Source organism: Ursus arctos, unplaced genomic scaffold (genome assembly GCF_023065955.2).
Source record: "Ursus arctos isolate Adak ecotype North America unplaced genomic scaffold, UrsArc2.0 scaffold_26, whole genome shotgun sequence".
Lineage (NCBI taxonomy): Eukaryota > Metazoa > Chordata > Mammalia > Carnivora > Ursidae > Ursus > Ursus arctos.
Window position 1 is genome coordinate 43,027,213 of NW_026622941.1, and position 135,752 is coordinate 43,162,964.

At 54.4% G+C, this 135,752-nt stretch overlaps 9 protein-coding genes and 3 long non-coding RNA genes across 21 annotated transcripts; 9 read left to right on the forward strand and 3 right to left on the reverse strand.

Moving 5' to 3' along the window:
- Positions 1–1,344: 1,344 nt before the first annotated feature.
- HOXC13 (homeobox C13) lies at positions 1,345–9,241 on the forward strand. The gene is made up of 2 exons (XM_026501711.4): positions 1,345–2,150; positions 7,640–9,241. The coding sequence occupies exons 1-2, from the start codon at positions 1,418–1,420 to the stop codon at positions 7,894–7,896; spliced, it is 990 nt and encodes a 329-aa protein (XP_026357496.3). The 5' UTR covers positions 1,345–1,417; the 3' UTR covers positions 7,897–9,241.
- An 8,086-nt stretch (positions 9,242–17,327) lies between these two features.
- Positions 17,328–21,322, forward strand: HOXC12 (homeobox C12). The gene is made up of 2 exons (XM_026501699.4): positions 17,328–17,964; positions 18,710–21,322. Exons 1-2 carry the CDS (start codon positions 17,358–17,360, stop codon positions 18,946–18,948), a joined length of 846 nt encoding a protein of 281 aa, XP_026357484.2. The 5' UTR covers positions 17,328–17,357; the 3' UTR covers positions 18,949–21,322.
- Positions 21,323–24,386: 3,064 nt separating this feature from the next.
- On the reverse strand, positions 24,387–36,400 carry LOC113257534 (uncharacterized). 4 transcript variants are annotated; one of them, XR_007189436.2, is made up of 5 exons: positions 36,023–36,400; positions 28,420–28,571; positions 27,802–27,905; positions 26,419–26,546; positions 24,387–26,314 (listed from the first exon to the last, which is right to left on the reverse strand). It is a non-coding gene; the product is annotated as an uncharacterized LOC113257534 (long non-coding RNA). The 4 variants fall into 4 exon arrangements; XR_006409876.3 differs by lacking the exon at positions 36,023–36,400 and adding an exon at positions 29,178–29,275; XR_006409875.3 differs by lacking the exon at positions 36,023–36,400 and adding an exon at positions 28,925–29,014.
- On the forward strand, positions 35,473–39,242 carry HOXC11 (homeobox C11). The gene is made up of 2 exons (XM_026501698.4): positions 35,473–36,479; positions 37,739–39,242. Exons 1-2 carry the CDS (start codon positions 35,798–35,800, stop codon positions 37,969–37,971), a joined length of 915 nt encoding a protein of 304 aa, XP_026357483.1. The 5' UTR covers positions 35,473–35,797; the 3' UTR covers positions 37,972–39,242.
- A 5,065-nt stretch (positions 39,243–44,307) lies between these two features.
- LOC130544871 (uncharacterized) lies at positions 44,308–47,483 on the reverse strand. 2 transcript variants are annotated; one of them, XR_008961555.1, is made up of 3 exons: positions 47,349–47,483; positions 46,569–46,792; positions 44,308–46,491 (listed from the first exon to the last, which is right to left on the reverse strand). It is a non-coding gene; the product is annotated as an uncharacterized LOC130544871 (long non-coding RNA). The 2 variants fall into 2 exon arrangements; XR_008961554.1 differs by lacking the exon at positions 46,569–46,792.
- Positions 47,484–47,771: 288 nt separating this feature from the next.
- HOXC10 (homeobox C10) lies at positions 47,772–52,921 on the forward strand. The gene is made up of 2 exons (XM_026501697.4): positions 47,772–48,635; positions 51,814–52,921. The coding sequence occupies exons 1-2, from the start codon at positions 47,975–47,977 to the stop codon at positions 52,089–52,091; spliced, it is 939 nt and encodes a 312-aa protein (XP_026357482.2). The 5' UTR covers positions 47,772–47,974; the 3' UTR covers positions 52,092–52,921.
- A 9,683-nt stretch (positions 52,922–62,604) lies between these two features.
- Positions 62,605–68,709, forward strand: HOXC9 (homeobox C9). The gene is made up of 2 exons (XM_026501704.4): positions 62,605–63,414; positions 65,119–68,709. Exons 1-2 carry the CDS (start codon positions 62,877–62,879, stop codon positions 65,361–65,363), a joined length of 783 nt encoding a protein of 260 aa, XP_026357489.1. The 5' UTR covers positions 62,605–62,876; the 3' UTR covers positions 65,364–68,709.
- A 3,264-nt stretch (positions 68,710–71,973) lies between these two features.
- On the forward strand, positions 71,974–75,570 carry HOXC8 (homeobox C8). Its single transcript, XM_026501706.4, has 2 exons — positions 71,974–72,427; positions 73,807–75,570. The coding sequence occupies exons 1-2, from the start codon at positions 71,992–71,994 to the stop codon at positions 74,097–74,099; spliced, it is 729 nt and encodes a 242-aa protein (XP_026357491.1). The 5' UTR covers positions 71,974–71,991; the 3' UTR covers positions 74,100–75,570.
- A 3,957-nt stretch (positions 75,571–79,527) lies between these two features.
- HOXC4 (homeobox C4) lies at positions 79,528–117,817 on the forward strand. Of its 3 annotated transcripts, none has more exons than XM_057318956.1 (4): positions 79,528–80,084; positions 114,941–115,057; positions 115,206–116,144; positions 116,637–117,817. In XM_057318956.1, exons 3-4 carry the CDS (start codon positions 115,706–115,708, stop codon positions 116,990–116,992), a joined length of 795 nt encoding a protein of 264 aa, XP_057174939.1. In that variant the 5' UTR covers positions 79,528–80,084; positions 114,941–115,057; positions 115,206–115,705; the 3' UTR covers positions 116,993–117,817. The 3 variants fall into 3 exon arrangements, with proteins under 3 accessions (XP_057174939.1, XP_044241363.1, XP_048072719.1); XM_044385428.3 differs by lacking the exon at positions 79,528–80,084 and adding an exon at positions 113,056–114,771; XM_048216762.2 differs by lacking the exon at positions 79,528–80,084 and adding an exon at positions 113,056–114,771 and having other exon boundaries at positions 114,941–116,144.
- HOXC6 (homeobox C6) lies at positions 79,995–93,484 on the forward strand. 4 transcript variants are annotated; one of them, XM_048216764.2, is made up of 3 exons: positions 79,995–80,084; positions 91,004–91,349; positions 92,069–93,221. In XM_048216764.2, exons 2-3 carry the CDS (start codon positions 91,196–91,198, stop codon positions 92,374–92,376), a joined length of 462 nt encoding a protein of 153 aa, XP_048072721.1. In that variant the 5' UTR covers positions 79,995–80,084; positions 91,004–91,195; the 3' UTR covers positions 92,377–93,221. The 4 variants fall into 4 exon arrangements, with proteins under 4 accessions (XP_048072721.1, XP_057174941.1, XP_057174940.1 ...); XM_057318958.1 differs by having other exon boundaries at positions 80,007–80,084; positions 91,187–91,349; positions 92,069–93,229; XM_057318957.1 differs by lacking the exon at positions 79,995–80,084 and adding an exon at positions 80,274–82,147 and having other exon boundaries at positions 92,069–93,484.
- On the reverse strand, positions 85,220–94,055 carry LOC130544883 (uncharacterized). Its single transcript, XR_008961588.1, has 2 exons — positions 93,455–94,055; positions 85,220–86,972 (listed from the first exon to the last, which is right to left on the reverse strand). It is a non-coding gene; the product is annotated as an uncharacterized LOC130544883 (long non-coding RNA).
- On the forward strand, positions 94,520–98,561 carry HOXC5 (homeobox C5). The gene is made up of 2 exons (XM_026501709.4): positions 94,520–96,006; positions 96,712–98,561. Exons 1-2 carry the CDS (start codon positions 95,553–95,555, stop codon positions 96,924–96,926), a joined length of 669 nt encoding a protein of 222 aa, XP_026357494.1. The 5' UTR covers positions 94,520–95,552; the 3' UTR covers positions 96,927–98,561.
- Positions 117,818–135,752: the final 17,935 nt, after the last annotated feature.

Consider the following 135,752-nt stretch of genomic DNA (forward strand, 5'->3'; position numbering starts at 1 on the left):
TTTCAAAAATCAGTAAATTGGTGTTAATTTTTTCTTTGATATATGGGGCAATTTTAAAGCATGAAGACACTCCACACTGAAAGGGAGTGACCCCCAGAAAGCCGTGGGAGCTAAAGTTAGAGAACTGTGTTGATCCTGGCTCTGCCCCTGGGCCCTCTTAGGCCGGCTCAGCCCAGGCTGCAGAGGGCGGAGGCGGGCCCGCGAGGCTTAGGTCGGTCCTTTGGGGGTCTTACAGAGTTGCCCCTGGGAAAGGTCCCTCAAAAGGTGCAGATCGGCCGACTCTCATTCCACGTTTCCTTTTGTACACCGATCTGAGAGCGCTTGCTCTTGTCCGCATCGAGGGCTTTTTAGCTTTCCTAGACCGAATTCTTCCCCCTCCTCCCGCCCTTTTCTTTGAAAATCTTACTCCGAGGCTTTTCATTTCTATTGTACATTGAAATATCAATCTATTCTATTGCCCTCATTTTCCTCCTTTTATTCTTTCTCCATTTTTCACTGACAGCATCCCTCGACCCCCTCCGTGTAGTGATGTGTGTGTGTATGTGTGTTTTGGGGCTATCATATTCTCTCAGCCCTCTCTGCTCTGCAGTGGAGGTGGAAGAGCCAAAAGGGTCCCTCTCAGACAACTGGGGCTTTGGAGACAGTGGCTGAAAGTCGGAAATGGAAATGCAATCCCGGCATCGAAGTCTCCCGCTGCGCGGCTTCGGGTTCTTTCCATCCACGAGCTCTAGGGGATTATGCCAGGGCCAGAACCAGGGCTCCCCACGCCTTGCCCGCACGCTTCCGCCTGCTTTCTGGTTTATTCAGAGAAAAAAAAAATCCAGTTTCTCCCCAACCCTTAGCCCCAACCCCAATCCAGTCACAGCGACCGTTTTTTTTGGGTAAGGCTCAGTCTCCCCCATAGCCAACCTAAACCTAAATCTAGAGGGAGGCGCCCAGGAACAGTCCGAGTCTCTCCAGACCCCTTTGAGTCGGCCAAATTCAGCCTCCCCCTCCTCCCTCTCCCTCCCTCCCGCCTGCTGGGGGGGGGGCGTTGCCCTGTCCCTTTAAATCTCGCAGCTCCCCCTTCTTTGCCCCTTCCGAGAGCCAATCAGCAGAGACTTGTTTCCTTTTGCCCCGCCCCACAGCGAGGGGTGGGAACACCTGGAGACCGGGCCCCGGAGTCACGTGCGTTGGCCGCGTCACGTGGGCGCGGGAGGGGTGCCTAGGGGAGCCGGGCGGGAGCCGGCGGATTTCTTAATGAAGTGTCTCCGCATGCGTAGAGGGAATGTAGGGAGGTAGGTGGAAGCACCAGGAGGAGGGGAGGGGAGAAGAGGGAAGGGAGGAGGGATGGGGGAGGGGAAAAGGGAGCGAGGTGTCTTCCCAGCTCGCTGCCTCTGGCAAGTGGAGTTTTTAAAAAGCTCGAGCAGATCATGTCATGACGACTTCGCTGCTCTTGCATCCGCGCTGGCCGGAGAGCCTTATGTACGTCTATGAGGACAGCGCGGCGGAGAGCGGCAGCGGAGGCGGCGGCGGGGGAGGCGGCGGCGCGGGCGGCGCGGGGGGCGGCTGCAGCGGAGCGAGCCCCGGCAAAGCCCCCAGCATGGACGGGCTGGGCAGCAGCTGCCCGGCCAGCCACTGCCGCGACCTGCTTCCACACCCCGTGCTGGGCCGCCCGCCGGCTCCCCTGGGCGCCCCACAGGGTGCCGTCTACACGGACATCCCGGCCCCGGAGGCGGCGCGCCAGTGCGCCCCACCGCCGGCGCCCCCCACTTCGTCCAGCGCCACCCTGGGCTACGGCTACCCGTTCGGTGGCAGCTACTACGGCTGCCGCCTGTCGCACAACGTGAACCTGCAGCAAAAGCCTTGCGCCTACCACCCGGGCGATAAATACCCGGAGCCGTCGGGCGCCCTGCCCGGTGATGACCTGTCCTCCAGGGCCAAGGAGTTCGCCTTCTACCCCAGCTTCGCCAGCTCCTACCAGGCGATGCCCGGCTACCTGGACGTGTCGGTGGTGCCTGGGATCAGCGGGCACCCGGAGCCGCGTCACGACGCGCTCATCCCCGTCGAAGGCTACCAGCATTGGGCTCTCTCCAACGGCTGGGACAGTCAGGTGTATTGCTCCAAGGAGCAGTCGCAGTCCGCTCACCTCTGGAAGTCTCCCTTTCCAGGTAAGGAAGGGGCGCGAGCGCCGCCGCCGCCGCCGCCGCAGCAGCAGCAGCCAGGGACCCCTCCCCGCCCTGCCTGCCCCGGGGCTCCGCGCCTCAGCCACCCCCGCCGTCTGGCCCCGGCGCGCCGGCTCTGCTGGGCTGCAGCTGGAGCCGGCCGGGCGAGCTGCGCTGAGGAATGCGCCGGGGAAGAAATCTGCTCCGACACGTTCCCCGGAGCTGCCCGGCCGAGAGTGAAGCAATCACAGGCGCCCGAGCGCCGGGCTGCCGGCTCGGCTCGAGTCGGGAGCTCGCCTCCTCCTCCCCCAGCCCGCTCTAGTCTCTCGCGCGGCTTTTGGCCCCCGAAGCCCGCTTCCAGCCAGGAATGGGGGTGGGGTGGGTTTTGGGTGCTTTGGAATCCGAAACCACCAGGACAAAAGCCTCAACCCACCGAATAATTGAGGGGGGAAAAAAAAGAACAATCTTGCCTGAATTTTCAAGATCGTTCAAGCACTAGATAGGTTTTTGTTGTTGTTGTTGTTGTTTGAATAGGGATCTAATTTGCCGGGTCCAAAGAAATGCAGAATATTTTCTTTTCTTAATTTATTTTAAGAATTCGGCCACGAATTTTCTGATCCTTAAAGGAGCAGAACTAAAATCTCTGGAAAGGATGTGGCGAGAAGGGGGTTTGTATCCCTCTCCTGGGTTATAAAATTTTCTTTGCCTCTCTGGTATCCTGAGCTCAAATCCTGTGGGTGTTCCCACTGCCAACTCCCCCAAATGTCAGGGAGAGAGTTCTATGCCTCAAACACAGAAAAAGGGGAATGAGGATGAGAAGTGAGGGACTGAAGACCTGTTCTGGATACATCTGGGATCCAGGCCCAAGCTAGGGACCTCTAGGTCTTTGCCTGTGTATGGGGGGGGGGGGAGCAGAATTCACCGATGTCCTGTTCCTGTTCCAACTGAGGCTGTTTCTGAACCAGAGGGGATCCTGCAATCCCCACCATTCCCCAGGGGAGAAAGATCAGTCCCAGGTTTGTCAAAATCACTATCAGGAGCTTTGGATTCATCACAGGGCTGAGAAATTGCAAATCCAAAGCCTGAGTCTGCTCTGGCTGTAAGCAGAGCCAGGTGGGAGAGGGCTGACTGGCTCCGTACTAATGCCTACAGGAATCCTGGGGGCGGGGGGGGGGTGGCATGGAAGCCATAGATGTCTCTCCATACTATCCAGAGGGCCCCCCAGCTCTACATGTGAGTCCAGGGACATTTTCACTGGGAATTAGAGATCTGAAGACCTCCTAAGGGTGGGCCTGAAATTCCTTTGCAGGCGGGATTGGAGCAAGAGCAGATGGTGAAAAATCACTGACTGATATTAGAAAGTGTAGAAGATAACATTCTTGCAAATATGAGATTACTTAGTATAATACAACTGAATATCAGGGTGGGACCCACACTAGGCACCCCATTTCTGGCTGCCAGGATGATAGAATTTTAGTACATGGTATCATGCATTACCTGTTCTGAATTGGCAATAATATTTTATATAATAATTTCTGTTATCAGCCTCCTAATAGGAAACACATGATAATGCATTTCTAGAAGACAGACAATTCACATGTAAGTATACAGTAAGGTATTATAGATAGATGGCCCTTTACTCCACCATCTCACCCAAACGGAAAACTCTTTAGGACACAGGGCTCAGGCAGGAATTCCTGAAGCAGGGGGAGCCGGTAGGCCATGCTAAGGGGCCGAAGGGCAGGGGAGCAGATGCCCACCTCGCCCACTGTGGGCAGAGGCATAGGTCTAGAGCAATGGACAATGGGTTTAGTGTGGAGAGGTGACGAAAAGGAGCTGCGCTGGCATCGCTGTGTATGCATGTGAAGCGAGGTGGCGGTGAAGGATTGGAAACCAGCTCAGAAATATCCTTGAGCAAAATGAACATCTTAAAGATTCCCAGGGAAAAAAGAAACCTGCTAAAAATAAACACTTTTCGATCATAGCCTCCTAGAGAAAAATATCTTTGAAATAAAAAAAATACAGCCCAATTGAGATTTACTATACTTGCAAATTACTGCGTGGAAATGGATATAAAACCCACTGCCTCAGCAGCTATAAGCTCACACTCCCTGTGTGGAAACAGACTCGGGCTGTTATATCTCAGTGAGTGCAGACGTCCAGGCAAAAAGCAGATGAAAAAGAACTTACCTTCAGACACCCTCCATCTTTCTACCCACACAGAGATCTTTTAGAAGTAGTGAGATTTCCAGATAACTCTGTCTATGCAATTGTGGTTTGTTCCGGCAGCATCTGGGCATAAACACTACTGTCTCTCTTTAGCGCCTCTGGCTCTGAGAAACCTCACTATGGCAGTCTGGGCTGCTGTGGGATATGGAGGCAATTGTTCAGAAAGATCCAGATAATTAGGGCCAAGATCTGTTGTGGCTTCTTCCCTCCCCCAATTATACAGACCCTTGTTTCATTGCTTTTTCCCCCCTTCCTATGATGAGTGTAGGCACTTTTTTTTTTCTTTTTTACAGAGAGACACAAAAATTCCAAGAGAGAATCAGCAGAAATTCTAAGAGAGAATCAGAACATGGGGGTGGGGGGTTGGGCAGGGAGAGACAGAGTCAGATAAGATTGGGGGAGAGCAATAGAATGAAATAGTGGGTTCTTTGGGCCATACTGGAAGTCCCTACTGACAAGCCTTTGGATTATGGCTGAGAAGAGCAGCTAGGATTTCTAGCTGGACAAAGTCCTCTTCAGAGCGCAGAGCCCTGTTGTAGGAGTAAGTGGTCAAGAGCAAGTGGGCAGTGGGAACCTATCCACAGGACCCCAAGAGAAGGTGACAGCTGATAACTGATCTGATTTTTCTTCACTTCTCAAAGGTGTCTATTAGGTCCCCAGGTATGAAGGGGTTTATGTGTGTATGTGTGTCTGGAGGGATGTTAGAGAAGGTTTGATTGTAAAATTAATAACCAAGTCCCCTACTTACTTTAGGCAGTATAGACACAACTCGAGGTCTGAGCTTCCAGATGTTTCCATATCTGTAGATCCTAATTCCTTCCCAGGCAAGACAGCAGACAATGAAAGGAAGCTTCTTTGAAAAGGCAAGACTAAAAGGTATTTTCCCAAGAGGCCAAAACAACCAACATTTTGGTCAGATCCAGTAAGAACTTTGGCAAGTCAATCCTTAGCGTCCTATAGAGAAAAATAGCCAGTTTAGTCCAGGTAGCTGCTCTTTAAAACCGATTTTTAAGGATTGTGTTGATTAAACCTCATTGGAAATTTAGAGTTGGGGTTTAGATGATCCAGAATTGGGTAGGTAACTGTGAGCATTTCCAGAAAGTAAGATGAAAAGTCAGGGACAATTAGCTGGTTAATTCTGGAACCAAAACCCACTTTATCTCATTTAGCTCTCCAGGGAAGAGGAGCCTATTTCCATTTTAGGACTGACAGTGTCATTATGTCGAATCAGAAAAATCTTGGTTTAAAATCTGGCTCTGCCACTTTAGTTATTTTACCCACTCTGAGCTTCAGATTCCTCATCTTGTAAATTGGGTTTAATAAAATAAGCCTGAAAAAATGTTCTGAGGATTTAAATTTAAAAAAAAAGAAAAGAAAAGAAACACCACCAAACGCCTCATGGTAACAGTACTTACCCTCTTTGTTTTACTCTTTTCCCGGAATTATCAATCTCCTGAATCATAGTTACATCTGTAGGAGTAAAACAAACTTGAGAACTGAGAAATTTTTACAAAATTATCTTGTACAAAAAATTCTTTTTAACCTAAAGGATCTTCTCTGTTAAAGTGAAGCTGTTTTGTTTTTCAGATTTTTTTTTAAACCTTGGCCTGTTCCTACACAGGCAGAGAAAAGTGACAAGCCCCACAATTTTCCTGAGAACTTGTCATCATGAAGACAGCCAAGCCAGGCCACTGGAAACCCCTCTTTCACATATTCCTCCGAGCACTTAATTTCCTACTGCATTCGATTGTGACCTCTTCTCTTTCCAGCCTGTATAGACAAGTATTCCTGGGTGAGAGCAGACCCAGTGGGAATGGGTGTAGGGAAGGTGTTTTATGAGGGTGGGGTGAGAACAAGCGTTTCAGGAAGAGCTTTGTGCCTGTGTTCTGGACTGCCTGTCCACTTCCAGAGGGCAGTGAGAATGAGGGGGAACCCCAAATATTCACTCCTCATCATTAGTTTCTGCCTAAAGGAGTCTAAAAATTATAAAAATTATATTTTTAAAAATTGAGGGGTGAATTATTCAGATAATCCCCCTAATTCCCCGCTTCAACCTTGAAACCCTGGCAATGACCTTTTTATTAACAGAGGTGAGTGTGGAACGGAAGGGGGATGTAAGTGACATATATTGTTCTGAGTTCCTGTGAAATTCACACAGCATAAAGAAATTGACCTAGTAGCGGTTGGGATAACAAGGTATTTAGGGTGGCTAGGGTTCCTGTATGCGATGGAGACAGTTTCTCTCAGCTTTGGAGAAATGGAGAGGAGAGGGGGTTGGAGCAGAATTTGCTCTGTTTTGGTGAGTGGGTATTTGGGGGGAGGGAGCAAGAAAAGGCACTGAATTCTTTTTGTAGAAGACTTATGTAAACCGCTGGGTTTAACCCCAGAAGGGCTCTCCTAGTGCCTCCTTTGGTGGGCAGCCCCTGGGGCATGGATTCTACGTCCAGGGCCCGATCCCCTACATCTCCCATCCAGGATCTCTCAACTTGAATGTTAAGTGGCTCACTACATTGGCGCCTGCCTAGAGTGATTGGCTCCCAAGCAGGCTGGCATCCCCTGGACACTTTTCTTCTCTATCTGTTAGTATAGGTCTCAGATTCCTAGGGCAGAAGCAGTGACCAAGGCATGAGGCCCCACTTGGTGTTCTGTGCCCACTGAAGCTCTCTCCCTTCCTGCCATGCCCTCCCTCAAACATACAACAGAACACCTTCCCCTGATAATGGGACACAGTTTACGCTAATAGCTGCCCAAGTGACCTAACTGCTGGAAGGAGGAATTTTCCTGAATATTTGCAATCCTCTAGGCCCTCAGACCAGGGTGGAATTTGTAGGGACCCTTTTAAGAGTACAGGATTCTAATAACAAATGCTGTGCAGAGCGGTATTGGAGCCTGAGGCAAAAGGAAAAATCAGTACTACTGGTCCCATGTTTATTTAAAATTTGTTATTTTGTTTATCATTAATTTTTTTTGCATTCATTCTGATTTTTTAAACATTGCATTAAAATGTTACCTATCTCGATTCCCCAGTGTCTGGCTCCCCCTCTTTTAAAGTTTTCACCCGAGGCAACACATCCAGGGCCTCGCCTTAGTCATGGCCTTGCTAGTAACAGAGGCGCAAAGGATCAGGGGGCAATTTGTCTGTCCCTTAGAGCCCCTGCTGGAACCTCGAGCCCACTCCGTGGAGCAGCCTGGGGCGCACAGCCCGGTCGCGCCAGGGTCCAGGCACGAGACTCACTTCCTGCCGCCCGGCTTCTTTCTCCCCCCAGACGTGGTTCCCCTGCAGCCCGAGGTGAGCAGCTACCGGCGCGGGCGCAAGAAACGCGTGCCCTACACAAAGGTGCAGCTGAAGGAGCTAGAGAAGGAGTACGCTGCCAGCAAGTTCATCACCAAAGAGAAGCGCCGGCGCATCTCTGCCACCACGAACCTCTCTGAGCGCCAGGTCACCATCTGGTTCCAGAACCGACGGGTCAAAGAGAAGAAAGTGGTCAGCAAATCCAAAGCGCCTCATCTCCACTCGACCTGACCGCCCAACCGGCCACCCGCCCCGTCTATTTATGTTGCCGCTTTGTACCATTACCGAACCCAACGAAGGACACTTCCCCGGTGCAGACGAATATTTAATGTTAACAAGAAAGAGTGACTGCGCCGCGGGAGGCAGAGAGGATCAGAGGGCGCGCTCGGCAGCCCCCTACTCCCCACCCCATCCTCAACCCCCAGCCCCATGCAGACGGGACCCACCAGGCCTCAGGAGCTTTGGCGGTGGATCTGGGTGGGCTGTGGGAGGAAGGCTGACGGCCTCCACTCCCCTTCGCCCTCATCCCTCGCCTTGCCAGAAAGCTGAGTGGTAGGGGGCAAAGAGCCCGATCATTCCAACCAAAGCAGGGTTGGGGAACCCGAATGACCCCACTCTTGCCTCATCCTTTGCCCAGGCAGGTTGATGACCCTCCGAGGGTGGGGCCCCGGGGCAGGACCTGGTGAGCTCTCACCATCCTTCCAGTTCCTCTTCCTGTTCCCTGTCCCTCCCACACTCCTTAGTTAGGCAAGACTTCCCAGTTAAGATTTTCTGTGCATATTTTAAAAGTCGCGTTAATATTAATGATAATTGTTAGGGATCTGGCATCGTGATTGGAGTATGGACGGCGCATAGGTGTTCTTTCCTTCCTGTTTCAACAAAAGCTGGAATTGGTGGAGGAGCTGCCTACCCCCACCTCAACCCGGAAACTGAATTTCTCTGGAGCCAACTTTGCCCCACTTCCTCCTCTCTGCTGCTGTCTCAGTCAACGTGCAGAAATCCAAGGAGAATGGAAACTCCAACCACGCTGCTAAATATCTCTCTCTCTCTCTCTCTCTCTCTCTCTCCCCCCCCCCCACCTCCGTCCCTCTCTCTACTGGGGATCAGGCCAGGTACAGAAGCAGAACATTTTTCTAAGGAAAGGACAAACTCCTCTTCCAAGGGGATGGAGCGTGGGTCCCAGCAGAGCCCCCGTCCAGTTGCCTCTCCGTGGAGGCAATCGCTGAGGAGAGAGCCTCACACTTTCACTTTTACTGATCGTCTAGAGGAAAGCAGTTTTCTTCCAGGAGGCCAAGATAGCCAGCCCCCAATTAACCGGCTAATGTACACGCTGGCTAACATACCCTCCTCAGAGGCCAACCTGCGGCGGAGGGGGAGGTCCCGCACCTTCTCCCTTCCCACTGGTGCGTTACAAAACAGTGTTCTTTTGAAATGTGCATCAGAAATAGGCTTTTTTAAAATGTCGTGTATCTGTATATAGTATTGTGATGTCTGAATGACAATGTACTGAATGCAAAAAGGAAAAAAACCCACAAACCTGTTTTTAAAATAAAATCTTTTTTTTTTTTTGCCTTGATTTTATTACTCAGATTCCTTCTGCAGACCCTTCTGTCCACTGGCTCATCGGCGTCTTCTTCGCTGCCCCAACTCAGCCAGAGTGGGCGAGGGGAGGAGTGTAGACAGCACCCCAGGGGGGTACATTTCAAACTCATATTTTGTTCCACTCATGTTTTTTAAAGTGAGTTATTTGGGTTATTTGGGTTGTTGATGGGATCTAGATAGGAGAAAACTCCTTCGGAATAGATGAGTGTGTGTTGGGGGGAGAAGGGTGTAATCAGCGACTGGGAAGGCCCGGAAGCAGGTGGGTGAGAAAAGTACGCTGCCCGTGGTCGTGGACTTCAGTTAATGGTTTAGAAGCTGAGGAGGAAGCACCCAGCCAGAGCTGGATGCTGTGGTGGTAGCGGTGGCCCCCCGCGGTGGGGAGCTAATCTTGGGCTTCCGGGGCACTGCCCACCAGAGGGTCCGCAACCCCTCCAGCCAGTTCAGGGCTGGGGCTGGGAGGGGGTCTGCACAGCCTGTCCTGCTGGGGGTGGCTGGGAGCTCAGTGCTCCTAGGCTGCTCTCTTTTCTTCCCCATCAGTTCATGCAGAGGTGTCAGGCCACTAGGACCCCTTGGCCCCCCAGGTCATAAGGCAACCCCACGTTTTTTCCCCCAGCATTCCTGGGGATCACAGTCTTCTAGGCCGTCAGGAGCCGTGTAGACTCTGCCATTAATTTGTTTTCCCTGTCGTGTCCGTCCGTACCTATCTCCCTATCTGGCGGAGTTAATGAGATCGTTAAGTTGTCAGGTTAAGAGACTTTTAAAAAGCAATATAGCCTAAAACAATGTTATCTCAGATTAAATCTTTACTGCAGCAATTTTTATTTATATATAATATTTTTCCTCTCCTGAGACACAGAAAGACTGGAGGCATTGGGTTGGAAATCAGAGCTCTCCGGTCTCCCTTTGTCTGACGGCTGAGGTTCTTACAATTTTATTTAAATAAATGTTTCTGGGGGTGAAACACACACACACACACACACACACACACACACACACACACCATGGAGTCAGAGAGAGACAAAGAGCCTGAAGAATTTATCCTCTATAGAGGCTCTGCTACTGATGGGGCCGCCAGTCTGACTCTACTCCACTTCAACTCTGGCTTAACTATCAAAGAATCACATGCTGGGAAGTGGGGGTTCAGGGGATATAGGTGAAGCTCCCAGCAATAAGGTTCATTTTTAATTCCATCTTCCCTTCTCTCACCACTTGCCACCTTAACCTCTTCCCAAAACCCTGAGTCTCTCCTGAAATGGAAAGAGTTGAAAATTAAATGTGTGTGTCAGAAAAGGGAATTGAGCAGACAAGAAGCCTGGGGCTCTCTTGATATGGGTCCCCATCCCTCTTGACTTGCAGATACACTGGCTTTTTCCCATGACAACTGTCGATACAGTGGAAGTTGGAGACTGTAGGGAAAGAGAAGTCTAGAGTTCTCCAAGGGATCCCTCTACTTCTGCACACAAACTCACAGAGAGTCTAATGAGCGACTCTTCCCACACAGAGGGACCCTCCCTAAAGCCCCAGAAGGGGGCGATGGAAAAAAGGAGAAGGCTCATGAAGGCTCATTGGGGTTGCATTGGGAAAACCCAGGCAAAGACGGCAGTCCCTCTGAGTCCCCGGGAGCCCCGGTGTGCCCGGGGTGTTTAGGACTGTCTCTTACACTGGGTTAAATATGCCTGAATGTGTTCTGGAGAATTATCATGTCTGGATCGATTTTGGAGACGCCTCTCCCATAAGAGTAAGCAAGCGTGAGAATGGAAACTCCTGTGCGAGACAGGTATCGTGCGAGTGTGTACTCTCGGGAGGCAAAGATGGGAACACTGGGAACACATATTATTCTCTTCCTGATTGTGTGGGTCCCTTACCTTTCCTTCCTCCAAGAGCTGGCATTCTCTCGGGGGAGTCTGCGAGGCATTCCTGTGAAGGTGTATGTGAGCAAGTGCACGCCCGTGTGCGTGTGCGCGTGTATGTGTGTGTGTGGGGGAGAGTTTTGACCAGTGGAGATTTTCCCGTGTGCGTACAAGCCTATAAGTAGGAATGTTGTCATCTCAGGGTGTAGCGCATGTTTAGTTTTCTTCACTCAAATCTGTAAGAAGCCTTTCTTTCCAAGGCCAATCTCCTAGTGCTCATGTGAGAATGGGGCTCCACTCTGTGTGAGGGTGCAGGGGGTACAAGAGGTGTGAAGGGCTGAGAGCACAGAGGCTGCCCCTGGAAACAGACAATCTCTGTCCCCTGGGACTGGGGCTCCTGTGATCGGTCTCATAATCCAGCGGCACTCCCTGCTCCCCACGCCCCCCCTCCCCAGGCGGGGACCGAGGGACTTGGCTGGGCTGGAGCCCCACAGGACTCTCCATCTAGAGGTCACTCTACCAAGCTGCCAGGGAAGGCTCAGATCCTTTCCTGGGCTTGGGGGGAAACCCTTCCCCACCCCCATCTTCGTCCCCAGACCTAGGCCAGCAGACCGGGCCTTTCAGCCTGTAGTCCCACAGCTAAGAACCCACCTGCAGGAGCAAGGCCAGCAGTTCCCAGGGAGATCCCTCCACGACTGTCTCCAAACCCTCTGCTCCTGAGGCTGATCCACGGGCCAGTGTGGTGTGAGGCGGGGGCGGCCCTGGGACATTCTCCATCTCTCAGAGGATTGGAGCTGGGAACCCTGCGGCAGGTCCCCCAATTCAAAAGCAAGCTCCCCCCCCCCCCAGGATCCACCTGTGCCCGACGTGGCTGGTGTCGGGAGCCCACCCCTCAAAAAGCTCCTGGTGCTGGTTTCGGCCGATGTGTATCCAGACCTGAGCTGGTGGAGGATTGAGGGGCCCTGGGGAGCGAGGGGCTTCTGGGAGGAGGAGGGGGCCAGAGCCTTTGCGCAACCAACCAGGCTCTTCCTCTTTTAGCCTTGACCGTGACTAGATCTTTCTGACCTTGACATCACAGGGAGCACAGGGAAGGGGGGCAGGGTGGAAAAGGCCTTGATCTTCCGGTGGCCAGAGCAGTGGAGGGCCGCTCGCCCCCTGGACGCGCCATCCCCCTTCCCGCCAGAGCCCGCCGCCTCTGTTTACACACAGAGGAGGTGTCGTCTCCAGTCTAGACAGGGGCGCTAATAACGCCCATAAAAGGCGGCCTCTCCAGAGATGTTCGGCAACTCGGCTCCCGCGCGCCTACCGCTGGCCGCTCCCTCCGCCTCCTGCGCCCCGCCCTCCTCGGATACCGAGGCTGGGCCTGCGGCGGCCCTGGGGAGGGGGCACCCAGAAGGTTTCTAGAGGCTGAGAAACCCCGCCCCGCACCCTTCTGAACCTCTTCTGTCTCCAGAGGTAAGTAGACCCCCGCTCTCCCAGCCCAGCCTCGAGGTTAACAGCACCTCCTCCCACCCCCACGCGCCAGGCGATGGCCCCCACCCCAGGCCCCCCGCGCCCCCCGCCCCGGGGACTGGGGGCTTGGATTTGGGAAGCTGTGGAGGCTAGGCAGAGTAGACCCCGAGCAGATCTCAGCGTCTCCCCAGTGCTAGGCCTGGCCAGAGGCCATGGTCACAGCGAGCCGCTGGCTGTGGGGCAGAGGGCACTCGGGTAGTCCTCACCCCATACCGAGCTTCGAGGTCGCCGAGACCAGGCCCCGGGCTCCCGGATACGGTGCAGGCGGCTGTGGGTGTGGCGTTTGATGAGAGTGGTGTGTTTTTTGTTTTTTTTTTTAACTCGGTCCCCACACCTTTCCCAACACTCAGTAATTTACTAGGCGGAGGAGATCCTCTGCTGGCGGAGGGGGAAAGTGTCAGAGCCGCGAAACCTGTTAACTGTTAGTGCGCTGAAAGGACAGAGAAAATGGGGGAAGAGGGCCCATGTAGGGATGTTCAGGTGAGAGGTGGAGAGATGGCCTCCCAGATGTTGCCGCCTGGGACACCCCCCCCTTCCCATTTCCGGAGTGGCAGTCAGGCTGGGGTCTTGTGGAGGGAGGGGCCCCAGAGATGCCGCAGAAGGGGTGGAGGAGGTAAGGTCGCTGCTGACCGCAGGCCGCTTGTGTGAGCCTGAAAGCCTGACTGGGCCCCTCACCCCAGGTTCCTCTAATGCACCGCCCCCTCCCCGCCCCAGGCTGCAGATGCCTAGAAAGCAGCACCTGGAGAAGGGGTCTCCCAATCTTCCTCTCAAATCCCGGACACCCAGAGGGGTGGCTGGGAGCCAGGTGGGCTCCAACCCCTGGAGGAGTTAGTGAAGGAGAGAAAAATGAGACCGAGCCCCCCTACCTCCACCCCCAGCCTTGTCTGAACCCAACAAAGAGGCTGTACCAAACCTGAGCTGCCTCAAAAGAACGAAATAGAGAGGTCTGAAGGCTCGGGTGGGGGCCCAGACCTTCCTCATCTGCCGCCCTTCCTCTCCCCTCTCCACGCCCGCTCGGTGCCTATTCACACCCCATCCGCGGCCCAGGCCCTGACTCATTTGCATACGCGGCAGAACCTCTTTCTGCAAACTAGGCAGTGACCTTGAACTGGGCCGCCGAGGCCTCTCGACTGACCGCGGAGAAGGCAGCACCGCGGGGAATAATTCTGACCTCGGGTCCACGGGGGAACCGGCTCCCGGCAGCTCGCAGCCGCTCCGCGGTGGCCCGAGCCTCCCGCAGTCGCCTGGCCCCTGCCCCCAGAGCGGGCACGGACCTTAGAAAGAACTCCCGCCGCCGGGCCTAGCGCGGCGGGGACTCGAGGCCCCGCGCAGAGGCCGCGAAGATGCGGGAGGGATGCAGGCACAGACAGAAGGCGCGGGAGAGGCGGCGGGGCAGCCAGCTGGTGGGTGCTCAGGGCAGGAGGGCTGCCTCGGGTCTTCAAGGAAAGCCTCGGGCCACATCCTAGCCTTCAGTTTTAATTAACCCCTGAGTTAATGAGCGGGGCACGGTTGCGCCAGGCCAGCTGCAGCGGGGGCCGGCGGCTCAGGGGCCAGCAGGCAGGCCGCCTCTTCCCACCTGGTGATTTGATGAATGTGCGGGAAGAGTGGGCGCACAGGGCCCTCAGCAGCTCCAGAGCCTGGGTCTGGCCAATTAGTTTTGCGTGTGGGCTGCGAAGTGCGGGTGGATAAAACTCGGTTAGACGCGGCTGCCCGGTGCTTTGGGTTGCGAGTCCCTCCCGGTCCCCTCCCCGGGCCCCAGTTGGTTCCTGGCGGGCGGCCCCCGCCGGGGCTGGATTTAAAATTGAAGCTTCGCACCCGAGCCTCCCGCCGGCCCCGGGGACCCAGGCTGGGCCCGGCGCTCCGGGGCCCTGTTCGTGGGAGCCCGGCGGAAGGAAGGGGCTCAGCGGCGTGTGTGGCTGGGTGCCTTAAAGGCGGACGGATCCGCGGTGGTGCACTTAGATTGCCTGGGTCGTCCCCAAGATCCTGAGAACCCCTAGGCTCACAGTGGGCCTCGAGGAGCGGGACACGGGGATGCGAACGTTGCTGACGGTTCCAGGCCGCTCTCCTGGAGAGGAAGTCAGGGGCAGCTGCACTCACCGAAGAAGGGTTCGTGTGCGTGCCCTTGTCCACACAGTGGACACCTGGGGGAAACGCCCTTTCCAGATGGGGCCAAATCGAACGGGGAGAAACTGCGCGCCGGGAAGAAGGAAGCCCTCACTCCATTCTCAGTTCCCCCAGCGCTGCATCCGCCGCCCTGTGGCCGCTGCTCTGTGTGCGCGGCGGCCTGGCCAGAGGGCAGCGTGCAGGGCTCTGGGCCGCAGGTTTTCGGGCTAGAGAGGGCCAGGGAGAGGCTGGGACCTTGCTCCTGGAGTCCCCTTTCTGGGAGACTGGAGTCATCTGGAAAGGTAAAAGAGGATGGGAAGAAGCCTGTACCCCACGAGGACTAGGGGTGACTCTGCACGGCTCAGCTCGGCATCCCTCATACCAACAATAGCCGCCGAGCCCAGAGGCCCGGAGGCCCGGAGACCTTGCTGCCGGCGCAGTGTTCTGACCGAAAACAGCAACAATATTCAAGTCACACCCTGTTTATCCTGACCAAAATAACCCCCAAATAAAATTTTTAAAAATTAAATTTTCAGTGGTGCTCATGAATGCATCTCGAAAAAGAGGCCATGCATAGGATGCTGGAGATGCTGTGACGTGGAATTTGCAGCTCAGGGATGCTCCTTTCTGCAGCCGCGCAGCCCCTTAATCAATTAGGCACAGAAAGGCCAATCCAGGCGGTCTCCTGCCCGCTGCTCGGCGCCCCGGCTCGCGCCGCTCTGACTGGAGGTGACTGCGCGGGGCTAGCATCTCTCCGTTCGGCCTCGGTTGCGGCAAGTGGGCCCGGCGAGCGCGGCGCGGGCTCCTGGGGGCGGGAGGGCCCTGGCCGGGCGGCCCGGCAGCGGGGCGGGGAAGGGGAAGCGGGAGAGGGGCGGGCGCCGCGCTGCGAGCCCTGAGCTGCGCCAGGCAGGGCGACGCTCGCTCGTGCGGACACATTTCTGTCCGAGGGAGCAGTTCTGGTTTGGGATATGAAATCGCCCGGCGAGCTGTGGAATTCCAAGAATCTGCGTTTCTCTCTGCCGCGTCCTGCAGAGGAGAGAGAGAAAAAGGGAGATGAGAATCTTCGGCTTCGGTCTGCTTTTGTAGCTTCGCCTCATTCTCAGATACTTAACTTTCACCTACATGGGTTTTTTTTTTTTTTTTTCCCTGCCATATTCTCGTGGGGACTCTTGGTTTCTCCAAATTTCTCTAGATCGTCCGGTGTTTTCTGCATTTAGACGTTTGCTAACTATCTATTTTACCTTATATTACTCAAAGCCGTGCATTGTATAGGAGCCTGAAACAATCAAATGGAAATCCGAGTATTTTGTCTACTAGACACCAATAGAATACACCTAGTTTTGAAGGCTTTGTTTTGGTTTTCACTTTAATCCGCTTATCCGTGTTCTGTGGACCTGGTTGAGATCCGATTGTGGTTTCCAGATGTCGATTAATCTCATCAGTGACCAGCTTTGGGTTCTCAGCCTTCTCCAGAAGGAGCTGCTGAGGTTAGCACCATAAACATAATTTTAAACCCCAACAAGATAATTCTCCGGAGTCCTCTCCCTCACTCCCAGCACACCTACTGGCATTGGCGCTGCTATCTGATGGTCCCAGCAGCAGGCTGGGCTGCTTCTGGGGTGTGGGGGTCTCTTCTGCAGTGGAAGTCTCGAGCCTCTCAGGCCAACCAAGCCCTGCTGGGGTCCCAGAGCCTCTTGCTGCGGAGACTCTGGAAGACCCCCCAAAGCCCATCTGACTTCAGAAGTCACAGGCAAGAGGAGTTCAGGCCCCCAGATTTTCAAAAGCAGGTAGTCAGATCCACATAGAGCTGAACACCTCCTGTTTTTTTGGCTCCTTCTGCCTCCTTTCTGCATCCTTCTTCTAACGGTGAGTGGAAGTGTGAGGTTGGGGTGGCTCCCAGCTCCAAGGTGGGAGGATACCCAGCATTAACAATTCTCCCATAGTCTTTCCTAGAGGAGAGGACCCCAAGTGTCTCCCAAAATTCCTGAGGAGAAAGAGCTGAGGAAGAGGAGCAGAGCAGGGGCAGGGCTGGGAAAGACAGTGGCAGGGAAACCTGTCCTTATCCCCACTTCGCCTCTACTGTAAATAAACCCCGAGCCAAAGGGCTCATCCGTCTCCTTAAACAGCCAGTAAACTTTATATGACACAATATCTAATAGTAATTTATTGGGGAGATATTGTAAATTCCAACGGTTTTAGTTAATAAAGGAGCTAATTACAGAGGGATAGGCTGTGCTTGGCCAGCTGTTGGCGAGAAGATAATACATCTGGGGGGGTGTGCGTGGTGCAGAAGTGCGTAAGTGTGGGTATTTTTGGTGTGGCTTTTTCCCTCTTGCCCCGGGTCGGGCGATTGCCTCACTCTCTGCGTTAGGTTTTATGTGATATTTTAAAAAACTAGAATCCAGCGAATAAATCTGCCCCCGCGTTTTGTCCCCCCCCCCAACCCCGAGTGGGGAAGGGGGAAGTTGGAGTTGGTGCGGGGTGGGGGGGATTCGCTGTCCCCACCCATCCCCCTGGCGGCGGCGCCCACGTGAGCTGGGTGGCCAATGGGTGGCCGGTGCAGGTTTAACTATGTTTAATGTCAGATAGCAATAAAGTAGAAGCTGCCGGTCGGGCCCCGCGGAAATGGGCGAGCATAATCTCCTGAATCCCGGGTTTGTGGGGCCGCTGGTGAACATCCACACGGGAGACACGTTCTACTTCCCCAACTTCCGCGCGTCCGGGGCGCAGCTGCCAGGGCTGCCTTCGCTGTCCTACCCGCGCCGCGACAACGTGTGCTCGCTGCCCTGGCCGTCGGCGGAGCCCTGCAATGGCTACCCGCAGCCCTACCTCGGCAGCCCGGTGTCGCTCAACCCGCCCTTCGGCCGCACGTGCGAGCTGGCGCGAGTGGAGGACAGCAAGGGTTACTACCGCGAGCCGTGCGCCGAGGGCGGCGGGGGCCTGAAGCGTGAGGAGCGCGGCCGCGACCCGGGCCCGGGAGTCGGGCCGGGGGCAGCGCTGCTGCCGCTGGAGCCGTCGGGGCCGCCCGCGCTCGGTTTCAAGTACGACTACGCGGCAGGCGGCGGCGGGGGCGACGGGGGCGCGGGACCCCCGCACGACCCGCCCTCGTGCCAGTCGCTGGAATCCGACTCCAGTTCGTCCCTGCTCAACGAGGGCAACAAGGGCGCCGGCGCGGGCGACCCGGGCAGCTTGGTATCGCCTTTAAACCCCGGCGGCGGGCTCTCGGCCAGCGGTAAGGACCCCGGCCCACTCTCGAGGCATACTCAGGACCGGACCGCTCACCGGGGCGGGCAGTGTAGGACTGAGCTAGGGCCGCCCGGGGTGACAGAATGTGTGGCAAGGAAGCGCTTCTTTAAAAAAGAAGTATGGGGGGTGGGGGGCGCCTATAAACATGTAAATATCCCCATAAAAGAACTGCAGAGAGTCCCTTTTTCGCCGACCTGCGGCTGGAGGGGGCAGGGAGCTCTGGAGAAGGGGATCCTGACAGACACTTCCCCAGGCCTCGGGTGGGGGGTGGGGACCGAGAGCTTGGTCCCTGCTCTCTAGGGCTTCTCCCTGCACCTTCGCACAGTCTCCGTTTCCTACATTTTTCCTCTTAAGAAATGCCAGTGGACCCGATTTACTCTGGCCACTTGCTCCTGTGTCCATCCTGGAGGATGTGAGAGGAAGGGGCCAGGATATCCGGGAGAAGCAGCGGTTTGGGGAGATGTGAGGGGATCGGAACACAGAAGGGTCAGAGATACTACAGGGGAGGTAGGGTTGTGGAGGCAAGGAGGAGCGAAAGGGGGAAAAGAACGATGAAGGCGGGGGAGTGGATGGGGATGAGGATCTGTGTGGAAGAGAGGAGAAGAGACAGGAGAGCAAGGGCCTGGGATTGGGCGGCAGGCCAAGGTGAAAAGGGCTGGGGAAGGACCGAGGGCATTGGGCTTGTCACCTCTTGGTCCTCTGGCCAACGCTGCCGGTTCGTCTCCACCCAGGCGCGCCCTGGTACCCGATCCACAGCCGCTCCCGGAAGAAGCGCAAGCCCTATTCGAAGTTGCAGCTGGCGGAGCTGGAGGGGGAGTTTCTGGTGAACGAGTTCATCACACGGCAGCGCCGGAGGGAACTCTCAGACCGCTTGAATCTTAGTGACCAGCAGGTCAAGATCTGGTTTCAGAACCGGAGAATGAAAAAGAAAAGACTTCTGTTGAGGGAGCAAGCTCTCTCCTTCTTTTAGGGGGCAAGACACGGGCACCGGCCCCGGACTGAGCCTGTCTTTGGCAGAGAGCAAGAGGGGGCGCTGCCTGGGACACAGTCCCCGCTTAGAACGCCGGGCATCTCTGGAGGCACTCCCTGGACATCCTCTTGTCTGTTCTGTTTGTGGTTCCCTCCCACTCACCCCCCCCCCAGGCCCTGCCAGGTCCCAGAGAGAGGGGAAGAACCCAGCCAGGGAGAGGAGAGCTGCAGGTAGGGGTAGGGACGGGGAGGGCTGAGGTGCTGGGGAGGGGCTGGTTTGCAGGGGGACTGGGGCCTTTGGCCTCGGGCTGAGGATCTGGAGGAAAGGTAACCCAGCCCCCCCCCCCCAACACTTTCCTTCCGTGGTCTTAAGTCAGCCTGCAGTAGGCAAAAGTGGGGACAGTGGAACCAAGGCTCCCAAAACTCCCAGTAGTTGGGGTTAGGAGACGGGGACGAGGAAGCAAGAGTGGAGGATCCGCGGAGAGATCGCAAGGGGTTAGGGTAGCTCTGGGAGGGCAGGGGGAAGGAAGTGCGGTTTGGGAGAACAGAGTGATCAGGAATGCTCAAGTCCACAGGGGTCTGTTCCTCCAGGCCTGGACACCAAACAGGGGGAGGTAGAACAGGGGGAGGTACAGGCGTTTGGCAGACCCGGCCGCGGACAGGGCGATCCTCAGCCTATGTCCCCTCTAGGGCAGGCTGCCCGAGAAGTCTCCTGGTCCCCTCTCCTGCCGGCGTTGCCCGCCCATTCGCCCACAGGTGTGCTGCCACCCACTCTTCCTGCCGCCTAGGCGGCTGCGGACCGGAAGCCGCAAGCGCGGGATCAGAGCTGAGCGGATGCAGCCTCGGGTTTAGTAGCCAGCCCAGGGACCCCCACCTGGCCCTCCAGGAAGCCCAAGAGGCTGTGACAGAGGCTGCGAAGCCCAGCATTGATTGGCCGGGAGAGTTTCTGGCAGCCGAGGCTACCGCCACTGATTCTCCCTTCCCCGCTGGCGTTCACGGTCACGGCCGGCCAGAGGCTGGACCGGCATAATTTACGAGGCAGGAGGAGAATCTGCCCCTAAAGGGGCTACCGGCCGCGGAGGCCCCTGCTCAGCCCGGGTTTCCCAGGCTGGTGACAATGAAGGAGGGGGGCGCTGCTGCCCCCCACACAACTCCTTTCTCTCTTTTACCCAGCCCCACTCCACCCGCCCCCCAACGTCGCCCTTTGTCTCAGGATCTGCTGCCTCCGCCTCCCCCTGGCCGGCGAGCTGCAGAGCCACCAAGTACAAGGACCAGAGCAGAAGGAGGGGCACATCCCCAGAAGTGGTTGGGAGCCAGAGTGGCTTCTTGAGCCCAGGGCCTTTTATTCATAGTCACCTCAGGCCCCAGCCCCAGCCCAATAGATCAAGGCTGGCTTAGGAGAGAGAGGCAGTGAAGAAGCCCCAGGGCACCTTCCTGCCCTCCCTTTTTATCCCTCTTGGTGAGAGTCCCTGGACCTCCCTGTCTGCTGACCCACCCTTGCCAGGAGTAAGAAGGTGAGAAGAGGGGACTGATGGGAGTTAAGCCCAGCATGCACAGTGTGAACTGGCCTGCTAGCTTGGAATTCTCCCTGCCTCTGAAGTCTCCCCTAACCCACCCTCGAATGGCAATCTACAGAGCCGCCCACTCTCCCACCAGCACACAGCTTCAGGTCCCTGTACGGGATTGAGCAGAGGCACGGGCAAACGCAGCCACAGCTGAGCCCAGCATCCCCACTGAGCCTAGGCCACTTTCCCGACTGAACTTGTAAGCAGGCAGCCTCAGGTCCCCAAATACAGCCCTGCAGAGTGGCCGTACAATCACTTGCCCTCATCCCCCACCGGGCACCTGACGCACTTCCCCACTGACACAAACTTGTTTCACCTATGGACAAGTTCGCAGAAATCAGCACCCTTCCAGCTGTCTGCACAATCCCTGATGGGCTGGCCCTGGGTATGAGGCATTCTCCCCTTTGCCTGGTCACCCATGTCCCCCTTTATGCAGCCCCTCCTGTGACCTTTGGGCTCTGGGGTACTGGATTCAAGCTTCACCACTCCAGCCTGACTCCCACAGCCTAGTAGAGAAAGGAGACCAGAACATTCCAAAAGGGGTGGGGGTACAAAGATATGCAATATTCTCTTCCTGTCGCTTTAAACTTGACTTCTGTGAGCTTTTCTGTCAATCTGTGTCCTGTTCTCTGTGTCCCTTGCTAGTACCTCGTGTAGTCTCTGTGGGTAGATGCCCTTCCCAAGTTTCTGTAAGTGTGCCCTCCTAGTCAAACGTCTGTCTTTAGCACGTTTTCCCTTTATATAGTCCTTGTACAGAGTTGCTTCATCATATTAATATTAATAATAATAATTAAAACATGACTGAATGATGATGTGATTTTTTTTTTGAGAAAGAATTTTAAAACTGAGTCCCCACACATGGTCCCCTCTGCCCAGAAAGAATGGGATCCCCATTCCTAGCAGCTCCCCCACTTGATTGTCTCCAGCTCAGGTGAATAATAAAAATAATAAATGTATAATGATAAAAGCAGAATCTGGTGCAGGGACAACAAAAATATACTAGCAACCAAGATCTGTTGATGAGCTGCTGTCTCTAGTCCCAAGCAATTACTAGCAGAGAGAAAATTGGGGAATAGAAGATTGGGGGGGGTGTAGAGGGATATCTGAGGAGTCATGGGGCCATAAAAATAATGTAGACAGCCCAGAGGAGGCCGAAACCACCTTCAGGGCCAGGAAGAGGAAGTCTAAGCTGCAGGATCTCCAAGAAGTGAAACCAGGGTAGGGGCTCAAATAGGTTGAAGCAGGGATGGCAAGAGTGCCCTGGGATATGGGGCAGGGGCTGGTGGAACCACACGTCAACCCCAGGGTCTAACCCCATGGCTTCACTCTGAGAGCACATTTCGAGCACTGCAGAATGAGCTTGTAAGGAACTAAAGACCCCTTGGAGCTGAAATAGGCTTCATCTCTCTCAGTCAGCAACCCCCTCTGGGCCTTGCCAGAGAGAGGCCCAGGTGGAAGCCAGTGTCTGGGTTCTGGCTGGCGAGCCCATGAGCCCTCTGCACCTCCATTTCACCCCTTCCTTCTGGGTGGGACATCCTCCCTCTGTCTCCACCCTTGTGCCTCTGGTCCCTGAGTTTTCTGTTCTCACAGCCTGGCTCCACTCATGGAGTCTCCTCCAGATTCTCCCTCCACCCTCTTGGGCCTGCTTTGGAATAGCAGGGGCCCTCACCGAGCCCAACGTCCAAGCCACACCTCCTGCCTTGAAATCTTTCTTTCTCTCTCTCTCCTTTTCTTTCCTTACTCCTGCAACTAGAAAAACTAACCAATTTAAATTGAATCCCATTCTCATTTTGCTCCTAACACACAGCTTGTCTTTTGCAGCTGAGGGGTTTGGGCAGGAAGGAAGATCCCAAGCTTTGGGGGTCTCTCATCCAAAGGCCCCCACAGAGTAGAGGCAAAGCTGGGGACAGGTTAGCTTCTGGCAGCCATGACCTGGGAGAGGGGCTGGGTGGTGACTGTGCCTGGGTCTGAATTAAGGTGGCAGGGGGGCAGGAGTTGAATTTCAGTGAACCCAGGCCAGAGACTACCCTCTTCTTAGGACACATCTATACAGGAAGAATTAACAGTGAAGGCGTTTCTGGCTAAAAAGAAAGGAGGGGATTTAAGGAGGTCAGGAATAACTGGCCTTTAATTTATTCCCTTGATTTATTCCCAGAGACACTGCAGACCTGAGAAAGGAGACACCTTGTTGGGTGGTGTCTACACAGGTCCCAAAACTCAATAACTGGGGAGACTGTCAGAGAAGGAAAGACACTATAACCTCCTCCTAATGGTTGAAAAACTTATTCTTTGGGTCTCTGGGTCAAAGAGAATGTCATGCTCGGAGCCTCAACCCAAATCCTCAGGCCCAGGCTGAACTCTGCATCCGGGCAAGGATTGCGTCTATTTTGCAGCTATTTGGTTTAAACCCTCAAACTACAATTTACTCCATGGACTTTAAGACAGAGAAACCCGTGTCTCTAACTGGGTCTGGAGGAGCAAGAAGTGGAGAGAGTTATCTGGATAATTCAGGTAGAAAATATTTCTGCTGTTGTGTATTTGTAAGCGTATACCATCGCTGGCCCCGGTATCCACCCAGTTCTACTTCACTCTGACCTGCATAGACACAGCTAGGGTAGTTAAAGCCTCTACCGAGCGGGCTGGAGAGGGGCCGGCAGCGCGGGGCGTGCGGATGCTAATGCAGCCGGAAACCCGGCGCGCGATCGATGGCTCAGACCCAGAGCGGAGCAGGGACCGCCAGCCCCATCTACGGACAAAGCAAACCCCCGGGACCCTGGGTTCCGGACAGGCCGGAGCCCCTGCCCATCCTCCCCGCCATTACCAGGAAAGTAGGAGCGGTTTTTAGGCCCCGGAGCCCCCAACCCTCTCTGCGCGGCGGGCCCATGGAGGCGCCGCAGAGTCCGGTGTCATTCCGCGCGCGGTGGGCTGCAGGCGCCGGCTCCCGCAGCCGCGTGGCCGCCGAGCCTTAGGCCCCCGTGGCCGCCTTCCGGCATCTGCCTCCGTCGAGACAGAGCTGCGGGTTTTCCGTGGACAAGCGTGCGGCCGGCGCCCGCCGCCCCGAACGCCCCGCACCGCCGCGGCCCGTGCTCGTGGTCGCCGCTCCAGGGGAGGCCCCGAGACAAAGGCGCGGCGGCCGCTGGTGGATGACGCGGGCGCCTGGAGCCCTCCGTGGCCTGGCCCGGTCGAGAGGGCTCTGGGAGGTCGGTGCGCGTCCTCGGCCGGCCCGGCCCCGGCTCCGGCCCCGGCTCCGGCCCCCGCCCCGGCTCCGGCTCGCCGCAGGGCCCCCGGGAGTGGAGACCCGGCGCGCCTCTCAGCCCCTGCTGCCCCGCTCGGCTCCCCCGCCCAACAGCCGCCTGCAGCTCCGGCCGCCGCCCGAGGGCCGCCGGGCCCCCGCGAAGGACGGGATGACCCCTGCTGGCCGGAGCAGTGGAGGCTGCCGAGCCCCGCCCCGCCCCGCCGCTCAGCCGTGTGCCCCCCGGGCCTGGGCGCGCCCCGCGAGTTTGTGGGAGACCTGGAAGAACAGCCCGAGTGTGAGGCGCTGCCGGGCTGCGGGAACCAGGCCTCTGCGCTAAGTGCCCTCCCTCTGCTGGGCACGCGGCGTCCCCACAGCGGCCGGCCGCCCTCCCGCGGGGCTTCTCGCTGCCCGCGGCCGAGGCTCCTAAAGCCTGTGCCGCCTGAAGGCGCCTGGCACCAGAGAGGAGCGACTGGGCTCAGATGAGACCAAACACGGCCGGACCTTCAGCCGGTGTGACCACCCGGCTGCCGGTGGGCGATCCCCTCCTCTCTGCGCCAGAGCCACTTCCTGGAGACTAGGAGGCAAGCCTTCCGTTTGTCAGTTTCCAGGTCCCAGAGTGGAGAACTTCCTTCAGGACAGGTCTGCGCGGACGGAACTCGCCGGCAGCTCCTGCTAGGAAAGTTCCCCGTGAAAGATGCATGGTCCCTATGCGGGGCCGGGGAAAGGTGTTTCAGAAAATGCACACTTGGCGGTACTGCCAACAGAACCGATGTACTGAAACAGTCTGCAGTGCACAGATATCTATATTACATGGACATACCGGGCATGGAAAATATATTTCTCTAGGAAACATACATACCGAGGCACTTTTATTTGTTTGAGAAAGCAGCCTTCGGCGGAAAGGTTACACATAGCATGGGTAAACACCACAGGTAAAGATTCATTTACATAAACGGTACACTTGCATATCTATCCTACACAGGGAATACACAGTCCTCATCTGTGTGTGTGTATATATATATATATATATATATATATATATATATATATATTCCATAGGGTGTATAAAATCATGCACGGAAAATGCATCCAGATATTAATGTGTCCACATAAAAAGTACATGGAAAATACATCATATTATTCTGTATACACAAACTGAATATCTACCCAATGTATGAAAGTATGTTCTGTGAATTAGTTTGTTTACGTGGTATGTGCCTACCAAATACATTTTAGTATATTCTTGGAGCTCACATATTATTGTATTTGTAATACGCATTTATTTGGCTATCTTACAAACAGCAGGAGGAAGCCCAGACATTGGCAACGACAATCTCCATCAACTGAGTCTCTTTTCTGTCCTGTTTTTCTATTATTTCCGTCTCTTCAAACCCCCTTCCATGTCTATATGGATTATTTATATAAGTGGTCGCCTATCTCGATTTCCCTAGTACATCTCTTGCTGGAGTCAGGGTCTATATTTAGAATCCCAAGTGCTGTTTGCATCAGGGTCTGACTGCATAATCACAGCCTGTATGGAATGAGCACTATATAATTAGGTTACCCCTGTGTCTCAGGACTTGTTCTACTAGACCTAAGATAAATATGTTAGAGAGTTACCCTGGGCTGCCAGTCAAGAAACGGGGGGAGGGAAGAGGGAAGTGCAGTGACCTGGCAAGTTGTGTAACAGGCAGTTGGGGTAAAGGCAAGTTCCAGGGTTCCTGAAAGCCGAAGTTTGTTTACATTTTTTAAAATTTATTTTTAAAATCTCCAATAGAGAAAGAGGGCATGAAGTAAAGGCTGGACCTGGTCTCCTAAGTCCCTCTCAACCCCCAGAGCAGCCCCACTCCCTCTCAGCCAACCAGGGAGAGGATTCTGGCCCACCCTCAGCAGCCCTTAGCATCCTTAATGCTGGCCAGGTCTACACAGGCAGCGGGGAAAGTTTACCCCCGTAACCCACGTTTTTCTCAACAAGATCCACTCCTAACACTTTCACAGAGGCCGTGCCGTAATAGCTTAAAGCATCTTCTGACACTGAGCTGACTCTGTTTCGGCCCCGGAAAAATGAGTCCCACTTGGGTCTTTCTTTAGTAGCTAAAAATCCGAGACCACCTGACACATGCTTATGGAAAAAATTCTTTGAAAGACAATGCACTCACACCCCGCAGGGATATTGCTTATGGGTTCCGTGTAGACACTGCCATATTTTACTGTCCAAAGGAATCAATTAATTAGTGCCTCGCCAGTCCCCGCGCCGGCCGCTGCTTGGCTGAGTGTGAGTGCAGAGATAGATGTGCGTGGCCCGCTCGCTGGTCTTGTTAACAAGCCTCGTCATAAAGATGGAGATGATAAGGAGACCAAGGAAGCCCTTGCGGCCGCGAGGGGGGGCTTCGAGGGCCAGCCCGCCGCGTGTGGGGCAGCGGCGCCCCGAGGAGCCAGAGCCCCAGCCGGCCGCCGCAACCGCTCCCCGCTCGCTCGCGGGTATCCAGCCTTCTCCCCTCCTGGGCCGTTCACGCTGGGGCTCCGATAATCCCCTCTCCTCTCCGCTCCTCGGAATTTTCCTTTTTCTTCATCCAGCCCCACATTAAGAAAAAAAAAATATTTTAATAAAAATATGTAAACCTCTGTCTGTGAGTGCCCGTCTTGCTCTCCGCCACGTTTGTTCCCAGACCTGCTGCCTCCTCCTTTCCCTGCATGACTCCGCGTCGTTCCTTTTCATCTCTGTCTGGAGCTCTCTTCCTTCTCTGGCTTCCTGGTTGCTTTTCCTACCAGGTTGGTGCTGGCTCAGGCCCCAGTGAGCTTGTAAAAAAATAATAATAATACAAATAACCCCTGGTTATCTTACGGCAGAGTTAACACCCCCTGATAAGCCAGAACCCATGGAAAAAAAAAAACAAAAACCAACCTTGGATGTAATTGCTGGTTTGGGTTGCAACACTTAATTCTGTTTATTCTCACCAATGTGCATACTTAACGAAGAGATATTGATATTAAAGGGCAGGGGGGAATTAATTTTACTTTTATAGTCATCTATTAAGAGCATGAGATGATCTGAGTCTCCTTTAAAGGGACCAAAAAAGGGGGGAGGGAGAGGGAAAGCAAGGGAGGGGAAAGGGAGAAATATGACTGAAGGCGAACAAAGATCTTTGCCTGAAGAAACAATGTAACACTAGACAGAACTATAAAGTCTGGGAATGTAACAACGCAGGACCCTCTCAACTTCCCCCATTTGGAATCCTGTCCCCTGCACTTCCTGCTGAAATCCCAATCCTGACTACACAGCAGTATTCAAGGAAGAATTCGTGCAATTATCCGGATAATTGTAGGGGGAGAAAGAGAGAGAGAGAGAGAAAGCATTTCCCTTTTATTGTCTGATCTTCTCTTGTCAGTACAGAGGAGGAGGGGGCGCTATATGGGATATGGAGGAAAAAGAGGTGGTAGGGTCTCCCAATATCACACTATGACCTACAAGATGGCTTCTCCTGAGCCAAGAAAGTCCCAGGCAGGATCTCATAGATTCTTAAGAAATTTTGAAGGCCTCAGCGATCCAGTTTCATTTTCCAAAATATTTGTTTGGTTTTACTTTGTCTGTATAGACCTGCCTCATCTAGTATTGTAATTATCACAAGTAAGCGAATAATAGATAATTATAGGGGTGTCGATAATTTTATTTATTTTATAGCCGCACAAGATATGATTAGAGTTAATGTCGGAGGCTCTGTTGGATCCTGGAAGGCAGCAAGAAGCAAGGTAGAGAGAGAGGCCTGATTGTCTTTCTTTCCTATTTTTATGTGTGTGTGAATCTCCAGAAATCCCCCAATTCTCTAAATTCCCTCCCCAGATGTCTTAAGGGAAATCTCTACAATTTTAGGCATTGGGAGCTCAGAGAAGAGCAAACAACAGTTTGGTGCTTAAATCACCTCCTTAGGCTCAGGGCCAGTAGTCTCTGCTCTCCCATGTTCCCCCACAATGAAGGACTTCCCCCTCACTTCAAGATTACTACTGTCACAGAGACTTGGCAATTTAAGCCAGTAAGAGGAAGACAGGGTCTTACCAAAACCAAGTTCATTGTCATCCCCAAGTGGGCACTGGGTCCAGAGTGAAGTCCCCTTTGATCCCAATTTGGCCTTCTTTCCTGGACCTCTTCCCCAGGGACACCTGGATGGGGGCAGAAGTCAGGCTAGGGCTGTGGAGGTTGGTTGGGATGGGGATGAGGAAAAAACTGAAAATATGGTTTCTTGTTTCTGGGATTCAAAAGACCAGAAGCCAGAAGCCTGGGGGGGTGGAGGGAGGGAGGCAAAGAGAGAGAGAGGGAGAGATTGATTGATTGATTGATTGATTGATTGTGGTAAAGAGCCAGGCAAGAGAGAGTCAAGGGAAACCATGAAACAGGAAGACAAGAATGAAAGGAATGAGTGAAAGAAATGGGGCAGGAGGAGAAACCGCAGGGAATAAAGGGAGGAAATCAAAAGGAAAAGGTAGAAGAGGAAATAAAAAGACAGAAGGAAAAAGGAGGGACATTTAAAAAGGAAAGAAAGATTTGAAAGCAAAAGAGGGGCAGGAGGGAGCCAGAGGCCAGGGTCTGCCGGCTTCCCACTCTGCCGGGCAGCCTGCAGCAGTCTGGGTGGGCGGGGGGCGCCGTGACAAAGTGAAGGTCAAGTTAGCATCGTACCTTATAAGGAAGGCGGCGGTCCTCTATTTCAGCCTTTCTTTGTGCCGGGACAAGGCCGTAGCGTTTCTAGTCTTGTAAACACTGCACTCTTTGGGGTCTTAGAAAAAAATAAAGACCCCCTTCCTTCCTTGATTGGGGGTGAGCTCCGCCGGCTGGGGGAAACAGCATACAGAGAAGTCAACTAATGAAGACTCCAGGAAACTTTTCTCTCCTTTTCTCTCTCTCTCTGGCTCCACTCCCGCCAGCTGGGGCTCCCTCCCTCCCTCCCCTTCTCCCTCCTTCCCTCCCTCCCTCTCTCTCTCCCTCCTCTTCCCAACCCAACGCCTCTTTTGCTCTCTGTATCTCGGTCTTCCGCGTCTCTTGCCAGTCTGTAACTCTGGGCTCCGTCTCTCCACACCCCCCTCCCCTACTGCAGACTTCTAAATCCGTTCCGTTCCACCAGGAAAAGGAGCAGGACGTAAGAATTGGAAAGAAAATTAGCCATCACAAAGAAAAGCTCATTTACAGCCTAAATGTCTATTAAGATTTCCTTCTGAAAACAAGGCGGTCCAGTCGGTAAGGAGGAGGAGAAGTGAGGTGGCGCCAGTGGGGAGGGCTGATGAGGTAGGAGGCTTGGATTTATTTATTTCTCAGATCCAGAGGCTGAGAGAAAGGGGGAGACGCAGGAAAGCAAGAGAGGAGCGTTCTAACCCGGCAACAAGCAAAGGAGACTGCAGCAGGCGGGACTGGGAGCAAAGCGCGGGGCCGAGGACCCGGACCTGCGGCCGCGATCCTGGAGCACGGAGCGGGCTCAGCCTAGGCCTGGGGTGCGGAGAAAGGAGCAGATCCAAAATCTTCTGGCCTGAGAAGTGGGGGAGAGGCAAGGACGGAGGGAGGCAGGGAGAGACAGAGGAAGGCGGCGCCGCAGCCCGCCAGCCGGAGGGAAAGTGAGTTCCGAGTTCTGGACCCTCGGGGGCAGTGAGGACAGGGCTGGCTGCGGGTTGGGGGCCTCGGGCGGCTCAGCTGAAGGCCAAGGCACCAGAGGAAGGAAGCTGAAGTCGAATCCTTGATCCTTTCCCTGCAGGGTAGCACTGGGGGAGAGAGGGAGGGAGAGAAAGAGAGAGAGAGAGAATATAGCCTAGGGGTGTCTGTGAAGGGCTCCCCTCGTTTTTCCTGGCCCTGATGGCCTGTTTTCTCCTGCTCCTCTCCACATAGCCCCCTTTCGGCCCAATCGTTGCTGTTTAAATGGGAACTCTAATGGCGAAGGAAGGGAGGAATGCTCAGAAAGCAATTCTGGGGACTTCTGGTTCAATCTGATACTCCACAAAGCCCCAGTTTTGTCACCTCTGTCCTTCTCAGCTGGAAACCAGCCTCTCGGATCAGTGCGCTCCCAGTTTCCCTCCTGGCTGAGGTGCCTTAGGGCTACTAGGGACCTGAAGTGGGACCTGACCCCCAGGTAGGAGCCCCTCCCAGCACAAGGGGTGGTCAGTGGCACACCCAGGCCTCAGGGCCGAGAGCCCCCCCACCCCGCATCCTGATAATGAAAAACAAAGGGGGAGGACTTGATTATTTCTGATGGTGTTAAAGGATCCAGGCTTAGAAAAACAGCATCTGACCCTGAGATCTAAGGTGATAGGCGTCTCTCCCACAGACATTTAATCTGGGCAAATGTCCTACTGCCTGTGTTCCAGGGGCTGAGGAGGTGGCCAGGGTGAGGACCTTGGCTGCCAGAAAGCCCCAGGGAGGGAGCGGCAGGCCGGCTTTGGTATTATGGAGAGTTGTGCGGAGAGTATTTTAAAAAGGTCAGAATGAAGTGGGGAGGCCCTTTCTGATGTCCCCCTCAGCTCTGGGAAGGGGAGCCCCCGGAAGTGAGGGAGTTTATGAGCTGGGACATTTCCCCCTAATGTGGGAAAGACAGAGATAGCCAGACCTCATCCTGCAAAAATGTGTTTCGTGCCTGTGACAGAAAATTGGTAGCTGTTTGGGAGATTTCCGGACCTTTAGGGGGTAGAGCAGGGCCAGACATTCTGGGGGAAGGCAGAGGCTGAGGTGTGATTTAGGGTAAGTGGAGGAAGCTGAGGGAGCAAGACTAGAAACGTATCACCCAAATCTATTTCCTCAGAGAAGCCAGACACACACACACACACACACACACACACACACACACACACACACAATGGGCTCCAATATTGAAAAACACCAGATGATCTCCTTCGAAGGGACATAAACAGGCCAAGCGGATGCAGGTTAATAAAACCTGCAAAAACCCAGACAGGAACACTTAAAATGCCCAGAAACAAAGCACACCGTGACAAATTCTCACCCAACACACAAGTCCATGCACCAGAATGTTCCCAGGCACAGAGAGACCCTCCCCGGCCTGGGCCTCCCCACTTGGATGCTCAGGTGTACCCGCCCAGCTCCAGGAGCACACAAATGCCTGCACTTCCCTAAACCTACCCACAGAAACCCCGGGGGGCAAGGGCAAGCGCTCAGCGGCCCCCACACACCCCAGAGCCAGACCCGTGTCTCCTGAGCCTCAATAATGCACGATCCATACCCGGAGATGAAAGTCTAGACAATAGATGGCTGTTTATGACAACGGGGCTCTCCAAGTTTGGAGCCAGGCGATAAATCTCTGGTGAATCTTCCTGTAACTCAACTTCTGGCTGTAGTGACGAGAGAACCACGGAGACCACAGAGAGAAAAGCAGCAAAATGGGAGAGACTTTTAAATCGTGAGCAGAAGGCGACTTCCCCGCTGGGGCAGGAGAGTGCAGGCGGCCACACTCGCCCCACATGGCGCGTCCACACTGTGGAAGCTTTCGGATCAAGCTTCAGCACACAGGCGAGTCAGGTTTCCCGGCCCCCCTGGAAATCGGGGCGAAGCGTAGAGGCAGATGGTGGGGCCTGGAGACTGGAACAGACCCACAAACCATTCTTGCTGCAGGCAAAGGGTCTTTTTTTCCTGGGTGACCAGAATCTTCCTGCTATGTGTCACCTGAATTTTTTCACCCCCGTCCCCCTCTTCTCCCTAGTGTTCTCTCTCTCTCTCTCTCTCTCTCTCTCTCTCCCCCTTCTCCTTTTCCTTTTTGGATTGATGGGCTGTTCCCTTTTGCATTTTCGAACCAGGCGTCTGATTACAAGTAAAGAGCCGCTGAAGTTCATCTCATAAAAATGCCGCGAGCTCCTTTGATCTGCGCGGACTGGGTCCGAGCCTAAGTAGGCGCTAAAGCCAGGGAATGGCGGCTCGGGCCAACTGGCCTCCACACGGCGGCGGGGAGACCAGAGATCCGGTGGCCCAACAGGGCGATCACGCCCAGAAAAGACGTTTCTGTGCGGCTGCAACTGGGTCTGGACACCAAAGTCCAATAGCAGCGGCTCCAATTCAGACTGCTTTAAGACATTTCCTTCATTTTAGAGCATTTGGTGAGGGGCCCAGTGAAACTGGCTCATAAAATGGGACTTTTATGGGGAGAAATGGGGTCGTGTTGCTAGCCTCCTGGGACAATCCCTCAGTGGAGGAAGGTGGGTGGGGCTGCGGGGGCGGAGAAGCTGCCCTTCTCCCTCCCCCTGTCACTTCCAGGGGCCGAGGAACCTCGGAGCAGCGTCCACCCGCTTGGGTGACCTGACTTGGGTCCTTGGGCTTGGGGTGACGGCCAGAGCTGAGGAGAGGCGGAGGCCGAGAACCAGCAGTCTGACCCTCCGACCCAGTTCTTTGGCTGGGGGTGGGATGTGTCCCGGGTGCGGGGTAAACCGCTGGCCTGAACGTCCCCAAGCACACTAGAGGGATTATTAAATGCCTCGGATTGCTCTAAGACGTGCAAGAAGGCACCAGCAATTTCTAGTGAGGGCTCATCCTTGCGGGCCAAGCCTTTGAGCGCCGAGGTTGTCCACACGCCCACTGCTCATCTTACTGACTCCACACGGGACTGAACTTAGAGTCCAAGCCCACCGGAGCTCTAAGAGTTCTTCTTTCTCCTGTCTGGCTTTCCCTCCCGGTGCACGGTCTGTGGGATGGGCCCCTTTCCCCGGTTACCCCAATCTGCTCTCTAGAATCGGGAGGTGGACAAGCTGCAAGGCCGGCCAGCGCTGCGTGTGGGGGCTCCCATGCGGGGATTCAGAATTCAGGAGATACTGCCCCCTTCTGAAGCCACCTCTGGTGTCCACGTGTGGCAGGGAGCGTCGCTCGAGTCTGTTTTGGTCCTGGCCAGAGTACCACATCAGCGGCCGGGACCGCGGCTGCCTGGTAGCGGCCAGGCTGGCGGGTGGGCGGGAGGTGCTGACCGAGGCCACCAAGAACCAGTGAGCTAGGCTGGATGGCCCTGCCCTGGGGAGTTTCAGGTGAAAGATGGGACTCCAGGATTGTGGAAGGGCCACAGGCACTCATGAGATGGGGGAGGGGAAGCCACCTCCTGCCAGGGAGCGGGGCTTGCCAGGGCTCTTAGGAACCGATTTGGGACCACAGCTGAGTCTCATGCTGAGGGGATGCACTGATGCCCTGGGGCGGAGCCAGGGGCAAGGGCCACAATCTATGCTTTGGAGTGGTCCTGGACCGGGTTGGGCAGGGAAGTGGCCAGCCCACTCTGTGGGTATTTTTGCCCATCAATGCCTTGCTGACCTCAGTGTCCAGAGCCTTCTTTCCCTGACCCCAGCAGCAACCACCGGTTGCTGGGATTTTTAAAAAGTTGTTGAAAAATTAAAAGTCAGACCAAAACTAGGAAAAAAAAAAAAAGAACTTCATGCCTTACTTTTAGGGGGAAGAATATTAATTCTCAGAAGCCTCTGTTAGGAGACCCTAGAGTTTCCTGGACATCAACTTCTTTGACATTCTTTCTTGCCTTCTTTTTTGTTTCAAGGAAATAAAGCCGCCAGTGGCTCCTTGCAGCCGCCTGGCTCACTTTTATGGTGGCCCTGGAATAAACTTTGGTGGTCAAATTCAAGTGCTCAGGCCCACAGCTGGCTCCTCACAGGAAGCATACCCCTCCCCACTGTCGGCTCAGCAGTACAGAATTTGCCTTGGGGGCTTAGGCCCCACAATGCCCTGGAGACCAGGATGGAGAAGGAAGCAGGGCCCTGGGACAACTGGGAAAAGCCAAAGCCAAGACTCTGAGCCCTTATCCCCACCTCTGCAAGGGATCCCGGTACCTCTCACTCCCCTCTTGCTGGTTCCTATCACTGTTCGGGGAACATTTTGCCTCCAATAAACTTGAGTTTAACGAGGTCAGCACGAACCCCATAAAAGCCATAGTTCATAGTTCCCCATCATTATAATTAAAAACGCTAGCCCCAGGTCACCCTATAAAAAGAGGTAGAGGAAGGAGGAAAAGCAACAGAGTTTTCTTCTTGCAGTTTTCTTCTTCTCATTGATGGCAAAGCCCCACACTTTAGCAAAGCCCCAATCTAGTTCTCTTGCCGTCATTTAAGATCTGGCCAAGACTAAAGAAGGGCTCAGGGAGTATGGCCCAGCAAAGAGTGGGTAGAGGGGTGCTGAAGGTCTATCCTTGAGTATTCCAGAGCCACCCCCAGAATGGGGCTCATGGCCAATGTGGCTTCACTCCAGGTGAGCATCAAAAGACTGAGCAGATCTGGGGAGGCAGGAGGATTGAGAAGGAACGGATTTGGGGAGTTGTAGTTGGGGACGGGATACGATTTTTTGTGTCTTCTCCGTCTGGTTTTGGGGCCTCAGTACCTCCCAAGCTCAGCAAGGAAAAATCAAATCCAAGTAATATTTTTAAAGTAGAAATCAATTTTAGCCAAGAGTTAGGGATAAAAAGAGGGTTTGGGACATTTCTGGCTTTTCCTGAGTCCTTGTGGGCTTCAGTCCCCCCCTCCTACCTGAACAAATCATGCTCTAGCAGCCCCTCCTCGGTCCAAGGTTGCTTTCTGCTTACGACTGCTCCGGCCCCTTGGATCCATTCCAGAACCTCTCAATAAAGTGATTCTCAGCTGCCTAGATGTGTCCCACGGTGCCCAGAGGGAAGGGAGGCAAAGGAGGACAGAACCACTGAGTCCACCTCTTGGGCCACAGCTATGTAGGCAGCTAGTGGACATGGAAGAGGCCAGAGAAGGGCTGAGAAATGGGAAAGAGGCACCAAAGCCTGCCTACAGCCAGCCCCCTGGGAGCAGGGCTGGGGGGCCTCCATTAGGGAGTGGTCCTTGGCCCTGCCCTGCCCACCCAGGTTCCTCAGCTCCCTTCCACTCCCCCCCAGTCTGTCCAGCAGACACACCTGGCCCCACTGCCCGCCTCCCAGCCCCAAATCATTCAAGGATAGGAGCCCCCAACCCAGCTCCTCCCATATTCTCCCTGGACCCTGACTCCGGGCTTCTTTTCAGCCCCCAAGCTGAGGCTGAGCTCCCAACCCAAAGGACCCCCAGACAGAGAAAATAAATGGCTCTCATTCCGATCTTTATCTTTGGGGTTTGAGATTTCAAAATCCACAGTGGATGTAGCTTTCTGCACATTGATTGACAATAAAGGCAGGCATGAAATATTCACCCAGGGCCACTCTCTCATACTAAATATTTAACACAACATTAGAGAAGGTTTTTCCCAGACTTCGCCAGGCACCGGCTGGGCGGCTGGCGCACTGCTTACCACTCGTTTATGACTAATCTGAGTCCCTAGCCGCAGGCAGCACAGCAAGCCAGACAAAGTTGGGACACTGGCTTGCTGCTGGGCTGCCTCACCTTTGGAAAACTTCACATACTCTTCTGAGGAGTCTCTCCAAAGGGGAAAGAGAGTCTTGACATACAGCCCTGGCCAAGAAAAGAATGGACTTCTTCAAACTCTTGTAACCAGGCTCTGGCCCTCTGCGGGTTGGTGGGGTAAGAGTCCCTGAGAGTTGGGGGGAAGGATTCACATCTCTCGCGGAACCAGGTGGTGGGGAAAGAGGTCTTCATCCCCACCTCAGTCTTGGGCTCATCACGGGGAGGAGGGAAGACCCCCATACGTTGGAGCCCTCCTCCTTTCCCCAGTCGTGGTGGGGGGGAAGAGCAACAGCTAGAAAAATATACAATTACCCCCTCCCAGCCACCACCCCCCGCCCATCCCACCACCCACCCCACACTCCAACCCTCTCTCTCCTCCTTTGCTCGCTCTGTGGAATGGAGAGGAGGGGAGTGACGAGAGAAAAACGAATACAAATCTGCAATTGATTTTCATAATGTTTCTGCGGTGTTTGCAAACCAATCGCCTGAACGTCCCCATCTTACCTAAGAGAGAACCCCTCCTACGTCTGCGAAGTGCTCCGAACTGATATATGACAATATCTACTTTGGATCACGTGCTCGGGGAGAGAGACTAAGACGGATAACGCGTCATCTCGCCTTCCCAAATTTTCCCCCCTCGCTAGATCGGGTCCAAAACCTCCATCTGGAGCCGGCAGGAGAAGAGAACGATGTTTAACTCGGTCAACCTGGGCAACTTCTGCTCGCCGTCGCGCAAGGAGAGGGGCGCTGATTTCGGCGAGCGAGGGAGCTGCGCCTCCAACCTCTATCTGCCCAGTTGCACTTACTACGTGCCCGAGTTCTCCACGGTCTCCTCCTTCCTGCCCCAGGCCCCCTCTCGTCAGATCTCCTACCCCTACTCAGCCCAAGTGCCCCCGGTCCGGGAGGTCTCGTACGGCCTGGAGCCATCCGGCAAGTGGCACCACCGGAACAGCTACTCCTCCTGCTATGCGGCGGCCGACGAGCTCATGCACCGGGAGTGCCTGCCTCCGTCCACGGTCACCGAGATCCTCATGAAAAACGAAGGCTCCTACGGCGGCCACCACCACCCCAGCGCCCCGCACGCAGCCCCCGCCGGCTTCTACTCTTCGGTCAACAAGAACAGCGTCCTGCCTCAAGCCTTCGACCGTTTCTTCGACAACGCCTACTGCGGTGGCAGCGACGCGCCTGCCGAGCCCCCCTGCCCGGGCAAGGGCGAGGCCAAGGGGGAGCCTGAGGCGACCCCGGCCTCGGGACTGGCGTCCCGGGCTGAGGCGGGGGCCGAGGCCGAGGCCGAGGAGGAAAACACGAATCCCAGCTCGTCCGGTTCAGCCCACTCCGCGGCCAAGGAGCCGGCCAAGGGAGCCGCCCCCAGTAGGTAGCAGCGGCCGGGACGCAGGCGGGCAGCGAGGGAGGGAGCGCGAGAGGGAGGGCGAGAGCAGGGGGGAGGAGAGGGGAGCGGGGACGGCCTCGTGTTTTGGGTCAGTCCGATTTTATGTGGAGTTTTATAAGCATTCAAAGGATTTTATTATAACCTACAAAGCCCTCTCTCCCAACGACTCGACTTTTTACGATGGAGAAGGGGTGGGGAGGGAGGGAAAAGGGCTCTTTGGAAAAGCCGGGAGAACCCCCCTCCCCGTTATCTCCCTCGGTCTGTGAAATTTTTAAAAGCGCCACCATCGCGAGCGATATTAACTTTGATCGTGAACTTAGAAGAGCATTTAAGGAAGGATGGGGAGCCGGGCTGCCGGGGGGTGGGACGGAGGGGAGGGGTGGAGGGGGAGAAAGGGGAGGGCGAGGGAAAGACAGGGAGAAACTCAGACAGGGGGAGTGGTGGGGGAGAGGCAACGGAGCAGAACCTGAGACCGGAGAGGCCAGCCAGGACTGCTCTGCTGCTTTTCAAAACTATTTTTGAAATGTTCAAACTGTGTGTTCACGGGTCCTTGATCAGAACCCCAGCGAGCCGGGGTCACGGCGACAGGGGGCGGGGAGAGGCGGCTCAGGGTTCTTCGCGGCTCCAGGCCGGGTCTGGGGTCTCCCTGCGGTCCGCGGCCTCGGCGCCGGCCTAGCCCCGCAGCGTGGAAGGCGCGGCCCGCCCGGCGTCCCGGGGCGCCAGGGCCCACGGAAGCGGCTCGGTGTCTCTGGGGCCTGCTCGCTCGCCTCCTCCCGGTCTCCCACGGCTCTCGCCGCTCTCGCTTCTTGGCGCCTGTTCCCCGCGGTCCCCCAGATGTCCGGGGAGGGGCGGGTGGGTGCTCACAGCCCCTGGGAGGGCCGCGCAGGAAGGGGCCGAGGCCGAGGCCGCGGCCGAGCCGGCGGGTCCCCGGGACGCACTTGGCCCGGCCGGCTTCCCTCTCCCCCGGACCCCTCCAGCCCAGCCGGGGCTCTCGCCCGAGGGGAGGGGCGCCGACCCCGCGGCGGCCGGGGATCGGAAGAGCCGGACCTGGCAGGGGGTCCCGGGCTGGCCCCGGCACTGCGGCCCGAGCGCGGAAGGCGCGCCGGCCTGGCGGGAGGGCTGCCTGGCGGAGGGGCTGGGAGAAGGGCCGCGGAGCGCTCCGCGGGCTGGGGTCGCCCGGGTCTCACGTGTCTCTCTCCCCTCTCCTCGCACTTGCCCCCTCCCCTCCCCTCCCCTCCAGACGCCCCCCGCACCCGCAAGAAGCGCTGCCCTTATTCGAAATTCCAGATCCGGGAACTGGAGCGAGAGTTTTTCTTCAACGTGTATATCAACAAAGAGAAGCGGCTGCAGCTGTCCCGGATGCTGAACCTGACGGACCGACAAGTGAAAATCTGGTTTCAGAACAGAAGGATGAAAGAAAAAAAACTAAGCAGAGACCGGCTGCAGTATTTCTCGGGAAATCCTCTGCTGTAACCGCAGACCGGGCCCTTTTCGGGGAGGGGGGGAAAGGGGGAAATTATTTTATTTTATTTTTATCTTTTATTTGCTAACTCGCCTTCCTTCCGCGGGTGGAAAACTGGACCGTGGCCAGGGCTGGCCCCCACTGCCGTCGCCCGCGCTTCTTTCTGGAACCTCCTTCACCTTCCGTCTAACTCGCTGTGGGACAGGGACCGGGCCTGGAAAGAGGGTGAAGGGACGTGTCTAACCCACAGCGAGTGGACATCGTTGGCGCAGAGGCCAAGACTCTATTTAAAAGAAAACACACCTCGCGACAATGTCTTGCTGCTCGGATTGGGTGGGGGAGGGGCGAGAGTAGTGGGCGCCTGAGCCAACAACCCTTGAACTAAAAGCCTTCCCTTGCCCAAGTGATAAGATCTGCTAAGACACTGCGTCTGCGAGGGGAGACTTCTTGGGCTCCCCACCCCTACCCCACCTCGCCCCACTGCTAGGGGGCAGCTAAATGTGATCCAGCCTTGCTGTGAAATTTCTGTACCTTCGACCTGGTGTTAGGTGTGCAAAGTCCGTGTCCTACCTCCGTCTGCGCCCAGGCCCCGGCCTGAGCCTAGTTGTTCTCCCTGTGAACGTGTAGAGCCCTCCTTTGAAATTTCTTAACTGGTGCATTGAGGTTTCCTAACCTATTTCCAAGCCGTGCCCCACTCCATGGATTTATAGCTATAGTCTATACAGTTGTTACCTCCCTTTTTTTTTTTTAAGGAAAAAAAAAAAAGATTAGGGTGGAGGAGGCAGGCGGGAGGTGGAATTGGGCGCCTCCCCCATGCTGGGGCCTGAATTTTTGTAAATAAATTTCACAAGCATTTCTTTCTACCCAGAGGGGATGGGGTGGGGGGGAGGACTCGCCTGGAATGAGATTCAAATAACCCATCTCTCTCCATGAGCGTGAGTGCGCGTGTACGGGGGCAATCCCCCATCCTGCTCCCAGCCCAGAGGGATTGCTGTGAATTTTTTTTTGTGGCAAATAAAGATATTTCATTCTGTTCAATATTATGATTTTATTTGACCCTTTTATTAGCCCCTCTCCTCTTAAAATCCTCAGTGCTCCCAAGGCGGAGGAGGGGGATGGTGGGTAGAGCCCAGCTGGCAAGGACAGGCATGTGAAGGTGAGGTAGGCCCGAGCTGGTGGGCCTGCACCCTCTCTCCGCTCGCAGGCCAAGAGCGTGGCGGTAGCTGTCTCCTGCTCTCCAGCTGAGGACATTCCACGGCTCCTCTTAAAGCTCTCCTTTCTCACGTGCGGCTCGAGCTGCGTTCAAACGCCCAGCAACGCTTTCCGTTTAAGTATACGTTTGTTGTGGAGTTAATTGTAACCATCATCGAATTTAAATTTATAGGAATTTTCTTGGCTCCACCGCCCTCCCGCCAGATGTCTCCGTCTGTTGCAGTTAAATGTGCAGGGTTGAGGGTAGGGCTTTCTTTCTTTCTTTTTTTTTTTTCTCTATGAGAAGACTGTATTGGAATTTTTATATACAGTTTCGAAGGAGGGAGGGGAGAGGAGGAGAAACCAGCCCCCTCCCTTTCCTCACCGAGGCTGGCCCCTGAGGGTGGGAAGGTGGGGCTGGGCCCCTTCCCCCTCAAGCACAAATGGCCAGGCTCCTCCAGACGCAAAAAGACGCTAGACTGGGGCCACCCTGATGTTTGTACCTTGGGTCTCCCAGAGTAGAAAGCCCCAGAGATTTGTTTTGGAAGGGGTTGGCATGCGGTGGGGCACTGCGTAAGGGGGCGACCCATGGGGACATCTGTCGTTGCTGCATGTTTTTTTTCTGTGAGAAGATAACCATAGTCCTTTCAAGCGTGTTCAGCAGGGCACTCCAAATTCGTTATTTAGGGGCAAAGATCTGGAACCAGTTTCTCTCATCTTTTCCCTCTCCTTGGAACCGTTGTTATATAATTCAAAGAAAATGCTTTTGTCAATACGATTCTGTGGAATGACGGACGAAAGCACCCCGGTAGTGGACAATCACATCTCGGCTCCGTCGTTGTTTGTGGTGACAGGGGTCCGTACCGCTTAGCTAGCTGAATCTGTAATTTGTGAATGTGAGTCTTGAGACCCAGTCTGAAAGCTAAGGTGTACATACGGCCCCACGATTCCCTTATGTGCCCACACACGAGTGTTTTCAGTTGGTGCCCGTGTGCACATGAGAAGGAATCTTACATGTATGCTTTCTGTCTGTGCTATGGAGTAAACCTGACCCGTGCACATCTAGGGCTTGTGTCCTCTGTGGTGTGTAAGCACTGGCCGTGTTTATGAGTGTCAGCAAGAATGCAGCTGAGGGTGCCGTGTGTGTGCGCGCGCGCACACGCACAAGACCTCTCTCCTATGATATGTATCCCCTAGTCATATCAAAGAATATCGGCATGCTGGCCATGTTTCCTATAAAATAAGGTGGGGATAACTCTGGTGAGCAAACCTGTTTGTAGAGCAAAATGTTAATCTCCAAGTGGATTCCGATTTTGCAGAAAAATATCTAAACCCTACAGCTACCACTTGCCCTGCGATATGCAGCCCAGAAAAGATCTCCGGCCCCAGAAGGGATTTCGGAAGGCCGGGGGTCATAGTGAAAGAAAAACATAGGCTTCTGTGACCCAGGCCCAGGAACCTGCCCGTCCTCGGCCACCCTCTAAAAAGAGAAAAAAGGGGTCTCTGTCCCCCAAACAAACCCATCTTCTGGCCCCTGGGATGTCCAACCCCCCTTGCCGGTCAGGGGCACTCTGGGCTCAGCTCCCTGGGTAATCCCCTCCAGCCGAGGAGCTGCCCGGGAACAAAAGATCTTCGTCTAGACGCCGCCATAAAGCGCCCCCCGTGCCTCTAAACCCAGTTTCATTTCGGCCTTAACGACCCAGTCTGGCCTGTGTTAGAAAATGCTTCCGCTCTAAATAGTAAACAAACCCACAGTGGAAGGTCTTGCTCCCCCAACACACCCCAGACCCCACGCCATTACCCTCTTGCCCCGCATTTCCCCCCTCTTCTCCTCCAGCTTTTCTCAGCTTCCAGCTCCCCAACCCCCTCCTCCCCCCACCCCAGTAAATAAACCCGAGGCCGAGTTCAAAGTTTCTCGGAGCTAAGGAGGAATGTTGGTTGTAAAAATCCAAGTTTATAGTGCACGTGGGAGTTTACAAGGGTATTAAGTGGTGTGGGCTGAGAGAGAGCACTATGGGCCCCTCCTCCTCCCACTATGGGCTTTAGGGGTACAGGGAGAACCTTGGGGACTTGAAAGGAGAAATGGCTTGGAGCCAGTCTTGTGTTTGGGGTTTCTTTGTCCCTCAGACCCCTGGGTTGCCGAGGAATGGGGATGCAAGGGCCCCTTAGAAGACAGCTCAGGCAGGCGCCTCTGAGAGCAAGGCCACAGGTTTTAGGCTTCCCAGGTGGAGAGGATGGGCAGCTCAGATTTGGGCAAGCAAGAAAGTTACAGACCAGGTGTCTGAAAGATGCACAGACATGTGGATCCTAGAGCCCGTCCTCAACCAGGGGGAGAAAAACTACCTGGGGCTAATTTCTCGAGTGGGCTGAAGGCAGAGGGGGATTTTCTCACCAGAGCAAAGAAGAACTTTGAACTTCAAGAAGTCAAGGGCGCCACCCCTTCCCTTTCCCCGCCCCCTCTCAGGAATCCGTAGGGCAATTCTGTCTGGGCCAATATTCCCTCAAGGGGGCAGTCCCTGGGGTTTCCTGGTGCCCCAGGGCTGGATAATACTGTTTGCTGAACCCTCCCTGATCAGAGCCCGCCAGAACCGCGTGCACGCGACTACACTCTTTATTATTCATATAAACCTTCGGAAAAGGCAACGCCCGGGAAGTTTTTATAACTTTGTTTGGCATAAAAGTTTTACAAGATTCCTCCTCCCTTTTTAAAAAACTTTAAGTTTTGGTCTTGCCCTGGAATGAAACCTCCAGATCTTTAGGAGGGTGTGGGGAGAGAGGTTCTGGGGCCCCGGTGGGGGAGATGGTGGCGTCTGAAGCTGCCTCTCTCTGCCTAAGGCAAAACAAGGCTGAAGATCATAGTCAATCTTTTCCTGAGGCCCACCTTGGACTGAGCTTTGGGGGCTGCCAGCTCACAGAAGTTACAGGCCTGCAAGAGAGTCCTGGCCGCTGGGCTCTTGAGACAGACCCTTGCAGACTCCCAAAGTTGGGCAATGTCAGCAGGACCAGACCTTCCCCATCACTCCCTCTTGTTCTCCTGCAGGCATCATTCCCTCTCTCTCTCTCTCTCTCTCTCTCTCTCTCCCCACACACACACACACAGCCCCAAACACTCCCTCAGCCCACTACACAAAGTAGAGACCCATCCCCTTGACTCAGACCGCTCATTTGGGAGAGTCTACACACACAGCCTTGCGTCCCCGTTTCTTGCCAAGTCCACGCTGGGTTTGAAGAAAGACAGAATTCAAAACGCCAAGAAATTCCTGCCCAGACGTTCCAGAGGTTGCAAGACCTAAGGAGGAGGGCCGGCAGGCTGCAGTCCGGAAGCTCAGAGAACAAAGGTGCCCATGTGGGGACATGGCTCTGGGTTGCTAAGCCCACGGCTGACCCCCTAGGATCTTGACCCCCATCTGGGACTGACAGAGCCCCACTCCTTCCTTTCCCCTGACTCCAGCCTTGGGGACGCCATTGCGGCTCAAACTGAGGCTATTTTAATGTTCAGCTCTGGAGGTCAGGACAAAGATGGAGCGACTTCTCCAAAGACAGGCCTGCTGGACGAGGCTTCTTGGGGGCAATGGAACCGAAGGTACCTGAGCCCTGGGACCGGGCGCTTCAGGGAGCCATCGGAGCCAGTAGGAAGGCGCCCCCGCGCCAGCCTTTCCTTCCCTCTAATGGCGACTGCTGAGGCCTGGCCGCCAGCCGCGGGCAACCATACACTTCGCCTTGTGAGGAGCCGAGTTATTAAGGCTGAAGGCCGGAGAAGGTCAACTCCAAGCCCGAGCAGTGAGGCCGGGGAGACAGGCCCCCGGGCCTGGGGCTTTGCCCTCCCCGAGCTCTGCACCACAGAGAAAAACAAGAAAGGCTGGGGGGGACCGAAAGTCAAGAGGGAAGGAAAGCATTGAGGAGGAAAGAAAGGAGCCAAGGATAAATTGTGTCCTAAAGAAAAAAGGAAGAAGGGAATGAAGAAAACGACTTAAGAAAGAGAGAAGAGCAGGAAGAAATGAAGGGGGAAATGAACTGCAGGAAAAAAGAGAAGGAAAGAAAAAGAGAAAGAAGCAAATAAAGAGAAGGATGAAGAAAAAGAAAGGAAGGAAGGCAGGAAGGAAGAAAGGAAGAAAGAGAGAAAGAGGAAAAAAAAGATGCAAAATGATTCTTCGAAAAGGAATGTAGCCGGTAAGGGAGGAGCGGGGGTTTTTCTCCGGAGCAAGCCGGCCCAACCACAGCCCTGACTCCCTACTGGAAATCCAGTCTACTGGGGCAGCTCGGGAGCAAATCACTAAAGTGGGGGGTCAGGCTTCCCCCCACCAAGACATCTTCCCATCTGTTTCCTTCTCTTAAAGCTTCTTTCCGAAGTGTTTGCTGTCTGGTTTCGATTCAGGAGGCAAAGTTAGGTAACTGGCTGCCTTCGGCAGGGCAAGAATGCAGCTGTGCTGGCTCAGGTTTATCAGACTTCAGGACGCGGGATCGTGGGGAGCACGTCTCTTAGGTAAAGGTGAATATTTGTGTCTGTGAGCACAATGAAGGGCAAGTTAGACAAGTGCATAACCGGTAAAGTCCACGGCATCTGGGTGCCAAGGCGTCCAGCGTCCAGATGTGAGAGGGACTCTGATGGCCGGGCTGCCAGGGTGGCTGCGAGATCCAGAGGAGACCAGAGGCCCTTCCAAGGGTCCTGGGTCTCCCATGTCTCTCTTGGACCTGTTTGAAAACCTCTCTCTTGGGCTTCTGAGCATTCTGCTGTTTGCCTGGTATTTCCCTGCTCCCAACTCAGTCTGGGCAGAGCCCAGTGTTAGCGAAGGAGAAAAGCAAAAATTTCCTTCAAGTTTTGGGATGAGAATGATTTATCTGGGCCTCCAAACAAGAGGAAAAAAGCCTGCAACTTTCCCCACTGGTGTGATTTTGTTTTCCATTTCACTTGGAGAGATTTCAATACATCAACTTTACTATTATTTTATTTTATTATTTTACCCCAAAGGGAGAGACGCTCTTTCTTTTTTTCACTCCACCTTTGGAATGTCCCAGATGATTTCTTTAACCTGTTGGGGAAACTTTCCTCATTTTCCTTGGAAAAATCGGGGTGTTTCTGGGGGCACGTTGAGGGCTGGAGCCAGGGAAGCAGCCGCAGTTCCTTTCTGTTCATTGAGTATACATTTTCCTTCTTCTGTTTTCACATGGGGACCCCTAGTACCCCAGCCCTCGGCCTGTCCTCTGGAACCACCGATCTTCCTGGAATAGTCAGGGAGCGAGCAAGGGGCACCCTCCTCCGCTCCCTGACTCACAGTCCAACAGGCAGCAGGAGGCCCAGTCCACCGTCCCTGCTGCCCTTTCAGGTTCTGGGTACCAGGAGGAAGCACGCAGAGTGCCAGGGCTCTTGGGGTGGGTGAGATTGGCCAAGATGTAGGCAGCCTGAGCCCCGCTCTGGCCTGCAGCCCCTGGATTTTCACCGCCCCAAGTTGAGGCAAGAAGGGGGAGCCCCGGAGTCAGGCATAGGCGCAGGTCTCTCAGCCTCCCAGAAAGTTGGGGAAATGGTTTAACAGGCTGAGTAGAGCCGCATAGACTTCTCTTGACCCCAATCCAGTTCCCGAGGGGCACAGGCCTGAGGGTCTGGGCTCTGTGGCGTAGGACCACTGGGTGCCTGGCAGCGGCAGCAGGCGGGATGGCTGTGGCAGCCCGAATGCCTTTGAACGCCAGGCCCGGACAATAGGACGGAAACGGCCTTTGCTCGTGGCCTCGGGAAAGACCGAGCCCAAGGGGGCAGGGCTGGGACCCACAGCCGACTGTAGTTTCCTGGACCCGCTCAAATGCTCCCCTCGCCCCGTCCTCACCCTCATGTCTTCCTCTCTTTCACCTCCACTGGGGCAGAATCCCAAAGTCTGCAAAAACCCAACAAGTTATTCAAATCTGCGTCCGCTCGGGGTCTTGTTTAACAGCTCCGGGTTTGCGTTTATCCTGCGTAATTAGAGGCAAACATTTGTCCCACCGGGGGTCCCACTTAGGCTGATGAATTTGATTTCTTTTTTCATTAATGGGCCGTGTTTATCATACTTCTAATTATTTCAACTTTAAACACTATTCGTTCTTGTGAGAAGGTGAGAGCCGTGGCTCCTACTCCCAGGGGGATTATTTCCATTAATAGTGGCAAGGATTCTGAAGCGGCTCCCACCCCTCCCAGGGCTGCGGTAAGGTGTGAGTTTGGGCTGGGGGTCGGGCTGGTAGGGAGAGACAGGTCCTGAGGCCGAGCGACTCTGCTCTTCTCCTGCTGGCTCCCCAGCTTAAGTCTTGGGGCTCGCTGTTTTTTGAGAGGTAATCTGGAGTTCGTCTTCTTCACCCTCCACCACCTTTCTCGCCCCCTCGGAGGCTGGGCTCAGATCCTTCCCCTTCGAGGTTCTTGGCAACCTTCCACCACCCCAGCCAGATCCCAGCCTGGCCCGGCAGAGGCTCCAGGAGCCCTGTCCCAGCTCCCAGCTGCTAACACCGAGAGAAAAGTCAGGAGAAGCTAGGGTTGGCCAAGCGGTACCTGAGTGTGGAGGAGAGGGGCCAGCAGACCCCTAAACTGGGGGCAAGGGCAGGGGACTGGGACGCCAAACTCCGCGGACAGGCACACCAGGCGGGAAAGTAAAGGAGACGTGAAAGAGGGGGAGGCAACCCCCCAAAGCCATATAATTCTCAATTGCTTTGGTCTTTAATTTCATCGCCCCATAAATGAGGAAATATCAGTTCCCATACTAAATTTTTATCCCCGGCTGATAAATATGACGGGGAATTTTCGTTGGGTCCTCGTAAAAGCGAACAGTTTCGATCAAACTGGTGGGGAAAGACTTATGCAGATAATACAAACAGAGTGGCCATAAAGTCTCCGCCGTTTCCCGCGGGGTGGGAGGTGGGACAAATGGCTCCCTGGATTGACTGCTGCCCGGGCTGTCCCAAGTCTCGTCTGGGGCCTAAACAGCCTAACCTTGCCCCGGCCAACCCCAGTGCCGAGCCCACGGCGACCCCTGCAAATGAAAACACAAAACCATTTCTAATCTCCCCTGGCTGGCCCTGCAAGCAAGTCACACATTACACATTTCCTGCCAGTGTTCCCAGGGTCCACGGGCCCTGTGCCGCCTCTCTGGCCCCCGGATGAAGGAGTTCAGTGGATTTCTTTCCGAAGTCCTTTTCTAGCAGCCGCGGGTTTGGGCCTCTCTAGAAGCGATCCAACCTCCGCACTCCTCCACGCCAGGGTGCCGGAGCACCGGTCCTTTCCCGGCCAGGCTGGAGCCCTTTGGAAAATCGAAACCCGAGGCTTCGTCCAGAGGAAAATGCGGGGCGACCGGAAAGACAAGTTATTTTCCAGATTCCGTTTCCTGAGGAAGGGGTGGAGAGTTTAGTTCGCTTTGGGAGAAAGGCGATGGAGAAACGGAAAAAACTATTTAAAACATACCTTGTCCCTCATTTCTCGTTTTCCTTTATTAAAAAAATAAAAACCACGCAACACACCAATTCCTCTTCTCCATTCAAAAATGCCCCCAGCTCATTCGCTCTGTAAAGGACACTTCTCTGGGTCAGATTTTGTCGCATCTGGTGTCCTAGTTTCCCGTGTGATACGTGACTCCCACAACGCAGCGGAGGCCCTGCAGGTTCCCTCTTCCTCTCTGGGAATATTCCCTGTTTTAGTGGGGGCAAGGTCAATTGGAAATTGAGGGCTGCCAAGGCCTGGAGCAAAGCAGCCGAACCGACTCCAAGGCCAAAGCCTTCCAAGCCCCTGAGAGGGTGACCCAGGAGCCGCCCACTCTGCCAGGCCTGGACTGCATTCCCGGTCCGGGAGCCGGCGCCTCTGGTCTCAGGCTTCCTCCTCCCCCGACTCCTAGATCCACTGGAAGCCTCCTTTACCCTCTGGAGCAGCCCTGAAGTGATGGTGCCCCCCTCCCTGGTCCACTCCAGACCCTGGAGATTCCCCCGTCAACCCCCACAAGGAACTTGTAACTCAACCAGCTTCCATGAAGGGAGGTCCCCGAACTGAGCTCCCAGGCCAAGCCCGGCAAACCGGGACGCAGGAGAGCAGAAAGTTTAGTTCTGTTTGGGATTCCTTAACTTTTTTCTCCCTTTCTCTGCCCTCTGGAGTCCTCCCCCCAAACCTCATCCCACACCCATCCCAAGGGAAGCAGCGGGGGCGAGGGCCAAGGAGAGGAAAAGAAGAGGTTAAAGAGAAGGCAAGAAGTACCTGAATCGTGTCTTGACCTTTTAATTTGAATTTGACTGTTTTGAGCCCCAGTTGCCTGGCTCTCTCCCTCTCTCCTGCATGTCCCCCCTCTCCGCCCCACTTTCGCCAAGAGTTACAGGCTGGTTCCTGGGTAAACAAACCCCATTCTCCGTAGAACCACCCCCCCACCCTCCTCCACCCCTCTCCTGCCCCTGCCCGGGGGCGCTTCCTTTGTTCGCGGGGAAGGGCTCCGGCGCCCCTACCCCGAGGCGGCTGCTAGGTGGCGCTGTTACTCCACGCTGCGCGCTCCTCCTGCCGACAACTTGACCCCGCTGACGTCACGGCCGTCTGAATCATCAAGGCCATTTTCAAATCCCATTGGTCTAGCCGTCACATGGTGAGGACCGAATGCGCGGATAATTATGGAGCTGATATTTCCCCCCCTCCCCTTCTTTTCCCTCCCGCCCCTCCAACCGCCCCCCCTCCCGGATGGGGAAAAAAAAAGATGTCAGCTCCTCCGCTGTAGTATTGCTCCTTAAAAACCCCTCTCTCTGAAAACGACATGCCCTCGCAATGTAACTCCGAACTCGTACGCTGAGCCCTTGGCTGCGCCGGGCGGAGGAGAGCGCTATAGCCGGAGCGCAGGCATGTATATGCAATCTGGGAGTGACTTCAACTGCGGGGTGATGAGGGGCTGCGGGCTCGCGCCCTCGCTCTCCAAGAGGGACGAGGGCAGCAGTCCCAACCTCGCCCTCAACACCTACCCGTCCTACCTCTCGCAGCTGGACTCCTGGGGCGACCCCAAAGCCACCTACCGCCTGGAACAACCTGTTGGCAGGCCGCTGTCCTCCTGCTCCTACCCACCTAGTGTCAAGGAGGAGAATGTCTGCTGCATGTACAGCGCAGAGAAGCGGGCGAAAAGTGGCCCCGAGGCAGCTCTCTACTCCCACCCCCTGCAGGAGTCCTGCCTCGGGGAGCACGAGGTGCCCGTGCCCAGCTACTACCGCGCCAGCCCGAGCTACTCCGCGCTGGACAAGCCGCCCCACTGTGCCGGGGCCAACGACTTCGAAGCCCCTTTTGAGCAGCGGGCCAGTCTCAACCCGCGCGCCGAACATCTGGAGTCGCCCCAGCTCGGGGGCAAAGTGAGTTTCCCTGAGACCCCCAAGTCCGACAGCCAGACCCCTAGTCCCAATGAGATCAAGACCGAGCAGAGCCTGGCGGGCCCAAAAGGCAGCCCCTTGGAGAGCGAAAAGGAGCGGGCCAAAACCGCGGACTCCAGCCCAGACACCTCGGATAACGAAGCGAAAGGTAAGGCTGCCTGGGCCGCGGCGGCCCGGCTGGGACGCTCTGGCACTTGGTCTTCGTGGCCGGGGCGGGGGCAGGGGGAGGGTCGGGCCGAGGAGGCCTGGACAGTCCCGGGAATGCGATCCCGGCTTGCGATTCGTGTCTGCTGAGCGCCAGGCTGGTGGCGCGTCATTTGGCTAAGGAAGGTAAGCGGCAGAGTGGAGGGGCCGGGCCGGCAGCGGCCGTGGGCGCCGAGACCCCGGAGTGGTGCGCACCGCGGGCAGCCTGCGGGCGCCTTGTGCTGCCCAGGGCTGATGACGGCTCCCGGGCGCTTGCTGGCTTTGGTTTGCCTGCTCTACGGTGGTGACTTGGGGGGGGGGGGTTGACGTCCCTCGTTCAGGTCAGAAGCTTGCAAAAAGCTTAAAATGGCGATCTTGGGCCAGGGACTAGGGAAGGCTTGGGAGAAGGGGGATTTCGCTTTACTGCGTTTTCCCAGTTGAAAATTGTTTCCTTCGAAGCGCGGTTTGTTGTTTGTGGGTCTGATTTGCCTGTGTGGTATGGGCTCCTGCGGTTTGGGCTCGGCCGGGGGCCTTGGGCAGCGGGGGCTGGGGCGGAAAGAGGTGGAGGTGAAGGGCTGACCGCCACGTCCCTTCCACCCCCAGGCGCCTGGCTTGGGGATGGCGTTGGAACAGGGCGTTTGGGATGGTGTAAGTTTCTTGTCTCCCCTGTTAAATTTCTTTGTCTTTTTCTTTTCCTGGTTAAATTAAAAAAAAAAAATTCATTCTTTTCCAAAAGCAGCTTACAAATGAGTGGTTGGAAAATTTCTGTGTGCGTGGCAAGCGGTTTTCTCCTGAAAGGGAGTGTTGCTTTAGTTGGATTTCATTGTGATTTTGGTTGGAGAGAGAAAGCCTAGCCGGAGTTCAAGCTCAGGGTTCAAGATTCATTTCTGCTGCAGGAACTGGGGGCCTCCAGGACCTTTCTCTGACACCTGGAGAAAGAATGTGGAGGAAACGGGAGCAGTGGAGGGAGACTGAGGGGACCGACTTTCCCTGAAAAGTTGGAGCAAAAAGCATCCAGAAAGGCCCAACTGGGAGGAGAGGAATAAACCTGTTTCCTATGGCACTGACTACTGGAGGCTGTATATAAGTGGGGCTCATTGATGCAGAGGCAAACGAGACCCTGAGAGCGGAGCAGACTGGGGGCGGCCTGGATCCCGCGGTGCTTTGTATATGGATGCGGCGCACACGCACGCCTGGCAGCGACCTGTGTCACACTCACACACACACGCCTCTCGCATGCTTTGCGCACACTCACGCATGCCCGCTCACACATGCACGCACACACACACACAGGCACTGTTCTGGCGGGCAAGGGCAGAGCCTTGCCCTCTTGGGTCTCCTCTGCAAAGGTGGCCTTGGCAAATCAGCCCATAGACACGCCAGCCAGAAGGTGAGCAGGGGTGTGATCATGAGGCTGAGGGAGACAGCGAGGTGCCCACACCCAGGAAGGCTTCGCTGTGGCACATGTGCAGCAGGAAAGCTTCATTTTGTGCCCTCCCCCCAGACCCTGAGCTTTGTTGGGAAAGAATTGTAGGGTAGGAAAAGCTGCGTCCTAGCCCCACCAAAAGCAAAGTCAAGGTTAACAAGTCCACCTCCTAACTCAAACTACCCCATTCTGGCAGGCTCCCCTTTCTCTCCTGCCCTCCCCACAACAACCTGAGCCCTTTCACCCCAACTAATCCCTCTCAGTCTGCACTTCGCCTGTGCCCTTCTTGCCTCCACTCCCCCCCATATGGTGTCTCCACCAGGCCAGACGCAAGGGGCTTTTGGCCAGACTTCCCCATTTGTAATTTCTCCCTTCCCCCCAAACCCAACAACCCCAATAAGAAAACAAGTAGGTCAGAGGTAGATGTGGAGAACCTTCGAACAATTTAGCAAGAGGCTGCAGGTGCAGAGGTGGGAGCAGAAGTAAGGACATTCAGGTGTCTTAAACTACAGCCTCAAGTTTGCTCCCCTCCCCCGTTCCCCTAGGACCCCTGCCTCACTCCCCATCAAGATAAGATCCAGGAATCTGGCAGTTCCATTTGGCAAAGGGGGGAGATAGAGCACAAAGCCATCAGCAGTCACCTTTGCTGGGTGCCCTTCTTGGGTCTCTGGCTCTGGGTTTTTTCCTAGAAAGGATGGCCAAGGGTTCCTCTGCTGCTTGAGGAGCAGGGCTGGTCCATTTCAGCAAGAATGTGTACCAGGGAGAGAAGCTGACAATGAGATAATGGGAGATACACACTCTAGCTATAGCATGTCCTATAGATAGACACGTGTGCACACGTGTGTGCATTTGTGTAGGAGTGTGTCTCTCTACAGGAACACACATGTATTCCATACAGGCATTCATATCTCCAGAGACTAGATGGAGATTGCCAGGAGGCTGCATTTCCTCAGGGTATCTCTCTCCCTTGACCTTAGGTCCTATGGCCGGGGCAGTTGTCTGAGGACCCCTCAGCATGCCCCAGAGCTGTTGTCCCTGACCTCTGCCGCCTGCACAAGCAACCCTGCTCCAGCTACTCACACCTGGGGGAAATGGCCAGGAGAGGAAGAGCTGGCAACAGGAGATTGAAAGGGGCAGAGTTGCTCTGTGGCCCTTCAGGTGGGAACAAGGGCTGGGGGTCTGGAACAGGGACAACCGCAATGGCCTCTGGCCACAGGGACTAAGGCGACACCCCTCCGTCTCGCCACTGAGTTGAAAGGCGTCAAAGCTCTCTGGGAATGGCTCTAGGCAGCAGAGTAGACTCTGCAGCCCCGTCTGGGGCCTGGGAAGCGCTTTTCCTTCTGGTTGGATTTTTCCAGAACTGGAATGGAGCAGAGAGGAGGGAGGGCCTGGTGAGGTTGAGAGTGCCCGCCAGGGTCAGTAAGCTGAGGGAGAGTGGGAGTACTCAGAATCTACTAGGTCAGGGTGGGTTTGGGTCATTTAATTAATAAATGCTTTGGAGGCAAGAGCTTTCTGTCTTTCCCCATGGAAGTCTAGACCCCACAGAAATTCTAAGAGCCCTGAGCCCAAGAGGACCCCACCAGCCAGGCCTGTGGGGCGAGAGCAGCTCCCCTGTGCTCCCTCAGCCGCCCCCACAGCAGGCTGGCAAAGGCTGCAGTGTGCTGCGAGGGTTTGCCTCTTCCAGGGATACTTATGTAAATAATGTTATTTTTAACAGAGGAGATAAAGGCAGAAAACACCACAGGAAATTGGCTGACAGCAAAGAGCGGAAGGAAGAAGAGGTGCCCCTATACTAAACACCAGACGCTGGAATTGGAGAAAGAATTTCTGTTCAATATGTATTTGACGCGAGAGCGCCGCCTGGAGATTAGCAAGACCATTAACCTTACAGACAGACAAGTCAAAATCTGGTTTCAAAACCGCAGAATGAAACTCAAGAAAATGAACCGAGAGAATCGGATCCGGGAACTGACCTCCAGTTTTAATTTCACCTGAGCGCGCGGCCTCCCCTCCCCCCCCTGCCCACTCCTTCCTTTCCCCGCCCCTCCTCCCTTTGTGCCTGGTGGTATATTTTTTTTCCTCCCTGAGTATAAATGCAACGCGCCCGCAAAAAAGGCAAAGACCTCAGACTCTCCTTCCAAGGGACCTATGGTTTGTGCCGCGAAGATGCATCCGCCTAAAGCATGAGAAACGGGGTGCGGGGTGTGGGGTGGGGTGTGCCCGCATAGATGAGGGTGGGAGTGTGGCTGGTGTGTGTGTCAGCCCCTCACTCACCCACGCACTCACACACACCACCCTGTCCTCCATGCAAAGTTAAGGTCGAATCCACCCGATCATAGGGGGAAAAGAGGGAAAAAATCAACCAGAGAAGGTCTGTAATCTCGCAGAGCACAGTCAGAATCGCTCCTTCCTTGCTGCATTTCCTCCTTAGGATAATAGACGTTTTGGAAAGTTCGGCTAGTGTTTGTGTGTTTGTCGTAGCGCCCAGCGCCTCCACCAAACCCTCTCCGTGTCTTTACCTCCCAGTCGCTCTGAGAATCTGCTTGAAGTCTCGTATTTGTACTGCTTTCTGCTCTTCTCCCATCCTCCCAGCAGCCCCCACATTCCCCCGCCACTGACACCTCAGAAGTTCCATCCAGAGGAATACAAAAAAAATTTAAAAATGAAAAATAGAACATAGTGAAGCCAAGACAGACTCCCCCCCCAAATACCGCCCCTGTCCCTGTCTGGGAGTTGTGTTATTTAAAGATATTCTGTATGTTGTATCTTTTGCATGTAGCTTCCTTAATGGAGAAGAAAATCCTAATAAATTTCCAGAATCGTAATCCTCAAACGGGTGGTTTTTTGTTTTTAAGTGTTTTTAGCAACACCCCCACCCCAAAAGGGGCTGAGTGTGTGCATGTGTGTGTTTTGTGTTTGACTCATCTCCTAGAGCCTTTCTAGAATGTCTCTTGGCGGGTTTAATGTAAGTGAGAGACCATAACGTTGATTTAAATATTATCCAGGTGACCACAATAAGTCAAGGTCATAAAACAGTAATGTCAGGACGGTCTTGGTGCGCGAGAGAGGTGGATTTTATGATCTGCAAATATAATGTGGTGCTGCAGTAAAAGATGCATTTAAAGGTGACTGGAGGAGGGAAAGAGGCAGAGAGCAAACTGCAATCTTGAGGAGCAGACGGATCTGATTGCCTGGGGTGCTGGGCCAGGCGCACCCCACCGCTGCTGGGGGAACCCCAAGAGCCCCCCACCTATCCAAAGAGAGGAATAAACTTAACCGCCGGAGGGGGACGAGGAGCTCAGCCACCCCCCCCCCCCCGCGACAGCAGCAGCAGAAGAAGCACGGGCAGAGGCAGCAGGAGGAGGAGGCGGCGACAAGGTAAGAGAAGCGGTTTCTTGTTCTTCTCTTGGCGGTGGAGTGGGGACTAGCGGCGTCCCCAGGTGCCCGGCGTGCGGCAGGCACAACAGAGAGGAAGGTGTTTCGGGCATCCGAGCTTGCTGAGAGCCCAGGCTTGCCTTGTGGCCGCTCGCAGCGGAGGGGCAGTGGCCGGGAGCTCCCTCTCCTCCCCTAACCGACCCGCTGCCATGGGGTTCGGCGGTTAAAGGGATAAATTGGTGGTTTTTGGCTTCTTTCTCTACGCGGGCACTTAGGGTCGCCTCGAGGTCGACACATGGATCTAGATGTCGCTCAGTCTGGTCGTCTGCTGGGGGATGAAGAGGGAGGGTGGACTAGAGAGGGCTGGAGCTGGAAGCTTAGGTTTCCTGCTTTCTGCTGGTTTGGATACGAGCCTTATTCAGGCTCTCGGTCCCCCACGCTCCCTGGCCGTGGGGCTTTGCCAAGCGAGTGGCCTGATTGGAAGAGGCTCTGGAGCACAGGCGCCTTGGTTCGGCCACCCATAGAGGCGGGGAAGCAAAGCAGAGCTGAGAGAGGGAGAGGATCAGAGGGAATCCAGGAGGAGAGCACAGAAGAGCCAGATGGACAAGACAGGGGACCCAGCTCAAGAGTGGAAGGACACTCCAGCTTCCCCCAGGGCCAGGGCTAGAGGCAAGGGAATAGCTCCACTGCGGGGCTGGGGGCGGGGCGGGGGTTTGGCGGCTGGAGGTCCCGTTTCACTAGAGTTTCCCTGAGCAACTGGCTTAGACCAGAGGCTGTTGAGGCAGTCAGACCCCTACCCACCCAGCCACCCAAAGTCTACTCTCTAGTCCTTAGGGAGGTTGTGGGGGCGGAAAGGGGGACGGGGCTGAATTTCTTCCTTCCCCAACCCCCTTCCCTTCTCCTCCCGATAGATGCAAAGCCGAATCTCCCGCCCTGCTCGCTCAGCTGATCTGTGGCTTAGGTAGTTTCATGTTGTTGGGATTGAGTTTTGAACTCGGCAACAAGAAACTGCCTGAGTTACATCAGTCGGTTTTCGTCGAGGGCCCCAACCCGCCTGCCCCGCTCCCTCCCTCCCCAGTGGGACTGCCCCACAGCCCCCTCCCAGACAGGGCAAAATGGGTACAGACCGAGGAGGGCAAGCTGGGACTGGGGCTGTAGGACAAGCCTGGGGAGCCCCCCTTTATACTTTCCACTCCTCAGCCTGTCCCAATCCCTGTGACCGAGGCAGAGGAGTCTTTCCTGCAGCTATTGTTTCCTGGGCCCAGCTGATGGAGACAGACAAAGAAAGTCTATCCAATTCCAAGGAAATTGAGGAATTTGAGGAAGAGATGGCCTGGTGGGCCAGCTCAGTTGGGCAGCAGGGTGGGGCAGGATCAGAAGGAGAGAGAAGGGAGTCTCTGGAAGGGCTAGCTTCTCTCACCTGCCAACCTCCAAGGACAAAAATCTGCCTCCAGTCCGCTGGGGCTGGAGCTTCCCCTTAGACAAGTGGGGTGCCTGGGGGGGGTCCCCAAGAGTTGGGGAACTCTGAGCGCCAGCTCAGCCACCTCCCCTTCCCTTTCTATAGCTCCATCCCCATGAGAAGGGCATATTTAGGGTGTTAGTAGGTTAGAGGAAAGCCATCAAGTCCAAGTAGAACCCCCCCCACACACACGCACATACCCTACTGGGAAACATCAGGGCAGGAACCTGGCTCTAGTCTCTGTCTAGCTGTCTGTGGCCCATAGGCCTTGGTCTGTTGTGTCTGAGGCTGTCAGGCAGCTGCTTGTCTTTGCGCTGTGTGGAAATGTCTGGGTGAACAGAGGCTTCCAGCGCCCACCATTACCATATTGTTGGGAAGGTTGTTGGCTGATGCCAGGGGGAGGAGGGGAGAATAATGGAGTAAAGGAGAATCTGAGCAATGTGAAACTTTGCAAAGCTTCTTCCCCTCCTGTCCCCACCTGGTTCCTCAATTCTGGCCCTGGTTGCTAGAGAGAAGGCTCTCAAAAGAGGCTTTTCTGCCTGCAGAGAAAAATGGGAGGGGGGTCAGGGAGAATGCGGGAGATACATCCCTGTTCTCAGAGGGACTGGGAAAGAGAGAGCCAGAAGGAGAAGGACAGACTCCTGGTTCTCTTCCTTTGAAATTGTGATTATTAAAGCATTATCAACTTTGAGACAGGGGAACAAAATTATGTCCCTGTAACAAAATATATACACGGAGTTCTATATTCTCACAGTGGTCTGCTGGGGGGATGTATCTAACCTTGTATATGCGTGTGGGTCTGTTTCTATATCTCTGTCTCCTCCAGACTCTCTCAAATCCCCAGCATATTTTTTTGTGCATACTTCATGTATTTTGCTCTCTCTCTCCTACAAAGAGATTTCTTTTGACCCCAAGGAGGCTAGAGAAGAAAATGGGAAGAGAGCCTTTCTTCTCCCTAGCTGAGTTTGTTAGTCTGTCTTTCTGTCTATCCCCCTGCCTTTTGTGGGGGGAAATAATCTCTTCCCTTGAAGGAAAGCGCTCAGATCTCTCTATGGCTCCCGGGGAAATAGGAAGGTTTTCAGAGAGGAAGGCCAGCTGGTGCGAGGCAGGCAGGGGCTCCCCTGGTTTGGGAGCCCCTAGCAGTCTCTGAGTTTTCAAGCTGTCAGAATCACAGGGCCAGTTGGACTGAAGGGAGTCCCAGGCAGGGGCGGGGTGCTCAGGAGTGCTTGGCTTGGAGAGAGTGTCCCTGATGGGCCGAAATTCACCAATGAACGACTTTTGCGCTTTGGGTCTCTCTCTGCCCCCCGTTTCCGTTTCAGAGTCGGTGGGCTTATGGGGGGGGGTGGCCACAGAGCCGTGAGTCTGGGGTGTCCCCCTTCCCAGATCCTGGGGACTGGGGTGAGTTCTCATCGGGCCAAGGTGAGGGCCAGTCTGATGGCCAGAGTCCATCCCCGGGGCCCTGGGACCGTAGATTATGGCTAAGGCAATGGTGATTATTTATTCGCTTCGCTGGAAGGGAGTCTTCAGAAGAAACAGCGTGAAGAGGAGGGAAAAAATTATCTCTCTCGTCTGCGGATATTAAGATGGATTTTTATTTCTTAAAGGACCCTCCCCGCCGAGAGCGCATAAGCGTAAACTTAATATATGCTCCGCAGCCCAACTCCAGAAATCGCAATAAAAGTTAAAACCTCCCCTACTGGTTTTTTTTAATTATGATATGGGAAAGAGGAGCAGGATTTATAGAGCTGAACTCCCGGCGTGTGAGTGTTTAAGATTTGCGGGAGACGGAGGAAAAGGCAAGAGCTCGCCAAGGAGAGCCTTGGTCTCTGAGATATCTCGCGGGCTGCGGGGGCTCCGGCTTAGCCCGGCTGATCCTCTGTGGCCTCCCTGGGACCTCGGCTCCCCGGCTCCCCGGCACCCTCCGCCCGGGCCCACGGCCTTGCCTCGGCTCCGAGATGCAGCCTTTCTTGGGAACAGGTGAAGGGCAGCAGCGGCTGGGGACTGGGGGCTGCGGGTGGGCACTGGGCTTTGTGTGGGTCCCGTGCAGGGGGAGGAGGTTTGCGGTCCGGGGCAGGGTCGCGGCCCGAGTGTGGCCCGGCGGGCGCCTTGGCTAGGAGGGGTGTCCGGCCCGGCGCGAGAGCTCGGACAAGGTGGATTGTGTGTGGACTTTGGCCGCAGACGGAGCAGAGCGGGCTCCGGGGCGGAGGCCAGCCGCGAGGCGGGCAACCGGATGTTGAGTCTGTAGGAAGGACCTTGAGGTCTGTTTGGTGTCTGGGCTGCCGGGGGGCGGCGGCCCAGAGTGTGGAGCGCGCAGCGCGCGGGGCGCGGCGGTCAGCGCGGGCGAGGCAGCAGGCCCCGCACACCCCTGCAGCTGCAGGGCCGCGTCCGGGGCGTCTGCGCGGAGGCCGGCCAGTGGTCAGAGCGTGGAAAATAAACGCGGTTAAGGGTCTTTCTTTCCCACATAAGAGGTCCTTCTCTCTCTCTCTCTCTTTCGGAGATACCTGGATTTGGTCCAGAACAGGTTGCCCGCGGGAGGGCCCCGCGAGCGGCAGCGCGCGAGGGAGGGAGAGAGGGAGGGAGGGCGAGCATGAGGGAGGGAGGGAAGGAGGGCGGGCAGCGGCGGCTGCGGTGGCCGGGGCTTCCCTCCCCCGGCGGGAGGCGGCTGCCCTGCATCTGTGGCCGTGGGGAGCCGAGGAGCAGGTAACGAAGGCGCTTCCGAGGCGGGATTGGACCGAGCCAGAGGGACCGAGTGTTCCGGGTCTCTGCCCAGCGCCCTGGAGGGGAAAGAAGGTAGGGAGCTCGGCGCCCGCCCGGCCTGGCAGGAAGGCCTCGGGAATGTTGAACCTGTATTTGATTTTAGGCTCACACTCATGTTGTGAGTCTGTCTGCCTCCGGAGGTGCGGTTTGCCTGCCTGTCTGTCTGTCTGTCTGTCTGAGACGTCCCGAACCCTAGGCTCTCCTTCCAAAGGCTGAAACAATCTGGAAATTTCGTCGGAATGTGCACTTTCATTCATTGGATTCTCTGCAACTCAGCGGGGCCGGCTGCTGAGCCCCCAAGTTGGAAGGGAGCTTCCCTCCAGCTTTCTGGCTGCTGGATCCTCCCGTTCCCTCCGCCGTGGGCTGAGTTTCCGGCTCCAGGTTCGCGGGTTGCCCTGAGGTTTGAGGCCAGACAGCTCCTAGTCTGGCAGGGAGGGCGGGGGAGAGACTAGCGGCTCTGGCCCCTTAATTGTACTTCGGACCCGTATTGTCTCTCCTTTCGCCACCTCGCCTTCCTCAGTCTGGGCTCCAAAGTCACTGCAAATTTCCTTGCGACACACACATCACACAAGGATCAGGTAACAGGGCGGCCAGAGCCGGGGGGCTTCAGGCAGAGAGCACCCCCGGTTCGGGGGCCGCTCCTCCCCCAGCCACTCCCCAGCCTGGGAAACCAGACCGGGTTGGGGGAGCCGGAAATAGCCCCGTTTGCTGCGGGGCGGCAGGGCTGGGGGCCGGCGGGAAGGCAGGCCGTGGCGTTGAGAGGGCCACGTTCACAGGCCCTAGGGGTTTCACTCCTGCTGGGCGCAGGGGCCTGACTCCTGGCGCGTAGGGATCCCGGATACCCACCTGGGGTGGGGGCAGGACGCGGGCTCCTCGCGGCGGGCCGGGAGAATTCAGTGTCTGCTTCCAGCGCAGGCCTTAGCTAGGACGAGTTGTGTGTGGGTGTGCTTTTCCCAACAAAGAGGGATCAGGAGCGAGAAGGGGGGAAAGTAGAGGGGAACCGAGGAGGGGGCGGGGAGGGGGAGAGGGCAGCCGAGAGGTGAAATGAGCCCATTTCAGGGGGAGAAGGAAAATGAAAGCAAATGGAGCACGGCCTCCTCCGCGCGGGCGGGTGCTGGCGAGCCGGGGAGCGGGCTCCCTGCCTGCGGGGCTGGGGACCGGGAAAAGCCTGCTTTAAATTTAATCCGAACTTGACGGTGTGGATTGAACCGGAGGGAATTTAAATCACTAAGAGGGAGGCGCAGGGCAAGGGGAGATGACTCTAACCTGTCTGTCTTTCTGTCTGTCTCTCCTTCCCACGGTGGTGCTAGCTTGGTTGTGGTCGCAGCTGTGCAGGTCTGAGGTGATGGAGTAAGGGTGCCCCTCCCCCTTAGGGGGCTCGGCTGTGCCCAGTGAATTCTTTTGGGGTCGGAGGCGAGCTGTAAGAACCAGAGTGAATGCAGAGCTGCTGGCTAAAGCTGGGGTTTCCCCCCCTTTCCAACAGGGACTCCCAGTGTCCTCCAGTCCCTCGGGTTTGCCCCATCGGTGCTGAGGAAAATGGAAGGGAGTGGTGGGGGGGGGGGGGGTGAGAGGGAGTCTGGGAATCTGGCAGGAGACGCAGCAGGAATAGGTGAACCTGGAAAGACAAGCCCCTCTTTATTGGTGCCCCCACATCCTTTGAGCCCCCACGTTCACAGGCCGGGATTTGGGGGGAGCCCGAAGTTCTGCTTCAGAGTCCTGACCTGCCATCCCACCTCCAAATGCAGAGACTAGGGGTACAGCCCACATGCAGTTGTGGAACCCGAGGGACCTCGGCCTGGTGAATTCAGGGACTCCCAGCCTCTTCCAGCCCCCCTCCTCGCGGCTGCTGCTCTCCGCAAGGCCTAGGCAAGCCGGGGCATTGGTGGGGAGGGGGCTGTGGGCGAGGCCTGCTTCCTGATCCACAGCTGTGTCTGTGCCTGAGTGGGGAGGGTCTGAGTTCACGCTCTCAAACGAGGCGACAATCTCCCCTCAGTTTCACAGGGAATTTGACGGCAGCGGGGAGCCTGGGCCGGGTGATCCGAGCTGCCCCGCTTCCGCCGCCTCTGCGGGGTGGGCAAGCAGGGTGCGCAGGCAGCTCGAGAGTTGAAAAGAAGGTAGTGGCCGAAGGGGGTAGGACAGAAAGGGGCATCTGTTTACAGACACTATGTCTGAGGGGCGCTCCCAAATAGTAGAGGCCCATAGGGAAGGGTCTTTAGGGGCGCCTTTCTTCTAGGAAAACTGAGATTGGGGCAGATGGGCCCTGTCGACTGGCGAAGACGCAAAAGGAGGAGCGGGGCGTGAGACCTTCTCCTTCCTCGTGGCTTGTTTGCTCCTTGACTAGAGTGTGGCTCAGCCCCCAGATGCCTGGGTGGCTGCCTGGGCTGAGATGGGGTTCTACATCCTCCGGAGGCCTAGTGTACCCACCCCAGCAGGTCGCCTGGGAGGGGCAGGAGAGGAGGCCTCTTCTTCCTTTGTGTCCGGACAGAAGTGGCCGCCGCGCCCGGAGCCGGTCCCGCGGCAAAGGCCCGGCAAGCAAGCGGACTGCACAATGCCACGGCTGCTCCCAGCTCGCGCCCTGCCCCGTCCTGCCTGCCTATCGCCGCCCTTCCTCCCTCTCGCTCTCTGCACGCCTTCCTCTCCCTGCTCTCCCATCTCTTTTCATCTTGCCCCCCCTTTCCTTTAATTCTCCCCTCTCCTCTTCTTTTTATCTCAGTCCTCCGTTTTCTTCTCTCTTTCCCTCCTTCCTTCCTCTCCATGGGCCTGGCGCCGTGTTTCAGTTGTTATGTCTCAGGCTCAGTCTCTCTCAGGCTCTGTCCCCTGATGTCCTCTAGGTCTCTGTCTGGCCCCGGGCCCGCTGAGGGCTACACGTCTCTGCTCAGTGCTGCCAGCAGCCGCCCAAGAGCCAGGCAGGGTCCCCAGCCGCCAGGGCTGGGGGAGGTGCTGACGGTGCTGGGGATTTGGAGAAAGCCTCGGCAGGGGGACGGGAGGGAACCTCCTGTCTTTTCCTTGAACTAGTGAGGGAGAATTTTTGATTGACAGCTAACCCGACTCCATCAAGGCCAAAGAGATATTCTGTTTCTTGCTGTAATTTGGATTTCCCACACCAGTCCAGTCCGGGGGAGGGGAAGACAATCAGAGCTGAGGGCGAGGAGGCTGAGGCCCCGGGTTGTCTCTCCCCAGCCAGGCACTTCACACACACCCCCCGTGCGTCGAAATCCCAGCCCCGCTAGACCGAAAAGGAAAGAACTGAGAGGGGGAGGAACAGGGACTAGGGAGGGGACCTGGAAAGCTGGGGTCAGTGCTGCAGGCTGCAGATATGCCCTCCCCCCTCAACTCCCCCCCCCCCAGAACACACAAGCTACACACTCTTGGACATCTCTCCCTAGCCCTTCTCCACCCCAGAGGAGACAGGTCGACAGAGATGCAGGAGAAAACCATCCTTCACCCCCACCCCTGGCGTTTGGTCCCCTCCTGGGGACAGGAATGGGAAAGAAGGGCAGGCGTCTCATGTCTGGGAATCCTTGTCCTTCCCTGCTGCCTCAGAACCTGTGTCTCAGCCTCAGCTCCTGCCCATTTCCCATAGCACAAACTGGGACTCCTCTCTTCTGACCCTGAAATTGCACCCCTCCTTCAAACTCACTCTGCCGAGCCTAGGGTGCATCATGTCTCTGGGGGACATCACCTGCCTTTCTCCCTACCCCCCAGCCAACCTCCCTGCCCCCTCTCTTGTACCCACACTGAGAATGTCCTGCTTGCCAAAAGCCCACCTTTACTAAACCACCATGGGGCAGTCTGATGGAAAGCAGAGGGCTGGGCAACAAACCCCAAATTCAAGGAGGAGGGTAGCAACCAACTTATTGGGGGGAGGAATCCAAGTTGTCTGATCTTCCTTACAATCACATTGCCCCCTCCGGAATTCCTGCATCCGACCCCAAAGAAATTGCTTTCTCCCATTCCTCCGTTGCTTTTTTCCCGTTCCAAAAACAGCCTACAATTTTATTTAATGAAAGACACATTTATGAACAATCAAATGATCCTCATAAAAATTTTATTGAAGGACGTAAAAACAAGCTACTTGCCCACGACCGAGGTCGCTCTCTCTTGCCTTGCCCGCTCTCACCCTGGCTCTCTTCAGACAGAGCCCTGGAGTGACTTCTTTTGGGGGGGGGCAGGGTTGTCGCAGAGATGGAGTTGGGGGCAAAGGAGGGTGAGCAGGAAGACGGGATGGGGACGCCCCACTTAACTTGTGCTGATCTCTCCTCCACTTCTTCAAGCTGGCAAAGAAAGATAAATAGATATAGACAATAAATTTAAAATAAAGGAGCTTGCATATCTGTGCCAAAGCAAAGAGAGGACTTCTGATGATAAAGGTGTATGAGGTCCCACCCCTCCCACACGCAGACCACCTTCCCCAAGCTGCCCTACCCCAGATTTGGGGGGCTGAGTTGGCCAGTGGCAGAAGGACGCTCCCCTTTCCCTCCTTCCCTCCCTCCACCCCAGCTTCCCCAGTCCCCTCCCACCCTCCCTCCCTCGCTGCTGCTGCTCCAGAAAGAAATACATACATACACACTATTTAAAAACGCATTTTTAAAAGCCACGTTCCGAACTGACAATCGCTGATCTCGGCTCGCGCAGAGACTGCGGGAGCATCGGGGCCGACAGAGACGGATTACGTCAAGAAATAGTTCCTCCACCTACCTCGGCCGGCCTCTCCGCCCCTGCGGGGCTCCCGCGCCCAAGCTCGGCCCTGGGGGTCCGGCAACCCTGGCTTCGGGGACTGGCATTTTCACCCCATTAAGAAATCCTCCAGGGTGGGGGGGTGCGGGAGGCCATCTGCTTATGGGTGGACATGGGCAAGGGGGTGCTCTGATGAGATACGAGTTGTCCTGAGGGGGTGGCCGGTGCCTTGGGTCCAGAGTTCCGGACCCCCGGGAAAACGCAGGTCGCGGGGATCAGCAGAGAGAAGGGGGTGGGAGAAGGGGGGGAAAAAAAAAGCAAGGAAAAAAAAGCCCCTGCGCATTGATCCGCGCCGTATTTTTGGGTAAATACGATCACGTGGGGGCCGGGGAGCCAATGAGCTGCGGGGAAAAGGCTGGAAAAATAATTACCTGCCTTGATTGTTCTGTGAGCAGATAAAAAGTACATATACAGTTCATACAATAATCTTATGTATGTAAAACCCTGTTACGATGTCGGCGACGGGGCCCATCAGTAACTATTACGTGGACTCGCTCATCTCTCACGACAATGAAGACCTCCTAGCGTCCAGGTTTCCGGCCACGGGGGCTCACCCCGCCGCCGCCAGACCCAGCGGTCTGGTGCCGGACTGTAGCGATTTTCCGTCCTGTAGCTTCGCGCCCAAGCCGGCAGTGTTCAGCACGTCGTGGGCGCCCGTGCCCTCGCAGTCGTCCGTGGTATACCACCCGTACGGCCCCCAGCCCCACCTCGGCGCCGACACGCGCTACATGCGGACTTGGCTCGAGCCGCTGTCCGGCGCCGTCTCCTTCCCCAGCTTCCCGGCCGGGGGCCGTCACTACGCCCTCAAGCCGGACGCCTACCCCGGGCGCCGCGCGGACTGCGGCCCGGGCGACGGCCGCAGCTACCCGGACTACATGTACGGCTCGCCCGGGGAGCTGCGCGACCGCGCCCCGCAGACACTGCCCTCGCCCGAGGCGGACGCACTCGCCGGCAGCAAGCACAAAGAGGAGAAGGCCGACCTGGACCCCAGTAAGTTGGGAGCAATTTTCCTTTACAACCGGCGCGGGAGGGGAGGGGAGGCCGGGCGGGGGGGGAGCCAGATTACAGCCCCTCGCAGCAGCGCAGGGAGCGCGGGAGAGGGGCGAGGGCGAGGGGGCGAGGACTCAATAAAAGCGAATTACCTTGGGGAGCTTTCAGGGGCAGGAAGGTCTGAGAAGGGAGCCCCGGGAGCCAGGTTGGGAGAGGGCTGAGGGGGGGCTTCTCTCCCTACAGCTGGCTTTGATGAGAGACCCCCCCCACCCCCCAGCCCAGGCTTTTTGGCTCAGTCGCTACTTTCCAAGAAATGCAGACAGGGCCAGGGGATGGTGTAGGGGGTGAGGTTCATTTTATGGTTTGAGGTGGGATTGGGGGAGAGATGAGGAGGACATTGGGGACAGAGAGGAAATACCCCAGGGAGAAAAATCACCCCTACCTCCCAGCCAGCATGGGGGTTCTCACCCCACCAGGGAGTCATTAAACAGAAGGTGCATGGACTTCTTCCCCCAGGAGCACTAGGTGAGGGGTCTGGGGGTTTTCACAGCCTGGGAACTTGGAGAAATCAGGACTTCCAGAGTTGGGGAAGAGAAGTGGGGTCCCAGTCTCCTTAAACTTGAGAGCCTTCTTCTGAGGCTCTGCAGGAAAGAGGGTTGAGAACTGGGCTCAGGGATGAGGAATGGGGGGGAGGCATCTCCGGATTAGAGAATTATACACACACATACACATATACACACACACACTCCCATCAAGGAGACTGGAGCCTTCTGAGTATTGCAAAGAAGGGCAGGGGTGGGGGGGGCAGGTGGGAGCTGCTGGGCCAGAGAAAGGGGAAAGAAGGGGAAACAGCAGGGGAGGGGGTGCAGCCCCTGGGTGTGAGGAAGTGTCTGGGGGAGTCCCAGGAGGGGGCTGTAGGAAATCCTTTCCTCCAGCCCCATAAGGGGCCAGGGCCTAATTATACCCCTCTGAAGGCTTCCCTCCTTGCCCTCAGCTACTCCCATAAACCTGAAATTGGAGGCTTGGCTCCTGCAGAGCCTGTCCTGGGGCTGGCAGGAGGGGGGCACTGGAAGCCTAACAGGGAAGCTAAGATATGGGGGAGCCTGTCCCAAGGCCAGCAGCTCTCTGGGGAGAGGAGAAAGGCTTTCCCCATTCTAGCATCACTCTGAGAATTCGCCTCAGCAGGGTTGAACTCCGAGAGCGGAGCTGGGCGCTGAAGAGGGTAGTGAGGGGCTTAGGGACTCTCAGGGTCAGGAAACAGAACTGCTGAAATTTCAGGACTCGGTCGTGGGCTGGGAGGGTGGGAGGGGGCAGAGGAGGAGGGAAGTGGGGAGGAGAGAGACCTCGCTATAAAAATAAAAAACAAGAGAGAGAAGCGTTTATGGGCCTATGAAACGGTTGGGAATTTGGACTTTTTATGAGCATATTCTCAAATTACTACTCTTGAAGCTGAGGACCGGACTGTAGGGGCTTTGATAGCTTTGATTTCCTATAGTTTTAGGTGCTAGAAATTGAAGAGGGGGCAAGATGGGGAGGAGGCAGAATGCACAAGGAGTCAGGGAGAAAATTCCCGAAGCAAAACGTGTCCAAATTCAGGTTCAATTGTTGCATTTGGGGAGCCTGGCTAAGCCTGTGGGGTAGGGCGGCAGGGGTCCTGGGCTAGAAAGGGGCTCCACTGACCCTTGCCTGTGTTTGGCCCTCCAGGCAACCCCGTGGCCAACTGGATCCACGCCCGCTCCACGAGGAAGAAGCGCTGCCCCTACACCAAGTACCAGACGCTGGAACTGGAGAAGGAGTTTCTCTTCAATATGTATTTAACCAGGGACCGTCGGTACGAGGTGGCCCGGGTTCTCAACCTCACCGAGCGGCAGGTCAAAATCTGGTTTCAGAACCGGAGGATGAAGATGAAAAAGATGAATAAAGAGAAAACCGACAAGGAGCAATCCTAAACCCTGCCCCAGCCTGCTGCCTCGGCACAGCCAAGGGAAAAACAAAAACCCCACAAAAATACCCCAACCCAGGCGGGAGAGAGCACGAAAAGAAAAGGAAAGAGCAAGATAGAGAAAAGCCAATCAGCTTAAAAAGAAAAAAAAAAGGAAGGGGAAAGGAAAACTCTTGTGATTTGGGAGGGTTCAGTGTTGAGAAATTGGTGTTTTAGAGTTAGTTCTACCCAGCGAGGAGGAGGCGGGGAGAGAAACCGCGTTCTCTTCTCCCAGCGCAACTGAAATAAATAACACAAATGTGATTTTTCCCTCCTTTCTTCAGAGAAGCCAGTACTTGAATCGCTATATTTCTATTTTTTTTCTGTATAGTATTTGGTCCGGGCCATCCCTCCCCAGGCCTGGGGTGCTCTGCGTGCAGATTTTGTACAAAAAAAGACACACACACCTACACAATAACGATCCCCAGCCCAGGAGCGGAGGGGCGAGGGCCCGGACCGGGCGGCAGGCTGGGTCCGGCGGCTGGGTCCGCGGCGCAGGCCCGCGCCTCGGGCGTGTACATAGCCGTGTGTCTCCTCGTCCCCAGCGTCCGTCCTGTTACGTGCTTCTGTTTGTTATGCTAGAACAGCTCTGTGTTAATATATCGAAGTCACTTAAAAACCCAGAAACCCAACCGTATCCAGTTCTCGTTATTTCTCCTCCCCGTGGCTCCCAGGCTGCTGTCGTGCAGGAGGCAAGCGCTCTGTTCCTTTGGGGCCAGCCGGAGCCAGGGAAGGGGCTCCCTCTACCTCGGAAGGGCAAGTGCCTGCCGCTGCTCTCCAGGCAGGGTGGGGTGGGCGCGAGGGCTCCAGGGATGGAGTGGAGGCTGCTGAGGCCCGGGCCCTGCTTGTGCCTGCCCCGCCGGCTGCCTGTGAGTTTCCTGGTAGCTCGAAGGAGTCCAGGGGGGTGGGGGCATGGCATGCATGGTTTTCCCTGGCTGTAATTAATTGTAATAATTTATGAGTACACGATCGGAGGGAGGAGATAGGTGAAGATGAAAGTTGGGTGCTGGGTGAGGGCCCAGGCTGGATTCTTGCCTGCCTGCATTGGCGCTTCGAGGGGTGGCTGGGAGGGAGGGAGGGTGTGCGGTGAGCGCTGAGAGAGAAGGCTGAGCAGGCCTCAGGGAGCAGAATAGGCACTGGGGACTGCATTGAGAGTAAAAAGGGAGAGAGAGAGAGGGGAGGGAGAGAAGGAAGGAGGGAGAGAGGAAGTAGGGAGGGAAGAAAGAAAGGGAAGGAGGGAAGGAGGAAGGAGAAAGATGGCAAAGGCAATACAATCAGAATTAGATTTAGTTTCAACTTCTCAATGCATTCTCAGCTTCTCCCTCTCGCTCTCCCTCTCCTGGTTCTCTTTTCTTCTCAGTCTCTCCCTCTCTTTCTCTGTCTAGTGGTTAGTTTGAATGTTGGTTTGGGGGTAACAGGGTTATGCTGAGTGGCTGCAGCGTTTCTGGGGCTGACACGGTCAAGGCCTAAGGAAGCTGGTCAGGGATTAGCCTGGAGTGGGGTGTTCCCTGATGGTGGTGGGACCCCAGGCACAAGGGTAGAGGCCTGTATGTGCAACAGCTCATTGGGGCTGGTCAGTTGCACTGCACCCCAGAGCGCCTTCCCCGGCAGTTTTCATCTGGTAATCAGAAGCAGACACGAGCTGCTGGGTATGCCTCAGCCCGTCGCCCCCTTTCTCGGAAATCCCCCAATCTGGAAACTATTAAACTCAGACGGCTTGAAATATAGCACTTTAATATCTCAGGCTGCCCATTCTGGCGAGGGTGCAGGGTGTTGTTCTGAGTACTTGGGGAATACCACCATAAAAGAAAATCATTGGGGATCCCAGTCCTTCTGCAGCTTCCTCCATCACATGGCCTTACAGGATTGGTGAGGCACTCGGAGGGACCAGCCCCTTCCCCATCATTTGAATCTCCTACCCCCTCCTTCCATTCAACACTCCGATTTCGGGCACTGGAGGAGGTGGGAAGGGACAAACATTTTGTGTGGATGGTATTTTGAGGGGGACAATCAAAAGTCGCAAACACTGGTTTTTCCCAGTGGCTGAAGCACCTTCTCTTCTTTCCCACTGAAGAGACCTCCTCCCTAATTCTAGAAGCAGTTGTTTCCTTGGTCCTTTTGAATGGTGTTTTGCCTGTAGTTCATCCTCTTTTCTCAATCCTCACTCCCCCCTTTGGCCGTTTTGCTGTTCTGGAACACTGGCGTTGGTTTCACACCGGGCGGAGGCCAGGACACCCGTGTCCCTGGATCCTGACTGCCGGTTCTGACTGCGGGGACTCAGGCTTTTCTCCCAGCCCAGGCTCCGCGGCGTTTCCGGGCCTCCACCCCGCCCCTGCTCCAAGGCCCTGTCGCCTCCCCTCGACCCTCAGCGCGGCCTGCTTCCTGCAGCCCGCCCGAGCTGGCCTTACTCCGGACAGGAAGGAGGGCCGCAGGGCTCAGGGCTCCGAGGGCCCGGGCGAGAGCGTGGGATCCAGAGCAGGCCCACCCGGCCCAGCCCACTGTTCAGTTCCAGCTCAGCCTCCGGCCTGCGGGTCAGGATTGGATTCATTTTCTTAAATTTATTACAATTTGTGAATTAAAATCACAACACAACACACATCTAGGGAAAGAAGCGAAAGCTGGGGTGGGGGGAGCAGGAAGAGGGGCTAGCAAACGCCCTCCTGCCCTAATCTTCCCCTCCCACCTCTCCTCTGCTCCTTTGTCAGAATCACAAAACCCTAAAGGTTGTTCCACTTGGGAAGGCAGCGGATAGGTACATTCCCGCAGCCCCGAAATGCCAGTTTTATGGCGCTGTTTGTCTCCCTGCGCTGGATTCTGAATGGGGCCGAACAAAACAGCAGCGCGGAGCTGGCTAGACGTCTGGGCTTAATTGTTTTATGGTTTAAATAAGGTGGACACTCTTTCCTTTGAAATCGGATTATAGGAATGTTTTGTCTATGGCCCACGGAGAACAGGACCTCACTGGCTGGGAGGGAGAGGTGGAGAGAGAGAGAGGCGCGCGTGAGAGAGAGAGAGAGAGAGAGAGAGAGAGAGGTGGGCTACAAACCAGGGGGCAAACAGTCGGGAGAAGTCAGCGTCCCACCGCAAAGTCCTGCAGGAGGCGGCGGAATAGGCGGTGCGGAACCAGCGGCAGGGTAAGAGGAATAAGGAGTTTAGGGTGCGCGCCGCGGGAAGGAGGTCTCGGGAGCCTCGGAGCGTGCTTCTGCGTGAGCGGAGGTGTTCCGAGCCCAGAAATGCGCCTGAATGGGGGAGATCGCGGCAGGTCCTTTGCACAGTGTCTCTTAATGCGGGAAGGGAGGGTGACAAAAAGAAAATAGTGTGAAACCTTTGAGAAGGTTTATTTGGAGAACTTGGAAAACACAAGGACAGCGGTCCTGGGAGAACTCCCTTCCGGGGACCCCTCTCTCTCTCTCTCGCACCCGTTTGGGAACTCCTTCCTCTCTCTTCCCACCTTTGGGCCAAGGCTGGGACCTGCTTGCTCTATCTGTGGGCTTTTTCCCGGCCGGACTGCATTGGAGCAAGTGGACGCGAGGTGGCGCTGTTGCTCAATGTTAGACGCGGCGGCAGTGCCCCTGGCCGGCCTGGTCGCACTGACATTTGAGGCCCGGCCCGGAGGAGCAGCGGGGAGAAGGCCCCGCGCCCCGGCCCAGCCCGGCCCCACTGGCTCTGAGCAAATCAATCCTCTCACCTGCGAGGTGTAAATAAATCGCGAGTGGCGGCGGGAGATGGGCCCTCGCTCTGGCAGCAGGCTCGAGAGGCTCTGGAGCGCTGGCGTCGAGAATAATCGCTTTGCGAAGGAGATAAGCACCAGGCAGGCAGCGCGCAATTAACACAAAAAGGCAGAATGACCCGGACAAACGAACATAAATCCGTGGTACCTAGGAGGGCGGAGCAGGCCTTGGGGCGAGGGGCAGAGACGCCCCAGCGAGGATGGCTGCTTGCGGTTCCTTTATTTCCAAGCTCCGGGAGCGAAATCAACCAGATACGTGTAAAAGAAAAAAAGACAATCAAATGAAAAAAAAAAAAAGAAAGAAAAGACGAGGGACCCCCAAAAGGGGAAATCGAGTCCAGCCAGGGGTTTCAGGACTGGTGGGCTGTGAGAGCAGACGGTGGTGGCGGGACAGTCGCATTCCAAGACACAAAGGCCTGGAAGAATAGCTCTGTGGCAGGGTTTTCGCTGGACCATAAAATGTCGAGATATCCCCCCACCCTCTAAAAGATAAGGCGCAGGCCCCAGAGCGGATCTGGCCTGCCGAGCCTCCTCTTTCCAGGCAGGGAAGGGAAAATATTTATGACAGTCCCCAGTGCCCCAGATGCTGGGAACCCAGAGCCCATCTCGTTCAGCTTGGTACTCTGAGCACAGTGGCTCAGCGAAGGCAGGGCTGAAGCCAAGGCTGGAGCTTGCTCTGGTAGTGGAGGAGACCCCTGTCGTGCCCCGCATGTCCTGGACCCTAGGGAGGCCTGCAGCCCTGGCACAGCCCTCCTCTGATCCTCCCCTCCTGCTGCTCCAGGGCCAGAGTTCTGGACGTTTGCAGAGTCTGGGCAGTCCTTAATTCAGGCGCAGGTGGGCTCCTCCATATTCAAGGGATCCTGCAAGTGTCTTTTGCTGGGGCCCCAGTGACGACTCTTTGGGAATTGGGCTGACAGTGGCCATTTTCCCAGCAATGATTTAGATGATAGAGGGACTGGGGGTGTGTGTTATCTATACCATCCTTTCCTGCACTGCCATGCCTTCATCCATCCCTAGAGCTGGGCTCCGGATGGGGAAGAAAAAGATCTGGTTTTCTAACAGCCTCCTTCCTCATCCAACCCTGAAAGCCCAGGATGTGGAAGGAAAATCGGTAGCAAATTTTTTCAGGATGCAAACAGCTAAAGAGGCTCGTGTGTTTCTCAGGTATTCCTTCCCTACGTGCCTGGGTGCACAGGGTCTGTGAGGTGACAGGGGTGCTTCTGGGCATGCATGATAGTTGAGGGAGCATGCATTCGAGGTGTTTCAGGGTGGGAGGTGGCACATCCATGGTGTGTGTATCCCCAGTGTGCCCCACTACTGCCCTGTGTGCCACAACCTCACATACTGTGCAACGGGAGGACCGGAAAAATCCTTCTAATTCCTCTTCCTCATTCGTATGCACACAGCACACGTATTCACAGCTCTCTCACTTTCTGCCTTTTCTCTCTGTCTGTGTTAAACCCCACATAACTGTACACATTCATGGCCAGAGAAGGGTGCTGATGGACTAAGGTTCTTTTATCCATTAGAATTACCTTGAATTTACCTAGTCTTGGGGTTGGGGGAGGAACCCCCTAGAGAAACTGTGGGTAAATATTTAAAGAGTGTCCGTTGACAGTTCCCATCCACATCCTGGCCTGGGCAGCCTGCCTGGGGAAGTAGGGGCTGCAGTGAAGCCAGGGGGCTTCAGCTGGCATTTCCTATAGGGCTAGAGTATGTGGGGACAAGTAAGAGGCCTGCTCCAGTCCCCTCCAATCCAGATACAAATAGTCTCCTGAGAAGAAGCATCCTGGATCAGCCCAGCCCAAAACCAGGGATCCGCCAGCTGCCCTCTCCTCTGTCCCCATAAACTGCTTTGCTCTCAGAGCCCCCAGCCAAGCTTCAGGCAGGAGCTGGTGTCTGAAGGGGCACTGCAGCCCTGCCTGGGTATATGGAGTGCGCCCCACCTCCGGCCCTCTCCTCTACCCAGGCAAGCAAGAGAATCTTAGGGATGGGGGAAGGTAGGTGGTTTCCCACCCTGACGAGGGGCAGGAGACATGGAGGGTTGGGATGCCTGAAGTATTTGGGGATATGCTGTGCTGATGTGCTTGCCCCTTCTGAGTCCCCGGCTTAAGGACCCCCTGGGGAGCCCATCTTTTGGGTTAGGGGACCTTCTCTCTCTTGCTGGCATTCAACCCCCTGGGGGGAGGGTCTCGTACCTGTTGAGGTAACCTGAGTTGACCTGCTGGCTCAGGTATCTGTGTCTGAGAGGAAGGAAAGGGGAAGGGGGGAGAGGCACCTTCAAATCTGAATGCGCACCTTGGAGAAGCTGGCCCCAGCCCTTAGCAGGGGCTGGCTCACCACCCACCCCCCGCAACACACATATACCACACCCCCTCCCTCCCCCTCCCTCTCCTCCCCTTCCTCCAGGTCCCCCCAGCCCTGAACCCCTCAACCCCCGCCATCCCTCCTTCTCTCTCCCTCTCTCTCTCTCTCTCTCTCTCTCTCTCTCTCTCTCTCTCTCGCCTGTCTTCATGTCGTGGATTGATGAACGCGAATCGCGTGTAAGCGCCGCCACCGCCGGGAGTCTGAGGAATTCGCCTGGGCTGTTAAAGGAAAGAGCTAAGTGCGAGAGCGCGAGCTCTACCTACCGACAGTGAAGAGAGCCGCCGCCGCCGCCGCCGCCGCGCCCGCCGCCGCCCGCGCCCAGCCCCGGGAGCCGCGCCGAGCCGGCCGGCCCGGCACCCAGGCGCCCCCACCTGCCCAGCCCAGCCCCGGGGAGCCGGCCGGCCCGGGGTTCGCTCCCGGGGGAGGGGACTTTCGGGGGTACGGGGCGGGGGAGTCGCGAGCCAGAGGGGAGGGGGCGGCGGGTTTTCATGTGCCCAGCATGAGCTCCTACTTCGTCAACCCCCTGTTCTCCAAATACAAAGGCGGCGAGTCCCTGGAACCGGCCTATTACGACTGCCGGTTCCCGCAGAGCGTGGGCAGGAGCCATGCGCTGGTGTACGGGCCCGGCGGCTCGGCGCCCGGCTTCCAGCACGCCTCGCACCACGTCCAAGACTTCTTCCACCACGGCACCTCGGGCATCTCCAACTCGGGCTACCAGCAGAACCCGTGCTCGCTGAGCTGCCACGGAGACGCCTCCAAATTCTATGGCTACGAGGCGCTCCCCAGACAGTCCCTTTATGGGGCTCAGCAAGAGGCGAGCGTGGTGCAGTATCCCGACTGTAAATCCTCCGCCAACACTAACAGTAGCGAAGGACAAGGCCACTTAAATCAAAACTCGTCTCCCAGCCTCATGTTTCCATGGATGAGACCCCACGGTGAGAAGCCTTTTCTCTTTCCCCCTTGGTCTCCCGCGCTCCGGGGTCTTCCCCCCCTCCCTTGCCTCCTTTTTGTCTGCCCTCGCGTTCCCTCCTGGCTTTGGGGTCTCTCCGGCCCCACCCCCGTGCCGGAGTGGGTTTCTTGAGGTTGGGAGGTTCAGCTGGGGGTGGGGCGCGGGGCTCGCCTGGGATATTTGGGGGACTGGGGTGAAGGTGGTGTCTGGGTGCAAAGGGTTAAAAATCGCTTTCTCCACCACTGTCTGTCTGTCTGCCTGTCTCCTTCTCTGTCTCTCCCTCTTGCCATCTCTAAAGTCAAAGTTGGGGAGGTGGCTGGGCAGGGGCCCCCAAGGACCCTGAGGTTATCAGCCTTTGAAACAAACCAGTCTTTCCAAAAGGCAGAAAGCCTCAGTCCAGAACAGTGGCCAGGCCGTCTTGGGGCAAAGGGAGACCCCTGTTTCCCTCCCCTACCTGGACCAGAGGGTGACAAGACCCCAAGGACAGGTGCTCTGGCTCTCTGGGGTACCCACTGCCTCCTCTCAGAGAACTAGCCTTAAGGCCACCACCCCAACTTTGCTTTAGTTCCCTCAGTTGGAGGGAAGAGAGGGAGCCAGAGAGGAGAGAAAAGAGTGCAGGGAAGGAGAGGGGCCATGCAGATTAGAGGGCTCTGGGGTCCAGAGGACCCAAGCGGAGCTGCCCCCAGTCAAAGGTTTGTGGGCTTTCCCTGAGAGCTTCAGAGTGGCTCAGGCCATGTGCCCCTCCAAGGGTGGCCCCTCATGGCCCAATTTCGAAGTAAAAGGGGAAGCGAGAAAGCGACAAGTTCCAGCGGGGATGGCCCGTGATTTATTTGCTGGTCTCCAGTTAGCAATCAGGCCAAGCAGTGATACATTCCAGGAGATCAATTATTTTTCTTCCTGGCAAGGCATTAGGCAGAGGGATTCAAGGAGGGGGCAGTGAGCAGAGCCCCTCTTCTTTAACCCCAGACCTTTTTCCCTTTCTTTTGGAAACAGAATCTGTCCCCAGCTCTGCTCACCAAATGCCACTCTGCACTTGTAAACAAAGCTGCAAGGTCCAGTTCCCTGAGACTGCAGGCCTGGGGGGGAGGCGGGGACTCTGCTGTGCTCCCCCCAGGCCCCTGCCATCCCCCAGTTTCCTGAGAGACCCCAGTCCCTGCCCCCACCCCCACCCCATCTCCCAAGGTGAAGCCAAACCAAAATAAGCCCCCAAACTTTCCTGCCCTTGCCTGCTCCCTGCTCTCGCCTGGTCTTCAGGAGGGAGGGGAACTGGGGAGATCACAGGGGGAACTTTAGGGGAGGAAGAGTGACAGGAGAAAGCCGAGCCCCCACCCAAACATAACCAGATTGGGGTTCTATTCTGTCCAGCTCCGGGGCGGCGCAGCGGAAGGCAAACTTACAGCCGGTATCAGACCTTGGAACTAGAAAAGGAGTTTCTCTTTAATCCTTATTTGACACGAAAGCGCCGGATTGAAGTCTCTCACGCCCTGGGACTGACTGAGAGACAAGTGAAGATCTGGTTCCAGAACCGAAGGATGAAGTGGAAAAAGGAGAACAACAAGGATAAACTGCCTGGAGCCCGAGATGAAGAGAAGGTGGAGGAAGAAGGAAACGAGGAAGAGGAGAAAGAAGAGGAGGAAAAGGAAGAAAACAAGGACTAAGCAAAAAAGAGAGACCCCCCCTCCCTTAGCAACTCCCTTGAAGTTTCGTTTTATGGTAGCGGATAAATTGGGAAGTTTACGACTGTCATTTGCTTTTATAGAGAATAGAATGACACTCACAACTCTAACTACCTGTCAGATACTTGCAGCTCTGGTTTTATTACGTTTGGACTCCCCCGATCTTTATTTGTTTGGGGGCTGAAGGGGGGAGACCGAGACACCACGGAAAGTTCGGACTCTGTCTCAGTCCTTGCCCCAACACACACACTTGTCCCCTACCCCCACCCTTCGGAGTCCTGCTTGGAGTTTTAAGGTCTGAGACCTGGCCTCTTCGCCCCCCTCCCACCCCTTCTTGCCACACTCCCACCTCCCTGCCTCTCTGGTATTTATTTTAGAGGGGAGCCCTCTCCAAATGTGGAAGAAGACTTGTGGCTTTGTTTTTATGCTAGGATTAGTGCATTAGATTTACTTCTTTTCAAAAGAAAGGAAAGAAAAGTGAAGGAAGGAAGGAAGGAAGGGAAGGAAAGGGAGATGTTTAAAGAAATTTTTTAAATGATAGCAAGGAATATCCCTTCTCCCTCTCTGGAGCTCCCCCACTTAGAAAGACCCCCTTGACTTTCTCTAGAAACCTGATGGAAACCTGAAGGAGATGCGGGTCTCTCCCCTCCCCCCTCCCCACGGGGTAGACAAGAGCCTGCAGTCGCCGCTAAAATCCTACCTAGCCATCCCATGGTCACTCGGGCCCATGCCTTCCTCCCCTTCGCTGTCTGATTTCTGTTGTTGGGCCCAGCTTCCTCTGAGCCGCACTAGTACTAGCGCTCAGAAATCACCATAATCATGAAAATAATAAGAATGATAATAATAATAATACTGATAATAAATCTTTAACATACTACCTAAAGGGAACCTGCAATAATCTTGAAAAAATAAAAAAGAAATTTTTAAAAATCCTAATATGCAAGAAAAAAAGAGAAAAAGACTAAAATTTAAAAAAAAGAAAGAAACCTCCAACGTATTTTATCACTACCTATAGAAGGAAATCCTGCTTTGAGAGTATTTGTAATGCGGTTTTGTTGTCGTTTGTTGCTGCTTATTTCACTAAGAAAAACCCAACAACTGAGACTGCCTAGCCCGCCGGTCCTGTGCGCTTTCATTGTGCTTCTAACCCCAGTAGAGTAGAACTAAATTGCACTGAATGTATAGTTAACTCTGTCTTGAATTCTCTGTTTATGCAATGTGCTCGAAAGAAAAAAAAAACGTTAAAATATATCTATAATAATAATTTTTGGTCATTTGTCTTTATGTCCAGCTATGAATGTAGATTTTGTGTCCCGGCAGCCCTGTTCCTGGTCCAAGTACTTTGTATTGTATACGTGAGTCATAATAAAAAAAAAAGGAGAAAAAATATTGGAAGCTGGAATGACTTGCTTTTTCTCCAACGCCCCCCTCCCCCCCCCCAATTGTCTACTCCTCCTTCCCTCCTTATCCTTCTTTCCCAGCACTGTGGAAAAGGTCTCCATCACTGATCTGACTTTGGGGTGGTCACTGATCTGACTTTGGGGTGGGGTAACTCACGTGGAGAAGCGCCTAGGAGTTGAGAGGGCAGGCTGGGCAGGGAGGGCAGGTGAAAGGTGGGGGAGGTGTCGAGGGGGAGGAAGAAGAACATTGTGTTTCAAGTATGCTCTTGGGAGAACCTTGGCTCCGAACAAAATGGGTTTCTAGATGCCAGGATCCCAGTGGGAAGAAAGCGTCTCCCCACTTACTCACCTTCCTCCTCCTCAGCCCTGGGCTGGGCCCAGACAAAGAATCTGCCCCCCATGCCCCTCCCACAGCTAGGCCTTTTACTACCAGGGACTGAGGATGAGACAGTGGGGTTCTCTCTGAACCACACGCCCCTCGTGGTCAACCCTGGGCACCCAGCACCCAGCACTAGAACAGTGAACAGGGGGGAGGAATGTGAGGCTCAAGGCAGCCTGGAGGACTTGGCAGGGGGGGGGGGGCGGAGATGGTTAGGGGTGGGGGATGGGGAAGCTTCAGCCTGGGGGAAAGGAAAGGAAAAGGGGAAGGTGAGTGAGTTGGTCCACCAAGCAGCCTGGGTCCATGTTCTGAAATTCAAATTCCGTCAGCACAGAGCCATCACTGTCACCCAGGCCGCCAGCATCTACACCAGCCACTCTTCTGGCTGTTTCAAGCCGGCTCCGGGCTTCACCTTGGCAATTGGGCAGTCTGCCCTGCTCTCATAGTGTGGGCCCTTGGCCTGGGGGTGAGGAGGATGGGCCTGCTGAGTGGACAGTCCTCCATCCCAGCCACAGCAGGGTAAAGAGAGTCTTCACTGGACTCCCCATTCCCCAAAATAAGGGGTTGAAGGCTCAGGGAGTCAGGGGGCAAAGGGGTCTCTCACTCCTCCCTGGTGGGTCCTAGGCAGAGCAATCTGTTTATGCCAGTAAGATTCTGGTCAAATAATACCAAATTCCAGAGATACAAGTCATCTGACTCATTCGGGAGAAGGAGGAAAGGGAAGGAGATGGGGTCTTCTGGTCCTTAAAACCAGATCCCCCAAAGACTGAAATATTTTTGAGGCCAGATCTCCCTCTTTCTCTCTCTCCTCCTGGTCAATGATTTTCCCAGACTTAGGCCCAGGCTGACTCTTATTTTGTGTAATTTCACCCACATCTGGGTCCCTGGCTCCCACGCAAAGTGGTCGTGAATACAGGATTGGGTCAGGCATCCTCGATATGGGACTCCTGCGACCCAAGAGAGGCTGCCGATTTGAAGCACAGGCTGCCGGCAGCCGGGAACAACTTTGAGCAGCTCTAGGGAAATCCTTGCAAACCTGGGGTCCCTGCTGTGCGCCGTTGCGCCAGCCAGGTAACCCCATTTGCTGCCCCGAGGCACCGGCTTCCCGCTAGGGAAGCCCGAAGAGAGAGCATTTCGCTCCAACCTCAGGCCTTCCCACGGGCATCCCTTCCAGACTCCGAGGGCCGGCCGCGGGCCGTTTCATTTTTTTAATGTGGAATTATGATTGCTATTAATAAACATCGCCGGCCCCGTAGCCAAGTTGCTTGAACCCTACACTAAGTGGCTCCGAAAGACCTCGCCGAATTTCCCCCACACCCAATGCCCCATTCATCCCTGGCCCTGCTCAGCAATGCCCGTGGCCCCAAGCCGGGCGTCGGAGGGCGGGGTGAGTCTGGCGCCCGGCACTGCTTGAGATGCGAAGCCTCGGGTGGGCCAGACCAAGAGAGCTCCAGCCGCCCCTTCTTCTTGCAGCACCCGCTCCCCCACCCCTTCTGCCCACCGCCTCTTTTTTCTCGTTTGGAGAGAAAAGGAGGTAAAACCCGTTTTATGGGGGAACTTAATTGCGAGCGGGATGCGCTCTCTTTAGAAACGCGTCCTCCCAAATGCTCCCGCCGTCCCATTACCGGAATGGGGACCATTCGGCTGCAGCGGATAGGACTTTCTCCCATTCTTTACTTTTTTATTAGCCAATCAAAGTGGCTTCCGAAAGCTATTTGTGATTTGTGAAAAATAGTATCTTTCAAAATGCTGAGTTGAAGCATCTCGCTCATTTCGCCTTGAATTTATTATTCTAATCTCAACCGTAGAGACGGGATAATGCAGCTATTAAGTTGGGGGGCAAATTCGTTTCTCTGGATTTTTTTTTAATTCTCGGCATTTTCTCTCCCTCCCCACTTCATTGCAGAGGCCAAGGGAGGTGCGGGCCTGCAGGGGACCTGGGGGCTGAGGGAGGTAGCGAGTGCTCTAAAGGGCTTTGGGGGGGACCCTAGCATGGGAGAGTGGATTGGCCTCCCCCAGCCTCATCCTCCTCAAATGAGATGTCCCACTGGCTGCCTGCCGGCTGCAGAAAGTTACCTTGCCCCAATTAGACCGAACTCGGGACAGGTTGTGCCACAGACGAGAAGTAAAATTTCCGGTGAGCAGCCCGCAGCGCTGTCCCATTCTCCCATCAGCCCATTGTGAAAAGCTGGGCCAGAGCTTCCTTGTCGTAATTTTTAACTACCTGTTATAAAATTTATGGGTGGGTTTGTAAAAGAAACTAGGTCTCTGCATCCGGCCGAGGGAACTGCTTCCCGTACTGAGGGAGGAAGTTTGGGGAGGGGATGAGGGACCCCCTATTGGTTGGGGTGGGGGCACCCAGCCATGGAAGTCCCCACGCCAGCTCCGTGCGGAATCAAGGGGAGAGCTTGGGGCCTTCAAATCTCCAGTTGGTGGGGAGTGTTGAGCTATGACTCGGCTGGGCTGCGACTGGTTGGCAGTCTCTGTGGGGGGATTTATTCTGGGTTCCCCCACATTGGATTCATCGCCAAAATCAGGAGTCTGGAGAAAGGTGGGGGACACCTCAGGTGCTCGGAATTTAGCACAGAAGGTGGACTTTGGGGAAGGATAAGTTTCTTTTTGGAGGGAGGGCCTCCAAGGTGTATCCCAGCTGCTTGGACGCCACATTTGCTGAAAAAGGCAGGTGGGTGCGGGTCACCCGACAAGATAGAAAAGCTTCAAACCGCCTTGCACCCAAAGAGGGGGGAAAAAGTAGGAACCAAGGTCTTGGGCCTTAATTTTATTTCTAATTCTAAAAAGATTGGGAGTAATCTGCCATCTAAACCTAGGAATTGAGGAGACCTGACACTAGAGATGGTCTTGGAGAAGAAAAAAAAAATGTCATTTTCTCAGAGAAAGGAGCCTGGGGATGATGGGCACTTTGGGGGTTCTGGTGGCTACCCCCAACTCTCACCTCTCCTGCTGCCACCGCAGGGCTACCCAATACGGATCTAAGCCCTCTCCGTTCTTCAGACCAGGCCAGGTCAGGATTGGTTATGAGGCTTCCAGCCGCGTATCCCTCCTGTTCCTGTCTAGGGCTGAGTGGGGGGCTGCCAGGGCTCCCCACTGGGAAAGATGTAGTTCTCTTCCTAGAAAAAAAGGTAGGAGTAGGGAGCGCATCCCTTCTCAGTCCCTTCATCCCTCCAGCCGTCACTGCACCACCAGGGCCACAAACCTTTGCAAAGCCTCACTTCCCCCAGATCCAACCTTAATACCCCATTTATTAAGAAAAATATTTAAAATTCGGTATGGGAAAGGGAGGCGGCGGACTCAGCGTCAGAATCCTTCCTTTCCTCCTCTTGCGTCCCCCCTTTGCCCTTTCTGCGCTAGCCTGGAGCAGCCTGGCCCGTGGGGAGTGGGCGGTGGGTGAGGGTGGGGTGGGGGTCGGGGGGTGCTCCCTCTCCGAGAGAATTGGGTAAACATGGCGACCGCGGCGCCCATTTGCACACGCTACACAAATGCATCGCATTCCCGGTTGTTTGCAGAAAATTTACAGCTGAGTAATAAAAGTTTACGATCGACTCACAAGTTGGATTGGCCACAAGAAGTCATGTGGATTCCATCCATGAACGTGAACTTTTTATTGTGGTTTGTCCGTTCGGAGCGCTCCGCAGAACAGTCCTCCCTGTAAGAGCCTAACCATTGCCAGGGAAACCTGCGCTGGGCGCTCCCTTCATTACCAGTATTTTTTTTTTTTATTAATCTGATTAATAATTATTTTCTACCCCCCCCCCCGTTTAATTTTTTTCCTCCCAGGTGGAGTTGCCGGAAGCTGGGGGCACCGGGGGAGGGGGATGGGGGGAAGGGGCAGGAGTTGAGGGCACCTCTCTCTCCCTTCCCGATCCTCTAGCCCCCCAAGGGGCAGGAGGAATGCGGGAGCAGGAGTTGAGATAGGGAGCTGCAGATGCCTCCGCCCCTCCCCTCTCCCAGCCTCTCCCTCCTGCCCCCTTCTTGCAACTCTCCTTAATTTTATTTGGCTTTTTGATCATTGGGACTATTCTTTTTTTATTTTTAAATTTATATAAAGTATGTGTGTGGAGCTGAGACAGGCTCCGCAGCGGCACAGAATAAGGGAAGACGAGAAAGAGAGAGTGGGAGAGAGAGAGAGGCAGAGAGAGAGAGGGAGAGGGAGAGTGACAGCAGCGCCCGGTAAGTGTTTCCTTATTGGTTCAAATATGTAACTAATGGTCCGTAGCTGGGTGGCGGTTTCAAGATAAGGACAGCAGCGGCTTGTCTTGGTTAGAGAGGAGAGGGGGGCTGGCGAGAGGGTGGGCGTGCGGGCAATTAAGGGGAGGAAAAGTGGGGGGGAGGATTGGGTTAAGCTGTAATACGGTAGTGTGGGAAGTGTGTTGTCCTGATGTCACTGTGCGCCGAAGCTGGGGGTCGGGGGGCAAGAGGACTGCGCCTGTGGGGCTCAAGGCCGGGGTCTAGTGCGCTGACCCGCTGCCCGATGCCCACCCTGCCCTTACCTATTATAGATCTGCGGCCTCTTGGCTAATGGGACTGGGACGGAGGGGGCCCGGAAGCTCAAACTCCAGGGCAGGAGAGAGAACTGTAGGCTGTATCCATTGCCCCCTGAGCAAAGTCAGCCCCCCAACCCCCAAACAAACTTTCCAAGGCCCCCTCCTTGCCCGCAGCCCCCTCCCTCCCGGAGAGCGCCACCGCTAGAGCTCACACATGCGCAGTGCGGGCCCAGAGCCGGGCGGCGGAGCAGGAAGAGAGCGCAGCTAGGCGGGCGGCGGGGCCTGTTAATTGGCAATTAGGGGGGAGGCTGTTGGCTGGTGCGCGTCAGCGGAGGAGAGTGCGTCTGCCCACCCCCAGCTCCCGCCCCCACTCGAGCGGACGGAAAGATGGGAGGTGCCCTGCACTGCGGGTGGATGGGTGGGGGTGGGGGACGCGGGACTCAAAAGCCATCTTGTGCTAGGAGAAAAGGGGCCAATCTGCCTTCTCTCACCCGGCCCAGCGTCCCCCACCCCCAACCGCGGCCACCGTACCCGGGATGCCCACTGGGCTGCTTCACCCGCCTCGCCGGGCTGCTCCGAGCTAGGATCTGCCTTGTCTGGGGCGGAGGTGGGAATTGGGGAGGCCCCAGGCTGGCTGGGGACAGGCCCAGGCCTCGCTGGCGGGGCCTCTTGGGTGAGTGGAGGCAGTGAGGACTCAAAGCGCGGCTGGCTCCTGGGGTAGGGACGTCAGAATCGGGCGGCCCGGAGGGTCCTAGGCGCTCGGGATCTTCCTAATAATTGGTGCTAATGGCGTGTTGTATGGTCTTAACCCGACACATATGGTTTCATAACACAGTGGCTTAATTTCTTCCAAATGTACGTGGCCCTGAATGTGTTGCAGTTTGATATATGACCCCGCCCTGCTCCCTGGCCTGGGTCCGAGGCGGCCCCTATATGTGTGAGCTTCTGTTTATAAAGGGCGATGCACACACAAACGCTTACACACCCAGGCAGACACACCCCAGGGCTGGGGGAGGGGAGCGCATATTCCTGGAGAGGTCTGAGAGTCTGGGGGCCAGACTCACCTTCAGTCCGAGCTAAGAGCTGCCCCCCACCTCCAATCCTTTCTAGAGGCTGCGACTGGGCTTCTCCGCCAAGCCCGAGTGGGGGAGGGGAACGCTCCTCGATTTCCTGTTTAAACCCTGACCCGTCGCCTGGGGGTCGGGGGGTGGAGGGAGAACCTGTTTTTATCAAATTCTTAAAAACATAATTCGACTGCATTCAAATCAAACCCCTTGGGTCCGAGTTGATGGTGAATCTTCTCTCCCCTCCCCCCACAATCCCCTTTCCTTCCTCTCCTGCCCCCCCAAAATTCCCGTTTCATATCCGACATAAAGGCCTGTGAGGTATTCTCCCGGGGGAAGAAATGGCATTTTCTCCCCCCCTTCCCTTCCCCCCCCAATAGGACTTGTGTGTCGGCAGAGGCGTCTGCCGAGGGGCTAATTTCGCGTTCCTTGTTTACGATCGAGAAAAGCGCTCGGCTCTCCCCAAATGGGCCCAGCCCGCCGCCTGCTCAGGCTGCCGCGCGCTCTCCCGCCGCTCCAGCGCGGCCCAGGGCCTGACGCCCCGGGTAGCCGCGCCGCGGCCACCGAGACCCCGAGTCGGTGGGACCTGAGAAGGGCCAGGGGAGTGCAATGGGCCGGTGGAGGGGCCCGCGGGGGCCTGAAAATGGGAGCCTTTCTCCTGGCGTAATGTGGGAACCGCCGACCGGTGAGGCCTCTATTTCGCTCTTTCGCCTGTATTTTGTCTGCCCCCCCTCCGCCCCTGCAGATGGCTGCACTGACTTGGGGGGGCACAAGTCTCCTTTGTTCGTCCCCCACCCTGGAAAACAGTTTCCGGAGAAGGCCACTCAGGACAGTGGGGATTCACCTGGGGTATTAGAGGGGCCCCCCCTCCCGTCCGAGGGGTGGGCCTGGGTAAGGCTCGGGTATTTATCTGGGCCTATGGAGATCTAAACAGTTGTGCTGCTGGCGGGGAGATTTCAGGGTGCTGGGGTTCAGGGGTGACGGGTTAACGGCACTATCCTGAGGTGTCCTTATATAGTACTTTTATCAATTGATTTTCTGCCCCTTCCTGGCTAGGGTCCTGCAGGCCCCCCCACCCCATCCTTCATCCCCTAGACCCTCCATGAGAGAGAGGGATACAGAGAAAAGTGGAGCAGCAGTGACTGACCCTGGTTGTCCAGTTTTCTCGTCTGGCCAGGGGATAAACCCAGCCCCAAACGCCAGCCCCTTCCTTCCCTCCTTACTTTCGATTTTCTTTCCCTTCTTCCTCTCCCACTCTGGTGCTCAAACAGAAGCACAGGAGGGGCCACCGTTGGCAACCCTCAGCCTCCGTGCAGGCCACATTCCCTGTAAACGTGGTCCTTAGCGCAGGAAAGCACTGGTGTGTATATCTAATAATAGCCAGGGCGGCTGAGAATAGAATGTGGCTGCAGGACTCTGCATGCCCAGGACTAAGTCTGGGCAGAGGCAGCGAATCTGTGGGCAGGTCCTGGCAACACTCCCTGGAGCCCAGGGCCCCCAGCGTTCCCCTCTGAGTCTACTCTTGTTCGGGCACTCAGGCCTGACCCTTACAGGCTTCGTCAGCCCCTGCCACGGACTGTATTCCATGCGCCAGTTTCTAGCTAAGGAGAAATGGACAGAGCAAACCCTTTCCCTGGTCTGACAGTTGTCATCCCTACGAAGAATGCACCCTTGTTTGGAGGAGGCGGCCTTGTTGGGTTGGCTGTTGTGTTCCAAAACCAGGCTTCGTAGCTTTATACACTTATTATATACGGTGTCAAATGTACAGACCGGGACTTATGCATGAATATATACAGACTCATATTTCCTCGGTGGTTACTTGTATATTACCATGCTTATACTCGCTCAAACACCGTTTTATGTGCATGCAAAATTTTGTTAGATGGAATTGGGCTCAAGGAGGCACTGGGTGCACCGAGAAGCCCTCTGTGCCTGCTCTCCTGGAAACGTGTGTGTGTGCCGGAATCGGAGTATGCGGGTTCCAGTAACGGATGGGCGCCACAAAGGCTTTCCCAGACCTTATTGCTTTCACTGACCAAGCAGCTGGGCTGGGGAAGTATTGACTCTCTTCTGCGTTCTCTCCACACCTCCCCCCAAACTTGCCCAACTCAGAGGCTGTTTACCAGGGAAACACTGTGGTGTTGAAAGTGAGTTTTGTGGGGAACTCTTTTTGTGGGTAAGGTGGACCTTTGAGCAGTTCTGAGCAGTTGGCTAGGCCCTGGTGCTTGCAGCCTCGCCGGGACTCTGAAGGAGATCTAAGCGGTTAATAAGGTGGCCTCTGGGCAGTGGTCTGAGGCAGCTGTGTGAAGAGGCTGGTGGAGAAGGCGAGACAGAATGCGTAGGGCTGCGGTGAACATCTAACCCCCCTGCTCTCGCCCCTGCTCACTGGACCCAGATTTGCTTGCGTTGTCTGTGGGGCAGATTAGGGGCTCTCTAAGCGCCCCAAATACCCAGATCTGGCTCCTGGTGGGACTTCGTTTTAATTCTCTCTGCTGCCGAAGACGCTGGGGAGAAGGCTGACAGGGCAGTGCCGGAGAAGAAGCTGGGTCGAGCTGCCTGTGGGCCTGGAGCACTGAATGTGGGCCGCGCTGGGAATGACCAGCCTCCCTTCCTAGCCTGTCTCCCTTCCGGGGCCACGAAAAGGCAGAGGAGGGGAGAATATAAATGTCCGTGAAACGCTCCTGAAGGAAAGTAAGGACTGGACAGGGGCTAGTGGGGTTTTGCTCCACTCCCTAGGCAATCAGGTTCCTCCCAAGACTTTTCCTGTCCAGACAGGCTGGCCGAGAGGTACAGCTTCCTTCCAGCTTCTCCCGCCAGCACGGGGGTGGCCTCGGGCTTTTGGACCTCGGCCATGCCTGGGTGCTGGGGTGACATTACCCCCAAATTGTGCCCCTCACCCGGCCCACGGCCTCTGCCACGGCGGCTGCGGCCGCCCCTGTTTATTGTGTCTGTGACTTGTTTACTTGTTTTGTCTGCTGCCACCCTGCGTCAGAAACCCGCCAAACCAGCAAACTCACCCAGGAGAACAAAGTGCGGCGCTATCCTGTGCTCCCTCCCCTTTCCGGCACCCTGCTCCCGCCATTACCTCCTCCCTCACGCTCCCTTTCCCAGGGGAGGAAGCAGAAATCGTCCTAAAATAGGGCAGCTGTTTATAGGGTTGGGGGAATTATGGGGACACCATAAAGCTCCGGGTGTCCTGGTGGTAGAGAGACTTAGAGCTGCCCTCCCCTTGCCTCGGGCTTTTCTTCCTTCCCTCTGGCAACTGCTTGGTTAAGGGGGCCACAGTCATTGAGAAAGCTGAGTCCCCCTCACCCCACTCTTCCACCCCTTTCTGCAGGAGTTTTCCCTGAGACACAGGTTGTTGGGTTTTAAATCAGGGTCATGTTGGCAGATTCATAAAACTAGATAAAGCATGTCGTTCTCCCCTCACCCTCCCTTCTCCTCAGCCCCCCAAAATAGCAGTGAATTTGAGCAAATCCTACAAAATTAAATTGCCCCTTCGCTAAAGATCCTATAAATCTCCAATCCCGCCAGGTGTAGAGTCGGAGAGGCCGCTGTTCGCCTCTAATTTTGCTCCTGGCTATCAAATCTAAAGGAGTATCATCGAAGTAAGTAATATTCTCGTTTCTGAAATTAATTCCCCTCCCCGTCTCTCTCTCTCTCTTCGCCAGTGCAGACTAAATGGTTCTCTCAGATCCGCAAACAATACAGGATAAAATTATTTATAGGGAAATGAGGACGATGTTTCATTGTTGGCTTATTGTTCCAGAACATAATAAAATTTTATTTTCAAGGGGGAGAACTTAGGCCTGAAAAAAAGGGGAAAAGGAAAAAAAGTGAGGAGAGGCAGGGCACCCCCACACAAAACTCCTACTGTATATAACTTAACGTGACATTTACAATTTCCTCATGACAACTCACTGTGACGTCATGAATGCCGTGCTCCTGAATTTTACAGTTCTCATAAACCTGCAAAGTGGGTTCGAGCAGTGCTTAGTGGGGAGGGGTTTCAGAAAAGCCAGGAAGTTGGGGGTCCTTTGGCCCCATTCTGGGGGCCAAAAATATTCTAAATATTCTAGATTTTCAGTTTTCCTCCTGGGCCAGCCAGGGCCACTTGCTTTTCCTCCCTGAAATGTCAGTCAGCATCTGAGTTCCCTCCCCATTCCCAGTGGGGATGAGATACTCTGTCCGAAGGCTCTCTCGCATGCTGTCTCCTCAGCTGATATCCAGCTGCTTGGGACAGAGGTGGGACGCTTAGCCAGAAATGATTTCTTCCAAAGATGAGCCCAAAGGGGCTCAGGACTGAGTGGGGTGGGACAGAGATGCTGGGGATCTATTTTACTTTTTAACCTTCAGTTAGTGAAGTGAATTGAGAAGCTAAACAAACGCCATTGTGGGAATTTGTGTCTGCTGATGGTAGCAGCAGGAACTGGAGTGCTGGTAAAGAAAGGGCAGGCAGATTTCTGGAAAGAGAGACGGAGGAGAGAAAATAGGATGGGCTTTAGCAGAGCCTCTCAGGGTACCTTTATTCTCTGTTTAATTGCAAATAAAGCAAAAGCAGCTTGGGCAGCCTCTCAACCTCTTAGCTCCAAAGAGAATTTGCCAGCCCAGGCCTCAGAGGCGTTTGGGGGCAGTTCTCAGGCGCTTGACATACCCCATCTGGCCTCATCCTCCTTCCCCCCCTCCCTGCTGACCCCCAACTCCATTCAGCTGGCCAGCCTGGGCCCTGTCCCCAGAATATAAGCACCCCCAAATGGGCTCCATTTCCGGGCTGGATGTGTCAGATTTCACCTTTCTCCAAGTGTCTCCATGCCTTAACTTTGAAAGGAGGAGGAACATTCTGTTTTGGAATGCAGTGTGTATGAGGAGGTGTGTGCTCAGACTACTCCCCCCCCCATCTCTGAGAAAGTGGAGGCTCCTTGGGTGAGCTGTGCTGTGGTGTCCCCAGGCAGACCCCGCTCCCCGCATTCAGGTTCTCTGGTGGACCTGGAGACTCTCTTTGCAACCCTTTTACTCCGGATTCTATGGAGATCAAAGGAACTCCTACACAAAACCCTGGGCATTTGGAGTAGGATTTAGTTTCTGATTTGTAAGTTAAAAAATGCTGATCATAAGCCAGTCGGGCCAACCGAGCAGTCGCTCTTGAACAGCAAAGCCTTAACCAAACAGTGCGATTGTAAGGTGAGCTCAACAATTATTGAAACTGGGCTTTCTCCGCAAGAGGAATTTCAGCCCTTGCCCAGTGGCACAAAAGGGGTTGGTGGGGCCACCGCTCCTCCCCTGCTCGCAAAATTGAGAACTGGCAGGGGTGAGTGGGGCAGCTGCAGTGGCTTCCAGGCAGCCCAGCGCCCAGGCCGAGTGCTGAGTCCTGCCGCTCCGGGTGTCCAGGTCCTTGAGCAGCCTCCGGAGGCGCCGAGCTGGAGTTGGTGGCGCCGGCAGCCAGGAATGGAGTGTGTGTATCTGTGTGCAAGGCTGGGTGAGTCACAGACATCCGCGCAGAGTTGGGGGATCTAGGAAAAGAGAGAAGACTGGCAGAACACAAACTAGCCAGGACCTCTGGAAAAGATTGCCCCCCAATAAATATTCCAGATCGCATCCCTCTCACTTCAGATACCCTTCCCCAAGAAATTAATATATTTCCCAGAGCTGAGTGGAAAGCAAAGGCAGGCAAGGTGAGGCCTGCCCAGAACCCCTTCCCAGTCAGAGTCCAGTCACACCCACCCTCTCCCCAGTTCAGAGCTACACAGGCCCCCAGCCCCTGGCCTGGAGCAGGTGAAGGCTGGGGTAGGAGCGCTTGACTCATTCTGAGAAACCTTCAAGTGCCCAGCCTCCCAAGTACCCCTTAGCCTTGGGGACTCCGGGCCAGTGACTGCCCCCCACGCAGGCCCATGGCGCCTGGAGTAAGTTCCTCTCCTATAATTAGAGCTCATGAGAAGCATGTGTTTTTTGACTGGGTAGATGGGGGGACTGGAGCAGCGAGCGGCAACTTTCCCCCTTTATTCCTTTTCTGTGTTTTTTGAATTCTGTTTTCGAATCCACTAATTACAGCTACGAAAGCGAAAATCTGCTCTCGCCGCCAAACCCCTCGGAATGCCTGATTCCAGAGGCCCAAGGGGCAGAGCTACTCGGAGACCTGCGGGCCTGATGGGGGTGTTCTCTGATTGCTCTAGGCTTGTTTTATAGAAACAAAGAACAAGTCCCCCCCCTTCCCAGGACTTGTGCATATTTACAGAGCTCAACTGCAGTTTTAATAAAACATCTGTTCTTGCTTCTGCTGATGAGTTTCCATAATTGTTTTCAGACAAATTTAACAGGAAAATATAAATATATATAGAAAAACCCAAGTCCCAGCTATCCCCCCATAGACACTCGTTTTTGCGCCAAAAAAATAAAATTAACATAAAATGAGAAAAGGAAAATATAATCCAATGGAGGGAAGATCGGGCTTATCTGACCTGCGCTCCCCCCTTGGAGCGAATCCTTCCAGCAAATTTCAGCTGCATAATTAAAGATCGACTGAAAGAAGGAGGCTTCTTTTTTTCAGGGATGAAAGGTGATGGGGGAGAGTATGTTGGAAATTAATTTTGCCAAAAATCTTTAAGCAGTGGGGGGAATTTATTTGTATTTCTGCTTCCCCTCCTCTCCCCCTTCCAGCATTTCTGCCTTTTTCCCCCAGCAGCTGGTTTCTGTTCATTATAAATCGGCGAGACCTTTCAGTCTCTGCCCTCTGTTTAGGGACGTAATAAAACACTTAACTTTCCGGGGCTGAGACTTACATTCTGCTCCTCAGGTCGCCCACCCCCGCGCCCACTACTTTCAGGCCCCAAAGCTGACTATCCCCAACTTTGGGGCCCCTTTCCCCTCCAGACTTTGTTGAGGAGGGGCTCAAGGAAATCCAGGCATCCTTGCTGGGGGGCTGCAGCACATGCTTCCCCAGAAGCCCCTTCTTTCTCCCAAGGTCCTTCCTTCCCCCACCCCCCATAAAAGAGATTCAAAAATACATAGAAAATCAACACTCATTGAAAGTGAAACCTCATTAAGACATCCTATCTTCCATCATTCAATTTGTTGTACATTGCAACAATTTAATATCTTGAAGGAAATATCACTGACATGATTTATCCCTCTAGCAATCTCTCTGAAATGGGGGGGGGATGGAGGGAATTTACCCTCTCCTCCAGCCTGTTGTACGTGTTACACGGCTACCCTTAGGGCAGAAATGAGGCTGGGAACTCTAAGAGCGGCTACTTGTGTCCAAGGGTGCGCTGACTTGTTTCTTAGCTCAGCCCCCTGGGTCTTCCCCCTCCCCTAGTTCTTTCTCGCTCTACATCTTGCCCTCCAGGGGGCCTGGAGCCCCAGCCAGCTGTTGAAAACCTCTGTCCAGGCACGCCATGAATTGGAGGACAGCTGGATTCTAGAGCAAAAAGCAAGTTGCCCTGGTGTCTGTGTTTATGTACCTGCCATGTCACCCCCAAACAAGACAACTCATTTCCAAATTTCTTTCTTAATTTGGAACCCTCCTCTACCCTTACGCTTTCATCTCCTTGAGCAGAAGCAAGTATGGTCCAAGAGGGGGAACCTTTATAATGATAGGGGTCTTTCCCCCACCCTTTTAAATACCAACAAATTTCCCTCCTTTCTGAAGGATTAGGGCTGTATTTTTAAAAGCCAACACAAATTGTCCGGCAGGAAGACTCTTCAATCCCCTAACGAGGTTCATGTATTAGCTAACATGTTGTCTCCACCAGCTCCTACACACTGTCTGCTTTGGGGTTCGAAACTTTATTTTTCCCCCCTAGCGACACTCCAGGGAAACCTTAACGTTACAGAAGATGAATAAACGAGTTTTTTCCCAGCGTAGTCCCGTTTATGGCTTTATTGCTACCCATTGATTACTCCGCTTTGTTACACAGAAGGAAAAGATCATAAAATCCGGCGACATCCGGGTTCTTGTTATAGCCAGCCCCCCCCCAAAAATGGTGAAGAGAAAATATGAGCTTCCACTGCTCCCTTTGCTAGCCCCACCGCCCCCTCTTTGTCAGCTCAAAGCATTTTCAGCCTATGTCACGATATCAAATTAAGTTTGGATTAATCAGGAGAAAACCCATCTGCACACCTTCCGCTGTTTCGGTTCGCCCATTGCGGCTCCCTCAGAAGCTTCGAAGTCAGCTGCCTTTTCCTAACCTTCTCTTCCTTTTTCTCAGCCCCAAGGTGGAGAGAAAACGGGGGTAGGGGCTGCTGAGAGGCTGGGCTCTGCCAGGTGTGGCTGGCCCTTGAGTGAGAGTTCCCCAGGAGCCCTTTGCTGGAATCTCCCAAGCCCCAGCGCTCAGGTCCAGGGGTGCCTCCCTGGCGGGGCGGTGTTCGGAGGGGGCTGGGGGCTTCTGACTTGTGCAGGGGCTTCAGCCTGCAAGACGCTAACTGGCCTTCAGAGCCCCACCAGCCTTCTCTTTCTGCCTGGATCCTATGTGAATTACCCCACCGGCCCTTGCTGGCTCCAAATCATAAATTCTCACCAACATAAACAGGAGTTGATGTGTCTAGAAAGACTCTCAGAGTTCTTTCTTCCTTTCTTTCTTCCTTTCTCTCTCTCTCTCCCACCTTTTACTTCTTCCTCTCTCTTTTCTATTGTGTTTTTACACATTTTCCCTTTTAGGCAAAAATGCTGCAAGAGTTTCCCCCCAAAAGGGTGTTCTGAGAGGCAGAGGGGGGCTAAGGGGAAGAGGAAGCAAATGCATGGCCCCTTTGGTACTTCAGCTCTGCCACTCTATCCTGAAATCTCTCCCTGAGCCCTTAGAGCCCCTTGCTCCCTCCATCCCCCTTCCACCTAAGCCTATCAGCCACACTCTCCTTGCTCTGAGCACCATGTTTTACGCAGTTCGTTCTACTTTTGATTTTTTTAATTATTGGGGGGAAAATACTGGTTTAGTGATGAGGACTCACTCCATGGAGGGTCAAACTAGGATTTCCTGTAGGATTTCTGGGGATTCCCCCCTGAGCTGGGAAGGGGCTCTTTCCATAAAGAAATCAGGATGTAATTTTAGAAGGGGAAAGGTATAAAAGATGAAATCAGATTGAAAATAGAGGGATTTCTCCAGATCTGGCTCTGGCCACAGCACAGCAAAGTTAGCTGGGGCTGAGATTTCCTAGCAGTGCGGCTCTTCTCCCTGGGCCCCAAGGCCCTGCTAATGCGTATGCACCCTTCTTCACCTCCAAATCAGTTCCCTAACATATATATTTTTAAAAGAAATCCAAGTCTTACTTTCAAAGCACACACTTAGTCTCAACTAGGGAATCAACAGAAGCAGAAGCGATTTTTTTCCCCCTTCTTGACATCTGGCTTGCGATTGGCTGGAAGGGGGTCAGCTGACTTTGTCATTTTGTCTGTCCTGGATTGGAGCCGTCCCTATAACCATCTAGTTCCGAGTACAAACTGGAGACAGAAATAAATATTAAAGAAATCATAGCCCGACCAGGTAAAGGCAAAGGGATGAATTCCTACTTCACTAACCCTTCCTTATCCTGCCACCTCGCCGGGGGCCAGGACGTCCTCCCCAACGTCGCCCTCAATTCCACCGCCTATGATCCAGTGAGGCATTTCTCGACCTATGGAGCGGCCGTTGCCCAGAACCGGATCTACTCGACTCCCTTTTATTCGCCACAGGAGAATGTCGTGTTCAGTTCCAGCCGGGGGCCGTATGACTATGGATCTAATTCCTTTTACCAGGAGAAAGACATGCTCTCAAACTGCAGACAAAACACCTTAGGACATAACACACAGACCTCAATCGCTCAGGATTTTAGTTCTGAGCAGGGCAGGACTGCGCCCCAGGACCAGAAAGCCAGCATCCAGATTTACCCTTGGATGCAGCGAATGAATTCGCACAGTGGTGAGTTTTACAGCTCCGAGATATAAATTAAATAAACTGAACTGGCTTTATGACCGGCTTCCCTAGAAGAACGGGCGGAGAGAGTTTTTTATGGCCCCATAAAAACAATCACGCTCGTCTCCTCGCCGACGCCGAGACAGGGCCCCCTCTTCTGCCCCCTCTGCTCGCCTCCCGCTTGCTCGCAGGGGCCTGGCCCCCTCGGCCCCTGACGGATTGGAGGGCTCCAAGGCTAGCTGAGGGGGCAGGAACAGGGCAGGGTATGATGGGAGGGGGCAGGGGGTAGGGAGCCCCCCAAAGTCGAGTCAGGCCGAGAAAAAGGGAGGGGGGAGAGGAGGGGGCAGAGAAGTGGGGAGAAGTTTCCAAGGAGCTAGGGTGCTTGGGGAGGTGGGGGAGCCCAGTTGTTGAGAAATGGGGCCCTCCTCCCCAGTGTTTGGGATTTTTCAAAAACCAGTTTTTAGACTTACAGCTTTCTGCCTGGTTCTTGCCCCCCCCTTCTTTGGGACACTCACCTACCAACATATGGTGGGCGACTGAATGAAGTTGGGATCCTGGCTGTACCCCCAGTGGGGGTGGGGCAGAGCAAAAGGGAGAAGGCTGGAGTCCGAGGGGGCCCGTGAGCTGCTGGCCAAGTTGGGAGGGTCAGGACTTTGCTAGGCTATATCATCTACGGAGGATGCCTCGCTGATTGTTTTTAGTGTGTTTTGTGCCCGGATCTCTAGGGGTCGGCTACGGAGCGGACCGGAGGCGCGGTCGCCAGATCTACTCGCGGTACCAGACCCTGGAACTGGAGAAGGAATTTCACTTCAACCGCTATCTAACGCGGCGCCGGCGCATAGAGATCGCCAACGCGCTCTGCCTGACCGAGCGACAGATCAAAATCTGGTTCCAGAACCGCCGGATGAAGTGGAAAAAAGAATCTAATCTCACGTCCACGCTCTCAGGGGGCGGCGGAGGGGCCGCGGCCGACAGCCTGGGCGGAAAAGAGGAAAAGCGGGAAGAGACAGAAGAGGAGAAGCAGAAAGAGTGACCAGGACTGTCCCTGCCACCCCTCGCTCTCCTTCTCCCTTGCTACCCCCCCAATTCCCTCCTGATCACACACTCTATATTTATCACTGGCACAATTGATGCGTTTTGACTCCCTAAAACAAAATTAGGGAGTCAAATATGGACCTGCAAGTCAACTCTGGACCCCCTCCCTCACCGCACAAACTCTCTCCCACACGCGCCTCCTCCTCCTCGCTCCCTCGCTAGCTCATTCTCGGCTCGTCTGCAGGCCCCTTCCCCCGCCCAGGCCTTGGGGCTCCGTCCCTGAACCTCGCTTCAGACTCTACAGATCTCCCTCCAAATGAGGACTGGGCCTGCCACCCCCTCGGCGCCTCCACCCCCGCCCTGCGCAGAGAGCCGGCTCCCGGGCCGGGGCCTCGCTCCGGGGCCTCAGGGCCCGGCCTGGCAGCCGCGGAGGGCGGGAGGCCCAAGGAGGGCGCGTCGTGGCCCCAGAGCAACCCCCAGGGCCTCCCCGCAGCCCCTGCCCGGCCCCTCTAACCCAGCAAATGCCCAGCCCAGGCAAATTGTATTTAGAGAATCCTGGGGGTCATTATGGCATATTACAAACTGTGACCGTTTCTGTGTGAATATTTTTAGCTGTATTTGTGGTCTCTGTATTTATATTTATGTTTAGCACCGTCCGTGTTCCACTCCCGTCTTAAAAGGGGAAAAAAAAGAGGGAAAATTACAAAAAGAGAGAAAAAAAGTGAATGACGTTTGTTTAGCCAGTAGGAGAAAAAAATAAATTTAAAAAAATCCCCTCGTGTTACCCTCCTGTATAAATCCGACCTCTGGATCCGTTCTCGAATATTTAATAAAACTGATATTATTTTTAAAAGTTTATATGGGGATTTCTGTTCATTCGCTCGTCCGCCGGCCTGGGGTGAAAGTTGGAGCAGGCTCCGAGCGCTCCCGCGTCTGCCCGCCGCCTGCAAGCCCCCAGCCCCCTGCGCTCGCCTTTCCCGGGAGCCGGGCGCAGAGCCGGGCCTCCCGTCCTCCTGGTGAACGCGCTAGGGGGCTGGGGGGCCTCTCTGGGCTTCCCAGCCGAGCAACACACTCACCCCGCAAAAAAGGCCGCATAGGATCTCGTTGTGGGGTGGGAGGGGGCCTGGGTTGCTCGGATTGGTCTCCAGCCCCACACAGGCCTTTCTTCCAGCCTGTGGTAGTCTGGGGTCCTCGGCTTCTGAACCCCGAGCCCCCAAGGGCCAGAAAAGAAGCATTCTCCAGGCACCCGGGTCTCCCCCGTCCACTCCCCGGAGTGAGGAGGGGGCGCCGCGTGAGCAGCCCCCAGCCCGCGCCAGGCCGACTGTTGCGAAACGTGGCGGAGGCGGAGAGCAGAGGGGAAAGAGAAGACCGCGGGATTTGAGCCCTTCCGCAGGGACTGAGCGATTCAAGGACATCTCGAAAAAGAAAGCCTGGAAACTGAGCCTGCTCTGGGACTCCTGACAGGGCTGGGACAAAATTCCTTCTTCCTTACAGCCCCAGTCTGGTTCCGCACTCCACCTCTCAAACTCGGCGGGTGAGGAGCGCAGCCAGACCCTCACCCTTCCCCAGCTCGGGCCTTCTCTCCTTAAGCCCAGCCAGAGAAACCTGAGTGGACCTAGGGAGTGAGGTAGTGAGGGGGTCTCCCGGAGGGAAAAAATCCGCCAGAGTTTTCCAGACCTTCCAGATCCCCGCCAGCGCCCCCTCCAGCGCCTCCGCCAGCGGGGGGGCCGGAGGGAGGCTTCTCCTGGCAGGGGCGGGGATTTCCTGGGGAGAGGCAGGCAGGAAAGAATAAGACTTGGGGCTAGGGGAGGGGGGTCGGAAAGGGGCCGAATGGCTGCGGAGCCCCTGGCCACAGGCTGTGAAGGTTGCCCAGGCGCCTGCCCTGCCCAACTCCTCCATCCCCCACCCCCAGCCAGGTCCTTTCCACGCCTCCAAATAGCTCAGAAATTGCTCTCCTGTGGACCTTCTGTATCTAGGTCCCTGAAAACCTGTTCCAGAGGCCTTTTTTCAAAAAGGGCACAACACAGGCCTTTTCCTCTGCCCTGCTCATATAATATTTGTGGAGGCTTTAATCTTGCGTCTCTATGCCCTCAATTAACATCTATTTTCTATCCCAAATATCTGGCATAGAATACCCCATAAGGTCATACACAGGGATGCAGAGCAGTCCTCCAAGCCCATTGTGTCTGGTTCTACACACACACACACACACACACACACACACACACACACAGAAAATTGCCTAGTTACCACTCTGGGGTCCCAGCATGGTGAGGTGTACTCAAGTCCCCCTGGATCCTCACCTCCAGGCTCATCCCAGGGTTCCCAGCACTTTCAGCTTCCTGACCCTCCCTCTATCTAGGTCTGCCCACCCAGGACCCCTCCTCCTCTGGGCATCCTATCTACTTCTCCAGGGGCTGGGTTCACTTCCCCATGCTGACAGTCACCTCCTCAGCAGTAGCAGGGCCTTGGGGCCTGCAAGGAGAGGGACCTTACCCCTTGGTTTAGAGAACCTGAGATAAATCTCTTGGGATCTCCAACTTGACCAGGGACCCCCTACCTAAATCTCCTTTCCTCAGTCATTTTTGAAGATTGAAAGGCTCTGGGGGTGGGGAGGCAGGGCTATGCTTTAGTTTTTGTATCCTAAACAAGACCTCATCTTTCCTTAAAATTAAATACAGTTTAAAAGGCCATTTCAAGGGTTTGTTGCAGCAACAACCAGCTTCTCTACAGGGTAGAAAATCCAGCGGTCTGAAGGCGAGCCAACAAGCCAGACTGCAATTCCTCCGAGTAGGCACCAGGTGTCGCTGTGGGCTCGTTGTCCCGGCTACCCCCCAATTCCAAGAACCATTTTTTTTCTCCCCCTTCTCTCTCTCTTTCTCTCTCACTCCCTCTCCCCCTTGGTTGGGCTTTGCCAACATATCAAGATGCGTTTCGCCGGCTTCCATCACTAACCTCCCGGAGGTCATCAAGCCAAATTTATGAGTGGCCGCTGGAGTCACGTGACTCTATTTAAGGCTCCCTTATTTGGGAAGAGCGCATAGGATAAAGAAAGAGATATCTCCACCTATAAATTGTGCACTTTGGAGAACAAAAAACCCCTCAACTTCAAAGAGTCACAAATCACCCTTAATCAAAAAGGGTGCAGAAATTTTTTTTTGGGCCCTCCCCGCCATGAGCTCCTACGTAGCCAATTCATTCTATAAGCAGAGCCCCAATATCCCTGCCTATAACATGCAAACTTGTGGGAACTATGGATCGGCCTCAGAGGTGCAGGCATCCAGGTACTGCTACGGTGGATTGGACTTAAGCATCACTTTCCCACCGCCTGCGCCTTCCAACTCTCTCCACGGGGTAGACATGGCTGCCAACCCCCGGGCTCACCCCGACCGCCCCGCCTGCAGCGCCGCGGCCGCTCCGGGACACGCTCTGGGCAGAGATGAAGCGGCTCCTCTGAACCCCGGGATGTACAGTCAGAAGGCGGCTCGCCCAGCGCTGGAGGAGCGAGCTAAGAGCGGTGGGGAGATCAAAGAGGAACAGGCGCAGACAGGGCAGCCCGCCGGACTGAGCCAGCCACCGGCCCCGCCACAGATTTACCCGTGGATGACCAAACTGCACATGAGCCACGGTAAACTTTAGGACTTCATTTTGCGCGCTCGGGTCCGCCTGGGTTTTATAGGCCATGCGGGGCAAATAAAGAAAAAAAACCTGCGGCCATAAATTTTACGATCCAGGCATCAATGGCTCGTAAAACTGTCCACTAAAAGGCTTAGAGGCTGTGTGCGCCCAAATTTACGACGACATAATTGGATCATAGGAACAAAACGTGTATAAAAGGCAATATTCAATTTTTGGGGGAGAGGGAGGGAGTTAAAAAAATAGAGGGATCTGAAGGGTGAGGAGCGCGGGGCTCCAGAGCGGGGATCCCCCCGCGGCTCCCTCCCTCCCTCCCCTGCGGAGCCCGCTCGGCCGGTGCCGGCCGCTCCGGAGGATTCCAGCGACTCGGGAGGGGCGGGAGGGGGGTCCCCGGTGCTCGGATCTCGAGGGTGCTTATTGTTCGGTCCGAGCCCGGGTCTCCCTCTCCCCCCACCCCCCTCAGCCCCTCCGGCTGCTGAGTGAAGGCTGCGGCGGAAAGTTTCTGCCAGGGCAGAGGCGCCTGTCCCGGGGCTGGGCTGGGCTGGGCCGGGCCGGGCCCGCCTGCGGCCCGCTGGGCCTGTCCTGCCCTGCTCGCCTCCTCTCCCTCCGGCGGCGGGTGGGGGCCTGGGCTGGGGTCGGGACGCTGGGGCGCTGCACGCTATTCACCCCTTCCTGGCTTGGGGGGTTTATATTCCAGAGACGGACGGCAAGCGGTCCCGAACCAGTTACACGCGCTACCAGACTCTGGAACTGGAAAAAGAATTCCACTTTAACCGCTACCTCACTCGCCGCAGGCGCATAGAGATCGCCAACAACTTGTGTCTCAACGAGAGACAGATCAAGATCTGGTTCCAGAACCGCAGGATGAAGTGGAAGAAAGATTCCAAAATGAAAAGCAAAGAGGCTCTTTAGAGGCAGCGGGGAGGCCCGCAGATAGCGCCCCGAGCCCGCTTGGGTCCCCGCGCCTTTCCTTTTCCGTTTTCCTCTCTCTATATTTTGGGGCAAGGGCGGGGGCTGCAGCACCGGCTGCGGGGCCTCACAGACAAAAGCGCTTTCCCTTGGCATTCCGCATCCCCACCGACCCCAGGTTCCCGCGGGGCTGTCCGCGCTGCCCGGACTCCCCTCAGTTCTGCTCAGCACCCGGGGGCCAGGGCGAGCTCCGTGGGGCTCCCCAGAGGGCTGCGGGAGACGGGCTGGCGCTGAACGACCCCGGGCCTGGGCCGCCTCTCAGGCTTCCAGCCCCAGCGCGGCCCGCCGGAATTAAGGTGGGCCCTGCGGGCGCTCCAGGCCCAGCGTCCCGACCCTCCGGCCTCCCCCGTCCTTTGTTCCCGGCTTAGGCTGGCCAGGCGGCTGCGGGCTGGCGAGAGCGGTTGTGCTTGGCGGAGTCCGGCGCCAGACTCGGGGTGCTTGGTTGTAGCGACTAAAGTCCATGTTCGGTTTTTAAATGATTTGCATATGAAAGGGGGAGATGACTGGAGAGTCCGCCTAGGGCCCCCTCGGTTGCCCTAGGCTCTCCAAACCTTCTCACCCATCCCTAAGCCCGGTAACTTTTCCAGCCTGCGCCCTCTGCATGCCGCCTCAGGCCCCTCCGCCTCAGACCACTAGATAGCTCAACTATGGGGGTTCCCTGTCACTGGACCCCAGCAAGCAGTTCTTGAGGTTCCTGGCTGCCCACTAGTCCCTGCCACGACTCTCTGTGCCCTCCTGCCCCATCGCTGTTGTCCAACTATTTATTGACTCCAGGTCTTCCCTGAAACTATATTTTGTCATATCAAATAAAGACAAAGAGAGAACAGGACTAAAGATGCAGCGGTGCCTCTCTTTGGGGCATGCATTGGGTGAAAGGGTCTAAATGGGCTGTGGGGTATAGGGGAGACCCACAGCCTCTCAGCCCTCTTTTTAAAAAGAATTTTTAGGAGCTTCTAGAGGTATTGAGAAGAGGGAGGTGAAATTGAGCTCCTTTCCAGATCCCTGGTTCTCAGAAGGGCCTTTGGGGAAAGGGGAGAGCACGTAGGCAGTCTGTACTGGCTTTCCCTGTGCTGTGGCTCTCCAAGGCTTTCAGGCCTCTGCATCCCACTCCCACCTTGGCTAGGTGGGTCTGAGGCCTCTAGACTGGCAAGCAGCCCCCACTGCATGCCAGAGCTAATCTGCAGGGCCTGGGGGCTCCGTGGTGCTCAGACTCAGACTCTCGGGCCCTTCTGGGCCTCTGAAGATCTCTCCCAGGACTAGGTGTTCCCTGAGGGGGCCTCGCTGGACATGGAGGGCTGAGCCCTCAGCCTAGGGGCCCCTTTGGTCCCAAGAAGCCTCCTCAGATAGAGTTGGTACTGCTTGGTGAAGGGGTCTGGGGGAGTTGGAGGAAGTGTGTCTCAGCTTTTTAAGATACTGGGGGAGATGGGAGCAAGGAGGGCAGCCTACAGTGTACCTGCCTGGCAGGAAACGTGCAGACTGTTTCCCCCACTTCTAGGGCCTGAGGCTATGCAGGACAATTAGCTGGGAGAGGAGCTGCTTAGACTGGTGCCGGAGTCCTTCTGTTTGCCCTCATTTGTCTCAGTCTCTGGGATTTTGTGTGGAGGGGGAGGGCGGGCTAAAGGGAAGGGGAAAATGCAGATAATTCAGGTGGTGCCGAGGCTGGCTGAGGCCCACACTCTGCTCTGCTCCAGGTTCCTGGGATGGGATGGGGGAGGAAGTACTTTATAGGAGAAACAAATGTGGGAAGGGTCCATAAAACTTTACAGCATTTCCTCTCCCGCCTCCCACAACGGGGGTGATTTCCTGGAGCCAAGCCTAGGCCCCCCACACTGGGGGAGGGCGCGGCTCAGGAGCTGGGCTGGAAGGCTGCTCTTACAGCCAAGAGGGAAAGGGAGCAGAGAGACTCTGGGGAGGGGCAAGGGGAATATTTATGATTATTAATGCTGATGCTCCTTGGATTTATTAGAAGGACTGACTTCTCTGCATCCCACTGCCTAAGCTATCCGTCATTTTTTTTAAACCCAGGAGTCTTTCCTCACCCTGTGCCCGGCACGTAGGAGGTCTCAACAAATGTTTATTGATCTGTGCCCATTGCTACACCCTTCCCTTCGCACTGCTCTCAGTCCAGGTTAGGGCGCCAGTTGCGTCTCTCCCTGACTAGCACACAGCAGTCGGCCCAGCTGAGCACCAACTCGGCTCCCCTCTCAGTCCCTCACTCTCTCTCCCTCTCTCTCTCAAATAAAATGTGTAATTTTCTTCAGGGAGTTATTTTAATTTTTTCTCCATGCTGAGTAAAACTATTGGGCGGGCGGTGAAGCGTGGAGAAGCACTGGCGTCTCCAATGGGTAACAGTTAACTAAGAAAGAGGCCGTGGCGCCCGCCATCACGCACTCCAGCATCCCTGGCTGCCGAGGCCCTGAGCTTCCTCCCCAGGGGACACACCGCCCCAGGGGTAGAACCAAGGGCTGGGCCAGGGCCAGGGGCGAAGTTGCTCAGACCCGCGTTGCAGGGCACACCAGCCCCACCTTGCACAGAATGCCTCCTTCCTGCAGCGTTAAGGCCTCTTTCCCTGGAGGAGCTGGAGGGTTGACTCAAGTTGGCCAGACTTGGGTCGACGCAGCCAGCGCCCGCCTGCCCCCGCCCCTCCTGTCCGTGTGCAGGCCTGCCCCAGGCCCCAGCCTCTGCCTCAGCCGCAGCAGCTGCCACAACCCAGCCAGAGGCCTCGGCCGTACTCCCCTACGCTGGGACTAGGTACGGCCCAGACCCTTGCTTTCTCTCTGAGCAGAGCCTTCTGCTTTGAAGCCTGGGGTGGTTCTCCCACCAGCCAGCCTCCGGACCGATCTCCAAGCACCAGGATTTGGCATTGCTCTGGGAAAGTTAGTGGAGGGGCTTCTGGGTCCCAAGCAGGGACCATGGAGCCTTCCTCCCCACTTTGCCCTGAAGCCCACCCCCTCTGGCAGCCAGCAAAAAAAAAGGGGAAGAAGCATGACTTACCTTCCCGGGGGAGTGGGAAGAGGGGGACACGACCCACTCTGAGCAATTAGAGGAGAGAGGAGGAAAAAAATAGGAGGAAAAAATATCAACACGACCTCGAGGCGACAGGTCCTTATGGAAATAAGTAAGTAAGTAAGTAAATAAATAAATAAATAAGGATCCACCCTCTCCCCCCTCCCCACCCTGCAAGGGGGGTGTGGGGGTGGGGCAAAGGAGCAGCACAAGGGCTTTTTAGTGTAACTGAGCATTAGAGAAATACGCACGGCTTCTATGTGAATTTAGGAGTTTGAAACTTTTGGAGGTTATTTATGTGAATGGCCCGAAGGCAAGCCCGTGAGTGGCTCTTGGGGGACCACGTGATGTCATTAAACCAAGTTTTATGGTGTAGGGAGAGCTGACAAACCCACAATATATTTACATCATATATAATCTTAACTGTCCAGCCACGCAGCTGCTGGTGGGGTTTAATGCTAGGACAGAGGGCCTGGCAGTTAGAGGGGATTACGGCGCTGGGGATGACGGTGAGAGGTTACATCTTCGCAAATGAATCCCAGGCGAACGCTGTAAGTTAATTTTCTCTCTCTGACCCTTTCTCCCGTTTACCTAATCCCCCCTCCCCATGATAGAAGGCAGTTCCCACTCATTAAGGGGAGGGGAAGAAGGCCTCCCCGGGCATTCCCAGGCTTTGGTGGAAGAAGAGTAGAAGCCGCTGGGAGGTAGGAGGATGGGGGAGCTTGTCTCCTCTGACCAGCCCTCCCCTCCCTGCCCTTTATTCCCTCCAGCTGCAAGTCGACTGCGGTAAAGAGAGGCCTGGGTTCTCTAGAGCTTTGCCAGGTCTCCCTGACCCCCTCTCCCTCCTCAGTTGGGGAGCAAGACTGGGCAGACACATGGGTGTTTGGCGTTTGTAAGAACGTGCAAACTCTAGGCGCAAGCGCAAAGTGCCTCTGGGGCCCCCCCAGCCCAGGGAGGGGCCAGGCCAGCCCTTGGGCCAGTGGCTCAGAGTCCAGGCAGGTCAGGCAGCTGGAGAGGGAGGCCAGGAAGGAAGGCTTCAGGACTGGGACTGCTGAGCCCACAGGCTGTGACCTGAAATGGTAGAAGCATCTTAAAGGTAGCGGGTTGAGCCCAGAGTCCCAGAGCATTTTCTCTTTCCTTACCACCAGGCGGGGGCGGGGGGGGGGGCAGCTGTTCCAGCGTCTGTAGTCTGGGGTCTTAGTCTGCCTGGGGCCAGTGTGGTTTCATGCTTCCCTCTAGCTGTTGGGGTCTCCCCTGGCATTCCCTAGCGCTTGCGTGAGGGTAAAGTAGGCCGGGCAGGCCTAGAGGTTCCCGCCGGTCCGGAGAGTGGAGGCAATGTCTTTCCTCGGCTGTCCAGGAAAGCCCTCCAGTCCTGGGGAGAGAGTGGCCTGGGGCTGGTGGTGGAGCCATCAGGGCCCAATATGGGCATAGAGTTCTTTGGCCAGTCTCAGGCTGGGGCTCCCTAAAGGTTTCTAGAAAGGAGTAGTGAGGCCTCGGGCAAGGGAGGCACGTGTCCTCCACACCTGCGAGTGCACCCCCCTCCCGTGCGTCAGCCGGAGCTAAGCCAGGACAGCGACTACGGAGAAACCCAGGCTCCTTGAAGGGGCCGGCCCAATCGACCGAATCTGGAGGGATTCTGAATCAGGGCGGAAGGCGGGCCCATGGAGGGCGACTGGTCCAGGCCAAGGGAAAGGGGAGGAGAGTGGCGGAGGAGAGCCAGGTCTGTGCCTTTCCAGAAGGGAGGACTGCCCTGGGGCGCGAGGGGGTCTGGACACCTGCTTTTGTGGAGAAGTGCGGTTGGGGGACGGGGAGAGGACACAGTGAGTGTGCCCCTGCCGCCCAGGGGGCTGAGGAAAGCAGGACTCAAGCAGAGACGGAGAGCCCAGGCCGACTCTGGGAGCGTGAAGGGGAACAGAGACCCAAAGACACGGGGCGGGCGCCTGAGCTGATCTCCAAGCCGGCTCTAGCGGGCTCTTGCCTGCGTGAGGAGTGCTGGCGCGGGACCTGGGGCACTCCCCAACGCCTTCCCTCTGGGGACCCCTGTCCCGCACCAAGATTGGGCCTCCCCACCGGCACCAAGATTGGGCCTTCCCACTGTCGTCCTCTCCACTCCTTTATTGCATGAGGATCCCTGAAGATCTCCCCAGGAGCCCATTCAAAAAGTTAACTCTCAGGTTCTCCCTTTCTCATAATCGGCCCTCTCCACTCTCCCCTCCCCACCAGTCTGTGATTTTGGGGGTTTCTGGAAACTTTCCATTCAAGCCTCAGGGAGATGGGAGTTTTCCTTGCTCTCTAACTTGACTCTTCCCCTCTTGCCAGCTCCCCAGGGCTTTACGGAGTGAGAGTCTAATGGTCTTCAACCAAGAATTTAGCCAGGGCCAAAGTCCCACACCCAGGCAAACTCGGCCTTCCCGTACTCCTGGCCAAAGCGCAGTCCCATTCCCTTCCTGTCCATGGAGAGGGGTGTGTTTCTGTTTTACAGATTTACACAGCGTCTCTTGGGGGTTCTATGACTTCCTCATCTCCCTTTCTGTTTCTTAGGCTCAAAAGTTCCATTTAAATATCACCCCCTCTTCCTGCTCCAGTAATAATAGATTGTCCTTCCTCTCAAATAATCTGTCTGGGCCAGTTTTTTTTACAGTTTTGTAGAACAAATACATAAATGGAAGAAAGACAGATATCATTTGAGCCTGAGACTCTTGGTTTTCCACCCCGCCCCCCCACTCAATTTTGGGGTCTTCCTGGAGTGGGAGATAGGCCATCAATCAAGTGCCAAGGTGCCCCAGTCAACCCGGGAAGCTTTTAATTTTGTTCCTAGGTCGTTAACCCTGGAAAAGGTCAAACAACCAATCAGAAAGGCTCTAAGCAAGGTCACATGGCCCCCACCGACCAATCAGCCAAAAAGTACTTGGATCTCTGTCTCGCCCATCCCCTCAACTCCCCTTCCTCCATCCCTCCCTTACCACCCCCTTTAGCTCCTGGGTCCACCCTATCTCAGATATGAATGGGAAAAGCCATGCTGAAAATATTCTAGCCCCTCCCTTTGTCTCTGAACTAGTTCTGGGGAGTCTTTGGCTTGCGTCCTCCAGTTCTAACAATGTGCCCTGAGGTCCCTCTCGGTTTACAGGGATCTGAAGTTGTGGGGGTGTCCCCTGGATCATTCCCAATTCACTGGGCTTTAGAGATGTGGACTCTAGATCAGGGCGTGCAAGTAGGTGTGGACATGAACTCCAGCCCCGAATTCAAATTCTGACGGCGATTATTCTCTAAACACTCACCTTGTACCAGTTCTCATTCTCTTCTGATCCTCCTGGGGGCAGGTGGGGGCGATTAGAGGAGACCTGTTCTGATTTATCTTTCTGGAAGTGCCCAGGAGCCATTGGTTTTATCAGACGACCTCTGATGGGGTGGGGGAAGGGAGCAGAAGTGGAGACTGTTTGGAAGTTGTGTTTGGTACCTTTAGTTTGTTGAATAACTCTGAGCCGGTCGAAAAAGGGGTTTGGAAAAAGGAGTGAGCACAGAAAACCAGGACCCTCCGCCAATATATTATAAACAGTTGATGAATGTAAGTCCCTTTCTTTTCATAATAATAATAATAATAATAATAATAATAATAAAACAACTAAGTGATGATCCTGTGCCTGTGCTCAGCGGGTAGCTATTAAAGGATACAGCCCAGGAAGGTGTGGATTTCTGTGTTCGTGTTTACATGGGTCAAGTCAGAACAAGCAGTGGGTGAGAAACTATTTCTGAGCAAGAGCATCTGATGGCACAGAAGCTGTGCACGTCGGACAGAAGTGCCTGTGTTTCCTGAACACCTGGGCTGGGCCCTGAGCCAATCCACTTGTGTGTGGGTCCAGACCCAGACATTTCGCCCTCCAGTCTCCAGGGTTTTGTTCCATGGTGAATTTTATGGTTGAGTTCCCCTTCACTCCCCTTCTCCTCTTGAACTTCTGCCTCCCCAAGCTGACTGAGGGGCGGGAGCTCTGATGGCCTGTGCCACCCAGACCTCTAATCTCTCTTCGGGGGCATCAAGGGTGCAGGGGTGGAAGGAATAAGCCAGTATGAGCTGGGCTTTGTCAGCACCCCTCTGCTCCTTGGTCTTCTGGGTGGGCCTGATTTGGGGACAATGCCACAGGACAGATGGGAAGGACTGGGATGAGAAGTCAGAGGAAGGGCAGCTCTTCTTAGAAACCAGGAGCCCCCACGTCCCAAGTCAACTTCAACCACACTGCACCATTGACCTCTTTCATGAGTTAGAATTAAAGCACCAACATTTATTTTTCCCTGGTAAATGGTGTGGTAATCTTTGAGACCAACCTTCACCTAGAGTGTGGATTTCTCACATTGGAGTTTCCAGGTCTCATGAAGGGTAGAAAAAGAAAGATGGAAGCTTGCTTCTGTCCAAACAGGCACTGGAAAGAGAGATTGTATTGCCTCAATCCCTCCTAATACCCGTGTGAACTTTATCTGTCTCTTTGACTCTCCCTTTCTTTGTACAAATGCTTTGGGCTGAGTTTTTGAGCTGAACCATCATGATCCTAGGCTTCAATTCTCTGTTTTCTTTTGCCGGGGATGCGTGAATTACTCTGAGTCTCCTGCTCATGGGACTGGAGACCCTGGAGCTCTTTGAGATGGAGAAGAGAGACAATCCAGATTTAAGACCCCCAAGCTAAGGCTTTCTGGATTAGAGATTCAATTTAAGGAAGGAACTAGATTGCCGGAGGGCCAAGAAAATCACATTCCCTTTTATTGGGTCCTTGTAACCCAGAATAGTGTGTCTGTATATATCCCTTGGCTACTTTGATGGGGCTCCAGAAGCTCAAGGTGTCTCGACTGAGGAACTGGGGTGAGAGAGATCTCTTCATCCTTGAGTCCTACACAACCCTGGGATCCAACTTCTGGCATTCCTAAGGATCACTGAGGGGCAAAAGGAAAACAGAGATACCCAGAAGGATTCAGGGTGTGTGTGTGTGTGTGTGTGTGTGTGTGAGAGAGAGAGAGAGAGAGAGAGAGAGAGAGATGGGGTGGATGGGTGGGGTGCAATTTGGGACTTGGGAAAGTTGGGCAAGTTAACCCAGGACTTTGTTTAGCCTCTGATGACCAGGCCTTAAGATCCACAATGAGAAGTTGACTAGGAGACTTATGAAGGAAGGCAGCTTTTTCTCTACACCTAACACACATACAGAGAAAGTTCTACCATGATCTGCAGCCCCACACGGGCTGGGTGCAATGTGTGGGCTCAGCTACCTGGTGTTCCTTCAGGACTGCAGATGTCACAGCTCTCAGAGAGGTAGGGCAGGCTGGGTTCTGCCCTTGAAAGATCCCTACATCTCCCAGCCCCCTGGACCCGAACACCACACCGGAACACTCCGAAGTGTACATATGTATGTGTCCAAGTATGGTGTGAAAGAGCAACCCAGGCAGAGGACAGTAAACCAGCTGACCTGAACCAACTTCCCACTCATTGTCCTGCCCTGTTCGTCCCGTCCGTTCAGCCTGGAGACCATTTGTCCTCCCCAGCCCACCCCTGCCCCCTGAAGCCCTGGGTAACTGTTCAGTTTCCTCTCTTCTGCCTCCCTGGAAAACCAAGACCCTGGAGCAGCCCCCACAGATGGTGGCAGTCAGGCTCTTGATGACCTTTAGTGTCCTGTTGGCCTGTTCGGTTGTGGGGGGTTGGAAGGCAATGTGGGACTGTAAGACCAGACCCCTTATCTGATCAAATCCTCCTTTTACTTGCTATTCTAGGCTCAAGCTCAAACTCAGGGCTGCTTCTTTACTCAGTGAGGGAAATTTTCATCTAGTAAATACTTCTTTAAAAAGTCAACTTTCTGGAAAATCCAGTGTGTGTGAGTGTGTGTGTGTGGTGTGTGAATGAAGGGAGAAAGGGTCAGGTCTCTCATTTTAGATTGTGTCTCTCCCCCTCCTCTGGATGGAGGATGGGGGCATGGGCTGAGGTTTTATTGACGGTGCTTTTCCTGTTGGGAATAGAGACGGGGTCATAAAAGCCTAGAGGAGCTGTTTTGATCTGGTGACTTCTCAGGAAGTGGCATCTGAGGTTTTGCTTTGTAAATCACTCTCCCCCAAGCTGGCCAGCTAGATTGGATTGCACTTCTCCAAGCCCACCTGGGGCCCCTCCTTACCTCCCTTTTCCCCGTAAACCAAAAGAGAAGAATAAAAGAAGTCCAGAGCTTTCCAAATCCTATGCCTCCAATAAGAAAAGGGCTCAACAGCGATTTTCCCCCCTCAAAGTTCCAGATTTAAAAACGATGCAATCTTTCTTTTTTTCTTTTTCCCCCACACAGACCTTGGTCGCCCCCAACCCCGCAATTAAAAAAGAACTAACATAAAAGGCAATCAGCTTCTGCACCTGGTGGCTAATACTATGACTCCTGGGGACTCTACCATGACTTCTGGGTCTGCTATTCCCTGTGACCCCTTTCCTGAGCCCCAAACCCTTTCTTGGGAAGATGGGACTTCAGGTGTATAGAGAGCTCTTGAGAAGAGGCAGTGGGAGTGAGGCATATAGAAGAAGCCAGAATGGAGGAAACTCTCTACAGCCTGTGACCGGGTTTTATGTGATTAAGACGGGTGCAGGTGTGTGTGTGAAAGCCCACAGCCTGCTCACATCTCGCTGTAACGCTGTAACTGAGCTGTCTCCAAACAAAACCATATTTTACCTGAATAGCTCCATTTTGTAATGTTAATGAGCCTTCCCCTAAAGACACCCCAACCTCCCACGGGTCCCTCCACCCCAGCCTTGGGCTAGGGAGCTGAAGGGAAAGGAAGTAAAGAGCTCTCTCCCTCCATCTCAGTTAGGGACGCTTTGGGGCCCAGGGATGAGGACTCCTATCCATTGCCCGGAGAAATGCCCCCATATGCTGGAAATGAGGCCGTAGATTATGAGTTCCTGGGCCTCTTAGCACATGCACAGGCTCTCGTTTACCCTCATTTGTTTCCCAGAGAGGTCTGGGCTGGGACATCCCAAGCCCACAAGCACTAGAGAATCTCCCTCATTCCTAGGACTCAATGCAAATACACATGTCGTTATAGAGAGCTGAGCAGTCCGATAGCTACCCCCGTGAAGATGTATTTATAGATCGATCTATGTCTATATAACAGGATGTATGTTTTATATCACTCTCTACTCCACATTTAAATGCAGGTGTATAGAGCTTCAGATTTATAGATCCACAGTGAACATCCAGTCCTCTGTCGAATTCCTGTGTGCGCATTACCAATCTTCCTGCAGTGGTTGGATGCATACGCTGGGATGTATTGGTATAGCTCTCTAAACATCTAGACGAATATTTGGGGGTTTTTTCCTCGATTGGAAAGAACTATGTGTGTGTTGCTCAATCTCTATTTTGAAAATTTTATCTAGATTTATGCAAGGGCCTCAACCCATAAAGTAGCTACATATCGAAGCTACATATGTGGAGATCTTTATGGTCTTTGTAGTTTTGCTGCAAACGTAAACATTTGAGCATATGTTTAGAGATGGTTCCATAATACACATATCTATATGTAGGGGCATAGATCTCCCTCTGGAAGGATTTAAACTTCCTGCATCTCTCTGTCTCTGTGATCAATAGAGACATCAGGCAAGTGGGGATGGAGAACAAATATCTTTGGGATGTTTTGCTTATTAAAGTGAGCAATTCTGCTGCTATCTCTAAAGCTATCTCCAAATCTAGTCCAACTGAGTCATCTACCCCCTTGAAACCTACTGTAGGGACCACAGTCTCTCTCTCCAGGCTGTCCCTGTGCCCTGAAGTCCCAGCCAGGCTCCCCATCCTGCAGTACCTCTCAACACAGCCACTGAGAAGAAGGGGAGAGCCCTTCAGTCCGGCTCCTCTTGGCTGTCAGGGTGGAGAGGCTGACAGGGACATGAGAGTCCTCCCCAACCCTAACTGGGCCTCTGGATTTGGGGGGAAAGGGTGTGTAAGCCCCGGATCGTTTTTTGTAGGGTGCCCACATGGTGCCAGGGTCACTGCCCAACCCCTAGGTGCCTCTTCCCCGATTGTTCTTGGTGCCCAGGGCCCAATTAAGCGGCGGCGCGCTCCCTGCAGCCGCGCTCTTATCGGCCGGGATTGATGCCTTCGCGGCTCCTGTATATCATTTCCAAGATTTCTTCTGTCCAACTCCTCGGCTCCTTTGGCTTCCGCGGCTTTGACTAATGATTGCTACAGATGCCAACGTCTCCAGAATCCTAATAGCCAGGCAGGCGGACTCTTATTTAGCTGGCAACATTGCTGCGTGGGGGGGGGGGGTTGGGGGAGCAGGGGTTGGGGTGTTGTAGGTCGGAGGACAGGGAGAAGGTTGTCACCAACTCAAGTTTCCCTGAACTTCTTCCCCAGTGAGAAAGACATTCCCAAGTCCCTCCTCTCCCCGAGTGGGAAAAACACAATCAGAAAATACTGCTAATAGTAACTCAGGGCTTGCCTCGTTGGGAGGGATCAAAGAATGAACAGGACGTGGGAGAATCATCAGAGAAGTGTTTATTAGTTGTAAACAGATGCATGAGTAAGCGGAAAACCAGCGGTTTGGGGAGGAAAGAGAGTGTTTTCTTCCGGAGAGAGCCGGGGAAAGAGGTCAGCCACGGTGGGCGCAGGGGCTCCTTTTCTTTATTCCATGGCTCCCCCTTCCACTCCCCACCCCAAAGCCACACTGATCCGAAATCAAAGTTCCTTCCCTCTTTCCCAAAGATCCGTCCTTCGCCTCACCTTCAGTCCCTCCGGCGCCGGGGCCGCCGCCCCGCGTGTTGCTGGACGCAGGTGCCCGCAGCCGGGCCTCTGTCTGGGGCCGGGAGGCAGAAGCGGAGTCCGCGGCCCGCTGCGGGCTGGGGGCCGCCCCCTGCGGTCCCGCCGGCGCTCCGTGGCGGAACGTGGCGGCCGAATTTGCTCGTCCGGGCGCTTCGGGGCCTCCGGCGCGGGCGGCTGCGTGGGGGAAGCGGCTGGAGCTCCGCCGAGCCTGGAGCCAGGCGCGGTGCTGCCTCGGTCCCGATCCAGACCTCCTCCTGCAAGCCACACTCGGGGGAAGAGAAAACACGAAAACGCGGAGCAGCGCAGCTCCGGGCCCAGGCACGGAGTGATAACTCCCATGGAACATTTCTCTATCAGAGGATAATGGAGCACAAAATAATTCAGGAAGGCGAATGGGCAGGGCCCGCGGAGCAGAGCCCGGCGGCGGGGGGCGGCTGCAGCCCGGGCGGCTCCGAGAACCGTGGGAGGACCATTTCGTTGGAGTGTAGGGCGAGGCGGCAGCCCGGACCGGACCCAGGCCACCCGAGGGGCAGCCTCTAAATTACAGCCCGTCAGGAGGACTCGGAAACACAAAAAGAGAGCCGAAAGATTTAAACAGTCGGAGGCAGAGGCGTCCCGACGCGACCAAAGCGAAAAGCAATCACGTAATTAAACCGGGGAGAGGGCGAGGCCCGAGGCTGGGGGTCCAGGGTTCGGAGGAGGCGGCCAAGGTGTGGGCCGAGGCGGGCGAGCGGCCCGGGGATGGGGGCTCGCCCGCTGGGGCCAGAGCGCGGAGGGGCTGCGGGCAAGTTGAGAGCAGATCGCAATTGATTCCCGCTGGGCTGGGGAGAACAGGCTGCGTGTCCTCTCCCAGGCCCGACCCAGAAGCCACCCGATGGCCCCTTCTCGGCCCCCCATTTTTATGGAGCTGCGGTGCGGGGTTAAACTCTGCTCCCCATAGTCCAGTGGTGTCAGGGATGCGTCTGGGGAAGTTTGTCGAGAGCCCAGGGGGCACCAAGATGCAGCCTCTAGGTTTGAGGGGATGGAGGGAGGTGGCACCCCGGTTTCAGGCCCTTACATAGTGGCCAGGACCTTGATTCCCCCAACCCAGGAGTCCAGGCAAGCCTTTGGAATGACTCCCATCTATGGGCCAAGGCTGGGAAAGGGAGTAGGAGGCAGGTGGGCTTTATTAAAGGAGAAACTTGGGGTTGAGCAAACTGGGCCTCTTTGGGCAGGGAAGGAGAAGGGACAGTTCCTGGAAGAAGAAAATGAGGCACACTGGGAGCTCTGTTTCGTGAGGGAATGATGCTCTTGTTATTACAGAGGTTAATAATGGTAATGATCTTGTACGGCTGGGTCAGCCGGAGAGACCAAACTCCCCACAGTCCTTTCTCGCAGAGGGTTTTCTGGACAAGTCAAGGGGGCCCCAACTTGGTTGTGGTTGGGGAGAATAAAATAAAGACCTTCCCTCCCTCCCCCTGCCCTTTCCTCTCTGACTCCTTGAGAACTCCAGAAAACAAGGGAATCTTATAAAAAATCTCCACCCCCCCACCCCCATTATTTTCCTCTGTTCTTTCCAGCTCACTAAAATGCACTGTCTTCAGGCGGTGGGCTTTCCTGGAGCGCCCTTCTCCTGAAGCAAGCAGTTACCGATCCAAGTCTCCAGGAATTCTGTCTCGGACCCTGGAGGAGAGAGACCCAGGATTCTCTTGCCTGCTCCATGGAATTCTCCCTCCCAGTCTCTGCCTTCCTTGGTCCTGGGTGCCTGAGCCCATGGGTCTGTGGCAGCTCAGAGGCCAAGAACAGATTGGGCCATTTTGAGATGCCCTCGTCAAGCCCTCAAAGGGTTCCCAGCCTCCTACCATTTCCTTAATTCTGGAAGCACCAGGTCAAGGAGCCCACCATAAGCTACCCTAAAGCCAGCCTAATTCCTAGAACTTTCAAAACTGCATTTCACCTCCTTTAAAAGTAAAAGTCCTTTCCCCCCTCTAACAGGAAAGTTTAGGTTACAAATCTCCAGCAGCGCAAGCTTCCTGCAACCTTAAGTCAGAATTTCCAGCAGCAGCAGCAACAATATTAATAATAAAAAGAATTAAAGCTTGCATCAAAGGCAGAAAGGGACACCCCAGCTCAAGTTTTAAAGGGGATATAATCCAGCAGCCTTGGATGAGAGTGGGGGTCAGTGAGGCCAGGATGAGCAAGGAAGGGGGTGGGGAACCCAACCTCTAACTAACAATTTCTCCAGCATAAAAATGAAACATCAAATTCGTTAGCCCAGGGCCTTCATTTTTCCCCTTCCACATTATAACTAGTTATTGAACTCGCTGGAAGATCTAAAGGCCATTTGCGAAGAGACAAATTTCAATGGAGTTTCCCCATCAATAACCCCATGGCAGTGACCTATTGGAACAAGTCAAACACCCGAGGTGAAATGCAGGTCACTCTGTCTAACCAATATTAAAATGCGGCCACTTTTTAAAAAGCCACTTTAAACGAGATTTGAGGAAAATTGAATTCCAAGGAAGGCAAGGCAAGGAGGGGGAAATCCACGAGAGGACCTTGCCTATGGTCTCCGAACAAACAAGAGAAATTCATCTTTAATATTTTAAAGGGGGGCAAATTAACATTCCATGATTGCTTTTTTTTTTTTTTTGAGACTATAAGCGATTCCAGGAGGAAAAAAAAAAGGTTTAGTATTTTCTGGTGACACGTCTGGGTTATTAAAATCATTTTAGACCAATTCATTACTTTTACTGACAAGAGATTTAAGAAAAAATCAATTAAGCATTTGCATATTCTTTTGCATACATTACCTCTGCCTGCTGGCATTAGAAAGGGACAAAAACACACAAATATACGGACGCAACGGCAAAAATGAGATAAGAGTCTTGCTTTAGTTTGGGGTTTTCAAGCTGTTTGGAGAAAAAATAAAAATGAAGTGAATTGCTTGATTGCATAGCATCTGAAAGTCCATTTATTTGAGGAAGAGGAAAGAGAGGTGCTGCGTTTTTAATCTCTAAAACAACAATCACAGAACCACATCGTACACACAAAATCCTGCACTTCTGAGGGTGGGAAAAGGAGTGACCCCCGTTTTCCTTCTCTTGGCCCTCCAAATCCTGAGTTGGTTCTCCCATTGATTTCTCTCCCTGGAAAATCCAGGGAGTCTGAGAGGTGAGATTTTAATGCAGCACAGAATGAGTGGAGCGGCCGAGGTCCCTCAGCCGGCAGCTTGTTACTGGGGAGGGGAGGAATATGGGTTATCCAACGGTCAGTATGGTAATCCGGGCACAATAAGGCCTCGCACACAATGGACACATATTTTTCTTCAGCGGTGTCAGAAGGGAAGCGCTTTGTACTGAAACATGTTTCCGAAAGAGAAACCAGATCGAGATTTAGAAAGGAGGTGGGGAGGGTGGCCTGCAGAGAGCATTTGGACGCTGGCAAAGGGTGGTCAGAAAAAATAAAAAATAAATAAAATTGGGGCAGAGAGAGGTGGAGGGCAGAGCGGGGAGGAGATCCTTGGGCTGGCAAGACAGGGGCAGGAGGGCAAAGCACAAAAGGAGAGAGGACCAGATACAAGGACTCATCACAGGCAAGAGCTGCTTGAGTCCCCCCCCCCCTTAAGCCAATGCTAAGTGCACGAGCTCTCCAGAGGGATTTGATTTCTGTGCTTGTAATAATATCCAGGTGAAAATGTTTGCATGTATGTGTGCGGTAGAGTCTGGCTGGCTTGCTCTTCCCCCTTGTGATAAGCAACTTCCTTGCTGTTAAGGTGTTAAGGTACGGGCACCCAGAAAGAGTTTTTTGGCCAATGATGTAGATGAATGTGGGCAAATTTGGGAGAACCTCCCAGATTTCACTTTCTGGAGGTGCATTGAATTAGCTGTGCAAACCTGGGATGCGAACCCCACGTTTTTACGGCTGCATAAGGAGGCATTTAATGTGTTAATAAGTATTACCAGCACGTATGCATATACACTTGTTAGCTATAATAACCAAAGACAGACTTGACATTCAGCTGGAGGCACCCGAACTCTGTATCTACTTACACTTACTGTCCCAAAGTGGGTTTCCTGCTCCGGCTCCCTTGACCCACCTGCAGGAGCTCAGAATCCTGGGGAATGGGGGCTAGGATGGGCAACGCCTTGGGAAGAATTTCCTAACAAGCCCAAGAAGGTGAAAAGATGGAAAAGAAAAGGGTTGTGGGGGGTGGGGTGGGCAGGGCTGATAGAAGATGAGTGTGAGGGCTGGGAGCGGAGGAGCCAGGCCAAGACCTCACCTTGGAAAGGTGAGGAAGAGAATATTCTCGGCCAGGATTGGGTGGGGCAGCCTGATCCAGGTGCTGGCCTGAAGGGAGGCTGGGGGTGGGGCTGGAAGGCTTCCTCCTCCTTCAGCAACCCTCCCCCACCCTACCTGAGCTCTCTGGAGCTTTGGCTCTCCCCGGGGGGCAGTCTGGGGCTGCGGTTCAGACTTTTATGTAGGGCAGCATTCAGCATTGGTTTCCCTTTGCCCTCTTCCAGCAACTTATAATTAACCCACCCCTGCCCCCAATAATTAGAACAAATAAAACCTCCCAGGCTCCAAACCACTGTCAACCGAGCAGCAGCCTTCTCCTCCCCACAGTTTCACGTTCCTCTTCCACCCAAACTGGCCAGTCCTCACACGCAGACGGTCCCAGACAGGAATGGGCAGGGACCCACTGGGAAATTTGGGACTCTTCTCTGAGGGAATTCCTGTTCCCTCACTCTCCTGGTGGTAGGGGCACAGGGCATTGTCCGCCTGGGGAGAGGGCATCCAGGGGCCCCCAAGCCCTGGCTCCTGGAGAGCCTGGGCGAGGAGAGACTCAGCCCTGGAGGATAGAGAGTGGCCAGCGGGCCCAGGCGGTTCTCGTTCCTGCCCTCAGGGTGAGCCCTAATTTGGACGTGGGGACCCCCTCTCCCACATCCCTAAGGTGGTGAAAGACAGGTGGGGAATCTCCCGCCTTCAGTCTCCCTCTCACGAGGGCTTTCTTTTTTTTCCCTTTCCCTCCTCATTCCCTTAATTGCAGATGTTCTAATTAAACCCTCAAATAGTTGTTATGCCGTTTTAAAAGGTACTTATTCAAGTGTCAACCAGGCTGGGCTGGGAGGAGGCAGCGTAGGGCGGCGAATTAGAGGTAGATTGACTAATCACGGCGGCGATCATAATAATAAAATCAGAGGGAAAAAATCACATTACGACTTTTCGTGGAAAGGAGGGAGCAGGCAGCCAGCGGCCGCCAGCCCTGCGCCGCCGACACAAAGAGTGCGGGCGATTCCGCGAGACTGATTTATGACGTTTTACAGGCCTATAAAAGCTGTAGCGAGGAGGCAAGCGCTCCTACCACCGCTGGCAGATTTAGTCTAATAAATAAAACATAAACAGTTAACTTTATGTGTCACTTTTATTGTTATCAAGTAAAATATAGCCGAGCCCCGGCAAGCTATGATTTTAAACTATAATTGTTATCAAGTACAACAAGGGGACCCAGCTCCCTCCCTGGGCTCCCCCTTCCGCCACCCCCAACTCTGAGTTATGGGATCAGCTCATTGGAATTGGTGGCACGACGTGGCCACCCCTGGCGGGGGGGGTCAGAAAAAGCAGCCCTTTCTTGCCCCCTCCTTTCTCCATGGCCCTGCCACCCCGCCATCAGGGTATTCCTGTGGGTGGGTGGCAGAGAAAGGGGAGCGGGTAGGAATGGACTGGAGACCCCCAAGGCCTGCCCAGACTCCCCAGCTTGGTGAGCTCACCCCTCAGCTTTTGGAAGGCAGCCTGGAGCTGGCCCTTGGGAATGTGTGTTTACATGTAAACACATGTGTTACATGGATACAATCCCTGGCCGGAAGCAGGCTCTACCCACACAGGCCTCCCTCTTAGCTTGGTCGGCTAAGCTCATCCCTCTGTAGGGATGAAGAAAGAAGAGCTCTCAGGGCCTTGGCTGGGCACCATCGCAGGGCACCGGCTCCTGGCAGATCCCTCTCCTGCTCGCCCCAGGTCCTTAGGAGCCAGCCCTGGAGGTAGTTGTCAGAAAGCAGCAGGCCAGATGGAATGAGAGTGGAAACAGCAGCCAGCGGAAGAAGAGATCCTCTGCTCTGGGGCCGGGGCAGGGAGGGTCAGTGGGTACTAGGGGAGGAGGGCAAGGCTTCTGAACTCTGCTTTTGCCAACCACTTCCTGTCTCTCTTCAGCGGGGGCTCAACCCCCAGACCTCCAGAAATGACATCAGAATCATTTGCGTCCCGCTGCCTCTACCTGCCCGGTCCAGCTGGGACCCTGCCTCGCCGGCCCCATGGCCAGAGGGTTGGGTGAGTGTGTATGGGGAAGGGGGCTGGACTCTGGTATCCTTGGATGGGGGGCACCCCAGGCTCTCCAGCCTCCTGGGCTCAGCCTGGGCCCCTCCCCATCCAACCTCCACTCCAGTCCTCCTCATTCAACTTCCTCTTCCTGCAAAAGAGGGGCGCTGCCCGGTGACCTACACAAACTGAGACAGGATCGCCATGAATGGAGACCTCTGGAAAAGCTCAGGAGCCGAGGCCCAGGGGCCCACCGGAGGCCCACGGGGAGACTCTGGGAGCGGGCTGAACCACAGCCTCCCGACAGCCCCCCAAAGCCCAGGCTCTGGAAGGGAGCTGGGGGCTTCCCATCTCCTTTTGCAGGGGAGGGCTGTCAGTTGGCGGGGTGCGCACTGGGGGCACCTCAGCCCCCGCCGGCTAGCCCCACATCACCACCACCACCACCCCCAGCACCACCACCACCACCACCACACAAAAAAAAATTGGATACATTTTGAATAAAGCGATTCGGTTCCTTATCCGGGGACTGGGTTGCTCCGTGTGATTGGCCGGCGGAGTCACATGGTGAAAGTAACTTTACAGGGTCGCTAGCTAGTAGGAGGGCTTTATGGAGCAGAAAAACGACAAAGCGAGAAAAATTATTTTCCACTCCAGAAATTAATGATCATGAGCTCGTATTTGATGGACTCTAACTACATCGATCCGAAATTTCCTCCATGCGAAGAATATTCGCAAAATAGCTACATCCCTGAGCACAGTCCGGAATATTACGGCCGGACCAGGGAATCGGGATTCCAGCATCACCACCAGGAGCTGTACCCACCACCGCCTCCGCGCCCTAGCTACCCCGAGCGCCAGTATAGCTGCACCAGTCTCCAGGGGCCGGGCAATTCGCGAGGCCACGGGCCGGCCCAGGCGGGCCACCACCACCCCGAGAAATCACAGCCGCTCTGCGAGCCGGCGCCTCTCTCAGGCGCCTCCGCCTCCCCGTCCCCAGCCCCGCCAGCCTGCAGCCAGCCAGCCCCTGACCATCCCTCCAGCGCCGCCAGCAAGCAACCCATAGTCTACCCATGGATGAAAAAAATCCACGTTAGCACGGGTAGGCAACTTTGCTTTTTGCTCTCCCCCTCCCTCCCCTCTTCCCTGGCGCTCCCCACCCTCCCCGGCCCCCTCCGGCCCCCGTCCTCCTTTCTCTCCTTCCCCCTCTCTCTCCAGGAGCGACTCTGGGTTAGCACAATTGAACTGGATTTACGAGCGAGAATGGGTAATTACATCCCCCATAAATTTTATGGCTTAGCTACTCTGGGCAGTCCGAGCCATGTGCTACGATCTGTTATGTATGTGTGAAAACTGCGCTCGCTTTCTAAGGGCGCATAAATAATTCAGTGTCGTTACAATGAGGATTCCCCTCTTATTACACTACAGAGTCTCCAGCTTCCTTCAACTTCTTTATAACCCATTTAGCTTGATGACTTTATTTCCACCACCCCCTCCTCCTGTTCCACAGAGCCGAGGATGGGGTGAGGGTGGGGGGCGGGAGCCTGCTGCCTCTGAACCCCACTATTTGCTCTTCCCCTCCTCCTCCCCCCAGTGAACCCCAATTATAACGGAGGGGAACCCAAGCGCTCGAGGACAGCCTACACCCGGCAGCAAGTCCTGGAATTAGAGAAAGAGTTTCATTACAATCGCTACCTGACCCGAAGGAGAAGGATCGAGATCGCCCACTCGCTGTGCCTCTCTGAGAGGCAGATCAAAATCTGGTTCCAAAACCGTCGCATGAAATGGAAGAAGGACCACCGGCTCCCCAACACCAAAGTCAGGTCAGCGCCCCCGGCCGGCGCTGCGCCCAGCACCCTCTCGGCAGCCACCCCGGGCACTTCTGAAGACCACTCCCAGAGCGCCACGCCGCCGGAGCAGCAACGGGCAGAGGACATTACCAGGTTATAAAACATAACTCACCCCCTGCCCCCACCCCTGCCCCCATCCTCCCCTCACACACAAATTGACTCTTATTTATAGAATTTAATATATATATATTTTTTGGTTCTTTTCTCTCTTCCTCCCACCTTATCCCTTGTCAATTCCAAACTGACAAAACAGATAAACAAGCCTTCTGCCCTTCTCTCCCTTCCACTGTTAAGGACCCTTTTAAGCATGTGATGTTGTCTTAGCATGGTACCTGCTGGGGTTTGTTTGTTTGTTTGTTTTTTTAAGGCCATTTTGGGGGGTTATTTATTTTTTAAGGAAAAAGCTGCAAAAATTATATATTGCAAGGTGCGATGGTCTGGTTTGGGTGAATTTCAGGGGAAATGAGGAAAAGAAAAAAGGAAAGAGAGATTTTAAAGCCAATTCTCCTCCTTCTCCTCCTCCTCCTTCCCCCCTCTTTCCTTAGGCCTTTTGCATTGAAAATGCACCAGGGGGAGGTTAGTGAGGGGGAAGTCATTTTAAGGAGAACAAAGCTATGAAGTTCTTTTGTATTATTGTTGGGGGGGGGCTGGGAGGAGAGGGGGGACGACAGCAGACAAAGCTAAATGCATCTGAAGAGCCTCTCAGAGCTGTTCAGTTTGAGAAGCCAAAAGAAAATAAAAATGAACTTTCAGTTCAGAGAGGCAGTCTATAGGTAGAACCCCCCCCCCACCCCGCCATCGTGGTTATTGTGTTTTTGGACTGAATTTACTTGATTATTGTAAAACTTGCAATAAAGAATTTTAGTGTCGATGTGAAATGCCCCGTGATCAATAATAAACCAGTGGATGTGAATTAGTTTTACGTCAATGTCTGATGGTTTCTTTTTATCCCCCTCCTCCTTCTGGCCTGGTAACATCCCACCTTCTCTGTAGTTGCCTAAGTTGACTGTAAGCAAACACACAAATCTTAACTCTCAGCTCGGTTTCCAATGTCCTTAGACCAACCGGCAAGGGGGTTGGGGCAGGGGGTTCTCAAAAGAGGGGATGTGGAAGGTTAGTGCCGATTTCTCCTGCCCCTTGCCTGAGTCTGCAGGGAGGCCAGACTCTCCTGGGAGTACTTATAGAGGAGCTGGGAGGGTCTCACTTTTCTCTAGTTAGGCTCAGTGTCTCCTTTTTGTTGATTTCCCTCTCCCCTCTTCTCTTTCCTCTCTGCTGAGTAGGCCTGCCTGATTTGCAGACAAGAAGGCAAGTTTGGGGAGTGGGAGGGAGAGAAGAGTTTTCATCATTTAGGACTCTTTGGGGATGAGGGATTAGGGAAGATGGCCTCTCGACAGTGCCTGTGCTTCTTAAAAGAAGGAAGATTTTGAGCTGGTGATTCTGGAACAGCAAAGTGACCTGTCAGGATGGCTTCTCTGTTTGTTTAGACTTGGGAAGAAGGGTGAAGTGGAGGCCAGAGGCCTGGGAGGCCCCCTTGCATGGGTAGGCCTCAAAGCCTGATGCCTGGAGATAATGAAGAACTTTTATTTTTTTCCCTAACTTTTATCATGGACCTGCCAGGTGTTGAGAAAAGACACAGGGAGAGGCAGGGACCACCCCTCTTCCTATAAGCTCCCAGATCCTGGCAGGGCTTGGGGATAGCTGGAAAAAGCTCTCCCTGCTGTTTAAAAAAAAAAAAAAAAAAAAAAAAAAAAATTCCAATTGTTTCCTTGGGGATAAAAAAGAGAGAGAGAGAGAGAGAAACAAACAACAACAAAAACTGGATTACCTGAATAATTAATTTAAGCCAAAGGCTCCCAAATAATCCTGATCCTGAAGACCAGGCCCTAAACAGGCCTGCTCAAGTGTTTGCTTGTTTGTTGGGAGAAGGTGGGGTGGGTACTTGGTGAGCTTCTCAATTTATCCAAATTTCAGAAGGGAGGGCTACCAGAAATAGAAGAGAGGGCGAAGAGATCTGGGATTTGTAGAGGAGCCAGGGATACCCCTATCCCCTCTCCCCAAATTCTGGAGTGAGAGGTAGCAATGGGACAGTTGTGCAAATCTGTTGTTGGGAGTGCTTCGGATTTATTTCTTCTTGAACCACTTGCTGGCTGGTAACTTGGAGTGGAGTACGTGTGGGCGCGTCCATCTGTGTGTGTGTGTGTGTGTGTGTGTGTTGGGGGGAATCACTTGGTCCTGCAGGTCTACTTTCTCCTCCCTCAATGGTGCCCTGGAGACAGCAAAACACGCTGCCTCCAGTGTGAGGAAGCAGGGCCAACAATTATCTGGAGTTATTTGGTGTAATCCAGTGAATTAGGGGCCAAATCTGACTGTGGCTCCTAGCATCTTGAGGTAATTGACTTTGGGGCAGGAAGAGGGGCTTGAACTGTGCTTGGGGAAAGGGAAGGAAGGTCTGAGGGGTGGACTGGGGTGTCTTTTCAACCCTGTAAGGAAGTTTAAATGGAAAAAGAGGGGCAAAAGAGAAAGAAAAGGAACTTGAGATCCATAGTCTTTTCTAACTTTGCTCCTTTGGTTTTAGAGGAATTGATTCCCCTCTCTTCCCCAAAGTGGAAGACATGAAAGTGAGGAGGAGAAAAATTACTATCTTTTCATTCTTAAGCTTCTCCCTGAACTTGCCGAAGGGACCCTCCCGCTCAGGAAAGGATTGGGACGGTTCTTTCATTTGCCTTCTTTCGGGGGCTTCAGTTCTCCCTCCCTCTCACATGTACACACGCAGTTGTTCTCTGTTCCTCTTGGTGTGACAAGGGGACACATCAGAAATCCCTAATTCTTGACAAATGAAATGAAACTGAACCCCCCTACATTTGAGTTTTTAGAGATTTTGGCCTCTGGCCTTCCCTCCAGTGGGCTCCATTCTCTCTTCTTTCCCCAAGCTCTCCTTTTCTTGGGCCTGACCACCCCGGAATGGGATCAGGGTGCCAGGGAAGGATGGGGTGGGGTGGAGTGAGGGGTGTGGAGGGCCGACCTGGGCCGGAGCCCCTAGCTCTAACAGTCCGGGTCCCGCTGAGGCGGCTGCTCCATGCGATGCTGCCAGAGGGCTAGAGCTTTTATGGAAGTTGGGTTGAGCAGAGGGGAAAGGCTGGGGGGGGGGGGGCGGGGAGGACGCGGCCCAGGTTCACGGGAAGGACACAGCATTTTCTCTCCCATCGCCTTTATATTCGGCAGCGCCTCTGACCTCTCCCCCACCCCCATCTCCGACCCTCCCAAGCCAGCCCTGGCTCAGCCCCTGGTCTCCAGATAGGATGCCACTGCTTTTGTAGGGCTGGGGATTTCTTGCCCAGAGTAATGGGAGAGGCAAGGCGCATGAATGCCTGCTAGCGTATTGTATCTCTCTCTCCAATGGCTAAGTTAAAAGAAGACGGGGTGAAAGCGGCAAGGCCAATCTTCCAAGGTCCTTCTCTCCAAGCACCAGGAGATCCCCACAGGTCCCAAATCCCCTTGCCATGTAAGTAGTTAGCACTCGATCTGCTCAGGGCGAGGAGCACAGCAGTTTCAACTCTGTCTCTGTTGGCCATTCCATTTTTAGCTCAACTCCCGATCTTGGGGAGGGAAGGCGGGAAAACCAATCATGAACAGAGGGCTTCTGCTTGGGGAAAATGGAGTTTCTGTGCTGCCTCGTGTACCTGGGGAGTGAAGAAACTTGGCTCAGAAAGGAGAAGGTGGGGGGCAGTGAGCCTGGGGTGGGGGAAGGACTGGGGAACTTTATTTCTCTGAGGGCGTCTTGCTGCTGCTTGTATGAAGTTTCCTACAAAGTTTTCTCTGCAATCTGGGCATCAGCCCCCCCTTTTTTTTTTCATGCGTGGACTTAGCGGATTGCAGTTCACAGCTGCCTTCCCGCTGTTAGATGGACGTGTATGTGTGCGTTTGGGGGAGTGGAACGGAAGATAAAACAAGGGGTTCTCCAGAGCTTGGGACCAGGGTACCCTCTGCTGGGCACCATTTGTCTGCTTGTCCAAGATTAGGGAAGACAGACTCCGAAGGGGGCCCTCGAGATTGAGGGTGCTATGACGGGAAGGAGGGAGGAGCAGTGGCCTGGGGCAATTCCACCATCTTTTCCTCTGCCTTTTGCCCAGTCCTGGGGGAGCATGCTATTGCCCTCCCAGAGGCACTTCTTATAGTTTTCCACAGCTTCTACCTGGTACCCCACTTTCGGAGAGCTAATTCTGAGAACCTTCCCAGGCTTGGAAAAAGAGACCGAGGGAGGATTCCCCAACTCCAGCGGCCACCAGAGCAGAGGGAATATTTATTACCTCTCTGGATATCATTATCTAAGAATACAATTTTATGCACTTCCTAATCTGTTAGCTTGATTTATCTGGATGGGCAGGAGCCCAAAATAAATATTTGGGGGATTTGGTAGGGAAAAAAGTCTTTGCCTCTGACCAATCTTTCTGATTGAACTGACCGCCCCCCCAACTTGGCCTGCTTTTTCTACACCCCATACAGCTAGCCCCATTTAAATTTTTTCTCGCAGCTTGTGGCTGTTTGGGGTATCAGAGTTTTAGTCGCCTCTTGAGAATTAAAAGTGGCCCGGTACACTGAACCGGAGACCTGAAGGGGTCCCTCAGCCACCTTGAAACTCTCCAGCTCCAGACGTGCGGACCCCTTTTGGATTTGGGCAGCAGAGAGAAACCAAGGTCTGCCCAGCTGCCCTCCAGGTACGGAGCCCCTTCTCAGACCCGGCACTGTCTCCACGCCTCAGGGTCTGTCTTCTCTTCTCTCTGGGGTCCGCTCAGGAGCTTCTTCAGCCACAGGGCCCACCCAGAAGCGCAGCCCACACCCCTGCAGACACAGGCAAGGGCCTGGGCAGCTCCCTCTTGCTGCGCCCTGTTCCTGCAGTCGCGCCTAGCTGACCCGTTCGGAGGCGGGGAAGACAAGGATGGGTGGGGGGTGCTCTCCCATGTTTGAGGGTGAAAACAGAGTGAAGGAGTCTAATAAATGGAAAAGACTATTTTAAATTTCCAGCCCCCATCAGAGTTGCCAGATTTCCTAAGGCGTAGGGTCCTCCCGGGTGTCTCCTGCCAGTCGTGATGGGGTAGGGGTGTCCCCTCTACTCACTCCCCCTTCCTGACCTGCCCAGCCTCGGGGACTGGGAGAGGGAAGCGTATTTGAACTTCCGGGGGGCGAGCCTTAGGACGGAGAGTCCGACCCGAGGTTCCCGCGCCGGCCCCCGGCTGCCCAGGCGGCGGGTGCCCGAGAATGGGGCACGACGCGGCCGCCGCCTGGGGGGTCCCCGCTCCCTCCTGGAGCGACCAGGGTCCCGAGGATGGCGGAGTGGGGCCAGCCCGGGCAAAGGGGCCGCGCGAGAGGCCGCCGGCGGTCCGGCGCCCCCTCCGGGTTCCACGCCACGGCCGCTCCGGGCGCCGTGTGGCCTCCAGCTGGGTCACGACCCCGGCTCGGCCCGCGGACAATAGGGCTGTGGGCGGGGGCCGCGGGCTGCGCGACCGGCCGAGCGGGTTCACTGCGCGGTGAACTCCGCGCCACCCCCGGGGCTCGCCCTTTAACAGCCAGGCTCCCTTCTCCTTGCCCTATCCCGCCTTCAGTTGTTTCGTGGGAAATGGAGCACGCTCTCCGTTGCTCCTCGACCCAGCAGGACCCCACCGCGACCGCCACCAGCTCGGATTCCATTTTCTTGAGAAATGAAAGCGTAGTTACTCCGAGTTACAAGAGCGGGGAAAGGGACCCTCTCAAGATTTTTGTGGGCACGCAGAGAGGAGAAGAATCCCAGGCCATCAAACCAACAAATGGTCCCCTCCATCCCAGGAATTCCAGGCCCGGAAGGGGTCCTCCCTGCACCTCCACCCCAAACCGGAGGAAGAATTTCTTCCCTCTTCCCCTGGCCTTTGTCTCAGGGTGCCAGATGAGGGTCAGGGTTCTTACGAAAGGGGAGACCTGCTCCCAAATCTGACGGGCAGGGGCAGGACTGGGTTATCCATGGGCGGCAGCGGGCGGGGGTGGGTGGGGTGTGAGTGGGGAGTGAGTAACTTGGGAGATGTCCCCCAACCAGTTTGTTTTTGTTCTTGTTCCTCCATCCCTCTCCCCAACCCAGTGATTGCTGGCCTCTGGTCCCTTGGGCAGTAGTGCAATGTTCGTAACTTTGGACATGTGGAGTCTTTCCACTCGGCTAGAATACACTTTGGAAAATAAGGTTGCAGAATACGGTTGGTTCTAGCTGGAGGCAAAAAAGGCAGGCAGTTTGGGGAGAAGAGAAAATGGGGGAGGTATGGAATATTCTCCATGGACATTTGCTTCCTGCCTTTCCCCAGCTCCCCACCTCAGCCCTATCTTGCCCAACCAAGCTCAAAGGTGAGATGGAGAGATGCCCCCCGCCCCACTTGGGAACCTTTCTTCTTGGACTCTGTCTAACCATTTTGACCCATTTTAGAATGTGACTGCCTATAGCCCTGCCTGTCTTTGCTTGGCTGTTTCGAGGTCTCTGCCTGGCATTTCTACTGCTTTCTGTGCTCCGTGTTTCCTCACATCCTTGCTCCTCTGCCCCTCTCATCCTGCAGCAAACCTCTGGGATGATCCCCAGCCCCAGTGCTCCTCCTAGAACTCCCCTCCAACTGAGAAAGCAGAGAAAAGGAACCAAAAGGCGGGGGCAGCAATCTGGGAGGGACAGCTGAGGTTCAAAGGTTCCTGGCTGAGCCTCCAGTGCAGGCCACCTCAGGGGCGGAGTGGACGGACCGCTCCAGAGCCAGCAGCAAATAGAACAAGATTTTACAGCTTGGGCAGATGTCGGTTTGGCCAGCTCACCCGGATTCCCCTTTATCTCCTCCACCAAAGAGGCTCCAATCCCCACCATACCTTTGTTCTCTTTCCTTTCCCCCCACCTCCCCCTCCTCTTCCTCCGTTTGATCCTGCCTTTCCCCCTCAAATTATTTCTTTAGATCTGGAAGCATCTGTTCCTGCCTGCCCCTCCCCCTACACCCTCCTTTTCTCCTTTTCTGCCTCCCTCCACTTCTGGGAGTCAAAGAAGCCCCAAATGGAGGGCCTCTGGCGTCTAGCCTGCTCTGTTACCCCAGTGCTCAGAGACCTTTGAGGCCAACCCTTGAGAACCCTCCCCCCCCACCCCCCCACTTGCATTTCATTCTCCCAGCTGGAGAGGGCCCTGGAATTGCAGAGTTTGAGTCTTGGCCCCCAGGGACCAGTCTCTTGTCTCACTGGGACAGTTACCCATTAAATTCAGGTGAAGGCAAGGAATCTGAGGTCGATGGGTTTGGTGAAGAATGACTTAGGTAATTGCCCCAGTTCTCCGGGGGCTGTTTTGGGCTCCAGAGTTTGAACATATCTTCATATCCTGACCATAGAGGGGAGATGGCCTTGGCAGGGGAGCCTGCCCCTTCCCTTGATGGCAAAGTCGTTTTCTGAGCAATTAGAACTCTTCCCCAACCCCACCCAGAAGTCCATGATCCTAGCTGAGGGGACCAAGACAGTGTCCACACTGTGCTCATTAGAGGGCTTCTTTTCTCTCTTCCAAAAAATAAATAAGAAACATATCCAAGAATACATGGTCTTCAAAGCTTAAGGAGAGGGTGGTAAACCCAGTCTGGGTAAACAATAGAATGTCTTTTCCTCTCTTAGTCAATCCAGTTCGGTCTGAGTCCAGATAATTCAGGTCAAGACTCTAGAACTCCGCCTGCTAGACCTATCTTTAGCAAGAACGCACTTTCTATCCCAGAGCACCAGATCAGAATAAAGCTGAGGTCCCTGCCCTACTGCCCACAACTGAAAACCGGTAGATACGAATAAGTCCTCTCCTCCCTCCCTTTTCTCCAGCTCCATCCTGAGATTTAGCCTGCCTGGCATCCTGCTCCCTCTTCTGTCCTTGAAGACCAGTGGTTGGCCAAGAGCCCCAGATTCATGCTCCCTGTGGCTCTGCCACTTAGTTTCCATGGCAATGAGAGGCAACTGAACTATTCCCCCCTGCCCTTCAACTGGTTGGATAGGCCGCTATCCACCAGGATGTTCTCTGGGGGAACCTGACCAAAGAAAGATACGGGAGACAGGAGTCTATATTGTGTTGTGGCATCTTTGCTAATTAGTCAGGATGGAAGAGGGAAGACTGGGGAGAGAGTCCCTCCCTCCAGCCTATAATTTCAGTCTTTTCTCTCTGCACACATGTTTACCTAGGAACACACCCTCAAAACACGCATGACAGATTTATGCCAGGACCTCAATACATTTGCTTCTTCTGTTCATATCTGCATGGGGAGGTGACTTTGCTGAAGGCACACGCGCGTCTGTATGCGTGCGTGCGTGCACGTGCGTGTGAGTAGACGTAATGTGTGACAGAAAATAACATCCCAGCTCGAGCTCCTGTGAAGTAGGCTCTTCGACTTACCACTAATGTCCCTGTTAACAGAGGCTTCTGCTGTCCCCTCTCTCCCACACGCTGCTCTCCCAGGCTCACCCCTTCACCAAAGGCTATGTGCCCTGAGGTCGCACCCTTGATCCTGCAACTTGGCTCCTTAGGCCTGGGCTGGCTATAGAGGAAGGAGGCAGAGTCAGAGGCTTCTGGAAGATCAGATTCCTCACGTAATACATTCACTTTTTCAAAGTGAAATCAAAACCACAAACATTTCTCTAACCCTCCAGTCTGCATGACTCTGCCCTGCAGGCAGGACCTAGGAAACCACCGCCGCCACCACGCCAGCGCCAGCGGCAGGGACAGCAGGACCTCAATACTATCTCCTGGGGTCGGTAACTGCCTTACAGCAGTGTTGGAGGAGTCAGGGTGTTAATGTAGGAAAAGCACTTCGATGAGTGCCCGGCACAGGGTAAGCTTTCAGTAAGTGCTATTCCTCCTCCTCCTCCTCCTCCTTCTTCCTATTACTATGAACGATAACAGGCATTTTCTTAAGCGCGTACCGTGGACCAGGCGCTGGCTAAGTTCGCCCTCTCCTTCGAGCTACTGCGATCTGCACTTTACACAGCAGCAAGCTGAGGGAGCCCAGGCCACTGGCAGAGCCAGGATTCCAGTCCACTGCCTGACTCCAGAGAGGGTGCTCTGAACCCTTCAATCCTTTGCTCGTGATGGACAGCGGCCCTGGCTGTCAGGATGGGCTGAGTTTAGCAGGGAGCACCGGTGAGGCGCGGGGCCACACCAGCCTGAGCGCCTACAGTAACCTCGCTCCCTGGCTGGCCTTCGCGGGTTCTTGTCCTCGTCAACACCAGGCTGTAACCCAGTGGTTCTCAGACTTTTGGTCTCAGGATCCCTTCACACTCTTGACAATCATTAAAATCTCAAAGAACTTTTAAAATATGGGTTATATCTACCCATATTTACCTTCTTAGAAATTAAAATGGAAACCTAAAAATCTTTTAAAATAATAATAACGAATCCATTACATGTTAATGTAACTAACTTTTCAGGAAAAATAACTATATTTTCCAAAAAATTAAGTGAGAAGAATGTCACTGTTTTAGCATGGAGGCAAATTCCTTTCATGTCCAGCTTCACAGGAGACCGAATGGATTCTTGTACCTGTTTCTGCATTCAATTTGTTGCAGTACGTTGTTTTGGTTGAACTGTATGAAGTACGTAGCCTCATGCAGAGAAGTAGCTGGGAGAGGAAGGACCTCTCGCAGAGCTCCCGAAAGTGTCCTCAAGAACCCCCAGGGATCCTTGGACCACAGTTTAAGAACCACTGATCTAGTCGGCTGAGCTAACCAGCAGAAGCCACTCCATAACATTTATATTGGATACTGTTTTAGCTCATTAGTGGTGCTTCTGATTCCAAAACCTCATTCCACTGTTCCGTGCTGTACTAGAATGCGTCATCTTAGGCAACTTACTCAGTTTTTCTATCCCATAGATAGGTTAACAGAAAGCTAGACATACATACATATATGCTATGTTTGTCATAGATATATATTCATCATTTTTAGTATGAAAATGTAGAATAAGATACAAATTTATAGGTAAAATGGCCTTCCTGTGTTTAGCACTGTTTGAGACGGGCGGCTTAGCTATTACTATCAGTCTCATGTTTCAGGAGGGGAAACTGAGCCAAAGAGGGTGATGTGACTTGCTGAAGATGACATGCTCTGCAAGTGGTGGACAGGAGACTTGAACTCCTGTCCTCTGACTCCTAGACCTGTGTGTGCCCACTCAGAACCCCTCTCTCTAGAGACATGGCTGTATAGCATGTGTATGGAAGGTGGCTATGAGCCATGCACAGGCTCTTTCTGGAAGTGTATGTGGTGGTTGTATTTATCTGAACATATCTATGTTTTAGAGGAGAAGACGCTCTTGTACCTGCCTGCAAAGTTATGGTTTTGTTAAGACGTACAAGGCACCTGCCTGACAGTGTTTCCGTCCTCACCAAACTCTCCATGTGTCTGTGGTCCTGGGCCTGATCTGTCCATTGTCAGCACATTTCTTCCTTCCAGGTCTCCTGTTGGTACATCCTCACTGAGGGTGCGTAAATTGCTCAGATCTGCTCATGAGCACACAGAACGGGTGGAACAATCTAATATGCCCTTCTTTTTCTTTCCCCAAACATCATGTCTAACACATCTTTTCAAAATAAGTGACCTACAAGGGTCCAACCAAGGACAGCATAGCTGTGTGAATTGAGGGGTGTATCTGCTGTGTAGACGCAGAGGTGGAGCCCTTGGGTGTCCCTACACCTGTCGGGGTGAGCCCCATGCAAATGTATGCGCAACTGGAGTCTCCGTTCTTTCATTAATCCGATAAGTATTTATTCACAAATTCTATGTTTTATGGCTGTGCGAGGCTCATGTTTATGCAGGATCCAATGAGAAGAACCTTCGCTTGGAAGTCAGGCTGCCTGAATTCAGGCTTTCTGCTTCCACTTGCTTTCCCTTACCCAGTGAGAGTCTCCACTTCCTCATCCACATAATGGGGGGAAATAATTAAAGTCTCAGCTACATTTCTGGATGGAGAGTGTAGTGGGGAAATAGTAGGAGATGCCTGAGTGAACATGATTCCTTTTTTACTATCAAAAAGTCCAAACACAATAGTAGAGAAAATGATATAAGCAAACACTCCTTTACCCATCACCTCCCTTTAACAATGATCAACCCATGACCTATCTAGTTTTATCTACATTGAACCCAATACTACCTCATATATTTTGAAACAAATCTCAGACGTCATGTCACCTCTCCTATGAACAATTCAATGAATACCTCTAAAAGATAAAGACTTTTTTTTATAACATAACCACAATACTGTTATCATACCCACCTAAAAATTTTTCAGTAAAATTTGTTAGCTTTTAAAGAATGGAGAAAGGTCTTTAACAATGCAGAGCTGCTGACTCCTTTGTGCCTCGTGCTCAGAGTTGATGAATGTCAGTAAGGGAAAATGAGTAGAGTGGGGAGGCAAGGATGAAGTTTCCTTTTTTATTTCCATCTTAAAATCCCAGTTCACCTCTAGACACTCCCCTCAACTCATTAGGTCCATTAAAAATGGGCTGACAGGGGACCCTGGAGGTCTAGAACTGGTGGGAGCAGCCAGAAGGGGCCCTTGGAAGACACTGAAGACCTCATTTTGGAAGAAAATAGTTGTTGAGCCCAAAGGAGTCTGAGCAAAAGGCCTGCCTAACCATTCTCTAGCATCAGATTGCATCCTTGGCTTGCCAGGCAGACTTCACAATGTCTGAAGTCTCACTGGACTTACTGATCTCCAAAGACATGCAGATACGTACACGGAATAGCTTCCTCCTGCAGAAACCCAAGAGGAGAGATGCACAGAGGCACAGGCAGATCCAGCCGCTCACACAGGCCATGCACAAACCATGCAAACGCTCAGACAGGTGCAAGCGTACCAGTACGCACCAGCAAACAGCCATGTGGGAAACCCAGAGACACCAGTCCGAACCCTCAGACATACGTGAATACGCAGGGACACAAACGAAGCTCTGGAATAAAATTACAACAAGCCTAATATAAAAGCCTGGACGCATGCAAATATACACTTTTACTCATGACCAGTTAACATGGCCAAGGTCCATTCTAGCTGGCTTTTCCCCTCTCATCTCATCAAACAGGTCAAATATCAGCCAAAGCTGCATTCTGTGTCACATCCGTGCAGATATGCACCAGAGACAAGTCATCCCAAGGTCTTCCCATTGCCCCCGACAGCACAAGTTCTCTGTTCCCCCTGGTCCTCTCTTCCCAAAAGACAAGGCTAGGAGTCCCGCGGCATGCTATGTATGCGTGTGCGGGACCATATGGACACTCATTTCTTTGTCCTAAGAAGTCTGCTCAGTAAGAAGAGGGAAAGACACTGGCCACGTACAGACTTTAGGTCAGCTCAGACTGACAGGGGATGTTGCTTTGCCTACGGGGTCCTACGGGTATAGGTGGACTGATTTTTCTCTCAATTGGCTAACCCAAGTGGGTGCTTTGGCATCTTACAGACCTGGCCCGAGAGTGCTTTCTGTGGGCCTGAGGGAGGCTGCGTCAGTCGTCTGGGTTTGACGACTTACCAACCCCTTCAAAGAATAAAGGCGATGCTGCTGAGAGGGTCAGACAGTGGTTGGCGAGGCCTTGCATGGCCGCAGAGTGATTCTGATTCAAAAAGGGTGGCCAGAATCTGGCAATTTAAAAATAAAATCCATAAGTTAAGTAGAGATAAAGCAGTGGGGCTATTTGGCACTATGTTCACCAGAACTAGTCAACTGACTCAAATGTCCTCATTTCAAGCAATTTTTGTGAGATGCAACATAGCCACAGCCACAGCGTCGGAGTCAGGGGACCCGAATACATCCGCATTGAGAGCTGAGTCGGCGCTGGCATTTAGGGACTATGCAGTTTTGGAAAGCCAGGGCCGTGGTGCAGGGCTGTGTGTGTGATTAGATGAGGACATGCACCTAGAACTGTGCCCATTACATCCAACATCACTGACAAGAAAGTAAAAATCGTGTAGCATAACCAGGGCTTTCCCTTTACATGGGATCACAGGATGTTAGGTATCGAAGGGACCTTTGAGCTCACGTGGAAACTGAGGCTTGGACAGTTTTAAATGTCCAAGATCACCCAGCAAATAAATGGCCAAGACATACTTAGATACTATATGAGTTTGCTAGGGACGCCAGAATAAAGTGCCGCAGACCAGGTAGCTTACACAATAGAAATTTATTTTTTCAAAGTTCAGCAGGTCTAGGAGTCCAAGATCAAGGTGTTGACAGGGTTGGTTTCTTTCTCTTTTTTTTATTTTTAATTTTATTTACTTATTTGAGAGAGCAAGCGAGAGAGACAGAGCACGTGCGCGCAAGCCAGGGGAGAGGCGGAGGCAGAGGGAGGGCAGACTCCCCGCTGAGCAGGGAGCCCGATGTGGGGCTCGATCCCAGGACTCTGGGATCATGACCTGAGCTGAAGGTAGACACTTAACAGACTGAGCCACGCGGGCGCGCAGGCTTGGTTTCTTTGGGGGTCTCTCTCCCTCCGCTTGTAGATGGTCTGCTTCATATGGTCTTGGCTTCACGTAGTCTTTCCTGTCTGTGTCCTAATCTCCTCTTCTTACAAGTAGACCAGTCAGACTGGATTAGGGCCAACCCGTATGACCGCACGTTACCTCAGTTACCTCTTCAAAGGCCCTCTCTCTAAATAGGGTCACCTTCTGTGGTACTGGGGGTTAGGATGTCAACATATGAATTTGGGGAGGAACATAATCCAGCCCATAACGGACACCAAGACTCTGGACTCCCAGTCCAGTGCTGTTGTGGCCACATCAGACAAGAGATCTGGTAGATTTTGTTCCTGAATTGGTTCAATTTTGTTTCTTAGGGATGGGGAAATTTTTTAGGGCCAACAGGAGATTTAAACATGCTTCCCAGGGCCAAGGCCCATGGGAACGTGCGTGAGCACTGCCTGAAGAATCTAGGATTACACAGACCACGAAATACTGGGAAAAGTAGCTAGAATCTTTGGCCTGGAAGGAAACCTGTGAGGTTAACTTGACCATATCGGGGGGTGGGGGGGATGAGAATCTACCTGGTGCATTCAGAGTTGACAGTTGTCTGAAGACTCTCAGGACAGGCAAGTTCTTTCTTACGTATAATCAGCATTCCTCAGGCTGATTCAGCTCATCTCCCTTCCCTGACCTTCAGTCCTCAGAATTAGACAGTAAGACAGGAGTTTTTCCTTTGAAGCTTGGGGAAGGCTTGACAGCATATTAAGGAAACTTCTCTCTCCAGGACAGCCTCTTTCCTCATAGCAGGCTGGAAGGGAGGGAAACCAGAGGTAAGAAAGTTGTGCTTACCCCTTTTCTCTCCGCCTGAGACCTTCAGCCCCTCTCCAGGCCCCCGGCCAGCTCTAGGGAGTCGTGCAGGAACAGGGAGAACAGAGAGGCCCTCTGACTTCACAGAAATCACAGGGGGGCTCTAGTGGGATTATGGAGCACGGTGTGGGTATGACGTAGCCTGTGGCCCAAAGCGGCCGCGACCAGACAGGAGGGCCTGCATCATCATGATGGTCCTTGGTGCCTGTGCTCTCTGCCCGGGAAAGCCAGCTTGGACCCTGGGAATTAGAGGGAGCAAGCTAAGAAGTGTCCAGCTGAAGTGCAAAGAGAGCCAGATGCCGCGTGGCCTGGGGGTCAAAATACCTGGATCCTGGCCTCTGTCTGAGCCTCAATTTCCCTTCCTTCACACTAAAGTGGTTCGATTAGGTCATCACTAAGATCCTTCCAGCTCTGAGCAAAAACTAGAGGATGCTGGGGGGCAGGGAAGGAATACTCTTTGTAGAAAATCAAATGATGGACTATGTGTCTCCGTGAACCAAACCAGGCACAGAAAACTCTCCATCTTCATTCCAGAGTTGGTGGGGGGTGGGGGAGAGGGGGTGTTAGCTGTGGTGTCTCCTCATTTGACAACTCAACCTTTTCCACAGGGCCCCTGCAGGCACACTGTGGGGAGCTGTTTCCCTGAGGGACCTGCCCCTGAGGGGAGGGAGGCCAAGACTAGACGGGGCAGGACCACGGGAGGGTATCTGCCTGATGCCAGCAGTCAGGTAAAAGCAGAGAAATTAGCCCCCTATCTGCTTAGTTTCAAATATCAGAATAAAGGGATCCAATGTTATAGCTTTCATCTGAAGTTAATGGATAATGAGATGCAGGATCAGTGATGCAGTTTAAAGCCCCTGGGAAGACTCTAAGTCCCCCTCCCCAATTATCTTGCCACTGAAATGCTGCAAGTCCCACCATTAGAGCACTCGGTGTTAAGAGCAGTCCTCCGCAGATCACATCCTTTCAAATACAAAAGCACCGCTGGGATACTTTATCAAGCAGGGATAGAACCGGAAAGGCGGCGCTTGGTGGGGGATGCTCCGGGAGTGAGGGGTTCTGAAGATTAATCTCGAGATACTCCTCAGTTTCCTGTTGGCTGACCCTTGTGAGAAAGCGAGACTCTGCCTGAAGCACTCCCCTAGAACCCAGAGGCGTGAACTATGGAAGTATTTCGTCTCGGGGAAGGGGTGGATTCCAAGTCATTATGGGAGAGACCACAGGGGCTGCCAGGAAAACTGAATCCAGACCCCGCTTTGTGACCTTGGGCGGGTGAATTCACCTTTCTGAGATTACATTTCCTCATCAAATTTAGAATAAAGCACCTGGCGTATAGTCATCTTCTAGAAACAGAAGCTATTATAGTTATGAGTATTGAGGGGGCTTCAAGACACTATCCCTAAATTGGAACTAAGTCATGGAATGAATGACCACCACGTTCAGAACAAATCAGAAGCCCACATCTAAACAATTTGTGCATAATGTTCTTTTTACCTGGATGACTCTAGTTTCTTTCCAACTTAATTTTATCTCTCAAGATCTGGTCATAAAAGGTGCACAACATGCTCTGGACTCCTCTAAGCAGCCTGGAAACCTTAGTTGGGGGTGAGGATAGCCTTATCCACAGACAGGTTGGATGGCTGCCTCCATGATAGGGATTAAGAAGAATCATAAACTCCCCTCACATAAATTTATATCATGCTGCCCGAAATTCCATCATCATGGCTCTTTCCTTCCATCTGGGCAGTGGCTCCCGAAGACCTACCCCAAAAAGCGCAGTCTCCCAGGAGAAGGTCCATGTCCACACACTGGTGGTTCCCTAATCTGGCAATCTGGCTGTTACCCAGTAGAGACCAGAGTGGCACTCCAGACAAATACATTTTGATAGGCCTGGGGACGTGAAAGGGCCAGAGGCAGACAGCGGAGAGTGTGGGCAACAGAAAAGCATGAGGATTATAGAAAGAGGAAAAGACACCAAATGGTTTATGGGACCCACCAAAAATGTCAACTAGGCCAACTACGGTTTAGAGAGCTAAGAAGCAGATGCAACGCTCACACTTTATACTGACTCTTTATATTCAGTTCATCTTTAGATTGACTCTACCTGGCTCTTCTGTTCTCCGGCCTAGATTGGCTTCTTCCCAGGAGGGACGGTGTACTTGGGCAGAGGGGTGGAGAGCGACCTCAGGGTGTGGGTCCTCTGAGCAGCAACATCCCGATCTCCAGGACAGGCCGGCTCGTCTGTGAGCAAACCTGTCACGACATCGGCTGCAGTTCTCTGCCCTGGGTGGGGCTGAGGAAATGAGCAACTACAAGCAGGCTCAGCAGATCACTGGGACTCCAGGGGCCTCTTTCGGTGGTCCAAGCGACCACTTAGAATCTGTCATCCGAAAACATGCGTCTGGTTTGTGTTTTCATTATCATCTCTGAGAAGATACGGATTTTTCTTTAAAAGTGGAAAGAAATGACTATTTTAAAAAGTATAACCATCATCATGATTATTCATTCAGGAAAAAAATGTGTGTGAATATCTATGCATCTGTAAATTTCTATATATACATATACACACACAGGCACACGTCTGCCTTCCTTCTTTTCTTCTCTTTTTTCATTGCCGAAAGAGGCCAAGGGGATCTCCAAGGCCTGGCATCTCTAAGGTCTGGCCTGAGCAACGTAAGAGCCCCCGGTATGGATGTTACATTGGCAGGACCCGCCACACTCCTGCCCTTGACTCCGATGTGGCGGCATCATGGCGGCACCTGTCCCCTCTCTAACCCGTCTGCCTCTAAACCCTCTTGCAGGCAATTTCTGCCCCCAAAAGAGCAATCAGAGAAGTAAGAGTTTGGTTCCTCCCGAATCATCCTCATCATTGTTGTAATGTCAGGGAAACAGTATTAATACCCAGAACTCTCTGGGGCTCAGCTACTCTCCTCCCCAACCTTTCCTCCTCCAAATGATGGGGAAACTTCCTTAACAGGGATGGAAAAAAACTGTGAATGGGAGAGGAGAAATGGGGAAGGGGGGACTGTGCTAAACAGGTGTAAACACAGGGAGGGGCTGTGTCAATGCTCCGAGAGGGCGACTCTGTGGATGGGAGGAGGAGGGGGAGCCGAAGGGTAGTAATTAGCTTATTATTGTTTCCCCCGGGTGTTGTGAGAATTCCTTAGGAGACACTTGTAAAAAAGCAGAGGGAAGACAGTAAATACACATCTAATGATATGCTAAATAAATTATTATTGTTATTATTATGACTATTATTATAGCAATTGCAACTTGCTCCTTGCATCCAAGTTTGCACTAGAGATGGGAATTGGTCCCCCTACAGCCAGGCCTACACGCTGCCAATATGCCCCCAGTCTCCTCCCCCACCCCCAGAGATGGGTGGAGTAGCAGGGCAACGTAGACCAGGCCTCAGGGAACAGCCACTCTCCCGGTTTCTGCAGGAGAGCAGATCAGGACCTCAGTCCAAGCAAGGCCTCTGCCTGGTGTCTGCTCTAGCAGAGGAAAGAAGGAGAAGGGCAGAGAAGAACTGCCCGACTCCTCAGCAAAGGCCCTCAGGGACGGCCAAAGCAAAGGGAGACAATCGGAGATGGGTCACAGAGAAAAGGGGGAAATACCCAAACTAGGGATACTCAACCCAGGGGTCTCGGGCTTCCTGGGCTCCGCATCATCCCAGCACCCATCAACAACACCGTGTGTATGTACGTTTTGCTGGGGAGAGGGCAGATTGTTTTTGTCTGCTTCTCAAAGGGGGTTTGGGACCCAGAAACAGCTAAGAGCCATTACAGTCCACATAAAGGGACCCAGGTCTCTTTAGGATCAATGATGTATGGTCAGGGTTTCTCCATTTCCTGTCTTTTGGCCAAGGACAATCATTACCTGAACCCACAGGTTCTGGGGTTTATAGCAGTTACCCCCACCCCACCCCCATCCTGGCCAGAGCCCAGACACCTGCCCAGAGTCCTGCTTAGGCAAATACATGTAAATGCTGGCCCCCGTTCTCCCTCTCAGCATTTCTTTAGGGAAAGCACCCACCATCTCTGTGGACATTAGATATTCTGGGGACGGATGGGTGGGGGTGTCTTCGGAGGAAACTGTCAGAGTTTGGGGGACTAGAAATGAGGCTCCAGGTTTAACTTAGCCCCCTCTCTGGACCTTGGATCCTCACCCAGACACAGAGCAGATTGCCCCTAAAGACTCTTATGGAAAAAAGGAATCAAATCTGGGAGAGTCTTCCCAGCTCCAAGCCTGGTGGGAGAGGGAAGGCCAAGCCTTCCCCGCAGACCAAGACCCTCACCGGATAGAGAAACTGCCTGTCTCACCCCGTTCACTGCTAGTGACCTGCCTGTCCCCAAACTCTGGGACCTACTCTACAGGGACCAGATCTACAGGGAATGATGACAATTTTAAAAAGACCTATGTGACTCAACCTGATTAGGAGATATTACTGAATCAGAAAATGTGTAAGCTTTTTAAAGTTAAAAAATTTTCTTATTAAACTCAGTCATTCTGATGCATTTGGTAATATCCCTGGAGCCCAGCTGAGGCA

Bases quoted from the DNA above. Each gene is read 5' to 3' on its own strand.
- HOXC8 (XM_026501706.4), top strand. From the start codon at position 71,992: ATGAGCTCCTACTTCGTCAACCCCCTGTTCTCCAAATACAAAGGCGGC. The intron at 72,428-73,806 runs GTGAGAAGCCTT...TATTCTGTCCAG, and splicing joins TCCATGGATGAGACCCCACG to CTCCGGGGCGGCGCAGCGGA.
- HOXC13 (XM_026501711.4), top strand. From the start codon at position 1,418: ATGACGACTTCGCTGCTCTTGCATCCGCGCTGGCCGGAGAGCCTTATG. The intron at 2,151-7,639 runs GTAAGGAAGGGG...TTCTCCCCCCAG, and splicing joins CTGGAAGTCTCCCTTTCCAG to ACGTGGTTCCCCTGCAGCCC.
- HOXC5 (XM_026501709.4), top strand. From the start codon at position 95,553: ATGAGCTCCTACGTAGCCAATTCATTCTATAAGCAGAGCCCCAATATC. The intron at 96,007-96,711 runs GTAAACTTTAGG...TTTATATTCCAG, and splicing joins CAAACTGCACATGAGCCACG to AGACGGACGGCAAGCGGTCC.
- HOXC4 (XM_057318956.1), top strand. From the start codon at position 115,706: ATGATCATGAGCTCGTATTTGATGGACTCTAACTACATCGATCCGAAA. The intron at 116,145-116,636 runs GTAGGCAACTTT...TCCTCCCCCCAG, and splicing joins AAAAATCCACGTTAGCACGG to TGAACCCCAATTATAACGGA.
- HOXC9 (XM_026501704.4), top strand. From the start codon at position 62,877: ATGTCGGCGACGGGGCCCATCAGTAACTATTACGTGGACTCGCTCATC. The intron at 63,415-65,118 runs GTAAGTTGGGAG...TTGGCCCTCCAG, and splicing joins GAAGGCCGACCTGGACCCCA to GCAACCCCGTGGCCAACTGG.
- HOXC10 (XM_026501697.4), top strand. From the start codon at position 47,975: ATGTATATGCAATCTGGGAGTGACTTCAACTGCGGGGTGATGAGGGGC. The intron at 48,636-51,813 runs GTAAGGCTGCCT...TATTTTTAACAG, and splicing joins CTCGGATAACGAAGCGAAAG to AGGAGATAAAGGCAGAAAAC.
- HOXC12 (XM_026501699.4), top strand. From the start codon at position 17,358: ATGGGCGAGCATAATCTCCTGAATCCCGGGTTTGTGGGGCCGCTGGTG. The intron at 17,965-18,709 runs GTAAGGACCCCG...GTCTCCACCCAG, and splicing joins CGGCGGGCTCTCGGCCAGCG to GCGCGCCCTGGTACCCGATC.
- HOXC6 (XM_026501707.4), top strand. From the start codon at position 90,950: ATGAATTCCTACTTCACTAACCCTTCCTTATCCTGCCACCTCGCCGGG. The intron at 91,350-92,068 runs GTGAGTTTTACA...CCGGATCTCTAG, and splicing joins GCGAATGAATTCGCACAGTG to GGGTCGGCTACGGAGCGGAC.
- HOXC11 (XM_026501698.4), top strand. From the start codon at position 35,798: ATGTTTAACTCGGTCAACCTGGGCAACTTCTGCTCGCCGTCGCGCAAG. The intron at 36,480-37,738 runs GTAGGTAGCAGC...CCTCCCCTCCAG, and splicing joins GGCCAAGGGAGCCGCCCCCA to ACGCCCCCCGCACCCGCAAG.